Genomic DNA, 137,791 nt, shown 5'->3' on the forward strand with positions numbered 1-137,791 from the left:
GGGTGTCCCCGGGCCCGGGTGGAGGGAAGGGGTGTCCCCGGGTGGAGGGAAGGGGTGTCCCCGGGTGGAGGGAAGGGGTGTCCCCGGGCCCGGGTGGAGGGAAGGGGTGTCCCCGGGTGGAGGGAAGGGGTGTCCCCGGGTGGATGGGAAGGGGTGTCCCCGGGCCCGGGTGGAGGGAAGGGGTGTCCCCGGGCCCGGGTGGAGGGAAGGGGTGTCCCCGGGCCCGGGTGGAGGGAAGGGGTGTCCCCGGGCCCGGGTGGAGGGAAGGGGTGTCCCCGGGTGGAGGGAAGGGGTGTCCCCGGGTGGATGGGAAGGGGTGTCCCCGGGTGGATGGGAAGGGGTGTCCCCGGGCCGGCGTGGACGGGGCCGTCCCCACCAAGGTCCAGCGCAGGCCCCAGCTCCGGAACTTTCACTGCTCAGAGGACGAGGGTCAGATCGCGTCCTTCCGCCCGCCACGGGCCGCCGCCGCGGAAGCACCCCGCCCCGAGGCCCCGGAAGTTGCTATGGAAACGCCCGAGCGCCTCCGGGGCCGCCGGGTCCCGCCGCGCCGCCCGACCGCGCTCCCAGGAGGCAGCGCGGCCTGGGGAAGCCGGCGGAGCTGGAGGCGGGGCCTGTGGAGGGCCTGGGGGCGGGGCCCTGACGCGCTTTGTGGGTGGAGCCTGGGCGGACAGGCACGTGGGCGGGGTCCGGGGCGGGCCTATGGAGGGGTCTAGGCTCGCTTTGCGGGCGGAGATTCGGGCGGGAAGGGGCGGGGCCCGTGGGCGGGCCCGGCGGTGGGCGGGGTGTGGGTGGGGCCGAGCGGACTTGACGGGCCAGGGCCGCGCGGGCGGGGTCTCCGCGCTCCGGGAAGATGGCGCCGTGGGGGCTGCGGTCCTCCGGGCTGCGCGGGCTCCGGCCGTCCCTGCTGCCGCCGCCGCCGCTGCTGCTGCTGCTGCTGCTGCTGCTGCCGCTGCTGCTCGTGCCCCAGCCCGCGGCCAGCCATGGCGGCAAGTACTCGCGGGAGAAGAACGAGCCCCAGCGCGAGCCCGGGGAGGAGTTCCGCATGGAGAAGATGAACCAGCTGTGGGAGAAGGCCCGGCGGGTGAGCGGGGCCGGGGCGCGCGGGCAGGGACCGGGGACCGGGGCGAGCGGGGACCGGGATCGGGGACCGGGGCGAACGGGGATCGGGGCGAGCGGGGACCGGGATCGGGGACCGGGGCGAGCGGGGATCGGGGCGATCGGGGACCAGGGCGAACGGGGACCGGCGACCGGGTGAGCGGGCATCAAGTCAGTGAGGATCAGGTGCACGGAGATCTAGTGAGGTGTGCGGGAGCGAAGACGGCGGGGATGGGGCGGGAGAGGGGTTAGAAGGGGGGGGTCGGGGGGGGGAGCTGCTGGCTGAGGCCAAGCCCGGGGATCTGCGGGCGCGCAGGGGAGGGCGATCTCGGGGGGATCCTAAGTTGGAGGGGGCCGGCCCTAGGACCCCGGGACCCCGGGCAAAGTGGGGCCCAGCCACGTCCAGGGACGCAGAAGCCCCAAGCTGCCGCCCAGGTTAACAGGGAGCAGAATGTGCTGGGTGGGTGCGGGGACACCACGGCAAATCACCAGCCCTGGGAATGCGGACAATGTAATCTGTCCATCTTCCTTTTGGAGATAAGGCCTCAGATCCTGGAGCAAAGGGCATCCCCAAAGTCAGCCAGTGGGGCGGCTCTGGACCTCATCCCTCCCGGTGTCCTGGAGCCCGGGCCCTGCTATCTCATTTGTGAAGCGTGGGCTCCTGTTTGGGAAACTGGGATTTAGGCCGCGGGACCCCACCTGTCTTTATCTCAGGAATGTCTGTAGTCTGATTAGAGCCCCTTGGAAGCTCTCCGGTTTCACAAGGTTCCTAAGCTTAAACCTTCCAGAGTTTCCAGGGACAGTAAATAATTTGCAAAGTACAGTTAATGGGAGACTTTGGCCCTGGAGGAAGAGGAGCACAGGACAGTTAGGAAGCTGGCTTCTCAGACATGCTGGGAGGGGAGTGGTGTCCAGTTAGATGTCCACAGGCCCTTCCAAGGGCCCAGCCTCCTGAGACCCAGCATATAGAAGCCAGCCTGCAGAGGCAGAGGGGGCCTGCGGACCCGAGAGGCCTCGAGGCTTCTGGAGGAAGGGAAGCGCACAGCTGGAAGTCTTGGAGCCACTAGGCCCAGAATGACCTGGAGGGGCTGGAGCACGCTGGCCGACACGCTCCCGTGCCTGCTGTGACGGGCGCACTAAGACAGCTGCTGACGAACGATGAAGATTCGGGGACCAGGAAGACACCAAGCTGCTGGAAGCTGTGCTGGGGAAATGTGCTCGGGCTCCCTTTGCTTCAGGGAGCCAGCCCTAAGCTCTCCACTCACTCACCCAGGTGTGGTTTCCCCCACTCTTCATCCAGGCCGCACCTCTGTGCAGCAGAGCAGGAGCTCTGGGCCACTCCTCCCCCATCCTCACCCACCCACAGCTATAATCTCTTAGACCTCCCCAATGGTCTTCACGGCTTGGCTCCTACTGATGTGAATCATCATCTCATGGGCATGGCCCATTGGCCGCTCTGGGTGGAGGCTGCTCTCCGGGCAGGGACTGGCCCCAGGCAGGTGGACCCCTAGAAGCCAACACGCTCTGTCTTCCTGACCTTCCTTCACCAGCCAGGAAGATCCTCTCCTTTCTGTAATTTGTTGGAGGAAAACGTTAAGTATTTCTTTATCTTCTCAACACAAAGTTATAATATTACCTAGTGTGTTACGCACTGCCCACCTCCTCTGGGGGCCCTGTGAGGGGGAGGGGAGGAGCGGAGGACTCTGGAAGGCCTCGAAGGTAGTTCCATCTTGGAGGCTGGGTCAGGGAGCCACGCTTCACCCCATCCAGACTCTAACCTGGACTTCCCCCTTCATGGTTGAGCAGTGAGACACCCTGGAGACTGCTTTGTGACATCCAGGGTGGGTAAAGTGCAGGACTCTGAGCCTCGGGAGGGGAGTTTGTGGAAGTGCATCCGGGCCTCCACCCCCAGCAGCCCCGGGGCAGATCTAGGGTGGTGGCGCTGCCAGCTCTCAACGCACCGGGCAGAGCTGGAGAATTAGCCTTCACCTCCCCCAGCGCTGCCCTGCTGGGCCTCTGCACCCTGGGCGCCAGAGGGGATGCCCTCCTGGCATTGCAGCCCCGCAGCTGAGGTCACCCCAAAGCAGCTGGGAGTCGGAGTCCCAGATGTCATCACAAACACTGAATAGGTAGGCATGGCTGCAGGTTGTAAGCAAGGGGCCCGGGCGACTTGGTGGCCTTTAAAGCAGACTGCGATCTTGTTCCCTCCTGGGACAGCACAGCTGGGAGGAGGCCACGGTCACCCGGGGATCTGGGGATCTCGGGTTCTCAGGAAGTGCTGCAGGTAGCAGCCAGGACACCTGGAGCCCACTGTGGAGGGTGGGGGTGGGGTGGGGAAAGCCACAGGCCTCAGGCTGGCTTTGAAAGGAGCCTCTAGTCCCAGAGCCTTTAACGCATATGTGTCCTAAAGCAAGTGTGCTGCACAGCTTCCCCACCCCGCTGGTGGCCACTGGTGGCCCCAGGGACCCAGGGGTGGCGGGGACATGTCCTGGTCCACACTGACCTCACAGCTCTGCTCTGCACAGAGGAGCTGGCCACACAGACCTGGAACCCAGAGGTCACCAGGCCAGGCTTCCTTCCCAACCAGGGCCACTGTGATGTGGGAACCTTCATTAAACCAGCTCTAAAAGCCCAGATGTGGACTGGGTGCAGTGACTCGCCTGTAATCCCAGCTACTCAGGAGATGGAGACTGGGGGGATCAAGGTTCTGTGCCAGCCAGGGCAAAAGTTAGAAGACCCTCTCTCCACCAGTCAGCTGAGCGGATGGAGCGCGCTGTCCTTCCTCCAGCCTGCTGTACAGGAAGCTGTCGGGATGGAGCTTGACCAAAGCCAGCCCCTGTCTCGAAAGGCTAAAGCAACGCTGGGCGCTGGTGGCTCACGCCTGACAATCCTAGCTACTCAGGAGGCTCAGATCTGAGGATCAAGTTTCAAAGCCAACCTGGGCAGGAAAGTCCATGAGACTCTCATCTCAGATAACCTTCAGAAAACCAGAAATGGCACTGAAGCAAAAAGAGATGTCAGTATGGTGCTCAAGTGGTAGAGCTCCTGCCTAGCAAGCATGAGGCCCTGAGTTCAAACCAAAAAGAACTGTGGAAGTGGTGTGTTGAATAATCCCTCAACTTCTCCCTCTGTGCCATGGTCTAGGGGGAGTCAGGCTGGGAGGGAAGTGTGCAGATAAATGGGGGCGGGGGTCAGCTCCAGAGGATTTGGAGCCCCTTTCTGAAGCATCTGGGTTGTTGAGAGCACAGTGAACTCCAGGGTAGAGCGAAAGGCGCTTGGAAATGGAGCCTCCAGATTCCAGGCTTTTAGGGGCTCCGGCAGCCCCTACTCTGTTTCTTCTCCCAGGCCGAGCTCGTGACTAACCATCAGGCCTCTGGGGCTAGTGCCCTAGGTCTCTTCTGCTTGGTTTTGAGGTTTAAGACCATATTTGGAAGGTTGGGCGTGGCTTAGTGGCAGAGCCTGTGCATAGATGTTCAAGGCCCTGGGTTCTGTCCTGGTACTGCAAAAAAAGAAAGACTTGGATAGGAAGTTTCCTATTCTCTGTAGTTATTTTATTGTGTGTTATTCTCATACTTACATAACCTAGAGAAATGGGCTCTGTGTCTTCTAGCCAAGCCATCCTTATACCTCTGCGTTTACCCACCTGCTTACTTAGTGAATGTCGCCAGGGGTCAGCCTGGGAAAGGTGGGGTGCCCTGCTACGGGAGCCCCAGCTTCAGACAGCCATCCGTGGCTTCCTGACAGACTTGGAATGGCCGGATCTCACCGTCAGCTTTGTCTTGATCTGAGCTCCGTGGGGAAGCTGGCCAGCCAGCCTGCCACGCTGGTCCTGGGCTGTGGGTGGCCTGAGTCCTGCTGTCGCCAGCCCTCCCCGGCAGCCCTCCCCCGGGTCAGCCCAGAGCCCCGCTTGTCCGCCTGTTCACTGGGCGCTGTCTCCTCTGCAGCTTCAGCTCTCTCCTGTGAAACTGGCTGAGCTCCACGCTGACCTGAAGATACAAGAAAGAGACGAACTCAACTGGAAGAAACTGAAGGTGGAAGGCTTAGACGAGGATGGGGAGAAAGAGGCAAAGCTCATCCACAACCTCAATGGTACTCTCCTTACCGCGGAGGAGGCTGCCGCCAGCCTCAGTGGCGCTGGTTCTTATTTACGAATAGGAGACCCGGAGCAGGGAGGGGTCACCTGGCCGGGGTGGCTGACCTCTGAGCACAGATGCCTGTGGCTCACCTCTCAATCCCTGTGCTGTTTCCTGAATGCCATTGGCAAAAACCACAGGGAGGGGCTGGGAAGGTGGCTCAGTGGTTGAGCGCTTGCCTTGCATGCCTGAGGCCCTGGGTTCGATTCCTCAGCACCACATAAGCAAAAGGAAAAAAGCCAGAAGTGGTGCTGTGGCTCAAGTGGTAGAGCGCTAGCCTTGAGCTGAAGAGCTGAGGGACAGCGCCCAGGCCCAGAGTTCAGGCCCCACGACTGGATCCAAAAATAAAAATAAAAAAAAACCCACAGGGAGAGCGGGGCCAGGGCTCTGCTACGCTGGCGTCCGAAGGCCGTGGGGCTGCAGGATGCTGTTAGAGGAAGAGGCGGGGGGGGGGGGGAGGGGGATGCCCAGGGTCCGGAAGCTGCAGGGGACAGACTGAGAGCTGGTGAACTTGCTGCAGCCATGCTGACCAGGCTGAGCTCCCAGTCGCCTTGGACACTGACGATGGACAGCTGGTCTGCTGCCCCGTGGAGCACGTGAACGCACTGCGTCCACAGGGCTGGGTTCTCTGTGTATGTGCAGCACTGGGATTGAACCCGTGCCTTGTGGCACGCATCTACCATGTGAGCTATTCCAAACCCCAGCACCAAATGGGAGCTGTGGCATGTGTTTTGAAAACACACGTGACAGGCCTGTAGAGACCATGGTTGTTGGCTGGCCCGAGAGCTCCCGTGAGCTCTGGCGATAGAGGAAAGCCCTGAGCCGTTGTAAGGTTGGGGATCCACAGAGCCCCCGAGTTGGGTATACCCAGACCTTGTGTGGTCACTCGGGACATTGGGGGTAGAAGGAAATTGCCAGAACGTGTGAGGCAGACCTGTCGCCCCCACGGGAAGGAAGCCACATTCAGTGCGGCCCTCCCTCTCCAGTGATCCTGGCCAGGTACGGGCTGGACGGGAGGAAGGATGCCCAGATGGTGCACAGCAACTCCATCAGTGACGCGACCCAGGAGGACGGGCTGGGCGACCCGAGGCTGGAGAAGCTGTGGCACAAGGTACCCGCGAGCCCCGCAGAGCTCTGCCATGCGCAGAGTTCGGGGAGGGGGGCTGGGGGGGCGGGGAAGGAGGGGGGCTGCTGCCACGGGAGGCTGTCAGCCCCTCCCCGCCCCGCTGGGTTCTGCGTGCAACCCGACAGTGCTCTTCTGGGACCTTTTTCTCCTTCCCATAAAGCCTGTGCCTTCCTCCTTGGGAAATTCCTCCTTTCTCCACAAAGGGCTTGTAATCAGCTTACAGCTGGCAGAACTTGAGAAATTAAGACTGTCCCTGGCTGTATGTGGTTCAACGGCACAGGGTCTTCAGGTGGTACGGCTGGATTCTTCCCTAGATTCCCAGTTTCGGCCTCTGTGCTTAGAAAAGGCAACCCAGATGGGTGTGCAGGTGCTGGGGGCCGGGGGGGTGGGGAGCTGATTCTGCTCTTCGAGTGGATTGTGAGGGCAGAGTGGAGGCCAGCGCGGGGTGGTGTCCGTGGTGTGGGTGGCCCATGCAGCTCGCTGTATCTGCCCACTCCAATCAGACAACCTAGGGAAGGGTTCCCAGGCCAAGAGCAGACCTAAGCGGCCAGCGGCCAGCCCTGCACAGCAGTCAGCTGACTGCCCCCCCCCCCCCCACGCACTGATGACAGGACCTATTTCTCTTAGGCAAAGACCTCGGGGAAATTCTCCAGCGAAGAACTGGACAAGCTATGGCGGGAGTTTCTGCACCACAAGGAGAAGGTTCACGAGTACAATGTGCTGCTGGAGACCCTGAGCAGAGCAGAAGGTGAGCTGTGCCCTGTGCCCAGCTGGCTCCGCCCCCATACCCAATTGGCTCTGCCCCATTCCCAGCTGGCCCCGCCCCCTGCCCAGCTGACTCCACCCCCAAGCCCAGCTGGCTCCGCCCCCGTGCCCAGCCCGCCCCACCCGTGGGCCTTGCCAGATCCCAGTGCTCCTTGCATGGCTGGCTGGGGCGAGGCACCCTGGCCTGCCGTGCCGGGTTTCTGCCCAGGTTCAGTGTTGGAGACTGCACACGTAGAGCTGTCCGGTGTGAGGTGCCAGGGGCGCAGGGGCGCAGTCTGGCCATCACCAGCCATGCCCCCTAGCACAGAGGGTTTGATCAATGTGACCTCCCCCACACAGCACCCTGAGGAGGCCACGGCCGGCTGGAGGCCTTCGAGTGCGCCTGTGGGTATGGGGTGCACTGACGTCCGCCCTGACAGTCCCCTCGGGGCGGGCGTGTTCCCGCCTCGTGTCTACAAGGGCTGACAGGGTCTGTCATTCAGCGATGCTGACGCTGCGGGGCGTGCCCAGCACCGCAGTCCGCAGGGTGCCCAAGTGTGTGGGGGGCGCTGCTCACGGAGCATTCCACTGCCACTCCCAGAGAGCCACGAGAACGTCATCAGCCCTTCGGATCTGGGCCACGTCAAGAAGGAGGTGTACAGCAAGCACAGCGAGCTGAAGGACAAGCTCCGGAGCATCAACCAGGGCCTGGACCGCCTCCGGAGGGTCAGCCACCAGGGCTACAGCCCCACGGCGGGTAAGCTCCGCCCCGTGCTGCCCATGCCTGCGCCGCCTGCACGCATGGGTGGAGCCCTGGCCGGTTTTGGTGGGCTGACAAGTCCTCTTTCTCCTCTTCCTCCCTCTTATCCTCAACTTCCCCCTCTTCCTCCTCCTCCTCCTCCCCGCCTCCTCCCCTCCTCCTGCCCCTCTTCCTCCTCCTCCTCCTCCCCCTCCTCCTGCCCCTCCTCCTCCTCCTTCCAGACAGTATCTCTCAGGCCGTAGATGTGGCGCCTCTCTCCACAGTGAGCTCTCTCTCCTCGTGGGCCTGGGCTCACGCCACCTGCTATGGAAGCAGCACCCCTCCCGTGCTGGGGGGAGGGGGAGGGTCGGACACCGTCAGCCACGTCCCCTCGAGACCCCTCTCCCAGGCAGCTGCAGTGAGGGGTGCCTGGGCCTTGCGCTGCCCCTGGCAGCCAGAAAGGTCGAGGGGGGGAGGAGCAAAGGTGGAGATGTGGGGGCCTGTGCCAGGTTCTCTGCGTCTGTCCATGCGCTGGGCAGGAGCGGAGGAGCTGGTCTGTGTGCAGCCCCGCCCTGGGCCTGTGGCCTGGACAGCCCCGGCCAAGTGCAGCGGCTGGGCGCGCACAGGCCCTGGCACCCGGCAGCCCACACCTGCCTCGGCGGCGGGGCGCGCCGACGGGCGCAGGCACAGGCGGGCAGACAAGTCAGGGCCCAGAGGCCGCCTCTCTGGGCCGGGAAGACTGCTGAGGCACAGGTCAGCCGGTCCGGTGTGCGCCGCACGGGTGCCGGAGCCCTTCAGACCTGCCTGCACACTCAGGCCCGCTCACGCCCTCCGCGCACACCCACACACGTCCCTGTGGCACTCGCACACACTTTCCCTTGGGCTGGGCAAGGACCGAGGCGTGCCCACCCAGACAGGTGCCCTGCTCTCCTGCAGAGTTCGAGGAGCCCCGAGTGATCGATCTGTGGGACCTGGCCCAGTCCGCCAACTTCACCGAGAAGGAGCTGGAATCATTCCGGGTAAGCCAGCGCGAGATGGTGCTGCCGGCTCCTGACGCCGGCCCTCCTGCCCACTCTCCTGCCCCCGGCGGTCTGAGGCCACTGGCTTTTCCCTGACCCTTCTCCTTCATGCCTCCACCCGCATCCCATCCTCTGTGGTGGGTGTGCCGGTAAGCACAGCCACAGCCCCCCTCCCAGGCCCCCAACGGCCCACACGCAGTGTCACCCACAGGCAGCACCCAGCTCCAGGCTCCCACACGTTTGGGGGCCGTGAGAGGCGGGGCCGTGTCCTGATGGGGTCTGTGAGCATGTGCCACACGGCCAGACGCTGGCAGCCACTGTGGCGTCAGGGCCCGAGGTCTCCAGGAGGCCCTGGGGGTGTTGACTGCCGAATGTGTGCCCCAGACAGCGGCAGGGCGGGCAGGCGGGGCCCGCAGCTCCTGCTGCGCTCCCGGTGGGCACTGCCCAGGTGAGAGGTGCCGGCAGGGGAGTGGCAGCAGCAGGAGCCCCGCGAGCCCAGCTGCTGCCCTTGGTCCTTGCAGATACGCTGGGCTCACCGGGGGGCCCCAGGCTCAGGGTCCTCGCTGTAGATGTGGGAGGGAGGGCTGAGAGGATGGAGGGAAAGCCCCAGAACTGCTGTGCAGAGGTGGATGGCAGAGCCCAGGAGGGCCTAGGCAGTGGAAGGAGGAGGGCAGGGGACTCCAGGAGACTCAGTCCACCTGGGGCTGCCAGCCCAGATAGGTGGGGGCTGCAGAGGGGAAGGCAAGGCCTGGCCCCAGGGCACCTCGGTAAAGCCAGAGCCCCAGGCAGCAAGACCAGGAAAAGACCCGATGCCCAGCAGGCTGGGGTGCCGTTGCCAGAGACGGTGCATCTGGGCACAAGAGTGACAGCCCCAGCAGGTCAGGGTGACGAGGAGGAAGCCGGGGGCTGCGAACCAGCGGCTGGGCGGCACAGCGTCCCCGGCGTCCGTGGGAGCCCCTCCGTGTCACGGCGCCCAGTGGTCGTCCCCCCCACTCTGCAGCGAGCCGCCCAGCCCATAGCCGGTGCCCGCGGAGGGGCTGGGGGCCAGGTCAGCTTGCTCTACCCCTGGAGGAAGCGAAGCTGTGACACTGTGACTCTAGGAGGAGCTTAAGCACTTTGAAGCCAAAATCGAGAAGCACAACCACTACCAGAAGCAGCTGGAGATTTCCCACGAGAAACTGAGGCACGTGGAGGGCATCGGTGACCAGGAGCACATCAACCGCAACAAGGAGAAGTACGCGCTGCTGGAGGGGAGGACCAAGGAGCTGGGCTACAAGGTGGGTGTGCTGTGTGGCCCCGGGCCCTGGGCCGTGGCTCACAGAGGGACCCGTGTGTGGAAAGCAGCTGTCCCCCATGGCCGCTGTCCCCTGCTGGCCCCAGCCAGAGACCCCGTGGACATGCAGGACCAGAGGCTGGAGACAGACAGGGCCTGGGGCCCAGGGTGCGCCTAGGAGAGAGGCCTTCCCCAGGGTCCTGGCCCCGAAGGCAGACACGGGGTTCAGGAGAGTCCCGGAGCAGGGCTGGTACCCCACGAGTAGGTGCCCCCCAGGCGCCCCAGCCCAGGGCCTTCTCCCATTCATACCAGGGAAGCGTTGATTTTTCAGAATGACCGGCAAGCTGGGTGTTAGTTTCTGTCCTTTGTTTTTGTGAACCTGGAGCCTTGCACTTGCAAAGCAGGTGCTGATTTCTAGCTCGCTAGCTTCTTCCTCGGCTTCGGCGCTTTGATCGTGTTTTGTGCACGGTCTTGCTCCCTGCTGGGGCCCAGCCTGCACATGATCTTCCCACTCCCCTTTCCCGTGCCACTGGGGTGACCGGCGTGGCCCACCTCCCGCAGCTGCTCAGGGACTGAGATGGTGCCGATGAATTGGTTTGCCCTGGCTGGGCTGACTAGACCTCCCTGTCTCTGCCCCAAGAAGCTGCTGCTCACGCGAGAGCCACGCCGCCGGCCTCGCTGGGTTTGTTTTACACGTTGCTTGGTGGTGGGTTTTGAGTTGAGGCTGGGCGTCTTTTACCGCGCAGCTGTGGCGGGTTCTGTGCAGGTGTGTGTTCAGCGCAGTGCCTGTTTTCAGCCGTCCCGTCCCATCCAGTAATCTCACCACAGTGCCCACTGACCAGTGTCCCCGTCCACAGGTGAAGAAGCATCTGCAGGACCTGTCCAGCCGGGTCTCGAGGGCACGGCACAATGAGCTCTGAGGACCGGAGCTGCCACTCAGGAGGCCCAGTGAGACTCTCAAGCACTGCCAGGGATGCACCGGCGTCTGCGGGGATGACGGCCAGGCCGCGCCCTCACCACGGCAGAGAACAGTTCTCCCCACACCCATCGAAGCATGTCTCGGACCGTGCCCCGGTCCGGCCTCCGGCTGGTGGAACTTCCTTGTTCTCCAACCTGGATGGAGCGCAGTGCCAATGAGACAGGACGGTCCCCCACACGCCATCCCCACGCTCTGCCACTGGAGACGTTACTTAAAGATGTCCTTAAAGTACAGTGCCGTGTTCCAACCTTCTGCTGATGCCTGGTCTAGAGCAGCCCCACGGGGAGGTAAACCAGAAGGAAGGAGCCGGGTTGCTTCTCATCCTCTCCTTCTGGCCCCTTGCCCCAGGTCCCTGCCCTTGGCCCCCCTCCCTCCTCAGTGGTCTGGCCATTAGGAGGTGAAATGTGGGACAGAGATAGTAGCAAAAAGCCCACGATCTTCATGGAGAGCGGAGCTATAACGGCACCGCAGCCCTGCCTGCAGCTCCAGGGCCTCCAGAGACCCTAATAGGCTCATATGCAGCACCAGTGCTCCATCCCCGAGGAGGGGAAGCAACCAAGTCCTCTGCTGGCACCAGACCCTGGCCTGGCCTCGCACAGGTTGGGAGCTGGAGCTGAGAAGAGGCTCGCTGGATCGCCGGATCGCAGCTCAGAGGTTGAGATCTGCCACACAGGATTATCCACCTGGCCCTGATGTGGAAGAGCCTTGAGGCTGAGGCATGCTGACACCCGTGGGATGGGCACCCATGCAGCACGGCTGCGCGGGGTCCCAGGTAGGGGAGCACAGGGGCGCACGCGTGCAGGGTCGCGGGTGGGGCGCACACAGGCTCCCATGCAGTACCGTAGTGCCTGCTCATCTCCAGTCTGCTGCCACTGGGAGGGCTGCAGCTGCCCGGAGACCCGCAGTGTCTGAGCCCAGCGACAGGCCCCTCTGCCAGGGTCTCCACACTGGACTTGAGGCTCACAGTCTAAGGGCCAAGCTGAGACCCAGCCCAGAACAAGAAACAGGCAGGGAAGCCCAGGCTCAAAGCCGTATCAGCTGCCTCCAACCCCCAGGGGCCCAACGCACAGACCTCCTGAAGCCTTATGGGCTCACTGGGGACAGGGCCAAGGCAAGAGGATGCTACCAGCTCCTGCTGAGGTCCTGGGAGAGGCCCCTGGCCCGAGGGCCTGGGGCATAGCAGGGAGCCCTTTACTCCAGAATGCCCATCTTCTCTGGGTCAGGGAGACTCCACCTCCCCCCCCCCCCCCCCCCCAGGCCTCAGGATCCTCAGGGAGCTGCTATGAGGAAGTCCTGACCTGGACCCCTGAGGGAGTCCACATACCCACACACACCACCCAACACACTGAATCCTGGGCCAGGAGCCACACAAAACCTCACACCTTCATGAAAACAATATGCATTGCCAAACATAGTGTTGCCTGATGGGTCCCAGGAGCGGCAGCAGTCAGCTAAGTCCGGCACCGACATGGGGCCGGCCTGTCCCAGCTGCTGGGCACTGTGGCCAGGGTTGGCACTACCAGAGTGGCATGGCCCGGGCAGTGGCAGCCCAGCCGAGCACAGCAGTGGAGGCCACTGGCAGGCAGGCTGGTGGGGGCACAGGTCCTTCTGCCATGGGTACTGTGCTTCCCGGGGCCCGGAGACGTTCCTGCCAGGACAGGGATGTGGTCTGGTCACCTGCAGCACAGGTGAGCAGCTGCTCGTGCGCATGCTTGGAGATGCTGTGTTGGGTGGCAGGAGTTGCCTGGCCTCAAGAAGATCTTGTCCAAGCCAAAGGAGGCTCGGCCCTGGGCGCCCGTGCGGTGGGTTGAGCCGGTGTGGGCGCACAGCCTTCCGCCTGCTCTCCCCGGGCCACGGGAGCGGCTGCACGCGCCCCTATGGCGGGCCAGTTCCGTCCTGTGCCGGGGCCTCACGGCAGGGCTGCCTTCCCGCGCTGCACCAGTTCAGACAGCCGCTCCTCCCGAGTCCGCGCGTGCCGGGCCCCCACGCGGTGTGCCGTCTCCGTGGCCACAATGTCGATCTGGGCGTACCGGGAGGCACCGGCCCCTGCAGGAAGGCCAAGGCCGGGGTGAGCAGAGCCCCAGCTACCCACACACACCTCCCTTGGCACCGGTCAGAAACGAACACCTGGCCTGCAGCCTAAGGGGCCTGCATGAGGCTGGGCCAGGCTGGTAGGAAAGGCTACAGCGGGGCCAGATGTGCCCTGGTCGAGGTCCCAAAGGCATGCGTGAGGTCCCTGCAGAACCTACCTCGCACGCTGGGGCCGGCAGCCGGGAGCTCCAGTCCCATGTAGTGCAGCCGCTGCCGGGAGGTGGGGCTCGCTGGGAGGTTCACGTAGGTGCGCGTCTCCCCACGTGCTCTCTCGGGCCCTGGGCTGTCAGCTGTGGGGGCCGGGGAATCTGTGGGAGGGAGGGGCTCTGAGCCCCTGCGGGCCCGGGGGTTTGCCCCGCCGAGAGCTGCCCACCCCCTCTCCCGCCCCCACCTCACCCAGCCTTGCAGCTCCCCTGCTCTCCATTTTTCTGGATCCGCGTCCAGCTTTGGCCCAGCACGAGCCCCAGGGCCGGCCGGCCTGTCCTCTGACCCCTGCTGTGTCCTGGCCATCCCTCCTCAGCTCACCCACCCCTCCCCTGGCCAAAGCCCCCGCCCTCCGTGTGCGTAACGCCCCCTTGTCCGTGGGCTGCCTGCATGGACCGGCTCCTCACCCCAGGCCCCAGGCCCGCAGAAAGGTTTCTCCAGTACCCCCTCACGGCTCTGTCCCCGGCCCCGGGGGAGGAGCTGCCAAGGGCATCCCCTGCTCCTCTGTGTCGTGGGAGGCCGTGGGGCTCTCATGGGAGGCGGCACAGACGGGCACCCAGCTCCTGTGCGGCTGACCGCTGGCCACCTGGAGGCGCTTGAGCTATGAGCTTCCGCCTACTCCAACGCCCGGAGGTGCTTGAGCTAGGATGGCTTCCACCTACTCCAACGTCTGGAAGCGCTTGAGCTACGATCGCTTTCACTTACTCCAAAGACAGCTCTGAGGTGACAGTGCATTACCAGGCCCAGCCGCCCACTTGACACGGGCTAAGCACGCTCCAGGCTGCAGAGCCGAGGGAGACCCGCAGGCCAGGGGGAGGTGCCCCCCCTGGCTCTGTACAGCGGTGGGCAGGGGGCTTCATCACAGCCTGGATGGTGCAAAGACCCGAAGACCCCTGCCCCTTCGGGCGGATCTCCACCGGGGGAGTAAAGGGGTCCAGGGCCAAGGCAGGGTGGGGGTGTTGAAGGGGAAGGGGATGCTCTGCGCCCTGCTTCCTGTGGAGCTAGGGCCCTGGGTTCCTGTGTCCTCCTTTCAGGCGGTGAGAGGTGCTGTGTTAGCCCCACCCAACCCCTTCCTGCCCCGCCTCTCCCTGCTCACCCCCCGCCACTCGCATCTGCTGCCCACTGCCCTTGCCCGGCAGGATCTGACCTTCAAGCTGGGCTGCACATACCTGACCCCCACTCCCCCCACCCCTACGATGGGCGCAGGGTCCCAGGGCCAGGAGCCTACCTGGACTCAGCATGGGGAGTCCCTGGGGTGAGGCAGCAGCTCCCTAAATCAAAGAGAACAGGGTCAGTGCCTGCCCAGCATCCCCTACATTCTGCCCTCCTGGCCCAGGTCTGGGAGGCCTGGGCCCGCAGCAGGGGAGGCCGGTCCTGGAGCCCACTCAGTATCTTGTGGACCCTTTGTTCCACAGCCCCTCCAGCCTGCTATCGCCGGACAGCACAGCGGCTCTGCGCGGCAGCCGAGAGAGCTGGAGGCCTTGGACACTGTGGACAGGAACTCTGAGCCCGTGGGAAACCTAGGGCCCCATCCCCCAAAACCTAACCCCTCCTCATGGTGCCTGTGATCTATTTTAGAATTCAGTGCTCTGTGGCCTCGGGGCCCTGGCCCACGCTCTAAGTCTCTGGCCGCCAGCTGGGGTGGCCGCAGATGAGGCACACAGCCTCTCGTGCACAGGGTGCACATGACAGAATCTGGGAGCGCACAGGGCAGGCAGGAGGGGGCCCACGGCAAGGCGGTCACCGTCACAGGTGAGCCAGCGAGGGCTGCTGGTACCCCAAGCCCCCCAGAAAGGCTCCCCCCTTTGGCAGGTAAGGAGCCCCAGCACCAGGGAGGCAGCGGCCTGGCTGCAATCCCTCACGGGGTGGAGGGAGCTGGAAGGAGATTTGCATGCAACACCGGTCCAGGCCGTACTTGAGGACAGATGTCCATAGTGGGTCTAGCCACAGGCACGAGGCCGTGGGCCTTGAATGGCAGCCTCCAGGATGATACGGGCCCCACACCACACGCCCAGGTTCTGCTGGGGCTCAGGGGTGTACCGCGGGAGGAAGCGAGCCCATCCTTGGGGCCCGAACCAGGCTGGACCCACACGCGCTGCGTGTTCGGGGCCTGGGCTGCTGCCGGGAGACGGTGGGCGCCCTCGGGACAGCCAGGGCTGAGGCTCTCCCGTGGAAACAGCGCCCAGGAAAAGGCCACTCCACCCTCCTTGGAGTGAGCATGTCTCCACCTTGTCCAGCCCTCCCCCACCCCACCCTAGTCCAGCTCCTCTATCCAGGCCAGGCCAGTGAGGGCTGAGACCAGGGTCCCCGCAACCTGGCTCCAGCCTTGCCCTCCCTCTCCCCCTCTCCCCTCCCTCCCCCCCTCTCCCCTCTCCCCAGTGCCCTCTGCCTGTCTCAGGGGGTGGGCCTGTGTCTCATGGGAGGTGAGAGTGGGTATGGCGGGGAAGGCCGTGCCAGGCTGAGGCCAGGGCCAGCAGGCCGCCCCCAGATCCCCGCGCCCGGAGCTACAGCCCTTCCTCTGGTGGGAAAGTGGGCAGAGGCCCCCAGACCCTCCTGTTGGCCTACAGCTGTGGGACACAGGTGCCGCATCAGACCCTCCATGTAGCCCCAGTGGTGGAGACGGCTCCCCATCGACAGAAGAGGAAACTGAGGCTCAGAGAGGTGTGATGACTTGCAGGGCCTCCCAGCCAGCGGGTGGTGGGTGTGGCCAAGCGCAACCCCCAAGCCCTGTCCTTCCCCAGGGGACAGAACTGCAGTAGCCCGGGGGCCAGTTCCCAGCAGGGCAGCGGGCAGGGCTATCTGGGCCCTGGGGCTGGGCCTCCCGGGAGAACAGAACAGGTCCGAACCACGAGAGTGCCCACCCTAGCCTGGACACAGGTGCCCCAGGCCCGAACCCGAGGGTCCCCTAAAGGCTTCAATCCCGCGGCCAGCGAATCACAGGAACAGGCACACACCGCAGCCCGTGCTCTGTGCCCGTGCCCGCGTGCGCTGCACACACGGCTCCCAGCGGCGGGGCTGTCCAGAGCTGCCTGTCCTCCGCACGCCTCAATCCTGGGCTCAGGCTGTGGCACGCGGGCTGGGCGGGCAGGCACGGGCACAGGCTTCACAGGGAGGCCCAGCAGCGGGGACGAGTTTCCAGAGCTTTGCCAAATGCAAAAGGACAAGGCGATAAGAAAAGAAAACTTTATTTCCTGCCTAAGAATGTGTTACAAACAAGGTCAGGTTTCTGGAAAGTGAAGGGCAGCGACATCAGCCAACAATGCCGGTTCAGCGCTGTCTCTGCAGGCGAGCTGGCCGCGGGGCAGGGCACTGCACAGGTGACCAGAGGAGCCCCCTGGGGAGCTCAGTCGGAGTGTGCACAGCCACGCCTCCGGGACCAGGAAGGACTGAGCTGGGGTGACCTAGGATCAGGGCTTGGGGACCCCCACTTCCTCCAGCTGGCCCCAGCAGAAGAACGCAGGAGGCTGTGTCAGGAGCTTTGGTGTGGACACTTCCAGGAGGCTGGCCTGACCAGCCTGGACCCCTGCCCAGCCCACAGCCCACAGGACCCAGGGAAAAGCTGATGTGCAGACACAGGGGGGTCAGAGTCTCGAGACACAGACCCTGCAAGTCATGGAACCTCCTGAGCGTCAGTTTCTCCCACAGGACAGGACGCCGTGCCCACCTGAGTGCCGTGGGAGCAAATGCGCGAGGCTGGGCGGCACATGTCTGCGGGCCAGGGCGGGCGGAGGTGGTGTCGGGGGCTGTGGGCTGGGGCAGGGGGGAAGCGGGGAGAGGTGGAGCTGGGTTTGGGGTTTTCGTGGGAAGTGTGTGTGCACTCAGAGGCGACCAGGAATGGCAGGGGGAATGGGTCATTCAGGAAGTGGGCAGTGGACCTCAACCCAGTCCCCCAGGGGCCTCCAAGCCTTAGCATGAACTGACAGCCACGGCCCACACCTGTGCCCCCTGGACCCCATCCTCAGGGCGGGGAGAAGCCCAGGGGAGCTGAGCCTGGGGGCTCTGGCCCCTGCCCTTGGTGGCCATAAACTCCCAGGGGACAGCTAGGGATTGTTACTGCCCCCAGGCCTTCTCCACAGGTCCAGCGGCTTCCAGAAACAGCACGGCACACCCCTCTGAGAGGCCAGCACACCGCCTTTCCCATGGAAGGCAGGCCCGGGCTCCTCTCAGCGCGGGGCCGGTGTGCGGGCTCAGGGAGGGGGCTTTACCTGGAGTCCTCCACAGACTGGACACGCCGCAAAGAAAGCTGTTGGTGGTGGCCGGGCGTGGGGGCCGCCCGCTTCCCAGGGCTCTCCGGGGGCTGGGCTGGGCAGCGAGGCCTCGCCTCCCGGGGCCTCTGTCGTCTGTCCCTGCTGCCTCGCGCCCGGCCAGCCAGAGGGACACACGGTGGGGTCCGCGCCGCGGTCAGGGGCATCCTGGAAGGCCGGGCTGGTGTCCCGCGGGGCCTGGCGCAGGCTGCGGGGTGTGTCGTAGTGATGGCGCAGCGAGCTGGGCGCTTGGTACCCGGCTGCGCCCGGCGGGCAGGCACACAGCGTGTGCTCCGGGGCCCCGGCCGCCTGTGGCAGGCTGAGCAGTGAGCCGAACTCCTCCGCGGCCCGCCACACGTCCAGGCTGCTGCCCGCGTAGGAGGAGAAGCTGCCGGAGTAGGAGGAGTGGCTGCCCGTGGCGATGCCGCTGTCCGAGGAGCTCTGGCGGCCGACCTCCTGCAGCTGCCGTGGCCGGAGCGGCTTGGGGGGCGGCCTGGAGGCGCCCGGCGCGGCCTCCCCCGGGCCCTGCGGGGCCGTCAGCCCCGGCCCCTCCCGCGATGCGCTGGCTGAGGGTGAGGACTGCTCTGGCCACGCGGTGAGCCTGCTGCTGGCGCTGATGTCTGAGTGGCTGGCCTCGGAGGAGGAGCTGGACAGGCTGCGGTCCTCCCCTGGGAGCAAGAGCAAGGCGCTGAGGCCAAGACGGCGTCCCCCCTCCCGGTCCCCTGTACTTGGAGCTTGGACAGTAAACGCAGTACCCCCACCCCCCACCCGCTCAGGACAGCGCCCCAGGCAAGCTCTGGCCTGGGCCTGGGCCTCCGGCGTCTCCTTCCCCCTTGGCCACTGTCCTGGTCCCGGCTCTGGCCTCTCCGTGGACCTTGCCCCCCCCCACCTCTGCCCTTGAGTCCATCCCACAGCAGGGACCCGGCCTTCCTCTCTGTGCAGCCCCTCTACCCAGGACCTGAGGCCTAGCTCAGGGTTCACATCCTCTGCCTTCAGCCCAGGTCCCTGCCTCCCCCAGCCAGTGCCTGAGCGAGCCCAGCCCCCTCCCAGCCCCAGGGCATCGCCTAGCACATCCATGCATGGACACCCCTTCCCTCGCCACTCCTCGGACAGGAACACAGCTAGCTAGGGGTCCAGGTCCACCCACCCCACCTCTCAGCTCCCCACGTGCCTGTGAGGACTCCCAAATGGAAACCAGATGTGAGATCCCCAAGAGGAAACTCATTGCAAGTTTGAGCCTCTGTGTGTCTACCACCAGGACCAAGATGCTGGGGGCCGGGGGGGGGGGGCATGTCCTCCCGGGACAGGCCCCCAGGGGACAGACCCAGGGCACAGGCACTCGGGGACAGACCCAGGGCACAGGCACTTGGGACAGGCCCCCAGGGGACAGAGCTTCCAGCCTGCATTCAACAAAGGTTTGTAGGGTATGGAGTGCATGAATGAGTGAGCAGGAGGGAGGATGAAGGAATGAGTGTATGTAGAGGGAGGAAGGAAGGAAAAACAAGAGAAGAAAGAAAAGGTGGGAGGAAAAAGGAAGGGAAAAGGAGGAGGAAGGGGAGGGAGGAGCTAACAGTATGGGAGAAGACTTGGTCGGCACAGACAGGTCCCTGCCTAAGCCCCGGCTGTGCTGCGAGGAGGGCTGAGAGGAGATGGCTGGGCCCGCTGCCCTACCTCCGCCGCCCGGCCGGCCCGCGTGGGAAAGGAGGCTGAGCCGCTTCTCCAGCTCCAGAGCTTCCAGGGCCTCCTGGGCCTCCTGGGCCCCACGCTCCTCCAACGCCGAGGGCCCCCCAGGGCCGGGGTCTGCGCAGAGACAAGGGTCAGGGAGGGGGCCCGGCCAGCCCGGCCAGCGTGCACCCCAGTTTCAGCCATGGGTCCCAGAAAGGAAGGGCCAAGCAACTCTGAGGCTGCCTCAGGACCTTCCCCCAGTGACATGGAGGGAGGAGAGAGGGGCTCTCTCCTGGAAGCCTGCCCGTGCCCGAGCCCGTGCCCCACGGGGCTCCGTGTCCTTCATACTGGGACTGGAGGCACGGCACAGCGGGCGGAGCACCGGCCCATGAACACACGGGTCAGAATTTGAGTTCCCATCTCAGAAAATAAAACACAATCCTCCAGCCTGTCACAGGCAGCCACGGCAGGGCGGCCGGCAGGGGACGCTGCTGGGTCGCCAGCAGAGGGCGAGCAGACTGGGCCAGCACAGTGGCTTTGTCCTCCCTAGCAATGGACACACCAGCCATGGTCCCACCACAGGACCGGCCCCACACTCTGTCCTCCAGGCCCCCCATGCCGGGGTGTGCATGGGAGGAGACAAACCCTCAGGAGCTACGGCCACTCCTGTGGGGCTGTCCCTGGATCACAGGACAAGCATTGTCCCCACCCCCTGGGGACCCTCCACACCAGGCCTGGCCCAGTCCTGCTTGGTGCCCCCCAGTGCCTCTGGGCCTGTGGACTCGTTAGGTCCTACTGCATACCCACCGGGAGTTCGTGAAGCAAGGTGCCCTGACCACATGGGGGGGACAGGCAGGAGGCTCAGAGGGGTCCTGGGGACCCCCCCCCCCAGTGATCCTGAGACCTTACACACCTACACAAAGCAGCTGCATGTCCAGACCCCTGGCCACAAGCAAGCCTGCTGTCCACACCCGGGTGAGCTCGGGGAGGCACCCAGCCTGTCTCAGGGATCGGGGTCGGGGGACTTACCACCCAGCCACGGCAGCCGTGGCGTCACCACCCACTCTGGGGGCTCCCCGTCCCCAAGAGCAGACCCCATGGGGGAGATGCTGGGTCTGACGTCCCTGAAGATCCCTCGGGGAGCCCAGCTACCCAGCGGCATGCTGCCCCAGGCTTTGCCCAAGGCTCTACGCAAAAGCGGGCAGCCGCCTCAGCGGCCGGGCAGCTGGTACCTGGGAGCACCGGCCGCAGCCCGAAGGGGCCCTTGGTCGGGGAGATGCCTCGCACGATGCAGTCAAACAGGAAGCTGATCTGCTCCCCCTCGGCGGAGCACAGGAAGAAAACGCCAGCCCCTGCGGGGAGAGCACAGCCAGGGGATCAGAGCCTGGGGGGGGGGGGGGGTCTGTGGGCCCAGCGTGAGAACGAGGGGGGAGTGGCAGGGGTCTGTGGGCCCCAGAGTGAGAACGAGGGGGGGTGGCAGGGGTCCGTGGGCCCCAGCTTGAGAACGGGGGTCTGGCGGGGGGTCCGTGGGCCCCAGCGTGAGAACGGGGGTCTGGCGGGGTGTCTGTGGGCCCCAGAGTGAGAACGGGGGTCTGGCGGGGGTCAGTGGGTCCCAGTGTGGGAACGGGGGTCTGGCGGGGGGTCAGTGGGTCCCAGTGTGAGAACGGGGGTCTGGCGGGGGGTCCGTGGGCACCAGCATGAGAACGGGGGTCTGGCGGGGGGTCTGTGGGCCCCAGCGTGAGAACGGGGGGGGAGGGGCAGGGGTCTGTGGGCCCCAGCATGAGAACGGGGGTCTGGCGGGGGGTCTGTGGGCCCCAGCGTGAGAACGGGGCGGGGGGGAGGGGCAGGGGTCTGTGGGCCCCAGCATGAGAACGGGGGTCTGGCGGGGGGTCCGTGGGCCCCAGCATGAGAACGGGGGTCTGGCGGGGGGTCCGTGGGCCCCAGCGTGAGAACGAGGGGGGTGGCAGGGGTCCGTGGGCCCCAGCATGAGAACGGGGGTCTGGCGGGGGGTCCGTGGGTCCCAGTGTGGGAACGGGGGTTCTGGTAAGGTGGGGGCAGCCTCCGGGAGCGCGGCTGCCGGGAGTGGCAAACACCGGCCCCTGTCCCATTAAGTGACCTCTGGCCACCGGGAAAGTTATCTAGGGGCGTTTGTCCAATACGTGGCCGGGGTGGCACAGACGCGCAGCCACCCGGAGCCCACCATCCTCCCCATGGTAACCGCGCTCTCCTCCTGGAGCCCCGAGAGCGGTGCATCCGGACACCAGCTCCACCCTGCCACCACTCAGCCAGGCAAGGACCTGCTCGCCACCAGCCGGGGCCATGCGGGCAGAGGGCGCGGCGGGCGCTCGCTGCCACGGGAGAAGCCCAGGGCCGTGAGTCAGCACGGAGGGCACCCAGCCACGTGCCGCCAGGCGCCCGCGGGCCTCCCGCTGGGCCCGAGCCCCAGCCACGGGTGAATGAAATCCCTCGCTGGCTGAGTGAATGGAGAGGCCAGGCGGGCAGAGCCTCTGGGGACAGCCGCTGGGCACAGTGTCCCCGCGCAGGAATCCTGCCCGCCTCCCAGCTTCTGCCCGTTGCCCAAAGAAAGGCACACAGGGGCTGTGCGGGTAACTCCTGGAGACAGCAGGGCTCAAGACTGCCTTCCAGTCACCTCTGCCTCCCTGGATGTGGGCTGGGTCTGGACAGGGCCTCAGCCATCTCCGACACAGCAACGCTGTCTGAGCGGCCACCCAGCCCAACGGCAGGGGTGGAGGCCCCCGAGCAGCCGTCCCAGGGCTCTCAGGGGAGGACCGAGCCCTGGGGCTGGTGCAGCTTCATTCATGGAATGCCCCCACGCAGGGTGACCCAACAATGTCACTCCAGCCTCAGAGAGGGGGACACTGAGGCCCAGACAGGGCCAGCTGCAGTCTACAGTTGCAGAGTCCATCAGTAGACCCAACCCCAGTCCCCTGAGTCCATGTGGTCCTGCCTGGCATCACACAGCTGCTGGTTCACTCGGGGCAGGGGGCTGCTATGGACCAGAAGTGAGCTGGATGCTCAGGAGGCTCCCTGGCTCTGAAAGGCCCTGCGGGGTGGGCGCAGCAGGCGGGGTGGGCGCAGCAGGCGGGGTGAGCGGACAAGGACAGCGTCCAGGACCTGAGGCAGAGGGCCTGCGGGCATCATCTGCTGGCCAGCTCACACGGCGGCTCGTTGCTGCGTCTCTGCTCTGTGCCACTTGGTGAAGGCGCAGCCAGTCTGGCCCCAGCCCTCACGAAAGGCCAGGCCTCTAATCCCGAGCTTACAGACAGCTGGCAGAGGCCAGGGGACAACCAGTCCCCCGACTATAAAAAACCACATTACCGAAGGGAGTGGAGCCGGCTCCGCATTCCACCGGGGCGTCTGCGGAGTGTCACGCTCCCCAAAGGATGCGCTCGCCTGGGCCCGGCCTGCGCGCGCAGGCGGGGCCACGTGCCTGCTCCTGGAGGGCCCGGCCCTCCCCCCCCACGCCCCTCGTCCTGCAGACATCCACCAGTCTTTCAAGACCCAGACTTTTATGATGTCCTCCCTGGCCACCAGCCCGGGGTGGCTGTACTTCCCCTGCTCCCAGTCAGTGAGGGCCGCCCATCCAGAGGCTGGGTCCTCCTCTTCCCAGGTCAGCCTACGGCTTTCCCTGAACCTCTTCCAGGTCAAGGCTGACCTCTTCCAGGTCAGCTACCATGCCAAAAAAAAAAAAAAGTCCACCAGGCCACTCTACTGGACAAGAAAGCCCCTGATGGAAGACCATGGGCCTCCCACCAGCCAGCCTTGATGCCCTGGCCTCTGCGCCCACCCACCCCAAGTGCCACTGCCCAGTGGCTGGCCACCCCCTGGAGGGTAGAGATGGGTTGTTCCTGGTCCCCAGGGCTGCAAACAGTTTGGGGGTGTTAGGCAGCCACTGAGAACATGGAGAAAGGAGGACAGGAGCAAGAAAGGCTGTGAGGGCGCGGAGCGGCGCGTCAGCTGCCGCCTCGGCTGGTGGCCAGAAGCTGTCCTGTCCATCACGGTGACAATACTCCCTTCACGCGTGCACATGCCACTCAGGTTTCCAAAGGCCCCGCAGGCCCCAGCCCCTTCCTGAGCAGAGTCAGATGGTCCCCACTGGTTCCAGCAAGGATCAGTGAGAGCCCCGCGGTCACCCTGGCCCACGCCCAGCCGCGCACAGGGCCACCACAGCTGTGCCGGGGGCCTGGCCCTCTCGCCCGGAGACCAGGAGGCGGGGGCACTTCTGACACACAGGAAGATGCTAAACTGGCAATAGGAGCAGCCTGAGGGTCTGGGGTGCCACAGGGTTGGGACAGGACTTCTAAGCCAGGCCAGGGAGGCAGGGCTGAGGCCTTTGCCCCCCATGTGCAGGCCAGGACCCAGCCCAGGGCTTCATTCGCAGACGATTCCTCCCCGCATCCCATAATGGGGACATACAGGAGGAAGGCAGAGCAAGACGCTGACCAGAGCGTGCAGACAGGTTGCCCAGCGTCACCTGGGGGACAAGGCCCGTCCCTGGCCACTCTTCTGCCCACAGCAAGCAGCTTGCCGCCAGCCAGCCCCCACAGAAGCGCAATGGTGGCCGCTGACAGCTGGCGGTGTCTGTGTCACCAGCAGCTGGTCCTGTGCCACGGACCCGGCTTGCTGCCCACTTTGCCCAAGAAAGCCTTCTGTTCCTCGAGAAGAGACAGGAGGCTGGCCTCCAGTGCCGTGTGGGTGGGCTCAGGGCAGAAGCCACAGAGCATCGGACACGGACCGCTCGATGGCAGGGCGGGGGATGGGGGGGGGGAGGATAGCCCTGTCAGCAGCTGTGTAGACGAGGTGTGGGCGCTGAGCTCACCTAGCACCATCTGCAGAACAGAGGCATGGAGAGACTGTGGACGGGCCTGCTGTGCAGCCTGGGCTGCCCTGCCCTGGGCGATAGCCAGCCCAGGCCTCCCGGCCGGTGATGGCCTCAAACCCGCCTGGCAGCCAGGCACTGCTGGGTGGTACAGAGGGAGGCGGTGCCACACAGACCCCAGCAGCGAGGGCTCCGGGAGGTGGACGGATGGCCCAGCCCAGAGGGTTGGGTACAGAGAGCTGAACCCATTCCCGGCTTGAGAAGCCTCCAGGCCTGGGCGAGCAGTCGTAGTTCACAAATGTCATGACTCTGTGGCCCTGTGTCAGGGACGTGGGACAGGAGAATCTGTGGCTAGGCCCCGGCGTGCGAAGGACCCCTTTCAGGAGGGGGCAGAGGTGAGGAACAAGAGGTGAGGACTCAGTAAACTGGTCCAGAACTTTCTGTCCATCCTTAACGCTCAGCTTCCTCTGGATCCCGAGCTGCACCGCACTCCTGCCCCGGCCACCTGTGCCCGGCTGTGAGAAACGCCCCTCCCCACCACACGGGGCCCCTGATGCCAAGCATGTTCAGACGGGCTTTCCGAAACGCAGTCTCTGCCTTCCCGCCGGGTCACAGGGATGGCAAGTACCCAGATCCTCAGGGCTCCCTGTGACCCCACGGCTCTGTCTTCCTGACTACACGTGGCCAGGACACAGATTGGCCCCAAGTTCTAGAACAGTCCCAGCTGAATGGTGGCCTTTTAAAAGATATGTGCACAGGGCCTGGGAAGGTGGCTCCGTGGTAGACTGTTTGCCTCACATGCAGGAGGCCCTGGGTTCGATTCCTCAGCACCACATAAGCAGAAAAAGCTGGAAATCTGTTTGCTCAACACCTTCACAGGTCTCCGGCGGGCGTGACTGCGTGTGTGTGACGCACGGGCCCCAGAACCCAGCGCAGGCAGCGGGGCAGGAAGCCCCACTGGGCCTGCCGACCCTCGGCCCTTTCAGGACGTGGTCCTCAAGTGGCCAGTTGGCAGCAAGGCCCATGCCTGCGTGCACCAGGCGAGGCCCGAGCCTCCACTCACTCCCACACCGACCGGCGGGGTCCTAGCCTCCCCTTCCCCCCGAGATCGCCAGACACCAAGGAAGAGCAGGGTGCTGGGCCCAGGCTGCACCCCGAACGACACAGCCGCCCAAGGGTCCCGAGGTCCGCAGAGCCGGCCCGCGCGGGGCGCGCTCGCTCAGGGCACACAGGTATACTTACAGTACCCACATCTGGTCCCGCCTTCAAAGATGAACCCATGTGGCACGGCCCCGTAGCGCCGGAGGTCAGGTAGCTTCCAGTGCCCCGAGACGGCCGGAGGGACGGCCCTGGCCAGCACCAGCGTGTCGTTGCACAGGTGCAGGGTGGCCGGCCCGCTCTCCAGCTTCGTGCCGGGGGCCACCGTCACGTGGAACCTGTGCACTGAGGGCGGACAGGACGGGGCGTCACCGGGCAGGGGCAGCGCCAGGGCGGCCACACACAGCCAGCCCACCTCCACGGTGAGCACTACAGCAACACAGCGGGCGCCACCGTCCCAGGGCAGGGCTGCCCCGGGCCCCTCCTCAGCACCTGCTTCCAGCAACTGCTCTAGGAATAGGCAAAGGGACCCGAATGACAACGGCTGGACACCCTCACACACACACTGCTGGACACCACACACACACACACACACACACACACTGCTGCACACCCTCCTCACAAATCCACTGCTGAACACCACACCCACACCCCCCCCACACACACACACTGCTGGACACCACACCCACTGCTGGACACTACACCCACACTGCTGGACACCCTCCTCACACACCCACTGCTGCACACCACACACACACACTGCTGCACACCCTCCTCACACACCCACTGCTGGACACCCTCCTCACAAATCCACTGCTGAACACCACACCCACACCCCCCCACACACACACACTGCTGGACACCACACCCACACTGCTGGACACCCTCCTCACACACACTGCTGCACACCACACACACACACTGCTGGACACCACACACACACACTGCTGGACACCCTCCTCACACACACACTGCTGGATACCACACCCACTGCTGGACACCCTCCTCACAAATCCACTGCTGGACACCACACCCACACCCCCACACACACACACACACTGCTGGACACTACACCCACACTGCTGGACACCCTCCTCATACACACACTGCTGCACACCACACACACACACACACACACACACTACTGCACACCACACCCACTGCTGCACACCACACACACACACACACACACACACACTGCTGCACACCACACCCACTGCTGGACACCACACCCACACCCCCCCACACACACCCACTGCTGGACACTACACCCACACTGCTGGACACCCTCCTCACACACACATTGCTGCACACCACACACACACACACACACACACACTGCTGGACACCACACACACACACACACACACACACACACACTGCCGCACACCCTCCTCACACACCCACTGCTGGACACCACACACACACTGCTGGACACCACACCCACACCCCCCCCCACACACACACTGCTGGACACCACACCCACACCCCCCCACACACACACCCACTGCTGGACACTACACCCACACTGCTGGACACCCTCCTCACACACACATTGCTGCACACCACACACACACACACACACACACACACACACACTGCTGGACACCCTCCTCACACACCCACTGCTGGACACCACACACACCCACTGCTGCACACCATACACACACACACACACACACACACACACACACACTGCTGGACACCACACCCACTGCTGGACACCACACACACAGCTGCACACCCTCCACACACACACTGCTGCACACCACACACACACACTGCTGGACACCCTCCACACACACACACTGCTGGACACCCTCCACACACACACTGCTGGACACCCTCCACACACACACACACACACACACACACACACTGCTGGACACCCTCCACACACACACACACACACACACACACACACTGCTGGACACCCTACACACACACACACACACACACACACACTGCTGGACACCCTACACACACACACACACTGCTGCACACCACACACATACACTGCTGGACACCCTCCACACACATACACTGCTGCACACCACACACACACACACACACACACACACACACACACACTGCTGGACACCCTCCTCCACACACATCCCAACCTGGCAGTTTTGGCCGCAGGGCTCAGGAAAGGGTGGGGTGCAGATGTGTGACCTGGGCTGAACTGTGGGCATGGTGTGCGCCCCCAGGATTACTCCTGCCCCGCAGTTGGTGAGTCCCTTTCACGGGAAGGGGCGGGCAACTCTGCAGGGCTCCCTCACAGAGGGGGCTGGGCCATCCTCCCTCCCTGCAGCCCCACCCACACCTCCCCACCCGGGGCCTGGAGCCCAGGCTAAAGCCTGCTGCCCTCTGAGTGTCTACTTGCTGCCTGTTTCTGCGCTGTTCCTGGGTCTCACTTGCTGTGGTGGGCCCTGGGGCCCATGGGCAGAGCCCCGCGCTCAGACACCCCCCAGACCCCTCCGAGACCCCACACTTAGACACCCCCCAGACCCCTCCAGGGCCCTACACTCAGACACCCCCCAGAACCCCTCCGGGACCCCGCGCTCAGACACCCTCCCAGACCCCTCCGGGGCCCCGCGCTCAGACACCCTCCCAGACCCCTCCAAGACCCCACACTTAGACACCCCCCAGACCCCTCCGGGACCCTGCGCTCAGACACCTTCCCAGACCCCTCCGGGGCCCCGCGCTCAGACACCCTCCCAGACCCCTCCGGGGCCACTCACCCTCACCCAGCGCATAGCGGATGCGGGCGTCCCAGGCCCAGAGGGCCTCGCGGCTGTCAAAGCCCAGCATGACGGCCTGGGACAGGCAGACGATGGCCAGCGTGTGGGCCAGGCCCTCGTAGGGCAGGCCGGGCTCCAGGCCACAGATGTCCTCCAAGGTCAGGCTGCTGCGCTCCCGGAGGCCCTTGGCCCTTTCCGACTTGTCCTTGTAGGCCAGCATCAGCAGGCAGTCTGCGCACACCGGTGGAGAAGAGAAGCCCTGAGCGGGAGCGGATCCCGAGCCCTCGCCTCACCCCACCCGTGGGCTGCCTCCGCCTTGCCCTCGGCCACGGAGATGCAGAAGCCACGGCCCACAGCTCAGGAGAGTGGGTGCAGAGCCTCCAGGGCAGCCCGGCTCTGCTGGGCCCCAACCTGGCCCGTGCCAGCTGCCTGCCGCCGTGACCCAGGTCACGCCTGGTGGCTTGGTTTTTAGGCTTCCAGCCAGGAAGGTGAGGTTGAGGGGTCGCTAGATCCTGGTCTCAAGCCTCATGCCTTCCAGCACCCCACGCCGGCCACCTCCTGTGTCCCAGCCCCTGGGCCCCGAGCGCACCTCTGGCCACTCCCCCCAGGTTCCTGTTTCAGGACCAGAGTCTCCCATGACATCTGTCACGCTGCCTGTTTGCTCCCGGAGCTCCCGGTGAGCATGTCACCCTAGGGGTGCAGCTTGGCCAGTGCAAACCTGGACCCCAAATGTGTTCCCGCCTACTCACTCCTGCAGAAGAGACGAGGTGGGACTAGGGAAGCCATGTTGCTGACCCTCCCCCTCCAGGCCCTCCACCCCACCCCGGGCCAGCTCAGGATGCCCGTCTCTGAGGAGGGTGTAGGTCTGGGGACCTAATGCAAAAACCTACACAGACTTCATGTGCAATGACCCCAAATCCACACAAAGCTCCATGGAGTAAGCCCGGGTCTCACGCAGGGGAGGAAGATGGAAGAGAAAGCCGGGCCAGGAAAGGGATGCGGCGAGGCCGTGGCCTCTGGCCGGCACTGGCTCCGGGCCCTGGGGCCGCCCACTCTGTCTCCACAACCTAAAACTGCCCTGGCATCCCGAGACCATGTGTGCCAGGATGCACGGCCATGTGCCAATAAAGCAAGGTACAGAAACCAGCCTTCCACCTCCTGTTTGTACCTGCCGCGTCTACACACTTATAACCAGAAAGGAAAACAGTAAAGGCAGTCCCAGTTTGAGAAAGCAGCAGGCCTGAGTGGCAGAAAGCCCGGTGCCTGGCTCAGCCCCGCGCCCGGTCCCCCCAGCGCGGCCCAGAAGAGGCTCACACAGATGAAAGTTGGGCAGAAGCGGGCCCAGAGGGAGAAAATTGAACAGGCAGCATGGACAGGGGTCTTTTGAGAACGTTCCCCAAACACACATCTGGGACAGGGTGGGGTTGGGCTGGGGGAGGGGCTCCTGCACCTGCCCCAGAGGCTGACACATCCCATCCCGTCCCCAGCAGACGCCCATCCACCAGCCGGGGCCTGGGTGAGGAGTGGGGGGGCCTTGTGTGGGTGTGTCAGTACTGCTCCCACACCTGCCTGCTGTGGGTGCTGGCAGGGACCCAGAGCAAGGAGACAGGACAGGGCCCAGAGCGAGGAGACAGGACAGGCCCAGAGCTGGGGGACAGGACAGGCCCAGGGCTGGGGGACAGGACAGGCCCAGAGCTGGGGGACAGGACAGGCCCAGAGCTGGGGGACAGGACAAGCCTAGAGCGAGGAGACAGGACAGGCCCAGAGCTGGGGGACAAGTCAGGCCCAGAGCTGGGGGACAGGACAAGCCCAGAACGAGGAGACAGGACAGGCCCAGAGCTGGGGGACAGGACAGGCCCAGAGCTGGGGGACAGGACAGGCCTAGAGCGAGGAGACAGGACAGGCCCAGAGCTGGGGGACAGGACAAGCCTAGAGCGAGGAGACAGGACAGGCCCAGAGCTGGGGGACAAGTCAGGCCCAGAGCTGGGGGACAGGACAAGCCCAGAACGAGGAGACAGGACAGGCCCAGAGCTGGGGGACAAGACAGGCCCAGAGCTGGGGGACAGGACAGGCCCAGAGCTGGGGGACAGGACAGGCCCAGGGCTGGGGGACAGGACAGGACAGGCCCAGAGCTGGGGGACAGGACAGGCCCAGAGCTGGGGGACAGGACAGGCCCAGGGCTGGGGGACAGGACAGGCCCGAGCTGCTGGCAGATCAGAACTGGAGACAGCAGGACCATGTTGCTTGGACATAAAGTGGCTCCAAGATTCTCGTGTGTGCGGGGTCCTAGGGGCTGACTGGGAAGGGGGAGAGTGGCCTCGTCCTGGGCCTGCCTGGGGCCTGGGTCTCCTCCCGCCCCTTTCCTCGTCCTCTACCTCCTGACCTCCAGGAGGAGAGCAGTGGTCTTCCGCCCAGCCCCCAGCCCCACCACCGCCTGCCCCGCCTCCCATGGACCCCACCACCAGCCCATAGCGGTTCCGCGGCTGTGACTGAGACCTCCGGAACCCAAACCAACCTTTCCTCGAGTTGTTCTGATGCTTAGAGTCGGGGAGCAGCGAGGCTGCCATGTCCCTGGGCACCACACACCCGAGGATGCCAAGCATGGCATCCAGGCATGGCTGCAGCAGCCTGTCTCTGGGGCATAGCCGTCCCTCTCTGTCCATCTGTCTGTCTGTCTCTCTCTCTCACTTGCTCGCTCACTCATATACACTCCTCTGCACATGACACACACACAGGCACAGTCCATTCCTGCAAAAGGCCTACAGCCGCATGTGCATGTGCAGTGCACACGCAGGGACACACACTCACCCCGCACTAATTCCCACAGCCACTGAGCCCCCCTGGGGGGCGGGGGGTCCCCAGCCCGGGATGAATGCCCTAGGTTCAAGCCCCATCCGTCCACCAGGCTCATCTTCTGCCTATTGGGGCCCCTGCCGCTCTTCGAGAAAGGTGCGGGCGCACGCGGACGGCGGGGCTGAGGTGCTGGCAGAGCTGGCCCCTGGCGCACGGCAGCCAGGCGGGGCTCGGTGGCCGAGAGCTGTGTGGCGAGCTGCAGCCACACCAGGCCTGGGACAGAGCAGCTGGGCCGCTGTCCTGTCCCCGTCCTGTTCTCCAAAGGAAGCAGGGCGGAGGGAGTCACCCAGCGCCCAGGGCCTCCTCACCCTGCAACTTCCCTCCTGCTCTAAGGGCAGCGGTGAGGGTACGGCCAGAACAGCAAGGGGGTACAGAGAAACGGGGGGGTGAGCCAGCAGCCCGGGCCCGCCATGCGTCACACCGCCAGCCGCTCTCGCGCCCCGGGCTCCCCTCCCCGAGACCCCAGTGCTCCCTGCAGGGCTCAGCCCCTGCAGGGCTCTTGGCCTAGTGCTCAGCTTCTGCCAAGAACACCTGAACACCCCTGCCGGCCACTCCATAAGCCACTGCGTCCCCAGGCCCGGCCCACGCGGCTGATGATTGGCGAGGAGGGGGCACACCTACACTCCAGCAGACAGCAGTGACAGAGGAGCCCTCCGGGGGGGTCCTGCAGGAGGAGACAACCCACAGAACCCCGAGGGCCCAGCCCAGTAGCCCCATGAAGACTGCCCATGCATGCGAAGGTCCCGAGGCCGGGCCTTTGGGCCTGTTTAGGGCCCCCAAGTCCAAGCTGGGCAAAGGGAAGGAGGAAGGGCCTCGGGCTGCACGGCGGGCAAGGTGCCAGGGAGCTCTAGGGGGCATTAAGTACAGAAAGCCATCCCGCTGCGTCTAGGCCCGCACGGACGATGGGCCTGGTGACCACAGGGCTGCCCAGGCCAGGGGCCCAGCCGGCCCAGGCGGCCGGAGTGAGGGGGAAGAAGGCTCAGGCCTCCGGCTCTGATGCCTTCACCTGCCACAGCTGTGTCGCCAGGTTGCGTGGGGGTGACATGAGGGTACAAGGGTGTGTGGGGAGAGTTCTGAGGGCCGGCTGGGCCAGGGGCCCAGCCTCACGGGCGGTGAGGCTGAGACACCCACTTCACACGGAGTAGATGCAGGCGGGCGCGTGGGCAGATGCGTGGAGATGTAAACGTAACACGAAGCCTTCATAGCCAGGCTGGGCCCAAGAGAGGCAGCGTTGTGGCTGCTCAGGAAGATGGGAGACGGAGCTGGGAGGCCAAGGCCCACGAGAAGAGGCTAGAGGGGAGGAGGGGAGTCCACACCCACCCAGCATGAGGAGGGAGGCCCATCTGCCTGGGGATCCAGCCTGAGGTCACAGCGACCTTGAGGCTCAGCCCTCCCTCCACAGAGCTGCAGACCAGAGCCCACAGGATCTGCAGGCCATCTGAGGAGGCTGGACAGCGGCCGAGACACTGACCAGACAGAGGCAACCAGGACACGCAGGGACCCAGACACACAGGGCCCAGGACACACAGGGACCCAGGGAATTCAGAGACAGAAATATGTGCTTCCAGACCTGATTACCACCTGCCAGGGAGGAAGCATTTGTGTTCACTGAGTTCCTGACATAGCACTGCCCCACACAAGCAGGGAAGCCTTCCCAAAAAACCCAAGGGGGCTCAGCTCGCAGGCCCGGGGCTGGGCAGGGCCGGCAGCCACTCATCTCCGCCCCCCAGCCCTGCTGACAGCTGTGAGCAGGCGGCACAGAAATGCCCAGCAAGGCTGTGGCTCTCCGAGGCAGTGTCAGCGCTGAGCCAAACTTCGGAGCCCGCACTCGCAGCCCCTGTCCCAACATGGGCGCTGCAGGAAGCCTGGCCCCTGGGGCCTGGCCCTGCCCTGTGGGCTCTGCACAGGGAGAGACCGGCTCCAGCTCCATCCCCTCCCCGGCCAGGGCTGAGATGTCACCTGGCCCCCTGGCAGTGGAGCAGAGCTGCTAAAGTCAGGGACCCTCTCAGGAAGGCAGCTGGGATCTGCCTCTGAGACCCTTGACCTCCTGGAATGGGGCTCTTGGGACAGCAGCTTCCAGGCTCCCTCTTCCTGTGTGGCCATCTGGGCCCCAGCCATTGGGTCTCTGGCCTTCGGCCTCCAGATCTATACTGATCCCAGAGGTGCTACCATCTGCAGGACTGGGGTTCTTCCTGAGATTTTCCTCCCACGTGGATGCAGTGAGCAGGGCCTCTGAGCCGAGCGCCAGGAAGCTGCCCCGTGGCTCCGTAACCACCCCGAACGCCCGGCCTGGGCCGCACCAGGTGCCAGACACCCCCATCCTGAGCCTCACACCAGCAGCGAGAAAGGGAGGTGCTGAGTCAGGACTTGGGTCTCAATGAACCCCCCCACCAGGACAGAACCCAAACCGTCCCTCTGTCAGAGACCCCAGCACAGAGCAGGGAACCCAGATTTGAGCCTCCAGCCAATACAGGCTGAGATGCAAGGGTCACAGTCCCACCAACAAACACCCTAAACCCCTGGGCAGAGCGGATGAGGACCCACACACCCACAGGCCGGTCTGGGGGGCTGCGGCTGGGCGAGGGGCCGCGCTGTTCTGCGCTGCCCTGGCTCAGTGCCTGTGGTGTGCCTGCCACAGAGGGCTGAACCTTCCAAACATGCCTCTGACATCAAAACTAAATCTTTCTTCTGCTAGCTAAACCCAGGACAAGGAGACAGAGCAGGAGCGGGCATGGCCCCCGTCCCTGCCAGTCCCCACCCCCGTGCTCTGCACTACCACGGGAAGCACGCTGCCCAGAGCCCACATCCCAGACGCTCATCCCAAGGCGCCCGCCCCAGGCTCCTTCCTGGGCCCCCTGGCCTCTCTGGAGGCTCGGCCACGCCCACCCAGCCACCTCAGCCCTGTGGCTGGCCACAGCCAAGAACCTGGCCCTCCCTGGCCTCCAAGGTGCCTCCCCACCTGCCTGCTGGGAGCCCCTGGCTCCTCCCCAGTGCCCAGCCTCCCTGCCACAGGTATCTGGAGCTCCTACAACAGGCCCCGGTCAGGCAGCCCGGCCTCAGCCTGGGATTGCCAGTCTGCGGGGCCAGGGGCCCAGGGGAAGGAGGCTGAGCCCCACCAGAAGCGGCCGGCCACAGACTCTGTCCACACCCTCCCTCGGCGCTGACAGATGCCCGGATGTCCCGGAAGCCACCCTGGCCATCCTCACGTGTGGGGCCTCCGGGCGCGGCCCTCCTCGGACCCCCCGCGCCTGGGCGGGCTCCAGGGCACCTGTCCCCTAAGCAGCTGCAGAGAAGGCTGTCGGCCCTGGGGCAACTGCACCCGGCCCAGCTGGAGCTGCCAGAGCGCCTGGCCCCGCCACCCTCCTCCATGCTGAGGTCACTGGCTGGGGGCTGGGTGGGGGGTCTTGCCCCTTCCCAGAGGCTTGCTCCCCATACCAGGTAGCAGTCCAACCACGTGCACACACACACACACACACACACACACACACACACACACACACACGGGCGCACGACACTCTTCCCACCCGGAACCAGCCAAGGCAGAGCCCAGCAGCATAGCACTTGGGGATCCTGCTCCCTGCTGGCTTCCTGGGTGCCCAGGACGACAGCCCCCCAACCCTAGCCGGGCTGCTCCCCTGGGAAGGATGGGCTGCACCTGCCCCTGGGGCCTGTCATCCCTGCCCACCTCCGGTGGGCTCCTGGTGCCCGGTCTCCGGGTCCCCGGTCCCCCCACCTCTCCGATTACCGCCAGGCAGGGTTTCAGCGGCCTGGCCACACCGGCTATTTCGGGCGCCGAGCTGGCGCCGCCGCGCTGACTCTGCCCGGGGCCCGGGGGTGAGCTGCTGTGCCCGGCACCCGCGCCCCACGCCCTGTGCCCCACGCCCCACGCCCCGTGCCCCACGCCCCGCACCCGCCCACAGCCGCTCACCTGCCACCGGAGACGGCTTACGCAGCACCAGCCACCTACTCTTCCACTGCGGGGACAAGGACAGCATGAGCGGCTGCCCCGCGACCCCCGCCCCGCGCCCGCGCCGCGCCCCGACCTTCTTGCCGTCCCTCAGCTTGACCTGGCCCTCCACCAGCGCCGCCTCGGTCATCTTCTGTCATGGTTCCGCCCGCGCCGCCGCCGCCGCCGCCACCCAGCCCAGGGTCACTTTCAAAATAGCTCAGCGGAGCCGGCCGGCCGGCGGGAGGCGGGCCGCGTGGAGGTGGAGGGCGGGGCGCCCGCAACGCACCCCAGCTCCCCTGCCAGCCCGGCCGGCCGGCCCGGGCCCGCCCCCTGACCCCAGTGACGACCCCCAGAGGACCGCAAGCCGCACAGCCATCCGCCGCTCACCATCGCCATTCGCCTTTGTAGTTCCCACTTGCTGGAGTTGAGGTTTGCCTTTCACCTGCCCCCCCCCGACCCCCAGCCCCCACCGACGGCCTGCCAGGTGGGGGCCTCCTCACGGCCCCTGTCTCCATCTCTGGTCCCTGCTGAAAGCCAGCCCCGGAGGGTGCCGCCCCTCGCTGCCCCCCCCCAGCAGCCCCTGGTAGCCCTCCCTCCCAGGGGTCCCGCGGCTCCTGTTTCCTCAGCCTGCAGCCGCAGCCCACGGCTTCCGGGTCTGGCGCAGCTGTCTGCCCTACGAGCAGGGATAGCCTGCACTAGCAAGAGGAGCACCCAACCTGGGAGCAGAGGCCCGCACGCTGTCCACCCAGGGGCTGCACCCCACGAGGGGTGAAAGGAGGTAAGCGGCCCATCCTGCCAGAGAAGCACAGACCTCTGCTCCTGCAGTCCCCACCCCTCAGGCCGGACCGGTCCTCATACCCACGAGAAACCAAGGATTGACAGTGTGAGGACCCAGCTGACCCACAGCCCCTGATCCCAGAGCGGGCTCAGGCCTGGTACCCCTGTGTCCCCCGCCCTGGCCCCCACATCCGCGCACCGGCGGCTCCTCCTCAGAGCAGCTGCCAGCCACGGGGCCCCATTCATGCTCCCCACACCCGGCCCGGCCCCAGGCAGCGCTGTGGACTTGGCTGGGGGTGAGTCCCAGCCGCGCCCGCTGTCCCGGCGCCTGGCACTGCTCTTCCCCGCAGGGAGGGGCCCTGTCCTGCTGCATTCCCGGGGGCTGGCCCGGGCCCAGGCTCCAGCCACGCCCTCCGCTTGCACCTGCTCCCGCACTGGCCCCGGAAACGCGGGTGCCATGGGACATATGGCTCCCCGCCCCACACCACATGTCCCCAGACGACAGCGCCACGGCTGCCTGGGAAAACCCACCACTCACAGGAGCCTGGCTCTTTTCTGAGTCTGACCGAGAACTCTGACCCTGCAGGGGCTCCTTCTCCCGGTGCCTCAGTTTCCCCAGGTGCCAAGGCCAGGGTCACTGGTCGTAAGTCATGACGCTGAGTCAGGAATGAGTTGACGGGCAGGATGGTGGGCATCTTGATGAACTGAAGGGAAGGCAGAAAGCTGGGGGCGTCGATCACCGGAGGCACGGCAAGAAGGCCCAGGAGGACAGCCTGGCCCACTGCAATGTGTTCTGGACACCAAGCCTGACGCCTCATGCAAGCCACAGCCACGGTCATGGCTCTGCCACTGACAGCTCAGCCACAGACGGTGCTAGAGATGCCGCCACCACTGCCAGACCAATGGCTCCACAGCAGGTGTGGACCACCGCTTCCGAGCCAAAGCTTGGTGTGGGGTTCCCGAGGCCCACGGTGCCCACGGGAGGCCATGGGACCTGTGCTCTGCAAGCTGATGTGTCCCAGAAAGCAGCCATTGTGATGGATCGCTCGCTGCATACCTCGGCACCTCCACAGCGATGAACACACCAGAGCAGGGCGCCAACAGCACCCGCAAACTGCAGCCTGAAACTCACAAGTCGCCCGCATGGCGAGGTGAGGCCTTGGGAATGTGATCAGGGTTCGGGAAGTTGGGCAGTGTCCGGACAGGAAGAGGAAGAGAGACCAGAGCCAGCCGGCAGCCTGCTCCCTCACCCCACTACTTCCAGTAAGTCCCTCCAGATGCCAGCACCACCTTCTCCATCTTCACAGCCTCTACTGTCAGCCAAGCACAGCTCCATTCTTCATAAATTATCCAGTCTCCATGGAACAGTAAAGTGGGCTGGCTGGGGGAAGGGTAGCAGCAGAAGGGTGAACGTGAAGTGAACACCGTGAAGCAGGCGTCCCTGGCTCACGCCTGTCATCCTAGCTACTCGGGAAGCTGAGATCTGAGGCTCGAGGTTCAAAGCCAGCCTGGGCAGGAAAGTCGATGAGACTCTTATCTCCAATTAGCCACCAGAAAATCAGAAGTGGCGCTGTGGCTCAAAGTGCTAGGGTGCTATTCTTCAGAAAAGAAGCTCAGGGACAGCACCCCAGCCCTGAGTTCAAGCCCCATGACTCAAAAGAAAAAAGAAAAAGAAAATACAACAATGGGAACTGCTGCAGTTGTTTTGAGAAGTGGGGAGGGGATGATGGAGGAAGGGTGGGAGAGAGGGGGGAGGAGATGGTAGAAGGGGGAAGGGTGTTGGAGAGGGGGGAGGGATGATAGGGGAGCTGGGTTTGATCAGAGTACGTTGTGTGTGTGTATAGAAATGTTACAATGAGGTGTACAATAACTCTAAGCTAACAAATACCTTAAAGTATCTAATTTGGGGTGTTCAGTGATAGCAACCCAAAACGGATCAAGATATCTGCAAATAGCCCTTCTGGGAACACCCTTCAGGTGTAACATGCACCCCGCCCACTAAGAGCCCAGGTCCACTCTGACCCCGAGCCCGGCTTGCTCTGGTGAGTGAAAGCCAGTGGAGATGCACAGGCCCGCCCGGGGCGCAGGCCAGCCTGCCGGGCAGGGCGAGCGCTGTGTGGCCCTCTCGGCCTGGCTCCAGCCAGCGGCCCTCTGTCCTCAGAGGCCGAGCAGCCCCAGATGCACTGACTCTGCATCGAGAGAGGGATGCAGGACACCCCAGCCCCCACACGGAAGACCCGCCTCCCACAGCCCCGCACCGGTGACCAACCCACGCGAGCATGAGCTACATTAAAGGAACCGAATTCATGTCTCTGAGCTTTGAGGTCATTTGTGGCACAGAAAAATCTTCATGACATAAGCAGCATCTGTAGAGCACTGGAGTCTCGATCAAAGGAGAAGCCTGGATTCAAGTCACCACAGGAAGGGGACTCAGCTCCTAGCACCCAGCCTGAGCAAGACCCCAGCATACAGGACTCAGCCTCAGAGCACCATCACCCACATCTGCATGTACCACAGCAATGCTGCAGTGTGCCGATGCCCACACAGGTCACCCCACAAATAGCAGTTACACTTAAAACAGGTTTCTTGAGCCGGGCACCGGTGGCTCATGCCTGTCATCCTAGCTACTCAGGAGGCTGAGGTCTGAGGATCACAGTTCAAAGCCAGCCCGGGCAAGGAAAGTCCATGAAACCCTTATCTCCAATAAGTCACCAGAAAACTGGAAGTGGCACTGTGGCTCAAGAGGTAGAGCGCTTGCTTTGAGCTGAAGAGCTGAAGGACAGCGCCCAGGCTCAGAGTTCAAGCCCCAAGACTGACAAAAAAAAAAAAAAAAAACAGGGTTCTTGGTGGCAGCAATGGAAGCCAAAAGCTGTGGGACATCCTCTAGATGTTGGCAGAAAGTACCTACTGATCCATCTGGGATCACATGGTGGGCAATCTCAAGGGGACAAGGAGGGATAAGAAAGAGGGACTGAGGACAAGAGGTTGATGGGATGCCTTTGTGCGCGCACAGAAGTGTCGCCACGAAGCCCCGCGCACAGCTGATGCATGCTAATTTCAAAAAACCTTCATGGGACTGCCACCGCTGGATGGTGTCTCTCCACGTTCATGCATTAGAACCCAGTCCACAGGTTCCTACAGCGGTGGTGTGGCTCAGACTGTGAGGTGGCCCTGGCGGCTTCACGAGAAGAGGCCCTGAGACCCGAGCTGGCAGCTGGCCCCATCCCAGCCTCAAATAAACTTCTTTATAGTTTACTTATCTCAGTGTTTGTTACAGCAACTGCAAGTGGATTAAGATAACACGCAACTCAGTGGCAATAGCTGTGAAGAATGAGACCGTGTCATAAAAGTGTAACTTGTTACAGCTGGATTAGAAAGAAACACAGTTCCCAGCTAGTTCCTTTACAACTGAAAACACTTTCTGTTGGTAGGTGCCAACCAGTGAAGAAAATATCAGGCCAGGAATTGTTACGGCTGAATCCTACCAACTTCCAAGTATCATTCTAATCTTACACCATATCTCTCCTAGAAGTTTGATGAAACAAGGAATACACTAACTTGTTATAACCGCCATTCAAAGACTGTAAGAACAAAAAGTATAGGCTGATCTCATCCAGACTCATAAATGCAAGAACCCCAAGCAAGATTATAAGTACATCAAAAATGTAAAACAAGGACAGAAAAATCACCAGGCAGCCAACACAAGCACCACTCTAACTGCTACGCAAAACCAGCATGCAACTGCTAGGATTCCAACAGGCTGGCCCAGCTGTTAGACACAAGCAAGAGGGGTCTGTTCCCCAGGGCCCAGTCAGGGTGAGGGGCTAGGTGCCTGGGAGTGAGCAGCTCCTTAAACCTTTCGTCAAGGGAAATCCTAAACGAACCCTCTAGTTCCAATTGCTCTTTGTTGAAGCTGGGCCTGCTGGGCCATACATGACTCCTCTCCGGCTAGCTCTGCTGCAGAGAACACAGGCTGGGGTGGCTCAAGTCATTCTCAGGATGAGAAGACCCCATCTGCTGACAGCACAGACTCCTCCCTTGAGCCTGTGGCGTCTTGATGAGGAGCCGGTGAGAAGACCCAGCCTCCACGCCCATCCCGTGTCTGTCCCTCTGCTGCCTTGAACTTGGGGCTGACCTTGCTCAGCTCTGCACACAGACACATTAAGCATTACAAATGTTTTTGTCCAGAACTATAAGACAGGGTGAGCTTGGCCTAGACTTGCCAGTCTCTTTCTTCTCCTCTCAAGGCCGACTCTACCATGAAGGGAGGGAAGATCTCTGCCTGCCATGAAAAAGAGGTGACTGTTTGCTGGGTGCCAGTGACGCGTTCCCAGCTGCTTGTTCCTAGCTGCTCAGGATCTGTGGATTGAGGTTCAAAGCAGGCACAAGCAGACTAATCTGAAAGGTTCTATCTCCAATTAACCAGCAAAAAGTTGGAACTGGAGGCATGGCTCAAGTTGCAGAGCAGCAGGTGCAAGTGGAAAAAGCCAAGCGAGAACAGAAGATCTGAGATAAAGCCCCAGAACTGGCGCACGCGCGCACACACACACACACACACATCACTCTCTCTCCCCTTACTGGCCTATCATCCTGTCTGTAACCCACTCAGACTCTGGAGCAGAGAAGCTGGTAATTTAACTAATCTCCCTCTTCCCCCTTGTCTGGCCCCTGAATGACACCTGCCTTCATCCTCAACCCTTGTCTCTCAGGTATTGGCACTTCTGGAACAGAGCCTCTGGACATGAATCTAGAGAACCTCTTCTCAATGTATAAAGATTCTTCCAGACGTGGGTCTAGAAGGCATCTTCTTCATCTAAAAAGATTCTCTCTAAATAGCTATAGCCCAAGTCCTGGAGCCAAGACTTCAACTAAGAGATCTTAGGCCATAATTCAGCCTTGACACCGAGGCGGCCCCCAGAGGGCCACAGAAGCCAGCACCCCAATGTCACTTCCCTCGCTCTCATCTCCTCCCAGGGCTCCCGATAAGTCGATGCGATGCAAAGCACTCAGAGCCCCAGACACTCTCCTCAGAATCAGCTTCCTGAGACAGAGCCCCTCAGACAAGCCCAGCTCAGCCTGTAAGGAAATGGGAGACACACCTAGCTCAATGCCCTCCTCTGCAGGAATGCAAGGCTGGCTTGATATCAGATTGTAAGTATCAGGCGTCACATCAATGGATCCAAGGAGACATCTGTACACTGATCAGCAGAAGAGGAAGAAGTGGCCAGGTGCAGGGGCTCATACCTATAACCCCAGCTACTCAGAGGGCAGTGACCAGGAAGGTCATGGCTTGAGGCTAGCCCAGGGAAAAAGTTGACTTTAACCAATAGCAAGGCATGATGGTCTGAGCTTGTCAGCTATGGCAGGATATGTAAATAGGAGGATCATGGGTATGTAAATAGGATATGTAAATAGGAGGATCACAGATATGCAAATATGATATGTAAATAGGAGGATCATGATCCAGGTCAGCAGAGCCAAAAAGCAAGACTATCTCAGAAATAACCAGAGTAAAAAGAACTGGAGATATGGCTCAAATGGTAGAGCACCTCCTTGAGTGAAAAGGCAAAGGGACAGCATCCAGGCCCTGAGTTCAAGCACAAAGATAGTAATGGTAATGGTGTGTTACAGTGAGGCAAAGGTGTTCAGAAATCCGAGCCACACCCGCCCTCTGCCTACCTCCTGAGACACTGCGGCTGCCTTCCGGCCGTGACCAGCAAGCACACACTTTGCTCAGCTCCAGAGCCCTGAGGGCCATGGGCAGGATTTTAAGCAAAGGAGAAAGTACGGCAAGCACGGAGACTTGAGCAGTTGTCGGGGCGGAAGTGGCACAGGCTGTGGCTCCCCAGAGGGAGAGGCCCGGGTTGCCCGTGGCCGCCTGCGGAGGAGGCCGGGCGGAGAGGACACACCGGCTGTGCCCTTCTTAGGCCACGGCCCCTGGGGGCAGGACTGGCCGCGGCGTGTCCCTGGCCTTGGTCCCAGTTCCGATGGCGTCCAGCACCAGGCACTGCGGCGTCTGCTGGCCTCTGCCCCGCCCTGGCCGGTTTCCCTGCCACGCCCTGTTTCCAGCAGGGGTTCCTGTGCTGGACCAGCCCCCTCCCACTGCACACGGGGCTGGGTGGTCCGACCCGTGTTCCCACCACGCTCCCTCCCCCCCCCCCCGCCCGCTTCCCATTATACCAACTCAGCATCCGGCTCCAGGGGGTGCAGCGGCCCAGATGGTCACCATCTGTGACGTGTGTGTGTGGCCCTGCTCCCAGCCCCCTCAGAGCAATCACGGCAGAGCGACTGGCAAGCAGCCCATCATCTCGATGGTGGCCAGAGGCAGTCCCAGGGAGGCTGTTGTCTTTGGGGCGTCATGGCCCTGGGGCTGCTGGATCAACCCCCTGTTCACCGCCTGAGTGGACTCGGCCCACATCCTGCCTTGGGACAGCTCAGGTGTGGCCTTGGCTGCCCAGGCCTGCCAGGGGTGGTGGCAGGATCTACAACCATGAGCTGTCCAACCATGACACTGTCCACAGCCACGGGCCTAGGCAGTGTCCTGCGGGAGCCAGAGCAGCGGCTATGTGGGCCAGGTCCTTGGCTACATCTTTATTTCGGGTGAGATGGAGAAAGGGAAAGAGCATCACGCCCCCTGGGGGTCTCAGGAGGGCGCTGCAGGCCGCTTGGAAGGCCTGACCCGGTCATTGATCCAGTCAACGTAGCTGGCTACGCGGGTGTAGACGCCTGGCTTGTTGCGTCGCCCGCAGCCGTCTCCCCAGCTGATGATGCCATAGAGGTAGACCACCCCGTTCTTCTCGCAGGCCAGGGGCCCGCCCGAGTCCCCCTGCAACAGAGTCGCAGATCAGCGCCACCCACTGGTACCTGGGTGGCTGGGGAGGCGCCTCCGACAGCATGGCCTGCTGGGTGACGCTAGGGACCTCCTAAGCCACTGGCTGGGCGCTTGAGCGTCATCTGGTATCTGTGACCCTGAGCCACCTCTGCCTCGGTATTCCCAACTGATGGAGGAGGCTTCTCCCCTGGCCACGTAGACTCGTCCAGTAAGTTCCTGTGCTGGGTGCATCACCAGTGCGGCAGGCACATCCCTGCCACGGGTCCCACCTGGGTCTGGGCACACCCAGAGGCGGCAGACTCCACCAAGCCCCAGCGCGAGGTCCAGGCAGGGTGCAGCGCTCGGCTCACCTGGCAGGCATCCGACTTGCAGTCAAAGTAGCCGGCACAGAGCATGTTGGGGCTGATGTCTGCGCCGTACACCTCCGGGCTGCTGCATTTGTGGTCAGCCACCAGGGGGACTAGGGCCTCCCGCAAAGAGCTGGAGTAGCCGCTCACGTCTGCGGGACACAAGCTGGCTCAGCCGGCCTACTTCCCCGGCCACCGCCCCCAGGGCCAGTGCTGGGCTACAGCTACTCATGCTCGTCCACGTGGCCCAGCCCCCGACCTGCCACTTCCACCCACCCACGCTCGTCCACGTGGCCCAGCCCCCGACCTGCCACTTCCACCCACCCACGCTCGTCCACGTGGCCCAGCCCCCGACCTGCCACTTCCACCCACCCACGCTCGTCCACGTGGCCCAGCCCCCGACCGCCACTTTCACCCACTCACGCTCATCCATGTGGCCCCAGCCTGCAATCTGACACTTCTGCCCAGCAGGAAAGGAGCTGCCGGCCTCGGGCAGGCAGATGGGCTGGACGAACTGGGAGCGGACAGCACAGCGGTCCCCCTTCTTCTTCAGCCGGATCAGGACTGGGTGGAAAGAGGCCGGGGGTCAGCTTGAGAGTGGGGCCCACGGTGGATGGGGTCCTGGGGGACCGCCGCAGGCTCACGGGGCTGATGCCGGAGGCTGGGAAGGAGCCAGCCAGGCCTCCTCCTGCCCAGTGAGGCCGTGCCCCTGACTCCCGCCCGCATCAGGGTTCTGATTTGGGGTACCCAGGTCTCCCGGCCTGGGGGGCCCGCTCACCGAGGTCATGGTTGCTGGGGTTGAACACGGAGTACAGGGAGTAGGGCACGTACTTCTCAATGCCGAACGTCTGTGTCACGTCCGTTGTTTGGTTGAAGAAATGCTGGCCCAGCACTACCGACACGCTGTCCCTGGGGGGGCTGGACAGCGGGGTGGACGGAGCAGGGACCTGGGCCTCTCCTCAGGCCACCCAGGCTGGCTTCCCCCACCATGGCAGAGCGGAAGGCCTGTGTCCCTGTGAAGGCTCCTGGTGCCAGGCTCCGGCCACTGCCACACTCAGGAGCGGACCACAGCTGCCACCAGAGCCCTGGCCTGACACCCCCCCAGCTCTGACAACCCCAGAGCACACCCCAGCTGTGCCTTCCCGGGCTGTGCTGGGGGTGGACGCCTGGCCGGCCTGGAGCCTCCTCCCGACGGCATCCCCAGACACAGCCCAGGCCTTCCCAGGGCCGGCCAGGGCTTTCCTCCCTGCACTGCTCAGACTCAATGTCTCCCTGTGGGAGCAGGATGGGCCTCAAACCCCCACTGCTGGCCGCTGCAGAATGGGCTGGGCCTCAGTCTCCCAGGTTTGGCAGGGCCTGGGAGCTCTAATGTGCAGCCCCCTGGTTCCCTTCTCCAAGGGGATGCTCTAAACACGTAGGCAGCAGGGCCAGGAGAATGTGCGGCCCCCTCGCCAGCGCCCCTAACACCACATTTCCAGGACGGACGGGGTCTGAGCCAGGGAAGAACCACACCCAGCCCCCTGCCCAGGTGCACCCCCTGTGGATGCCCCACCCCTGAGCCCCACAGGAGGGGCTCTGCACCCCAGTGCCCAGCAGGGCTGGGGTGGTCCCACAGGAGCGAAGGAGGTGTGGTCACCGGGGACGGGGACCAGGCCAGGCCCACCGGTGACAGAGCCGCTGTGTGCGGTGGGCTGGGGACGTGGTGGAGGGGGGATGGCCGGGCAGCGGGCACGGCATGGGGACCAGCGCGCACCTGTTAGAGAAGCAGTGAGCCGCGGACAGCACCCAGCAGGTGTGGATGAGGCTCCCTGCGCAGAAGTTGTGGCCAATGTAGATGGCGGCCAGCCAGGGGTGGGAGCCGGGGAGGGCCGACGAGCCACCCACGATGCGCGGCCTCAGGAATGTCCTTTTCCTGTGCCTCCTGCCGCAGGTCGGCCGTGTGGCCGGCGCTGGCAGGGCCAGCAGGACCCCGGAGGCCGGGGGCTGGGCTCTGCTCAGGGATTCTGGGAGCAAAGGTCACGGGGTCACACCGAATCCCGCAGGTGGCCTCCCAGCCCTTCCTGGGGAGCCCCGGGCCACACCCCCGCAGGCCTTCAGGTCACAGTACTCCCACGACAGCACGTCGTCCTTCACCACATAGCACCAGGGCCTCTCGTCTTTGTCTGGGTTCCTGGGGACAGGCAGCAGATTGGAGAGGGCGGGGTCTGACCGGACACCCACCATGCCGTGCGGAGCCCTGTGGGCCTCCTGGGGGGCAGTGCCCGGGCGTGCCTCACGGGGGCTGCCCTGCCCCCCGCCCAACCCCCCAGAACAAGGCGGCCACCGGGTGCTGACCGGCAGTAGGCATGGGGGCCTAGGCCGAGCAGCGCGGCGGCGCCCACCGAGTCCACGTGCAGCTCCTGGTAAAGCAGCTCCGAGTTCCAGGCCAGGCAGCCCAGGCCCGAGGCAGCTGTGGTGGCCACGCCGCGGTACTGGGTGCCATTCCCCAGGAAGCAGTGTTCCCCGGGCACTGTGGCACAGGGCAGGGGTGAGGCAGGGGCTGTGGGGGACCCCAACACACCCCACGCGGTGCGGCGGACGCGCAGCTCACCGATGTTGCAGAGCCGCCCAGCATAGCCCGGGGGGCAGGCGCAGACGCTGGTCCCAGTGCCCACGATCAAGTGGCAGGTCCCTCCATTGAGGCACGGGTGGCTGGGGCACGCTGGGGGGGGAGCTGGGAAGCTAGGCGGGGGCCACGTGGAGCCCTGCCCCCCGCCCCCGCCCCCTGCCCCCCGCCCCCCCCGCCGTCCGCCCCCCCGCCCCCCACCCCGCGCCGTCCGCCCCCCGCCCCCCCCCTGCCCCCTGCCCCCCACCCTCCGCCCACGACCTCCGCCCCCGCTCTCCACCCTCCGCCCTCCTTCCTCCACCCCCAGGCCCTGCCCCCCGCCCCCGCCCCCCGCCCCCCCGCCATCCGCCCCCCGCCCCCCACCCCCCGCCCCCCCGCCGTCCGCCCCCCGCCCCCCGCCCCCCCACCCCCCGTCCCCCCCCACCCGCCCCCCGCCCTCCACCCTCCGCCCTGCACCCTCCGCCCCCCGCCCCCATCCCGCCCTCACCCCCGCCGTCCGCCGTCTGCCCCCCCGCCCCCTCACCCCCGCCCCCCCACCCCCGCCCCCCCCTCCGCCCTCCACCCCCCCGCCCCGCGCCCTCCGCCCCCCCCCCGCCCTCTGCTCCGCCCTCCACCCCCACCCTGCGCCTGGCTGGGTGAGGGGACACCCCGCCCGCCCGCCCAGACCTCCCCGCCCGGCCAGTCAGACCTGTGTGATGCGCATCCTCGCAGCGAGCCCGGCCCTCCCGGCAGGTGCACTGCTCCACACGCGCCCCCTGCACCCGGGCCCAGCGCTCGGCCGGCTCCAGGTACTCATGGCGGGTCTCGTCAAAGCATTTCTCTGGAGGCCACACAAGGGGCCCCATGTCCAGAAACTGCAGTCCCCCCACGGCCCCCTCTCCCCGCCGGGCCGCCGGGGCCCGCCTCGGGTCCCCAAGCCCCCGGGCTCCCTTACCTGTGCCACAGTCCTTGCCCGTGAAGGCCGGGGGGCAGGCGCAGTGGTAGGACACAGGGTCCTGGGTGTTGGAGCAGGTGCCCCCATTGAGGCAGGGTCCAGAGGCACAGGGGTCAGGGACCGCTGGGGATACACAGGGCAGTGAGGCGTGGGGACAGGTGTCTTGGGGCTCCTCATCACCCACCGGCTTGCCAAGGGCCTCTGTTGAGTCTTCAGATGCCCCCCTCCCCACCCTGTCCTCAGGGGCACCGGCCTCCCCTTCCTCCCAGCGCCCTCCACCTGCTCAGGGGCTCTGAGCACAGAACCCACACTACCAGGGGCGCGGTGGCCAGGGAGGGAAGGCGGGCCCGTGGTCACCCCAGCTCCTGTGTGTGGCCACAGCATTCTGGGGTCTGACCACCAGAGGGCGCCGTGGCCCCGCTGATGGCCGTGGCGCTACCCGGGCCTCTCCTGGGAGAGGTGCTGTCCCCAGAGCCTTCCCCAGGCCGCTGCCGTCTTCCTCTTGGCTCGCTCAGAGCTTTGACCCCCCACTTCGCGGCTGGGGCCCAGGCTGTCCCCCCGCCCCGGCACCCACCTGGGCCGTCCGCGGGCAGGGCAGCCTCCACGCAGTAGCCCCAGGCCCTGTCGCGGTCATAGTTGTGAGTTGTCGCACACCTGGGGAGCAGTGTGAGCGGTCACGAGGCGTCCGAGCCCCCGTGGGCAGGCCGGACCCGGCCGGACGATGGCCTCTGCCCCAGACGGAGCCTACCACTTCCTGTGGGCGCTTCCCTCCGAGGTGCAGGAGTGCACCACGCGGCCACCATAGCGGAAGGGGAATCTGCAGGGCTGCCCGGCCTCCGTGAGCACTGCAAGAGCCCAGAGCGAGGTCCCCCACCGCCCAGCCCCCCCCAACAGACTCCCGCCTGCGCCACCCGGAGGGCCTTCCCCGGAGCCTGCTCACCTGGGCCCTGGGGGCTGAGGCCAGAAGGGGCTGCCTTGGGCAGAGGAGAGAGACCCCCACTTTGGGACCCCTGGGTCACAGCCTTCGGAGCCCCAGTGGCTGTGGCCTCGGGGGTCACAGAGGTCGCAGGGACTGTGTAGATCCCAGGGATGTCCGTGGCATTCGGTCCCTGGGGATCCGTATGGTTCTGGTGGCATCAAAGGGCAATGGGTACACTGTGGGAGACCCCTCCCCCCAGCCCGCCCACCGTGCGGGCAGGCGGCCAACACCAAGCCTTGGTTTCCCTCTTGGGGCCTCTGAGAGACACTGACTGTTCCCGAGGCCTGAGCTGGGCCTCCACCCCCAGCCCGGTCACTCAACTGCTGGCCCCGTGGCACAGCCAGAGAGCCAAGCTGCCCCTCGGGAAGTCCTGGTGTGGCCAGAAAGAGCTGGAGACCCTTAGAGTGCCCCACCCCTGGCCTTCAGCCTGGCCCAGCGGAGGCGGGGCCCCACAGCCACAGGGCGAGGTCGAATGGGGCCAGTGGGCCCAGGGGAGGCCTCGTGGGGCCAGGCCCCCGGGCGCCCAGGCCTCCTACACTCTGTGGCTCCTGGCAAGGACCGGCTTTCTGCTCCCAGCCGAGCCTCAGCCCACTCCACGCCGCTGTCCCGACCCCTCCCACCTTTCCCCGGAGCCCAGAGCAAGCCCAGGGTGTGGTTGGGCACTCACCCCGCTGGCCAGGGGCCCCCGCAGCAGCAGCAGCAGCAGGATTGCACAGGGTCCGGGGAAGGTGGGAGAGCAGGGCTTGGGGACCCAGGCCGGGCTCCCCATGGCTCCTCCTGGCTGGCCACAGGGGCGGTGGAGGCGGGAGCAGGGCTGCGAGCAGGTGGGGTCAAGGCCTCGCGGCAATGATTAACCCCGGCTGTCTCCATGGCCCCGTGGGGAGCCGTGCACCCCCTCCCACCCCTGCCCTGCACCCTGCTCTGCCAGTGGCTCCCACGGGGCTCAGCCTGGCTGCGCTTGGACGCCAGCCTCACGCTCAGCCTGGAGCCTTTCCGGGAAGTGTGTGGGGCCACATGGACAGGACAGGCCTGACCCTGGCCAGTTCGAGCTGGCTCCGGGACCCCTGGCCGGCTCCAGAACCCCCCAGACGGCTTCAGATCCCACATAGGCTAGAGAGCTGAGCTCTTTGGTGCGTGACCCCTGCGCTGAGTCTCTGCAGGCCCACACAGCGACTCAGCGCTGACTTGGCAGGGACTCCTGCCCGAGATGGTGGCCCCACAGCACACAGGGCCAGCTCAGGGAGGGGGCACGCCCAGAGCCGAGCACTGTCGTGAGCCCAGACCGGAGCCCTGGGGCGCCCAGGACCCCTGCAGATGCTCTGCCTCCTCCAGGAAGCCTTCCCACCTCTTGCTGCCAGTGGTGACAGGCTAGAGGACCAGAGCTGGGCCGGCAGTCTCTGGTCTCTGCACCGCACAGCCCTCCTGCCCTGCCTGCAGTCAGACGACAATGCCTGGCCGGACAGCGGTGGGGCCACCTCCAGCCAGCGTCAACTCCCCTGAGACAGCTGTGGCCACACAGCCACACCGGGCCTCCCCTATACTTTGTCCGGGCACTGAAGTTTTTTGTGTACCCCAAACCCTACTCTCTCCAGGCCTCCATTTCTCCCATCTGTGCAGAGAGAATGAAATTGGACAAAGGTTGACACAGGGGGTGCTAAGGGCAAGGTGTTGCAGAAGATAAGATGATACAAAGGCGAGGTGGTGCTGGGTCAAGATGGTACTGAGGGCAAGGTGGTGCTGGGTCAAGATGGTACTGAGGGCAAGGTGGTGCTGGGTCAAGATGGTACTGAGGGCAAGGTGGTGCTGGGTCAAGATGGTACTGAGGGCAAGGTGGTGCTGGGTCAAAGCGGTACTGAGGGCAAGGTGGTGCTGGGTCAAAGCGGTACTGAGGGCAAGGTGGTGCTGGGTCAAGATGGTACTGAGGGCAAGGTGGTGCTGGGTCAAAGCGGTACTGAGGGCAAGGTGGTGCTGGGTCAAAGCGGTACTGAGGGCAAGGTGGTGCTGGGTCAAAGCGGTACTGAGGGCAAGGTGGTGCTGGGTCAAAGCGGTACTGAGGGCAAGGTGGTGCTGGGTCAAAGCGGTACTGAGGGCAAGGTGGTGCTGGGTCAAAGCGGTACTGAGGGCAAGGTGGTGCTGGGTCAAAGCGGTACTGAGGGCAAGGTGGTGCTGGGTCAAAGCGGTACTGAGGGCAAGGTGGTGCTGGGTCAAAGCGGTACTGAGTGCAAGGTGGTGCTGGGTCAAAGCGGTACTGAGGGCAAGGTGGTGCTGGGTCAAAGCGGTACTGAGGACAAGGTGGTGCTGGGTCAAAGCGGTACTGAGGGCAAGGTGGTGCTGGGTCAAGATGGTACTGAGGGCAAGGTGGTGCTGGGTCAAAGTGGTACTGAGGGCAAGGTGGTGCTGGGTCAAAGCGGTACTGAGGGCAAGGTGGTGCTGGTCAAAGCGGTACTGAGGACAAGGTGGTGCTGGGTCAAGATGGTACTGAGAGCAAGGTGGTGCTGGGTCAAGATGGTACTGAGGGCAAGGTGGTGCTGGGTCAAAGTGGTACTGAGGGCAAGGTGGTGCTGAGTCAAAGTGGTACTGAGGACAAGGTGGTGCTGGGTCAAGATGGTACTGAGGGCAAGGTGGTGCTGGGTCAAAGCGGTACTGAGGGCAAGGTGGTGCTGAGTCAAAGTGGTACTGAGGGCAAGGTGGTGCTGAGTCAAAGTGGTACTGAGGACAAGGTGGTGCTGGGTCAAGATGGTACTGAGAGCAAGGTGGTGCTGGGTCAAGATGGTACTGAGGGCAAGGTGGTGCTGGGTCAAAGCGGTACTGAGGGCAAGGTGGTGCTGGGTCAAAGCGGTACTGAGGGCAAGGTGGTGCTGGGTCAAAGCGGTACTGAGGGCAAGGTGGTGCTGGGTCAAAGCGGTACTGAGCGCAAGGTGGTGCTGGGTCAAAGCGGTACTGAGGGCAAGGTGGTGCTGGGTCAAGATGGTACTGAGGGCAAGGTGGTGCTGGGTCAAGATGGTACTGAGGGCAAGGTGGTGCTGGGTCAAGATGGTACTGAGGGCAAGGTGGTGCTGGGTCAAAGCGGTACTGAAGGCAAGGTGGTGCTGGGTCAAAGCGGTACTGAGAGCAAGGTGGTGCTGGGTCAAAGCGGTACTGAGGGCAAGGTGGTGCTGGGTCAAACGGTACTGAGGACACGGTAGCACTGACTTCCTTCGTAGGCAGTCTACCAGGGACTGCTCTCTGGACCCATCCACAGCAGCACACTGTGGGTTGGGCTCCTGGATGACTTCTGACACACAACGCAACCAGGATGGTCACCAGGTAGACCTCCGCCTCCCCAGCAGCTGCTTACTGCTGAGGCTTTCCCCGAAGGCTGAGGCACTGTCCTTGTGTTCAACCCCACCCTGTGGCACACAGCTTTCTCCTCCTGGCAGGGCTCTTGCCATAGCTGGAATACTCTGTCCAGGGCCTTGCACATGCCCGATCCTCTTTCTGGACCTTGAATGCAGTCAGGCTTCAGCTTGGATTGTCCCTACAGAGATGCCCTCACGACCACCTGCTAAGAGGCCGAGGTCAGGGTGCAGGGACTGGGGCCAGAAGACCCCAGGCTGGTGCCCAGGAGTCAGAACACTGACCAGCCACGTTCTACCCCACCAGCAGCCAGCCTAGGCCTGAGACAGAGTGGGGCACACATCAAAAGACAGGATTAGCCAGGGGGTGGTGGCTCAGGCCCGTCATCCCAGCTGCTCAGGAGACTGAGGTCTGAGCATCAGGTGCTGTCAGCCCAGGCAGACAAATCTGAGACTCTAATCTTTAACCATCAAAAAGCCAGAAGTGGAGGTGTGACTCAAGTAGAAGCGTACCAGCTGAAATGGAGCAAGGGCCCAAGACCCTGAGTTCAAGCCTTAGTACTGTCAAAAAAAAAAAAAAAAGCCAGATGCCGGTGGCTCACGCCTGTCATCCTACTCAGGAGGCTGAGATCTGAGGATCTCGGTTCAAAGCCAGCCCGGGCAGGAAAGTCCATGAGACTCTTATCTCCAATAAAAACCACCAGAAAACCAGAAGTGGTGCTGTAGCTCAAGTGGTTGAGTGCTCGCCTTGAGTTGCAGAGTTGAGGGACAGTGCCCAGGCCCTGAGTTCAATCCCCATGACTGACAAAAAAAAAGACCAGGCCCAATCTGCAAGGGACAGGGAGAGGAGGTCAGGGTCTGGGCCTGGAGGCTCTCGGGCAGTCTTCGTGCCCTCCCACAGGGCTGGGAGCCAGCGTCCTCTCCTCCACTTCCTTGGCCTCCCTGCTGGCCTCCTGGGGTCCCTGTCTCCTGGGCTGACACTCCGCATGTTCTCATCGAATGGGAAGCTCTGCCCGCCCCCAGGCACTCAGCACGAGGCCAACACACGATGTGTCCTCAAAAATACTTTATTTGTGGAGGTTGAGGCCCGGCCTGGCCCCCGAGTGTGGTGAGGACGGCTCATGTCCAGGGCCTCTGGACTGTGCGTCTGAGATGGAGGCCGGGCCAGGCTGGGGGGGCGGGGGTGAGGGCAGCTTCAGACAAAGGTGGCGTGGTGCGTGCCGGTGTGCGCGGAGGGCTCACCTGGGACGGGGCTCGGGCCGGGACGGTCTGACGTCTGCGGCCCACCGGGCCTCCCCCGGGGACCCGGCCGCAGCCCCAGCCCGGGGCCTGGGCCAGTGACGAGGTCCACGTCGATGATCCTGTTGACCGGGAGGCCCTGGCTGCCACGGGCCCTGCCCCCTGCCAGGGGAGAAGAGAGGCTGTTACCCACCTGGCCCGGCCCTGGCCTTCCAGCGCTCACCCCACAGCCACGAGTGCTCACTGAGGCCCTCCAGCCAGGGCCCAGGCCAGGCAAGAAGGCCGAGGAGCATCGGCTTCCCAGATGTGGAGCTGCTGCTGGACCCTCCTCAGAAAGGTCTCAGAGTCCGCCAGCACGTCCGCAATCCCCAGAGTGCCCAGCACCCCCTGGCCACCCAGAGCAGACCGCCACCCAGTGCTAGCCGGGCCCCGCGCCGAACCTCGCCCCACCTGGCAGCCTCCACCCAGGAGCTGCTGGTCCCCGTGCTGATCTGCCCGGATGTCCGGCCTGGTCCCCGGTGACACTGGGGTGCCAGCCCTGCCCTGGCCAGGTCTGTGAGTGGGGAGCAGCAGGCACAGCTGCTGCAGGCGGATATAGGGGAGTTTAGGCCTGGGATCAGTTGGCCTCCAGAGAGTGGGGCGTGGAGAGCCGTCTCCACCAGGCCCAGCCCCTCGGCACCCCACCTGCCCCCATACAGCCTGGCCCTGGCCTTGCCTGCGGTCCGCCCGCCTGGCTGCTGGGTGGGCACAAGCCCCTCCGGTCTTCCCCGCCCCCCCCACCCCCCCGGCCTCCTCGCCCCAGCCGGCTCAGGGGCGTGTGGTGGCCCCTCTGGGATGGACGCCGGTGCGTTTCAGCCAGCGGGCAGTGGTGGGCCCGGAGTGCTGCTCGGCGTAGGCCGGGCCGCCCTGAGCAGGCGCTGTGGGGACCGCGGGGAGCAATCCTGCTCCCAGGCTGTGAGAACTGGCGTGCTCCACTCACACCCCAGCCTGTTCCCTCTGAGCTGCACTGTGGAGGCCCTGACCCCCTCCCTCTCCCCTTCCCCGGGGGCCGGGCAGCAGAGGGGGGCCTCTCTGGCCTCTGCATCGTGAGCACTCCAGAGCCAGCACGTGGAGCCAACAAGACCGGAAGCCTCTCCCTGTCTTCAGTCCTCTGGTCACTCTGCACACATCCTGCCAGCGCTCCGGGGTCACGGCTCGCCCCTCCTGGCCCCTACTTTCCACCAGGCTACAGGGCCGGGGCCTGCGGGGCTGCGTGTCTGCCTCCTGTGCCCGCGGGCTGTGCTGGGCCCTGCCGTGTCTGTGGCTGGTGGGGGGGGGGGCTGAGGAGGGGCGGCCGGTCCAGGCTCTTCCCACAGTCCCCACCGGGCCTGCCCTGAGGAAGGGGCCACCGTAGCCCCCCATGGGCCCCGGCCAGGAGGCAGGACAGGCCTTAGCAGGGCCTGCCTTGTGCCCTCTGCCCCAGCTCCCCCACGACCTTCCCTCCCAGCCTGCCCCTTGGCTGACCAGCCTGCCAGCTCATGCCTGCGGCTCTTCACCCACCCCCGATGCTCGGAGGCCTGACAACCGGGATGCCCTCCCCTGCCCAGCGGGCACCCCTGGGCCACTGCCGTGACTCTGGCCGCTCTTCACCACCCACAAATGCTCTCCATGAAGCTATGTCTGCTCTAGGCTGGGTCCTGCCACCCCCCAGACACAGGCGGGGACCGGACACAGGAACGGGCACCGGCCCCTCAGCCACCTCCCAGGCCCTCCCTGGGCCCCATCCAGGCTCTGTCCACAAGCCTTTCCCGGGTGCTGTCCAAGGCCCGGGCTCCTGCCGGATGGGACCCTCGGAGAGAGCCCCACGGAAGCCCGGCCCCCAGCCCGGGATGCGGCTTCACCACCGGCCTCCCCGGGCCCCACTCCAAGACCTCCACACTCTGCGAGGGGTGGAGCTGGCCTGAAGTTCCTCACTCAAATACTGACTGGGCTCAAAGGGGGGGGGATGGACACAGCCAGGGAGGACGGCGCCCCGGGGCCGCAAGGTAGACAAAGATGGGAATGGGGTCCAGAGGGAGACGCTGAACACGCGTGGCCTGCAGGGGGCGCTGCGGAGCGCTGCTGGCCAGCCCCGCCCCAGGGGGCAGAGGCCAGGGAGCCCATCCAGGAGGGGGCGGGGCAGGCTGGGGCCTGTGGACGCTGCGGTGGACGCAGCTGGAGGGCAGGTTGTCACCAGTGGGGGCAAGGGGGTCAGCCAGCTCTGAGAGCCATGGGCAGCGGGTGTCCGCCAGCACACCCGTAGGGAGCGCCTGGGTGCCAGGATGGTGACCGTGCGGGCAGGAGTCGCGGCAGCCTCGGAGGGGGGTGAGGTCCGGGTGCCTGGCGAGGCAGGCGTCCGAATGGGAACCCAGGCCCGGGGACACCGCGTGGATGCCAGGCAGAGGACCCAGGCCAGGTTGGGCCTGTGCTGGCCTTGGTGCGACGCCACGCAGGGCAGGGGTGTGCCCTGTTGGGGAGGGGTCACCGGTGCCAGGTTCCTGGGCTCCTGCCACAGGAGGCTAAGAGGTCCCAATGACCCCATCCCTGGAGCACAGAGCCCCCCAAAACCTCACTCCTAGGCTCAGCTGGTAGAGAGGAACATGGAAGGACCTTGTAAGAAGCACCACAGGCCCCCAGAACGACTCCATGGCCAGACACCCCCCTACCCCTACCCCTACCCCCCCGGGAGACACTGGTAGCTGAGCTACCCGGACACAAGGCCTCTCCTCAGGAGCCCTGTCCCAGGATAGCCCTCTAGCCCCCGGGGAGCTAGAGGACCTCACTGGCCTCCGTCTGCAGCCAGGAAACTGAGGCTGGCCTCCAGTGGCTGCGGCGGGGGACAGGAACCCTCCGGGATGCGCATGGGACAGGTCCTGGAAGGGCTCAGATTCCCCTTGCTGCCCCTGCGACCCTCCCCGCACCGTTTCTGGCCAGGCACTCTCCAAGAGCCAACCAGACCTGACCTCTGACCCATCACCACCTCTTCCTCCCGGGAACAAGGTGCCAAAGGCAGGGTCCCCACGCCCTCCCGCGGATGTGGGAGTGCATCCTACTGTCTCACCCGGAGCAGGGGCCTTAGTGGCCCTGTCACTGAGACATTCCACAGCAGTTGTTAGACACCCCGAGAGCAAGTCCGGGTGGAGCCTGCACTGGTAACCAGCATGGGGCAGGTCCAGGGCAGAGCAAGGCACACCAGGAAGCGCTGGCCAAGGAGCTGAGTACGCACACACAGACACGCACGCCAGACCCAGACAGACAGACACACACACACGGAGACATGTGCAAGGCAGACAGACAGACACGGAGACATGGGCACAGCAGACACACACGCACACGCAGACACACCCACAGCAGACACAGACACACACACACACACACACGCACATGCAGACACACCCACGGCAGACAGACACACAGTGACACACACACGGCAGACCCAGACACACACACACACACGGAGACGTGCAAGGCAGACACGGAGACATGGGCACAGCAGACACGCACGCACACGCAGACACACCCACAGCAGACACAGACACACACACACACACACACACACACACGGAGACGTGCAAGGCAGACAGACACGGAGACATGGGCACAGCAGACACGCACGCACACGCAGACACACCCACAGCAGACACAGACACACACACACACACACACACACACGGAGACATGTGCAAGGCAGACAGACACGGAGACATGGGCACAGCAGACACGCAATCACACGCAGACACACCCACGGCAGACAGATACACACACAGTGACACACACACGGCAGACCCAGACACACACACTCACACAGACATGCACAGCAGTCACACAGTGACACACACATGCAGACAGACAGAGACTGGTACACTCATGACAGACATGCTCATGGACAGATATACTCACAGAGAGGTATGCGCACAGCAGACAAGCTCATGGACAGGCGCCCTCATGGCAGACACGCCCATGGCAGACACACAGCACACACGTACAGGGACAGACACAGGCACAGCAGGTATCCCTCCCCCACCTGGGCCCTCTCCCACAGACAATCCTGAGAGGCCTGCACCCATCCAGGCGGTGACTCGCAGCGGATCATAGTGCCCACAGCTGTCTGGCAACACCACAGCCTCCAGCCCGGTCCTGCCAGGGCCCTGGTCTCCAGGCACAGGGCACAGCCAGCTCCTGCCCCCTGCCGGCACATACAGGGTACTCCAGCAAAGGCGGCCCGGCCGGGTGCCACGCTGAGTGCTGCTGCCCCTGCCCAGTACCTCGATGGTTGGAAACCTGGTCCTGTGTGGCTAAACGACATGGCGTGGCTCTCCACGAAGCCGGCTGCACCCCACAGAGGGGCACAGAGCCAGCACATGCAGCCACACCATACCTCCAGTGCGCACCCAGGGGAAAGAGCTCCACAGCCGGCCCCAGAGCAGATCTCAGCTCCTGGCTTGAGCAATTCTGGCAACCTCCGTCCACCCAGCACCACCTCCGTCCCAGAATGCCCCTGTGATGGGAGCTGGTGGCAGCAGGAGCCCAGGTGGGGCCCCTCAGGTGGGAGAGCCATGCGGGGCCACTCCATCCCCACTTTCAAGACGGCTGCCCGGGCGCGCGGTGCCTGCCTGGGGACGGCTGGACAGAGCCAGCGCGAGGGGGCACAAAGCTTTGCCAACTGAACGGTCTGCTTTTTTTTTGTTTTGTTTTGTTTTTTAAGCCAGTGTATTAAGATAAGTCCATTTAATTTCCCAGAAATGTGTGATACTTTCCTAGGGAAGAAACATATCTATACATTTCTAAGTTGTGGAAACACAATTTCAAATGAAAAAGAAAAGAGTTTGAAACTAGTGAGGGTTGAGATCTAGAGTTTATTACTCTCAGAAGGACACAGATCAGAGCACAGGTGGGAACTGCGAACAGGAGCCACAGAGGAGCGGAAGGACGCAGGGCCAGGGGCCCAGGAAGCTCACAGGAGACCTCAGAGGACAGAGTTCTAGGGAGCTCACCCTAGTGCGGTGCCCCCCAAATGCCCAGATGTGTGTGGTGCGCAGAACATGCACTGGCAACAGCTGCTCTGAGCTGGCGGAGGCTGGAGGCCGCGCTGGGAGCAGGGCCTGGCTGCCCCGGCTGCCCACGGCGAGGCACGGCGGGGGCACTGGGTGGGGCGCGTCCACTCGGACAGCCACGTGGGCCCTGGCGAACCCGGCCAGTCCCGAGTGGGACCGGGGAGGACGCATTCCTGCCAGGGGTCATGCTGTTCACCTGCACACACTAAACTTCATGCTTTCATCCGGAAACTCCTGGACACAAACACTCGAGACTGGCGAACGCCACGGGAGGAGCAGCACTGGCCCAGGGCGCAGCACGCCGCCCGGGGCACGGCAGGGAGCCAGTGCCACCCACGCAGCTGCGGGCCGGGCCGGGGCCCCGGGCTCTGCGAACACAGGGGCTCGCTGACTTGCTCGGGGTGGATGCTAGTTACAGTTCCGACTTGAGACTGAGACACTGAAAAGCCAGCTGTGTGACTTCAAAGAGTAATCCACGTTTCAGACTGGCGCTGCCCAGGCCGTCCCTGAGCCCGGCTCCCCTCTGCCTGCGCCCCGCGGCGAGGTGGCCCGGCGGCTCGGCCCTCAGCTGCCACCCACACCCGCGTCTCAGAACCGGCAAAGGAGGCCGTCCCACACAAGGGCAGGGCAGGGCAGGGCCACGCTGTCCCTTTTACCCCCGAGCAGCCTGGGCGCAGCTCAGAACTTGGAGGTACCTGGCTTCGGGGGTCCAGGGAGGTCCTGGGGGCTGGGGGGCAGCAGTGTGCTGTTGGGGCTGCTGATGTCCCCTTCTGCCACCAGGGTCAGGTCGGCCACATGCTCCTCCTCCACGGTCTGGATGCCCCCAGCCTCCGCGTCTGGAGATGGCCTCCTCCAGACCTGTGTGGTGCCGTCCTGCCGCGGGGAGGGGCTCAGGGGCACCCCAGGGGGCTCCGGGGCGCTGTGGGCCGAGCTGGGACTCTGGGCTGAGCCTGGGCTGGTGGCTGGGCTGTCGCTGGGGTCTGGGGCTGGCTCCCAGCTGTCCCCGCGCCGGGCCACTCTCCCCCGGCCGTGGCTGGCTGCGGCTCTCTGGCTGAAGCCCTTGGCAGGGGCCGGCTCCGTGGAGCCGGGAGGGAGGCGGAGGAAGTCAGGCAGCACCAGGTCCTCCTTCCTTAGCAGTCCACGCTGGTCATCTGCTCTGTTGCTCTGAGCTTTGGAAATGAGCTCAAAAAACTCTGTCGGAGGAAAACCAAAAGAACGTCTGTGTTTTAGACTTCAGGGAGGCTGGCTGGGGAGGGGGAGGGGGAGGGCCGGCCAGCCCGCCCGCCCTCCCGCAGGGGAGCTGCCTGCTGCCCTGCGCTCCAGCCGCCAGCCAGCAGCAGTGAGCCGCAGTGTCAGAGCAGAGCCCAACACCCGGCTGCTCGCACAACCTGTTTTTGCCGTGTAAAACAGCTAGCTGTAGGACACCCTGCAAACCACACTGCGAAGTCCCAGCCCAGAAAGCTCAAAACAGCACTGTGGGTGCTGGGTGCTCCGTAGGGTGCTGCTAGAGCTCTGAGTCCACACCAAAGCCCTGGCTCCCTTCTGAGGTCAAGGCAGAAAGGAAGGCCAGATCAGGGCATGACAGAGCCAGGGGCCCTTGCTACAGCTACAGACCCAAAGTTGGAAGCCAGGGGAGGGCCACAGCTAGGCAGAGGGCGTCCCCCCCCCCCCCCCCGCCATCCGAGAGGAGGCCCCACACAGCTCCTCGGGCCCTCAGAGCTTGTAGCCCTGGGCCTGGACTGCTGGCTCCTAGGGAAGGCACACCACCTGGCCCCCCAGAGCCCCTCCCCCTCCTCACTCAGGCTCAGGGTGCCTGAACGTGCCCCGGTGTGGAAGGGGTACAGACTGCACAGACCACAGGGAGCCCCGGCCCCGGCCCCAGTCCCCAGAGCTGCACACGGCCCGCTGGCTGGGAAGCCAAGGGAGGCGGGCGGCATGTGCTTGCTGTGAGGCTGGGGCGCAGGTCTTGCTTTCCAAGCTTCTCCTTGTCATAAGCTGCCAAAGGAAGAACGTGCTCCAGTAATGGCGCCTGTCCCTAGGCCTGCAAGGGCTCCGTGCCGCTCCAAGGCCCAAGGCGGGGGGGGGGGCGGGGGGGGGGGCGGAGGTTAGCAAGCCATAGGCCTTCCCGGCTCGGACCCCACGCTCCCTCCTGGCAGCCAGCCACGTCCGGGAAGGCCTCTACCCACCCCGGCTCACGTCGGGGGAGGGGAGAGAGGCTGCAGCAGTCACAGCCACCTGGGGTTGTGTGGCCTCTGGGCGCCCGCTGCCACAGACGGGCGAAGGGGCTGCTGGATGGACAGAAAGTGGCAGTGCATTTACTGAAAACCAGGGTTTAAAGAGTACACATACCCTCAGCTTCGTCCAAATTAATTTTCTGATATTTTTTTTTCCCAATCTTTGCAATAGATTCTTCTCTCTTTGAAAGCCGGGGATCCCTAGCATTTTTTCCATTTTCTCCTTTTATTTTAATAGAATTAGACTTGCCTAGTGTTCTTTCCTCTCCCTGCATTAGAAGGAAAGTCAAAGTTCTACTTACATTTCAACATAGGACAATACACAATTCATCTGTTATACCTGAGACACAGGGGGCATTGATACAGAATTTTTAGATGCATTGCAGAAAATCAATCACAATAATTGCTTACAACAAGCACGGTACGTGTCCCCACCACCACTGCAGAAGAAAAGAAAGCCGAAGACCCAGCCGAGTGAGAGCCAGCCTTGGGGGAACCGAGGGGAGACCCCACGGGGTGTGGCGCCCACCCCTGACAACAGAGACTCCCCCAGACACAAGCGCGGCCGCAGGGAGCCCAGCCGGGGGGGGGGGGGCGGAGGGGCAAGGAGCTGAGAGCTCTGGGAAGGGCGGGAGTGGCAGGGAGGCCAGGGGTGCAAGGGAATCACCGTGGCTGCGTGGCTTCTGGGACTGGAGCTCGGGGCGGCCTTCTGCTTGCCCGGGGCGCCCTTCTGTTTGTCTGTGGATGCCAACACCAAGATGAGCTTTATAGTGGCAGAGGCTCACCACGCCGGCACGCAACGCCCGCCGCCTTTTCTGCCTTGGAAAGCAAAGCAGCAGAGAAGCCAGAGGTGCCCGGGCCTCCCCCGCCCCGTAGAACCACGGCCCTCGGCCTCCCCATCCTGCTCACCCCAGCAGGCCACGGCCCTGGGCCTCCCAGGCCTCCATCCTCCTCCCCACCTCCCCCACCCCGCAGATCCACGGCCCTCAGGTCTGCCCGGCTGGCGGTGGATGGGGCACCGCAGCGTGCTGCGCAAGTGTGCCGCCTGCTTTTTGGAGCAGCGAGCTGGACCCCGTTCCATACGCGACTGCCTGCGCACTCCTTGGGAAGTAAGTTTTACAGTCATGACAAACGGGTCCAGCCTGCCCACTCCCTGCAGGCCCGAGCAGGACAGGAGGCTCGTATCCACCTGTACCCAAGTGGGGGGTGGGGGTGGGGGCAGTGAGGCCACACCCCCCAGTGGGCGGAGCCCTGGCCTGCACTCAGCCCATGGCATCCAGGGCGGGGGCGGGGGGGGGGCAGGCCCTCAGCCCATCGCCTCCAGGGCAGGGGGGGGGGGGTGGGAGTGGGCAGGCCCTCAGCCCATGGCCTCCAGGGCGGGGGGGGGGGGGGGCAGGCCCTCAGCCCATGGCCTCCAGGGTGGGGGCAGGGGGGGGGCAGGCCCTCAGCCCATGGCCTCCAGGGCGGGGGGGGGGGGGCAGGCCCTCAGCCCATGGCCTCCAGGGCGGGGGGCGGGGGGGGGGGGAGGTGGGCAGGCCCTCAGCCCATGGCCTCCAGGGCGGGGGGGGGGGGGGGGGCAGGCCCTCAGCCCATGGCCTCCAGGGCGGGGGGCGGGGGGGGGGAGGTGGGCAGGCCCTCAGCCCATGGCCTCCAGGGCGGGGGGGAGGTGGGCAGGCCCTCAGCCCATGGCCTCCAGGGCAGGGGGGGGGGGGCAGGCCCTCAGCCCATGGCCTCCAGGGCGGGGGGCGGGGGGGGGGGAGGTGGGCAGGCCCTCAGCCCATGGCCTCCAGGGCGGGGGGGGGGGGGGAGGCCCTCAGCCCATGGCCTCCAGGGCAGGGGGGGGGGAGGTGGGCAGGCCCTCAGCCCATGGCCTCCAGGGCGGGGGGGGGGGGGGGGGCAGGCCCTCAGCCCATGGCCTCCAGGGCGGGGGGGGGGGAGGGGGGGGCAGGCCCTCAGCCCATGGCCTCCAGGGCAGGGGCGGGGGGGGGGGCAGGGCCTCACTGCAGCAGAGGTGGTGGGAGGAGGCAGCTGGGACGAGGACTGAGCAGGAGGGACGCACCCCCACCTGGTCGGCAGCACGGGGACAGGCCTGCACCGCCACCTCACAAACAGCCCTCGGGGTCGCTCCTCCGTACAGAGTACCCCAAGGCAAATTTCTAGAAAATTCCTCCCCCACCTAGACAGTCCCTGAGTCACAAAGGGGCCTCGTGTCCCTTATGTCCTGCAGACTGAGTGTCCTCATGTCTGTTCTACCAGAGGGACAGTCCTGGAATGGCCCCAGCTGAATGGCCAGGAGGCCCTCGGGGCCCTGCCCAGCCTGGTGGTGGCAGGTGGGCAGCACCCCAGCTGAGAGTACGGCCAGGGCGCCCCCTCCCCTCCCTCCCCTCCCTCCCCTCCCTCCTCTCCCCCCCCCCCCCCCCCCCCGCACGAGGGTCCTACGGCAGTCGGAAGACAACAGCCACTCACCAACAGCGGCAGCAGGCTGGAGGCAGGGGCAGGGGACACAGGCCAACTCACCTTTCCCTCTGCAAGAGTCTTTCTCCTCCAGGACCACCCGCTGTCCGTCCAGACTGGAGATAGGGGCACCGAGGTCCAGGGGCTCCATCTCCCCGCTCTAGAGACAAAGGGGACACACTGGATCATTTACTGAGGTTGGAGCTTTCTAGAACACTTGCTCACAGCCCAGCCACTGGGTGCAGGAATGACCCAGGCTTAAAGGCATCTCATACGGGGTGCCCCCGGCGCCAGGGCCCTGAGGGCCGGGCCGGGCAGCCCTTCCCGCAGTCACGTGACGGGGGCAGAGAGGCCATGCTGTGAGCACGACACGTTCTGGGAGAGACTCGAGTCTGTCTCCCGCTCACAACCCCGTCAGCGCTGGCCTAAACCTCCCTGCCTCCTCTCTTCCTAAACCTGTGAGGAGCAGCCCAATGGAAATCAGGGCACAGGTGGGTGCCCTGCCTTTGCTCCGAGCGCCCTCTGTCTTGCCAGTCACTCTGGCTGCTCCCTCACCACGACCGCTGTTTGTAACAGGCGGGCGGGCCGCCGTGGCTCGCTCCTGCAAGCCTCGCTCTCAGGATGCTGAGCCCTGAGGACTGCGGTTCAAAGCTAACCCACGGGGCTGGGAAGGTGGCTCAGTGGTAGAGAGCTTGCCTTGCATGCCTGAGGCCCTGAGTTCGATTCCTCAGCACCACATAAACAAAAAGAAAAAAGCCGGAAGTGGCGCTGTGGCTCAAGTGGTAGAGCGCTAGCTTTAAGCTGAAGAGCTGAGGGACAGCGCCCAGGCCCAGAGTTCAGGCCCCACAACTGGACCCCAAAAAAAAACAAAACAAAAAACAAAGCTAACCCACGCAGTGAAGCCTGTGGGGTTTTATCTCCAATGTACCACAAAAAATCTGGAAGTGGGGCTATGTCCTGAATGGCAGAGAGCTAGCCTTGAGCAAGAAAGCTCAGGGACAGCACCCAGGCCCCAAGTACACATGCACACACACACAGAGGGGTACCTGAACTTCTCGCCAGCATTTTATTTGTTCTTGTTTTTGTTTTTTTTGTCGGTCGTGGGGCTTGAACTCTGGGCCTGGGCGCTGTCCCTCAGCTCTTCAGCTCAAGGCGAGCGCTCAACCACTTGAGCTACAGCCCCACTTCCGGTTTTCTGGTGGTTTATTGGAGATAGGAGTCTCACTGTCTCTCCTGCCCAGGTTGGCTTTGAACCGCGATCCTCAGATCTCAGCCTCCTGAGTAGCTAGGATTACAGGCGTGAGCCACCAGCGCCCGGCCTCACTAGCATTTTAAACTCCCTGTCATTAGGAGTGTGCCTAACCTGACCAGAAAGGCGGGGCTTGAAGGGGCCACGGCTGGCCACACTATGGCCAGCGTCCCAGCTGGACTTCGGTCTGTACACCTGCCAGTGACTAAAGGGGTCACTGACTCCTGGTGTGGAGGAATGCAGGGTTGGGGGGCTGCCTGGGAGCCCCTGCTCACGGAGAAAGACCCCTCGAGCACCAGACAGCCCTCCACACCTCATTTTGCAGATAGAGAAACTGAGGCCCTGGGGCTAAGCGACCACCTAGGCTCTGAGCAGGACGCAGGAGGGAGGCATGCTGGGAGCCGGGCCGGGTCTGCCTCCGCCCGGTACTTCTGGAATCTGGGGCAGGGCAGGCCGCTTCAGGTTCCCCCAGAGCTCGTGTTCTTGAATAATTGAGTAAGTTCCTCTTGTTTGCATCAAAGCTCTCGAGCGATTTTGAAGCCAGTTTGAGAGAAAAGCAACATCCTTAACATCTGTGAAGTCACAGCCAAGGAAGGAGCTGCCGCCTCGGCACACCGCCACGCCCCCGCCGCGCACACTCAGCGCACACTCAGTGTGCTCACAGCAGCGCGGCAGAGACGCCTGCCCACCGCTGCTCCTGACCCGCGTCTCCCTCCTGGGCCCAGCGCACGTGCCAGGCGGCGCCCTGATCCATCAGGCGCAGCTCTAGGAGCGCCCGCCAGCCCGCAGAGGGCTGGGACGGCTCGGGGCCTCTGCGTCTCTGTGAGTTCCCTGAAGTAAAACCTTGGGCAAATGGCAGGTCTTGCACAGCCATGCAAGTGAACAAGGGTTTTTCCCACGGGGGTGGTGTGGAGCGGCGGCGTGCCCATGCCAGCCCCTCACCGGGTCCGCGTTGGTGCAGAGATGGAGGCGCCAAAGAACCAGGCCAGGCCCGTGTGGAGAACACTCACCAGCCTCACCAGCAGGCTGCCCAGGTCCAGGCCGTACTTGGCCACCACAGGCCGCAGCACCTCCGTGACGGGCTTGGTGGGCTTGGCCTTCAGGCCCACAGACCGGTTAATCGGAACGAGATCCAGCCTGAGGGGAAGGGACGAGGGACGTTTTCAGAAACTCACATCAGCCTGCAGTGAAGACCACAGGTCACCTTACGGACAGGACAGGGCACCGGACACAGCACCGCAGTCCTTGCGACCCGCCGGGCTCCGAGGGAGAGGGCCTGTGTGCGAGCAAGCCCACGAGGCCCCTGTGGAACTCTGGGCTGCAGGGACATGCCGCCGGTCCCTCCAGGCACCACAGGCAGAGGGCGCCCCCTCCCTGTCCCACTGTGGTCCTAGAGCCAGGGAGGCCTGCGGGTGGGCAGGCTCCACCTTTGCCAAGCGCCAGATGGGGCACCGACCCAGGGCTGTGCCCGCTGGGGATACGGGCAGCGCCCGGGAGTGACCGCGGCAGGAGGAGCCCGAGGAACAGACACAGCCCCCGGGGCTTCGGAGGCCGCGCTCTGCTCTTACCTAAACAAAGTGCGCTTCTCTAGCCGCAGGTCCCGCGACGCCAGGATGCTGCTGTCCTGGTGGAGCACCAGGGGCTGCAGCACAGAGAGACCGGGGTTAATGTGGGGGTGCGGGCCTGTGGGCACACAGCTGCACACAACAAAAGAGCCGCGTCAAAAATAGCCCGCCGCATCAGCATGCAGCGCTCTGCACAGCGCAGCCCCGCAGCGCCTGCGGGAGGGAGAGGTGGGGGAGGCCGGCAGACTTGAGGCGCCCCGCACAGCGCAGCCCCGCAGCGCCTGCGGGAGGGGGAGGCGGCAGACGAGGCGCTAGCCCAGCCGCACGGGGACGCCCGCGCTCTCGTGGAGGAGCACACGCCTGGCCAGGCAGTACCTTGTCCCCGCCCGCCAGGAAGAGGTCCACGGCGGCCCCGTTGATGCCCTGCCGCTCACAGAGTCCCGCCAGGATGTCTTTGATGGAGAATCCCGACCTGACGGCCACCGAGCAGGAGGTCCCGTCCGGGAGGTGGATGCAGCAGTGCCGGGCAGTCTTGTCCCTCTCAGCCGCCGGGGTTCTGCAGGCCTCGGGCTGTGGGGCAGGGAGATGGGTCACGGGTGCAGAGTGGCTCCCCAGGGAGAGCCAGCGGCCCACCTGCCCCCACACACCCGGGCAGACGCGGCTCTCCACCCAAGCCGTCCGCGCGATGTGGTCTCCAGGGAGGCACAGGAGGCGCAGGAGGCAGGATGGCGGACAAGCCTTCACACCTCCCACCAGGGAGCGTGGCGCCCACCCAGGCCACGGCACAGCACAGACCCTCTCACCCCGTCACCCCCTCCCAACCCGCACTCTCGTTCATCATCACCCCTTCCTGACAGTCTGAGCGTTATTTCCAAACCCAGCTGGCAGAGTGGTGGGCTGGCTGCAAAGATGGCAGCACGACTCCCCGCAAGCCCATGTGGGCCTTGCAGGAAGAGCGGGGCCTCGGGCCTGCCTGGAGGGCACGCGGGGCCGTGCTGGCTCCCAGCTTGGCCCCCCAGAGGCCGCGCCTTGGCCCCTGAGAACACCAGAGACACAGGACTGGACTGGCTGCTGCTGCACAGGTCCCAGGCTTGGGGCCACACAGAGGTACGATGGCCCAGGAGCTTCCAGGCCCAGGGACTTGGGGCAGCAAGAGCGCAGCCAGGGTGAGCAGAAGCTGGCTCCTGGCAAAGCACGGCAGGAGACACACCCTGCGCTAAGCCACTGAGGTGGGGTGGCCAGGCTGCAGAAGAGAACAGGTCTGTGCAAAGCCCTCAGAGCTTGAAACCCTGCGTGGCGCGACTGAAGAAGAGCTCCTCTGCGTGGAAGCAGCAAGCCCCCAAAACTTACCGAGGGCCTCAGGTCCTAGGCCAGCCGCCCAGCCCCTCCCCAGCTGCAAAGGCCAGAACAAGCAGTGGCCAGCAGTCAGCAGAGGAGCCGGGCTGGGCCAGAGCTTGCTCATCGCGGGAGCCAAAAATTAAACAAAGTAGAACACTAGGATTAAAGAAGCAAATGCAAGCTGGATTCAGTCCTCAAGCATCTTATCTGCCAAACAGTGACCCGAGCTGCCTCTGGACCCCTGAGCTGGGGTCCGGTGCCAGCTTCTAAAATGAATGCTGGGTTTTTCACGGGACAGTCTCGTCCGCACAGCCTGCGCCCTGGCGGAGGGGGGAGGGGAAGAGGGGAGGGGTGGGGGAGGGGGAGGGGAGGACTCACCAGGTCCACGCTCCCTGAGGAGGACACGGAGCCCTGCGACTCCCGGCGGCACAGGCTCCCGTTGGCACGAAGGGCATCTTAACAAGGAAACAGCTGGTGTGAACCCAGAACAACAGCCTGAACTGTCCTCATGTAACACAGAGACAGACACAACGCACACAGATACACACAGACACAGACACGCACAGGCGTGCACACACACAGAGACACAGATATGTACAAACATACAGAGGCACAGACACCCAGACACACACAGACACCCAGACACACACACACACACACACACCACCTCCAGTCCCGGGCAGACGGGAGGTGGGAGGCTGCGGCCGGGGGAGGCAGCCCAGCCAGCCCACGCAGGGCCAGCCCTGTGCTCCCAGCGCACCCCTTCACCAGGCTCTGCTCCCGCTCCGAGGGCCCTCTTTGGGCCCCGGCGGCCGTCCCTGTGGACAGCAGCCGAGGCTCTGGCCAGCGGCTCGTCTGACCGTGTGTGGGGCCCGCGGCCTTTGTGTGGTGACTGATGGCCCCTGTGCACCGTGAGGCCCCTCCACAGACAGGCTCCAGGCCCCGTGACCCCCACATGCAGAGATGCTCAGGGCTCCTGTGGGTCCTGGCGGGGGGGGGGTCAGAATGTGAGAATCTGAGGAAGACGCTGTCTCAGGATGCAGATGCCCTTTCCAGATGGTTCTACAGCCTGTCAGTGGTGGTGGAATATATGGGGTGCACAGCCCCCTCCAGGAACTCAGCACCCGGCCCAATGGCTCCACCTCTGTCTGACAGGGCGAGGAAGCCCCCAGGCCCCGCAGCCCCACCGGCAACAGAAGCTGCCCAGAGCGGCCCGGGCTCCCAGCCGGTGACGCGGGCTTCACTGTGACAGGCACGGCCAGGGCACCGCGGGGACAGCGGAGCAAAGAGCCGGATGCCGACAGCACAACATTTTTCACAAATGTAAAAGTTGTTTGCTGACTTGCCCTGACCTAGACAGAAGCTGAGGCACGGCCCCCGCAGGAGAGGGACGCAGCCACCAGGTGTGAGAGGCACGGTGTCCCCGAGACACGGTCCCCACAGGAGAGGGGCCAGCAGTCAGCCACCCGCAGCGTGAGTGGGAGACGCCGCGGGCGCAGTGCGGCCTTTCTCAGTCCTGCAGAGACGGCCTCAGCACTCCTTACTGCACCCCTGCCGCGGCCCGGGGCCCACACGCACCGTGGGCATGGTCCCCCTGCTCCCTCCTCTTCTGGGATCGTCCTGTGCTCCGATTCCTGGACCAGGAGAAAAAGGCCCCTTTCCGCTTCTTCTCGCTGTCCTCGTCGCCCGCATCTTCATTTAGGGATCTTCCTGACTTTGATTTTCCACTTAACTGCCAGAAAATTGGAGCCTCGATTAAATCACTGAAGTCAGGCGAGTGCAAGCAGTTTCCGTCTGTAATCCCAGGGACTGAGGAGGCAGGGCCCTGAGGCAGAGCCGTTCCCAGCGCTCGGGGGCCTCTGGGGTCGGGGAGCCGGGGGGAATGGCAGATGGGGGAAAGGATACCATGCGCTCACTCACAGCCCTGACCTGCCCGACCGAAACCCTTCCCTGCAAATACTTAAGGATATTTTAAAAATGAATCTTAAAATGACTTGGAAAAAACCCACCTCATCTCTAATAAGCCAGCGAAAAGCCAGACTTGGAGCTCAAGTGGTACAGCACCAGCTGTGAGCAAAAAGCCAAGCACTCAGGACCCTGAGTTCAAGCCCCAGAACCAGCACACAGAAAAAAGAACAAAAAGGACAACACTGTAGTGTTGCTTTACGTGTCATGAAGCCAAGGGTCTGAACACAGAGTTGTACACAGAAGAACTCCATGGAACAATCTAGACCCTTCTGTCAGTCAAGGAAACTGCCCTGCCCACCACTGCCTTCCTCCACTGCCTGGGAGTCTGACGCTGCCCTGCCCACAAAGCCAGAGCCCTGGGGACAGCTCCGCGGAGGACGCGGCGGCCTCGTGTCAGCCAGGCCGGCACCTTTTTTGGCGTGGACGCGCTGGAGTGCTCGGAGCTGAGGCTCTGCTTGGAGGCCGGGCTGCTGGGCACCGGCTGGGAGTCCGGGAGGGTGCGGCCTTCCACCTCCGCCAGCACGCACTCTTGGTACATCTGGGATTTCAGGAAGCGAGTGTAGCTGTCAAACTTCATCAGATTGAAAATCTGGGGAGCAAACACCACACAATACCGTGGCAGGAGGAGCCGGGGTGCCCGCCCCACCGGCTGGCCCTGCTCTGAAGACGCTGCCAGCCTGGCACCCCTGAGGCCTGCCCAGGGCCAGGCGGTCCCCGCTTCCCCTCGGGAAGCCAGCCTCTGCGCCCGCTCCGTCACCCCTGCCCTGGGCCAGCCCCACGCACAGGCAAAGCCAGCCGCTCTGCGGACTCGGGCCTCAGCCTTAGAGAGCCCCTGCTTAGGGAGGGGAGACCCAGGTCCGGAGGCAGCCTGGGGTCTCACAGACTGGGAGGCCTCCCCCTTTGCTGTCCTTTTATGTCAGGTCAGTCCGGCACCCCACGGCAGGGCAGCCCCCAGCGGGGCCTGTGAGGTGCATGGTCCAGATGCGGCTGTTTAATGCCACCATGCCACAGAATTTAAAATCACACGCAGGAGGCGGGGGGGAGGGGGGGAAGGGGGGGGGAAGGGGAAAAGTCTCAGGCTGGCCAGCCCAGGCCACACAGTCAGTGCAGGGGTGCCTGGAATTATCCTTGTGGTGGTGGTGGTGGTTTTGGTCTCAGAGCCCGCACTGCACCTCGCGCCCAGGGACCCCTGGGGACCCCCACCTGGAGCTGCTGCTCCTTGAACATGTCGGGGTGCGGGGCGTTGAGGACGTCGTCCGCCAGCTGGGCCTGGCTGTCGATGTTGACTGGGGTGGTGGCCTTGCTGCACAGGAACTTGCTGAAGATCTCCCGAGCTCGGTAGGAAAGCTGAGGGATGGCAGGTCTCAGGGGCGGGGCCTGCGCTCCCAGCACGGCCTCCGCAGGGGCAGGAGGCCCACACTCACGCCCGCCCCGCGTTTCCCGAGTCCCGAGTCCCGGGTGTCTCTGTGAGGGCTCCGGGGCGGCACATGGTGCCCGTGTACGCAGGCCACACCTGAGAGGGAGGCGCCCGGAGACAAGGACCAGCCTGGGGTCGGATGCACAGCGGCCAGCACGGTGCAGCCCTGGGCATCCGCTGGCCCCACGCCCGGATCCGCTCTATCTCCAGCCTACTGAGGCCAAGGCTGTGATGTGGGCTCAGGGCTCACAGCCCTCACACACATTATGTTTAGACGGAGCTAAATGCCATCCGCATTGACAAGTTAATTCTGAAAAAGAAATGACCTTTCCAAATGCGCCGTGTCTCCCACGGTGCCAGCCCGGCCGCCACGGGCAGGCAGGACTTACCTCTTTCTTGTCGTGCGCGGGGACATGATTGAAATATTCACAGGCCTGCCAGAAGAGGATGTTTTCCTCACTGAACTCTTTCCTTAGGAAGTCCTGAAACCGCGGAGGGGAGAGGTCACCCTGCGGCAGGCACCCCACAGCTCAGTGCCGCGCCCGGCTCTTCCCCCATCCGCGGGCCTGCAGCACAGTGAGCGCCCAGCCGGGGCCAGCAGGAGGTGCTCATGCTATCTTCTTAGGAGTGAGTGTCTCTGCAGCTGTCTCTGGGCCGTACCCGGCTGGCACCGGGGCCTTGGGCGGGTGCTCTCCCCCTCCCATCCCAGTCCAAGCACCGGTAGTCTTCAACAGCTGCACTAGGCAGTTAAGTCTCACTCCCAGACATTTACAGGAAACTACAGCTGCACTAGGCAGTTAAGTCTCACTCCCAGACATTTACAGGAAACCCCAGCCAGGCCAGGTAGTACACACCTGTAATCCCAGCACTCGGGAGGCTGAGATGGAGGATCGTGAGTTCCAGGCTGGCCAGACCTCGTAGTGAGACCCTGACTCACTTCAGGCAGAGAGGGGCACACCCTAGGGAGACCGCAGGGCGGAGGGCCGGGGAGCCTGGACCTGACGCTTACTCCGGCTGTCCAGTAACTGGGGGGACCCAGGACAGCGCTGGGTCGGGCTGCTGGTGCCCGCAGGGCGCTATCCCCGCTGAAGCAGCTCTGTCGAGCCCGCGCCCCACCCCTGCTACTCACGGAGAAGTAGCGCACACCCACGGGGTCCTGCAGCAGGCGCTCGAACGACACGGCCCAGCTGGCCACCCTCCTCTCGCATAGGCGCCGGCAGCTGTGCACGCTGGGCAGGCTGGCGTTGCTGCTCAGGCTGTGGTTGCTCACGCAGTCCTTCAGGTCGGCGCCCGTCAACTCTGCGGGACAGCACAGAGCAGCTGCAGCCCTGCCCGCCCCTCCCCACAGTGTGCCCTCCCGGGGGCCACGGGGCCCGTGCCCACTCCCACTCTGCAATGCTTGCTGAGTCACACCACACACAACACCACAACTGGCCCAGCGCGTTCTCGACATACACAGCACTCAGACCCCCGCCCCGGCGCCGTTCACACTTACACACACACACACACACACACGCTCTACACTACACCCACGGGAGGAATGGGAGAATCAGGAAGCTTTAACAGAAGTGAGGGTGCACAGAGCACAAAGAGCAGTGGCGACGCACGGCCCGGACACGCGTGACACGTGCAGGGCAGAGGCGCTGGGTGCAGCGCGAGTCCAAGGAAGGCTGCCACTGCCAGGCGCCGGCAGGCGCGCGGGGCCAGAGACGGCGCTCCGGGGCGACGCCCAGTGTGCACGCAGGCTGCGTCTCAGAGCAAAGACCTCCTGCCATGTCCGCTCTTCGTGGCACTGACAGCACAGAGTTCCTGGTTCAAAAACACACTGCTGTCCAAACACAAACCCCGCCCAGAAGCTGGAGCATGGCTCTGGCCTAGCCCGGGAAGGACGGGCTGAGCAGGCGCTCTAGGGACCACCACGTTCCCCCGGAACGTGTCCCTCTATGGGAGCATCCTGGGTGCATGGGAGCCCGGCCCGGCCGGCGGCACAGGGGAGGCCTTGCGCACCCACCTCCCACGTTCCCCTTGGCTCCCTCCCCAGTTCCGATCCCCAGTGGACCTGCTCCCTGCTCCTGTGTGGGTCAGGCCACGCAGGCGGCCACGGATGAGCCCGGGGCGGGGGTGAGCAGGCCCCTACCGTGCCACCTCCCGCGGGTGGGGCTCCGGGAAGCAGCGGCCCGGGGTGAGCGCAGAGGCCTTCCCAGGACGCCTGGTCCCCAGCACCCTGCCACTCACCTGAGACCCAGCACAGCACGTTGCTGTTGTGGGCCGGGGCAAACCCCGGGACTCAGTCACAGCACTCGGGTTGAGCGGGGGTGGCCTCCACCCTCGTGTCTAGCACGACTGTTCACATGCGGCCCTCATTAGGTTCCAAGCAGCCCCATCTTCTACACACCACAGATGCGCACGTGCAGAGAAGTAACGTCACAAGACCAGCATTTGCACACGGTGAGATTTTCTTTGCACCCACCTTCCCGGCTCCACTTTTGAAATAAGGGAGCGCATGGCCCGGCCCTGGCACAGGGAGGACACCGGGGAGGCCTGGCGCCGGGGCTGGCACGCACACTCTGAGCGGCTCTTCTGGAAGACACTTCAGGGTGGGCAACAGGGCCAGTGCTGAGAAGGCCAGACACTGAGAACCGAGCAGGGTGTGGCTGCTCTAAGCAATGCTGCCGCCCCATCAAGGAACCATCTGGAAACACCTGACATGGAATGCTTGTCCACAACGGAAGCTCCTGTTTCACGTGTGTGAGAGGCTCGGGCCACGCTGGTGTGCACACAGCCCCGTGCACCGAATCCCGATGTGCATTAACAGAGCTTTTGTCAGCCCTGCACCTTCCCTTGGGGCCAGCTCCCCACCCACGACCCACAGTGAGCCGAAGGGCGGGGAGATCTCCAGGCCCACTGTGCACAGCAGGTACACCCCGGGACAGAAGACCAAGTCCAGGAAGGGGCTGAGGTCTCGGGACATGCGGGTCACTGGGTGGAGAGGGTCCCACCTGACCTCCAGTGCACGTGAAGTCAGACCCAGGTGACCAGATTTCAGTGTAAAATGCGATTAGAGACCCGAGGTAGTGCTTGAAGACACCTGGTAAAGACACCTGCACGTGGGGGGTCCCAGCCACACGCCCACGTTGACTGCTGCTCTACTCATGGAAACAGCCCAGTGCCCCACAACAAAAGGCGGGCCACATACACCATGGGACTTGACTCACCCATCAGAATAAGTAATATTATGTCACCTGAAAGGAAATGGATAGACCTCGAAAAAAACTGTTACATCAAGTAAGCCAGGCTCAGAGAGAAACATGGTGCGTGCTTTCTCTCATATGTGGAAGCTCAATCTCAAATACAAACACACGTGGCAGCATATGCAGGCGATGTGCACATGCGCACTGACGGCTAAAGGAGGTCACCGTGGGGAGGAGCCCAAGGATTCTGAACTAATGAATTGTTCAAAAAATGAATACCAGGAAGTAGAAAGATTTGGGGGCACAGGAATGGAGGGAGGAGGGACACTGTGTGGAAGTTGGGGGGGAGATGGCGGAGAACGGTGGACAGGGGGATCCACTCACAGCTGACCTGCGGGCTGTAAGCCCTCTGCACCCACGCGCCTGTCAGTCCCCACACCCTGCTGCAGGGGGGGGGGGCAAGGGGAGAACTCCAGCTCCCGGACAGCCCAGCTCGCGAGCCTGCTCCGGCCCCGCTCCACACCCTGCACCCGGCAGGCTGCACCAGCACGGCCCTGCCCATCCCGGCTCCTGTCTGCCCTCCCAGCCACAAGCCGGCACCCGGGGTGGTCCGGCCCCTCCAGAGCTAGCTGCCGAGGTGCTGTGCTTCCGCAGTGATTGAGTGAATGAACATAGGAGTGCTGACTGGAAATGTAAGCTAAACATGACCCAAACGTTGATAGACTTATCTTTATGAGAAGAGCTAGCCTATACCAAAGGCAGAACTTTCTAGACTCATAAACCAATACAGGCACTTTGAAAGTGTAAGCGAGAAGTGAACATTTTCCTCACACGAAACCAACCTGGACCCTCGAGTGTGTGCGCTGGGCCTCGCACTCAGCTCCTCAGTGTGCACCAGTGCGTGGAAGGCCCAGCCTCGGGTGTGAGGGGGAGCGGAGGCCATCTCTAGGTGTCCGGGCTAGGGACACAACGCTCAGGAAACAAGGGCGTCCTCGCCGAAGCTGTAGACACCGTCCAGCGGAGGGAGGGGGCCGCGCGCAATGCGTGAGGCTGGCTGCCTCCTTCAGACCCTGGGGGCACACCCTCCCTCCCGTGACCAGGAGCGCCCCCGGGCAGGGCTGCGGCCACAAGGCCAACACGGGGGCCTGGAGCAGAGGGGCGTCCAAGGCCAGCGCCAGCCACCCCACATGCTCACAGCCGCCTCCCAGGTCACACAGGTTCAGAGTGGAAAATCAGAGAGGATGACAGAGCCCTTCCACGGACCGTACACAGAATCACACGAGCACAGTATGATCCTACTTGGGTGACTTTTTTTTTCCTGCTTATGTGGTGCTAAGGAATCAAACCCAGGGCCTCATGCATGCAAGGCAAGCGCTCTACCACTGAGCCACCTTCCCAGCCCTGATCCTACTTGGGTAAAATGTGACCACACAAATGGATGGAGCGTGTGCACACACGTGTGCAGAAGGCCGTGGGGGCGTGGATGGAGCGTGTGCACACACGTGTGCAGAAGGCCGTGGGGGCGTGGATGGAGCGTGTGCACACACGTGTGCAGAAGGCCGTGGGGGACAGGCGGCAGCAAGGCCCGTGAGGGTTGTGGCAGAGACACCCTGTGGAGTGGAAATCTCAGCACCATTCTCAACACAACAGGCACAGAAAGTTCCATTCCTGTGGAGCTGCAGTCTCCAGCATGTTCTAGAACTGTCCTCCTGCATGGAAAACTGTGTGTTCACCGAAGGCTTGACCCGGACCCCATGAGTACTGCCCTCTGACGTTCCCTGCGGTCCGACAGCTCGCGGTCCAGCTCGCAGCCCGGCGGCAGGCGACGCGGCCCGGCCGGAGCCACAGCCGTCCACGCCCCCCCCCCCCCGCCCCCTGCCAGCAGCTGGCAGGGGGGATGCACCCTCCCCCCGCTTCCCGTCACCTCAGAGACCTTTTCTGAGGGTTTGTTGTGGGTTTTCATTTTCTGAGTCACCGAAGTGCTCTTCTGGTGAGAGGGTTTTTGTGGTCTGTCAGATAAGCCAGAAAAGCCACCACACTGCTACTGATTGGTTGGCAAAGGGACAACATGTAACAAATTTAAGTGACACCTAAGTTTGGGGCTAGCGTCACAGCACAGGCCCTCAACCCCGCGTCACCTCTAGTCACCCCGCCCAGGTGGCAGGCCGCCGTCCCTGCACAGGCTCGCCCCGGACCACACGGACCCCCTCTCCCCCGCCCCGCGTGGCAGGCAGACCCGCAGGCCGGTGAGGGACTTTACCTGGGCAGAGCCGATACGAGCCGCTGTGAGGCCATTTAGCCAAGTACTTCCAACCGTTCAGCATCAGCCACCCCTCTGCACCCATACCCGGGGCCGTGCAGGGCCATGCTTCCCGGCTCCACTCGGGCCTCCAGGGGTGGCAGCCGCCGCGGCTTCTCCAGGGACAGCCCCGCTCCACAAGGCCTCCCGGGGCGGAGGCTCCACTCCGCTGCCCCGTGCATACATAATTCACAGCTGCTGAATTATTTACACGAGGAGTCAGGAGACAGTGGGGCGCGCACGCTCGCACGCCTGCCCGACGGGCAGAGGCCGAGGCTGAGCCCTGCACGGAGAGCAAGAAACAAACTCCCGGCTTCCAAGTATGAGATTGCTACACTTGTGCCCCTGTGTGCTTCAATGTCAAACACTTTTAATTGCATAAACACAAGTGATCACTAGTGGTCTCTTAGGTAAGAGGCAAATGAACCACGCCAAGCCACGTCCAAAGCAAAACACACCACACGCTGGAAAGCCTAGAGTACTGGAAGCCATGGCCACCCCACAGGCCGACACCGCCCCCACCCCCGCCCTCCCTCCAGGACCTCACCCCAGGACCTGAGCAGAGCCAGGCCACCTTCAGGGCCTCTCCAGGTACAGAAGATCTCCACACACATGGCAGTGCCAGCTTGGCAACTTCTGTGAAGGGCCCATAACCTCATGTCTACTTACTAGCGTGACAACACATGCCCACCCGCCAGCACCAAGAGGCAGCCGCTTCCCTACCCAGCCAGCGCCTACACTGCCCCCACCACCCGCCTCACCAGCCACCCACTGCCGCCTTCCTTCACCTGTGGCCGATCCTCCCCTGTCAAAGCAGTGAGTCCTTCAAGGAAATCCTCCAGGAGCCTGCTGCGGCTTTGGAGCTAGGGCTCCAAGGAAGGAGGGGCGCATGGGCGGGGGCCTCGGCCCTGTCCCTACCTCCGTGAGTTGGCTGGTACAGGCCCGGGGATGCCACCCAGCTCCTCACGTGAGCACCGCTCTGCCTGTGAGGACAGAGCCCTGCCGATGATGTGAAATGATGCCCCGACCCCACCTCTGCTCCTCAGGCTTGGTCGACACCCGGACCCCACAGCAGCTTGATCGCCTGGCCCGCTCCCCAGCCAGGCTGCTCAGGTCTTGGACGGTGCCCCTCCCAGGGCACGGCCGTGGCGGTGGGGCGGGCGGTGCCCCCCCAGCTCCCAGCTGACTCCCGGTGCCCACGAGCAGGCAGGCTTCTCCTAGCCAGACCTCGCAGCCCACCCAAGAGCAAAGCCCCCGTGGCAAGCACGCCCCCAGCACCGCACGCGCCTACGAGAAAACCTTCTTGGTTGGCGCCTAAGCGCCCGGCTCACAACCACCCAAGGAGCTCCCACCCCGCAAAGAAACTTTCAGCATCTGAGTGGCAGAGCCTTCTGGAGGAAAATGCCAAGCAGATGGCAAATGCTGAAGAGCCTGTGTGGCCTCGGGCGGGCAGCGCGGCCAGCGCGCGGGGGTCAGCATGGCAAGTGGGGGCGAGGGGAGAGGAGGCCCTGTCACTTGTCGCCAGCACGGGTCCAAGGGGAGACCGGTGCTGACGGGGGGCGCGGTGCGCGGCCAGCCCCGCGGAGCTGAGAGCCCGCCCCCCACCTGCCAGGCGCCCTTCACAGAGCAGCTACGCTTCCTGGAGACTCAGGAATCTGAGTCCTGCAGGCTGGCCTGCCCGCCAAGAAGACAAAGGCCTAATATTCAAAATATGCAAGGAGCTCAAAATTAAACCCCACACACAAAAACTAAGAAACCAATCTATTGATTGGGCAGAGGAACTAAGGAGAGACTTCTCAGAAGCAAGAATGGCAAATGGATGCGTGAGGAAATGCTCAACATCCCTCTCTGGCCATAAAGGAAATGCACATCAAAACAACTGTGAGATTCCAGCTCACCCCAGCTAAACTGGACCAGAATTCACACAACAAATGCAGGCGGGGATGTGGGGAAAGAGGAACCCACTGTGAACTAAACGACCACGCGGGACAGCAGTCTGGAGGGTCCTCAGAAAACTAAACATGCCACACAGAGTAACATTTATCAGGATGGAAACAAGAGGTTTTCCTCTCTGTTGCTGTTTTTGTTTTCTTTTTTTTTGACTTGTTTGTTTAGTTGTATCTTTGGGAGGGTAAGGGGAGGCACAAAAAATTAGACGCTACATTGAAAATCAACTATACAACTTGTGGGTAGGGATGGGAGGGAAAAACTTGAGAAGTGTAAGGGAAGGAGTAACATTGCCCCCAAAAAAATGTACACTTTACCTGTAACTGTAACACCCAAATACCACCTTTATGATAACAAAAAAAGAGAAGGAAACATAGACCTTCCCTGTGACCCAGCCAAACCATTGTGGGCATCTACCCTGATCCTTACAAGTCAGGATACAGTAAAAACACTCACACATCCAGATGCCCTACAACAGATGAGTGGATCAATAAAATGTGGTACCTACACACAATGGAATGTTACTCATCCATTAGAAAGAGTAAGATGATGTCATCTGCAGGGAAATGGATGGATCTAGAACAAATCATGCTAAGTGAGGTCAGCCAAGCTCAGAGAGACAAAAGACGAATGTTTTCCCCCATCAGTGGAAGCTCGATCTAAAATAGAACTGGACATGATAAGCTATGCAGGCTCTAGGCATTCATGCACGCAGTCCAACTAAAGGAGGCAACCCTTCGGGGAGGAACACAAAGGCGTAACAAGTCTGAGCATTGAAATGCTACGTATCAAAACCTATTCCAGGAGATGGAAACGTGGGTTTTTGCTGTTGGTGGTGGAGGTGGTGGTGGTATTTTTGCTTTGGGGTTTTTTTTGGGGGGGAAGGGACAGATAAAGTGGGGGTAGGAAGGAAGGGTGAACAATTCAATCATGCTGTTTGGTAGATATTATGTAGGAAATGAGCTATGTAACTTGTGGGCAGGAACAAGACAAGGAAACTGGGGGAAAGCAAAGGAAGGGGTGATATTATCCACAAAAGAAGTGTACTGGTCAGGGGCTGGGAAGTTGGCTCGGTGGTAGAGTGCATGCCTTACATGCACGAAGCCCTGGGTTCGATTCCTCAGCACCACATAAGCAGAAAAAGCCGGAAGAGGTGCTGTGGCTCATGTGGTAGAGTGCTAGCCTTGAGTGAAGAGCTGAGGGACAGCGCCCAGGCCCAGAGTTCAGGCTCCATGACCGACAAAAATTTTTTTTTTTAGTTTTTATTTATTTATTTATTTATTTTTTGCCGGTCAGCTCTTCAGCTCAAGGCTAGTGCTCTACCACTGGAGCCACAGTGCCACTTCCGGCTTTTTCTGTTTATGTGGTGGTGAGGAATCGAATCCAGGGCCTCATGCTTGCAAGGCAAGCACTCTACCACTGAGCCACCTTCCCAGCCCCTTTTTAATTTAATTAAAAATTTAATGTATAAATTCTATTTTTTATTCTGGATCTATTTACATTGCTGCCAGAAGATCCATGCTATAGTGCTTTTACATTTGATAAATGTTCTGTATGCCTTTTTTTGGGGGGGGGGGGGTCCGGTCATGGGCCTGAACTCTGGGCCTGGGCGCTGTCCCTCAGCTCTTCAGCTCAAGGCTAGCGCTCTACCACTTGAGCCACAGCGCCACTTCCGGCTTTTTTCTTTTTGCTTATGTGGTGCTAAGGAATCGAACCCAGGGCCTCAGGCATGCAAGGCAAGCGCTCTACCACTGAGCCACCTTCCCAGCCCCTCTATATGCCTTTGAGAAAATGTACTCTACACTGGGCTGGAAGATCTGTCACTGGTGGTCTGTCTGTCACTCAGCTGTCGCTTGTGCACACGGCCGGCGTGCTTCCGGGTCCCTCGGCTCACGCATGCAATGCTGCCATTTTGGTGCACAATGTCTGCTTTGTCCTGCTTTGTTCACCGTGAACTGTCCTGTCTCATACGAATATTGCTATTCCAGTTTTCTTGTTTCATAATATCCGCCTGTACATTTTCTTTCATTTATTTCTGTCTTTACTCGCTGCTTTGTTGTGAAATTGGACTTGGAACAACGTAAACAGTGTCTGTCTCCTTTGATCTCGCCCCTTCCGCTGCTCGGGTCCTGTCCCTCAGGTGCTGCTTTGGACTCTTCTCCCCAGTCCCTCTAGGCAGCCATCGTCCCCACAGCCAGTGGAGCGGCCGGCGTGCCTGTGGGGGCGGAGGCTGGCTGCGGGCAGGCGCGGCTGGCCGCGGCGCTGGCTCTGTGAGCGAGGCCGGGCTGGCCCAGACCAGTGGGAGGGCGCCGAGGGATGGGCGCTCGGGAGCGGGGCTGCGTGCGCGCACACGCGGGGGGGGGGGGGGGGAGCCTCACGCATCACCCACCTGTGTGCTGTGTGCGTGGAGGTCACAGTTCTCCCCCGGGCTTTCACCCCAGGTCCCAGGAGCACGCTGTAGGATGCACACGGGGCGGCGGCTCTGACTCGGGGCCCCTGCGCTGCGGGTGCTGGGGGTGAGGCCCAAGCCTCTCGTGGGTCAGCACGTGGCAGTCCACCGCACCCCTGAGCACTTTGGTGTCAGACTCAGCGGCCTCCCAGGGCCTCCAGACCCTCACCACAGAGGCAGCGGGCTCCACTGGGCCCCGAGGACGCGAACCCTCACCCACAGACGGCTCCCTTCAGCCTCCGTGGGTCTTTGATAATCATTTCAAAAACTACTCGTGCACAGGCAAGACTCGTGGCCACCGCCCAGCCCCTCCCCGTCCGGTCCTCCCCACGCCTGCCAAGTTCACAGCCACACACGTGTGCGTGCACACACACTCAGAGCAAGCCTTCCAGGCCGGTCTGGGGCCTCCCCGGCATGCTCCGGCCCCACGTGCTCCCCCCCCCCCTTCCTCAGCACGGCCTGCCCCTCCTTCGGCCCCAGACGCAGGGCGGGGCCACCTCCGGGTCTCCGGGCCAGATCAGGCCCTGCCACGCCCACGCGCGCGCTCCGCCCCAGCCGCAAGTCCCACAGCAGCCCCCGCGTCCTGCCCACACGGGCATCCCTGCAACACCTGGCACCTTACCACTGCCTTCTTCCTCCTCTCAACCAGAGTCTCCCGAAGGGCAAAGGGCACCAAGCCGCCCGATGAATGCTGGTTTAGATATTTTTAGAAGCCATTCATCTTGAAGACGTGGTTTTGTAACAGGCGAACAAACCAGTTCGCCCTCTGCTTGTCCCGCAGAGGACTGGCCTCGGGGAGCGAGCAGCTGCAGCAACAACAGTTAGAAACGCAGTTGCCCTGGTCAGTGGTTGTTTGTGACTTGTGGCAATGCTTCTAGGAAGCTTTATGTAGATTCCAAAGCGCCGTATTGCACCAGCTCGGATAGAAGAAAGCACTGGTGCCAGTGACTTAAACACTGGCTTTACAGCGTGTAAAAAAACGCAAGTGCTTGAAGACAAGCAAAGAGAAACGTGTCACTAGGTGTCCAGGTGCCCGACAAACAGCAGTAATGTGACGTAAGTCCTGATCTACTGACAGACAACAAGACTAACAAAGCAGAATGCAGCCACATACAGGGGCCAGAGACAGACCCAGAGCACAGGACCGCCGCACACCGTCCAGGCGGGCGGGCGGGCATGGTGTCGGTGAGGAGGGACAGTATTTCCAACAAGTAGCACCAGCACAAGTGGAAACCACCTGAGGATTCCCCACTTGAGCCAGGCTCCAGCCCACTGCATGGGGCCGGAGGGCACTGGGCACCGGGCAGAGGCTCAGCACTTGCCAACTGGGAAGGCACCAATTGAACAGCCTCCTCTCCCTTCCCCTCCCCCCCCCTTCCTGTCCACTTGAGCCATGGCTCCACTTCTGGGTTTTTGGTAGTGAATCAGAGATAAGAGTCTCACAGGGCCGAGCGCCAGTGGTTCACGCCTGTCATCCTACCTACTCAGGAGGCTGAGATCTGAGAATCACAGTTCAAAGCCAGCCCTGGCAGGAAAGTCCATGAGACTCTTATCTCCAATAACCCACCAGAAAACCAGAAGTGGCACTGTGGCTCAAGTGGTAGAGCACTCACCTTGAGCTGAAGAGCTGAGGGACAGCGCCCAGGCCCAGAGTTCAGGCCCCACGACCAACCAAAAAAAAAAGTCTCATGGGTTTCCTGCCCGGGCTGGCTTTGAACTGTAACTCAGATCTCAGCCTCCTGAGCAGCCAGGATTGTAGGCATGCCCACCAGCACCTAGCAAAAGACACCTTTTTGAAGACTGGAAAATGGTAAACTAAGTCAGGACTCTCCAATTTGGTTATTTTGGGTGCCTAAATACATTTATATGAAAGATCTCTACCTGTCAGAGTCTGACAGCAGGCCACAGAGATGTGCTGCTGGTAGCTGGAGGAACACGGGGGGCCGGAGGGGGGGGGAGTCTAAGAACCACCTCAGGGCTGGTCCCCTCTGCCTGGGCCCCAAGTCACACAAGAACGTGCTCCTCCCTGACCCGCATGTGTCCCTGCGTCCCTGCGTCCCTCGGAGGGGAGCCTGCCGGACAGTGGCCCTCCATCATACACACAGCACTGAGGACCAGCCTCAACCAGCCCCTATACCCTGTGCACATCCTGAGCACAAAAACATCTTCTCTGGGGGCTGGGAAGGTGGCTCAGTGGTAGAGCACTTGCCTTGCATGCATGAGGCCCTGGGTTCGATTCCTCAGCACCACATAAGCAAAAAGAAAAAAGCCGGAAGTGGCGCTGTGGCTCAAGTGGTAGAGCGCTAGCCTTGAGCTGAAGAGCTGAGGGACAGTGCCCAGGCCCAGAGTTCAGACCCCACGACCGGACCCTCCCCCAAAAAAAAAACATCTTCTCTGAGCAAAGCAGGTGCTAATGCCAGCACTCAGCCCAGTGGGAGGCCGCTCCTGACCAGCACGAGGTCCCCCAGGAGCCTGGACGCCACACACAAGGGCCCATGGCCCCGGGGAGAGCAGGAGACACAGGCTACAGCTGCAGCGCCACCACGGGTGACATGTCCCAGTCGCGGCAGCTCCTGTCGGAATCCTGGGCAAACTGTAGCTCTGCTGTGACTGCAGGCTCTCAGGAGGGGTCCGGCATGCACCAGAGCTCCAGAGCAGCCCTGAGACCCTGCTCTGGCTGCAGCAGCAGCGTGGACAGCCCCGGGCAGCCTCCCCTCCCCCCGCCGCCCCGTCCTCGCCTCCTACCAGCCCGAGAGCACAGAACACACACCGCCCACCCAGAGGCCCTTCTCAGGCTCTTGGGCTTTGTCTACTGGGAATGGAAGCAGCACCAGCCACCGAGCACTCTCGTGACGATCCTCACAGGCACTCGATGAAACGCTTATGCCGCTTTTTCTTGTTAAGCAGCCTGCTGTTAAAATTGGATTCCTAGACCCAGCCCAAGAGCTTCCGGAACTGAAGGAGTGGAGGCCGGGAGACCGCCCTGTCCGCTCTTCACTCCAGTGCGGCGCTGTGGACCAGGCCCAGGCCGCAAGCGTGTGACCACAAGGTGCACAGGGGCCCCAGGCTGAGCGAGGCAGTGGCACCTGCAGCCCGGCCCAGGCACCGTCCTCCAACTCTGACCCCCGCGGTACTAACCTGGACTCGGGTGCCATCTGCCACAGGCTTTTCAGAAGAGGCTATAGTTTATTGTGTTTGGCTGTCCAAGAATCAAACTGCTTTCAAGTCACGTTGGGAGAGGGCAGGGTGCACCTCCACTTCCAGACGGGGGGGGGGGGGGGGGGGGGAGGGTGAGGAGGATGCAGGGAACTGCTGGCGCCGGTGGCTAGATCGGGTTTGGAGGGAGACAAACGCATCTGAGGGGCCGAGCCCTAAGGAGGCAGGGTGTCCTCGTCCACTCCACTATCTTGGAACTTCTGCTTCAAAATGTTTACAACCCAGTTAGCAATGCAAACTCTGTGCATGCATCTTGCAGAACTAGAGGGAAGCAGCATGCTGTGTCCAGGCCCCGCGCTGGCGGCTCTGGGGGAGCGGCTAGCCCCATAAGCAAACCACCGAGAACGGGACTGTATTAAGTCAAATAGTTATTGGTTCAAACAGCCGCCGTCACGTGGCGTGTGACACATTATCACTCCAGCTCTCTCATCAGCAAACACTTTCTGAAGTATGCAATTAGGTGGCGTTTTTAGTGAGAAAAAATGTGAGTTCACCAAATAATGTTCCATAAAGAGCCACAGCACAATGCTCGGGCCTTCTCCGCTTCCCTCATCTCTCCTAACTTAATGCAGTCACCTGCTGAAAGCTAACGTCGCCCTCGGTATTTTGAGGCTGGTGGCGGCGGCAGCGTTCCGGCGCCCCGCGTGAGCACCGCCACGGACGCTCACGGGACCGTGCATGTCCGGGGTCGGCTCCCACGCATGGAGACGGTGCTCAGGGGCCAGCCCTCCAAATCGCCACCACTGACACTGAAAGGCTTCCTTCCAGAAATGAAGGTTGAACAGGACACGCTTAGTGCCTGTCAAACAGCTGAGAGGCAGGGGAGGCGCGGGCTGGGTGGAGGAGAGGGCGTCCTCGGGACAGGACGGAGGTGAGGGATCTCCCGCAGGCCTGGCCCAGACCAGTAACAGTCATAGCAAACTGGGCATCCAGGGAGACAAAGGGAAACCAGCCGCAGTCAGGCCCCTGCATGGCACCCGGTGGACAGGACGGACGGGAGCGGGCAGGGCAGGAGGGGCAGGAGAGCTGGCTGGCAGCCAGCTCACAGCCATGAGGATGGTGAGTGTAGACAGGCTACTGCGTGGCCCTTGTGCAGACAGGGCAGGTCGGGGTCCCTGCTGGGCAGGGCAGGGCGTGGCTGTTTGCAAAGGCGTGAATGGCATGAGTGAGGGACGGAGGGGGTGGAGGAGGAGCCCACCCTGAGGACGTGGGGGCCTCCAGCTCCATCGCAGGTGCCTCCCAAGGCCCTGGGGTCTTCCCTGACCCTGCAGTCAGGGACCGCTGGTGGCTGTCATCTGCTGGCGAGCCCAGCCTTGCTTGCTGTGCACCGTTTCCCACACACCCCCAGACCTGGCCGCGGCCCCTCACTCCAGAAGCTCAGGAAGGGGCAACCATCATAGCTTTCAGGCTGCGGTGCGTCTGCCGTGAGCTCCCTTCGCAGACCAGGCCCAGTCCCCACAGGGAAAGCCCAGCGCTCTTATGCATACCTTCCCTTTTCTCCTTCCTTCTCTCCCTGTCCCCCTCTCCCTGCCCCTTTCTCCCTCTTTTTGAGGTGCTAGGCTTGGTACCAGAGCTCAGCGTGCTGGCCTGGGGCCTGTTGCATATTTTAACGACTTGAAATGTCCCTCCAGGTGGATTCCTGGAAGGAATTATACTCTGTACAGACTTTTGCACAAGCTTCCAAATGCTAGAATGTTCTTTCTGCTCTGAGCTAGACCTCCAGTGGTCTCTAGCCTCAAAGTGGGTACTCACAGCCCTTCCCTTCTGAGCAAGTACAAAACACACCTATTAACCAAGACTGCAGACAGCACTCACTGTGAGCAAAGGCACACACTGCCTGGACTAGCCGCGGAGGGGAGGGGGGGACGTGCGGGGGAGGGGTGCGGGGGGGGGGATGCAGGGGGGCGTGCGGGAGGGGGCGTGCAGGGGGGGGGCCCGCCGATCCCGAGACCAGGCTGACGCAGACGCAGCCCCAGGCGGGCGCACGGCCTCCCAAGGCTGGGGCTCGTCCACCCTCACCCCTGCTCAGACCACGGTGTCCCACAGAAGCTGCAAGTCCCATGCTCCTGTGTGACCGGCATCTACCACTGACCCGCAACATGAAAATGTCTGTGGAAGCACACCTCAGTTCTGCCCAGCCCTCCTCACCACTCCTGCTAGTCCCTGGGAAGGGATGGCCAGGGTCAGCAGAGGGGGCGGGGAGCTAGGGAGAGGGAGGGCCGAGGGGAGGGGAGAGGGAGGGGGAGGCCTCCTGGGAGCTGGGCTCCACAGCGGCTGCGTGGCTCCAGCACTTGAGCAGAGCCCAGGGCAGAGGCTGCCTCCAGAGGAGCCTGGGCCTCGCCCCATCCATCGGAACAGCAGATAAGGCAATATGCATAGTCAATCAGGGAGCGTCTACTTCTCACTCATAATTAGAAAAGCCATGTCCTTTGCCATGCAAAAGCTCTGCAGCTTCATGCAATCCCATTTGTCCAACCTTTCTTTGATTTGTTGTGTTTCTGGGTCTCTATTAAGAAAATTTCGAGCCGGGCGCTGGTGGCTCACGCCTGTAATCCTAGCTACTCAGGAGGCTGAGATCTGAAGATCGCAGTTCAAAGCCAGCCCAGGCAGGAGAGACTGTGAGACTCCTATCTCCAATAAACCACCAGAAAACCGGAAGTGGCGCTGTAGCTCAAGTGGTAGAGCGCTCGCCTTGAGCTGAAGAGCTGAGGGACAGCGCCCAGGCCCAGAGTTCAAACCCCATGACCGACCAAAAAAAAAAAAAAAAAGAAAATTTTGGCCTGTGCCAAGGAGACCTAGGGTTTCTCCTATTCCTTCCTGTAATGTTTTCAGAGTGTCTGCTTTGACTCCGACGTCTTTGATCCATATGGAGTTGATTCTGGTGCAGGGTGATATATAAGGATCTAGCTTTAGTTTTCTACAAGTAGTTAACCAATTTTGCCAGCACCATTTACTGAAGAGGCTGTCTTTCTTCCATTCTACTTTTTTTTAGCTCCCTTATCAAAAATGGGATGGCTATATGTCTGTAGGTTCTAGCAAAATCAATAGAATGCCCACGGATTGGGAGAAGATCTTCACTAGCCATACAACGGACAAGGGTCTCATATCTAAAATATACCTGGAACTCAAAAAATTAAATCCCCAAACAACAAATCCTCAAAGAAACAACTGCCCAAAAAATAAGTGGGCTAAAGACGTACAGAGAAATTTCTCTGAAGAGGAAAGAAGGATGGCCAATAGACACATGAAGAAATGCTCAACCTCCCTAGCCATAAAAGAAATGCAAATCAAAACAACATTGAGATACCACCTCACCCCAGTTACAATGGCTATAATCAAGAACTCTAATAACAACAGATGCTGGAGGGGATGTGGACAGAAGGGGACCTTACTGCATTGTTGGTGGGAGTGTAAACTTGTTCAACCACTTTGGAAAGCAGTATGGACGTTCCTCAAAAGACTCCATATAGAGCTCCCCAATGACCCGGCAATCCCACTTTTGGGCATTTACCCAAATAATCACAAACAAGACCATACTAAAGCTACCAGCACAACTATGTTTATTGCAGCCTTATTTACCATAGCTAAGATATGGAACCAACCCAGATGCCCCTCAGTAGATGAATGGATCAAGAAAATGTGGTATATATACACAATGGAATTCTATGCCTCCATCAGAAAGAATGACATTGCCCCCCTTGTTAGGAAATGGAAAGATTTGGAAAAAATTATACTAAGTGAAGTAAGCCAGGCCCAAAGAAACATAGGTCCCATGGTTTCCCTTATTTGCAATAACTAGTATATGTCTGAGACAAGCAGAAAACGTTGGATAAGTTGATGTTAGGTGAAATGAAGCCCCAGATAAGTATTCAAATGTTTTTTCTTTCTTGTGATTATTTCTAACACATTTATAAGATTATTTCTTTGTTGCTCTGTATGTCCCTCCCCTGTGGTATAACCCCTGTTTTCACTGTATTTGATGTTGGTATAATTTGGGGGAGTGGAAGGGAAAAAACAAATCATTTAAATAGGGATACAGGTGGACCCATTGCAACAATGAGATGTACAAGTCGTTATGTCGAAAAATGAACTTTACAATTTGGGGGAGGTGGGGAGGCAGTGGAGATGGGAAAGGATGGGAAGGGCAAACAAAGGAGGAGGTGATAAGAAATGTACTCATTACCTTGCTCATGTAATTGTAAGCCCTCTGTACGGTATTTTCACAATAAAAAATAATAATTAGAAAAGCCAGAGAACACAGAAGAAAAATGAAAGGAAAACCAATGTCCAGGGAGCCGGGGTGCCCCACCAGAGGAAGGTGGTGAGGAGCCGGGCACCACGGCAGGCCCCCCCCCCCCCGCCCCCAGAATACCAGAGGATCAACTGCACACTACATTTATAATTCCCAGTGAGAATGGAGTCCCCTCCAGCAGCCAGAGGGCAGGCCTGACCTCAGAGCTGGGCTGGGCTGGGCTGGGCCCCACAGCTGGGTTTCTTTTCCTGCATTAAGGAAGTTTTCACACTTCCAGCTCAAGACTGATTAAGTGACACATCCACTATTGTCGGGAGATATACGGAAGGGAATATAATTCCCTTTATTCAAAAGCTCCACCCCCACTCTGGAGCTCCAGGCCGCTGGTCCGGTTCTCGGTGCACTGGTTGTTATTCAGGAGAACACATTCCTCTGTCCCATGCGGACCCCTCCCCCAGGCCTCCCCCCAGGTCACAGCCTCTCCCTGGTCACAGCAGCCTCTCCCAAGGCCAACACTCAAGGTGGCAGTTGTGGGACAAAAGGAAGTTTCCAAAAGTTTCTCTCAATACTAAGAGTTACTCGAGAAACAAGTCGTCTTTGGATGAAACTCTCCAACAGTTTCAGTTTTTACAGAATAACTGGAGGAAAATTGACAAGGATCACACCGAGTTCTCCTAAATTAAACTAAACGTTTCTGGCTATTTCCTTTTTGAACTGGTCCTATTAGAAGAACCTCTGTGCGCAGAATTTCTTAACAACAAAGGGAAATGTTTGAAATGTTTGACTCTTCTTCACCGGGCCCTCAGCTCACCTAACTTTCTCCTAAGAAGGAGAGTTAGCAACCAGGAGTCTCAATCCAACTCCAGCACCGCTGGGCTCAGGGAGGGCTCTGAGAGCTGGCTGGCAGGGTGAGGCTGGTTGTGCGGGGAAGGCGGGGCATGTTTGAACTTGTCACCCACCGCCGCAGGAGCCCTGCCACTGCCCAGGCCCAGCCCGCAATGGTCCGCGCTTCCCCTCTGCCACCCGTGCCGTGGCCTCCGCAAAGCCCCAGGCCGGCCATGGCCAAGAACCTCCCACAGAGGGCTAGGGACAGGCAAGGAACACTTTCCTGACTGGGCTAAATAACAAAACATTTTCTCAATCTGAAAACGTCATTGAAAAATAAAGTATCATAAATCAGGACTTACCACCATCAGACACAGTTGCGGACTGAAAGAAAAGAGAGAAAGACATGAGTTAATTAGGCCTCGGGAAACAGCACATGGTCCACGGAAGAGCAGAGCCCAGGTCCAGGGGAGGCTGGGAGCTGCCCAGGTAGGAGTGGAGCGGAGCCGTGAGTCAGCCCAGCAAGAGGCACCTCCACCTCCGGGCGGCTCCACCCAGCAGGGGGCCTGGGCTGGGAGGGAGGAAGTCCACGTCATTTTCATTTGCAAAGAGCAAATCCCAGCACGTCCCACATCTCAGCTGTGTGTCTGTGTGGAGGGGCTCTGGGCACTGTGTGTGGGGCGGGGCGGGGCGGGGCGGGTGTGCACCAGGGCAAGCCCACACCAGACTCCGGCCTGCAGGGCCCACCAGCATCACCTCCACCTCCACCCCGGGCAGCCCAGCTCCTAGGGGCGGAGCCGCCAGGCAAAGTCAGAGTCGGTGGGGGGACAGTGGGCAGGGCCCGGACAGGCATCCAGGGGTGCAGGGGGTGCAGGGCAGAGTAGGATGGAGGCGGGGGAAGGGCAGGCTGCATAGAGTCGAGTCCTCCAGGAGAGGCTGGCTTGCTGCGGGGAAGGCCAGACAACTCTGAGGGGCAGCCCTGCCCCGGCCAGTGGGGAGCTGCACCACGGCAGACATGGCACACAGTTGCCCTTCAGAGGGCCGGGGGTGCAGCCCAGGCTGGGACCAACCAGGCTGGGTGGCGGGCATCCCAGGTTGCCAGAGAGTGCTGGGGGTTGGGGAGGGAGGGCCTACTGCTGGTATCCACACCCAGCGAGCTCCGGAGCTGGCAGAGCAGCAGCAGGAGTGGGGTGGGGACATCACAGACCAAGACCACAGGTGGCTGTGCTGCGGGGTTGGTGCACCCGGATCGGCTGGCACGCAGGGCACCTGCTGTCCCCAGCCCTGGGGAAGCCTGGGACCCGCACGCCCAGGGCTGGCCTTGGCTGCCTCTCATCTAAGGCATAGGGGGCTAGAGGAGAGAAGCTGGGTACCAAACCAGAGGCCGCTGGACAGTCTCGCTGGGCCTTCCCCACATCCGGGCCACTCGGGCAAGGGAGGCCGTTAGAGTTCTAAACAGAATGAGAAAGGCACAGAGGACACCCTGGGAGGCAGCCTTACACAAGGACCACGGCGCCTGCCCAGCCGCGGGCAGGCCAGCCTCCATCACACTGGGAAGCCTGAGCCTGTGCCCTGAGCTTCAAAACAAGTGATCCAACAGCAGCGCTAAATACTTCCCACCGGACCCCAGCCCGCTCCTCCGGCCTGTGCAGAAGGCTGCCCTGCCCTGCCCTGCCCTGCAGGCTGGCACCGAGTCCCGATGTGATCCACGCTGCAGGGGCCCGAGGTCCACCAAACAACCACTCTTCTCCCAACCAAGGGCACAGAGGAGAAGGACTTCCCAACAGCCACACTCCCAACCCTCACGCACCCTGGAGCAGGGCCTAAAGCCCAAGGTCCCAAGCCAGGGCTGGTGGCTTGTCTGTGACTCTAGCTACTCCAAAGGCTGAGATCTGAGGCCCGTGGCTCCAAGCCAGCTTGGGTAGACAAATCTGAGATATTCTTAGGTTCAATAGCCAACAAAAAGCCACAGGTGGCAGTGTAGTTCAAAGGAGAAGAAAGATGCAGATATACAAGAAAACCACATGCAATATTTGATGCAATATTTAAAAATTGCAAATGTCAAAGTAGAGAGAGTGCACAGAGATGAAAAGGTGAGGAGCTGGAAGGCAGAGCCACACAAGACATCCCGCCTCGTTGAGGGCCCCAAAGAGGAGGCAGAAGCTGGTGGGCTCGCTCTGCAGGAATGTAGGGGGGAGGGATGGTCTGTGCTCTTCAGGGGGGAGGGATGGGCTCGCTCTGCAGGGGTGTGGGGAGGAGGGGTGGTCTCCACTTTGGAGGGGTGTGGGGAGGAGGGGTGGCTCACTCTGCAGGGGTGTGGGGAGGAGGGGTGGTCTGCACTCTGCAGGGGTGTGGGGAGGAGGGGTGGCTCACTCTGCAGGGATGTGGAGGAGAGGTGGGCTCGCTCTGCAGGGGTGTGGGGAGGAGGAGTGGTCTGCACTCTGCAGGGGTGTGGGGAGGAGGGGTGGTCTGCACTCTGCAGGGGTGTGGGGAGGAGGGGTGGTCTGCACTCTGCAGGGGTGTGGGGAGGAGGGGTGGTCTGCACTCTGCAGGGATGTGGGGAGGAGGGGTGGGCTCTCTCTGCAGGGATGTGGGGAGGAGGGGTGGGCTCGCTCTGCAGGGGTGTGGGGAGGAGGGGTGGGCTCACTCTGCAGGGGTGTGGGGAGGAGGGGTGGGCTCGCTCTGCAGGGGTGTGGGAAGGAGGGGTGGTCTGCACTTTGCAGGGGTGTGGGGAGGAGGAGTGGTCTGCACTTTGCAGGGGTGTGGGGAGGAGGGGTGGTCTGCACTCTGCAGGGGTGTGGGAAGGAGGGGTGGTCTGCACTCTGCAGGGGTGTGGGGAGGAGGGGTGGGCTTGCTCTGCAGGGGTGTGGGGAGGAGGGATGGTCTGCACTCTGCAGGGGTGTGGGAAGGAGGGGTGGTCTGCACTCTGCAGGGGTGTGGGGAGGAGGGGTGGTCTGCACTCTGCAGGGGTGTGGGGAGAAGGGGTGGGCTCTCTCTGCTGGCTGGCCTGTGGAGACCAGCCCAGTAAGAGCTGCAGTCTGTACAGGGCTGGCCATGTCGGCCAGGCGTCCGCTCACTGAGGAGACAAATTCAAGAGCGCGGCTAAGCCGGGAGCTTCACTCCCGGAGGAGGGGTCTGTGGTAGAGTGTGGGCGGAGACCAGGCCAGGTGAGCACTGGACGCTGAGTGTGAGCATTCCAGCTGAGCGTGGGCACAGATATGCACAATCACCTGACCTGACACAGGCTCCCTCCTCTCAGCTCCCGCCTCACCACTGACCTCTGACCCCAGGGACTGTCCACCTCCACCAAGCTGGACACAGCCCATGTTACCCCTCTAGGGTCACATCCCTGCAGAAAAATAAGTGACAACTTTTTCTAAGAAGTTAATTTGCAAGGGAAACTTCCCATCACCGTGGGTCTCACGGAACTGCCCGGGGCTGACTGCACGGGGAATGCACCCTGGCGGAACAGTGCCGCGTGTCACAGGAGCGGGAGCCTGCTCAGGCTGACACGGCCCAGAGCGAGGACGTCCAGCAGCGTGGACACGTTCCTGGGGGCGGGGCTGCGTTCTAACAGCCACGCCTGCTGCCGGGACTTTACCTGGGCATGCAGGTGCCAGGGCCGGCTACCGAGGGGCACCAGCCAAGGGCCTTTCTGTTTACGAGGGCAGGCCTCGGGCCTGGGGGGGAGGCGGAATAAGAAGGCAAGGAGGGGAGGCCAGCGGGGGCCCCAGACCAGCCTCATGATGCCCGTCTGCCTAGGCCTGGTGTGCAGCTGTATCTCAGCTCACAAGCCAACACTCGGAAGCCGTCACAGTCCCAAGAACAGCCCTCACCCCCACAGTTCCACCGGGCCCGTGGGGCAGCCACCCACGCCGTGGGCCAGCACAGCACTGTATTGCTGCCCTGATGCGTTACTGTAGTGCTGTGGAACGCAGCAGGGCCGCCGTGCACAGCACTGTGCACCATTGCTTTAGCACTGCACGCCGAGGGCAGCACCGCACAGCGCGGTGCGCCAGTATTTTATTACTGCCAGCATCACTTCTAGGCCCTTTTGGGATTTTCCTTTCACCAGGACCAACCAGAACCACGGAGGAGGCTTCACAGATCTGACACAGACCAGAGCGATGAGACCTTGAAATTCTTCTTTTGAAAGAGATACATTTCATTCTTGGTTTGAAACTTTTTTCTTCATCCCTCGTGGGGCCTGAACTCTGGGCCTGGGTGCTGTCCCTCGGCTCTTCAGCTCAAGGCAAGCGCTCTATCACTTAGCCACAGTGCCAGTTCCAGTTTTCGGGATCCTCAGTTCTCAGCCTTCTGAGCAGTTAAAATTACAGACATGAGCCACCAGCAACTGGCCTGGTTTGAAACTTTCAATCTTACGTCAGTCATTAACATAACTGGAAAAAATAAAGTGATTTCACAGCACTGGCATAAATACGCAAATTTTCTTTTCTTTTTTTTTTGGGGGGTCTGGTCATGGGCCTGAACTCTGGGCCTGGGCGCTGTCCCTCAGCTCTTCAGCTCAAGGCTAGTGCGCTCTACCACTGGAGCCACAGCACCACTTCCGGCTTTTTTTTCTTTTTGCTTATGTGGTGCTGAGGAATCGAACCCAGGGCCTTGAGCATGCAAGGCAAGCGCTCTACCACTGAGCCACCTTCCCAGCCCCAAATATGCAAATTTTCAACGGCTGAAGAGCCCGCCCCCACAGGAGCATCGCGACGGCAGCGGTCAGTGCCACGGAGGATGTGGTTGCGGCTTTCCTTTGCTAGATACAAATTACAGAAATTGAAGGTGTACAGCACAGCGTTTTGATACCCTGCACACTGCAGTACAATTACCACCACAAGATAATAGCACGTCCCTCCCACACATGGAGGTTACCTGTGTGCACACTTTAGCACTCAGTATGAGCACTGACTAGCACTTGCTCACCTGATAACCCAAGTGTGAACTTGGACCCACAGCTCCTCCACCCCACCTGACAGGCCGGGGACCACCGATCTCTCTGCTTCTAGGACTCATCCACATATAAGTGGATGAGAAGATGCAGTGTTTGTCCTTCCTTCTGTGTCTGGCACTCAGAACACTCAGAACGCTGCTTTTTTTTTTTCCTCAACGCTGAGTCTTGAACTCCAGTCCTGCACTCCCTGGGTGGGTGCTCTACCGCCTGAGCCACACCGCTAGCCCTTATGCTTCAGGTCTTTTCTGAAGAGGGTCTCAGTGCAGCCTACCACACCATCTCCTATTACACCTCAGACACACCCGGCGTGATAGGCACATACGCTACGCTTTTAAGTTGGCGGGGATGTGGTCTTGTGGACTGTCTCCTGGGATGGCCTGGAACTGCAATCCTCCAGATCTCTGCCCCCCAAGTAGCTAGAATTACAGGGGTGAGCTGTACTGAACATGGAGTGCAGCTGTCTCCGGGAGATGCTGACCTCCTCCTGGGGGGCTCCTCCTGGGGGCTCCCCCTGTGGAGGACACAGGCACTCCGGGTCTGGTTTCCCAAGGATCTTCACCCGGTGTTCACAATGGCTGTACCGACTGCCACTCCACCGCTGGTAAGCACACCTCTCCCACGGGCCCGGCCCCCGAGCAGGTGCACGGGTCACAGCTCACGGGCATCTCTGTGGCCTGCCCACGGAGGGCACGTGCAAGTCTTTTTTGGAGAAACAGCTTCTCAGGCCTCTGCCATCCGGTGGTCGGGCTGTGCCGCCCGCGGCCCTCAGGGGACAGGGGTGCAGACACCCTCTCTGGTCCGGTGCGTCTCGCTTTGTTGGCAGCGTCTTTCGCAGGCAGCAGTCTCCGGCCGGACACGGCCTCCTGGTTCACCTCTGCTTTGGTTTTCTGCACTTTTGGTGTCATATAAAAACAAATCATCACCAAGACCCTATGTCTTCTAGGAATCGGATTCATTTTAATTCATTGTGAGTGGCTTTGTGTGGTATGAGGTAAGTATCTCATCTAAAGACTTCGGAAGGTAAGTACCCCAAATTTCTTGCATACTTGGACCACTATAAGCACTTTTTTTTGGTCGGTCATGGGGCTTGAACTCTGGGCCTGGGCGCTGTCCCTCAGCTCTTCAGCTCAAGGCGAGCGCTCTACCACTTGAGCTACAGCACCACTTCCGTTTTCTGGTGGTTTATTGGAGATAAGAGTCTCACAGACTTTCCTGCCCGGGCTGGCCTTGAACTTTGATGCTCAGATCTCAGCCTCCTGAGTAGCTGGGATTCTAGGAGTGAGCCACTGGTGCCTGGCGTTTATGAATCTTTTCTATAAATGGCCTTTCTGATGTTTAATATTCTGTTATCTAGTGTGGCTGGGTTTGGTAATTTATTTTCACTAGCCAGTACTTCTTAGATTCTTCCCACATGTATACATTTTATTTACAAAAAAAAGAACAAAAATTTTAAAGTAAAACCACAAAAACAAAGAAAATGTGAAAAAACTCCAGTAAATTAGCATTATTCTGTGCTTATCATTTGAAAGGCTCTGACATTAAACAGCTCAATGAATTTCTCCAGCGTGATTCCAAGATTAGAATTTCAAGTAAATATATTTCTTCTTTATTATTTATTTATTTTTATTTTTAATTTTTGATGCTAGTCCTGGGGCTTAAACTCCAACAATAGGCGCTGTCCCTTAGCTTTTTGGTTCAAGGCCAGTGCTCTATCACTTGGGCCACAGCTCCACTTCTAGGTTTTTGGTAATTACTTGGAGATGAGAGTCTCACAGACTTTCCTGCCTGGGCTGTCTTTGAACTTTGATGCTCAGATCTCAGTCTCCTGAGTAGATAAGATTACAGCTGTGAGCCGCCGGCATCCAGAAATATATTTCTCTTTTAAAATGTTATATTATGAGAAATATATTTCCACGTCTGCTGGCGTGCAGCTCATTCCCCAGGCCAGCCTCAGACACTCACACCTTCCTCTACCTTGAGTGGCGATCAAGAGCTCCTCTGCGGACTGGTGCTGCCAGCGCCTGCCGGGTCCGTGTTGGTCGCCGAGTTCAAGCCCCAACACTGGCCAGCACCTCACGCATTCTGTCGGAATTCTATTGTGAATCGACGTTTTGAAGCTTTTAATAATTTGTATTCATCAGTGTTACATGATGAATATAATCTTCACCAAGTCTGTTCTCTGACCTCAGCAAAGGGAATTATTAGAGCAGATAATCCGTATGCACTGGTGGAGGCTGTGATACAAACTTTCTATTTTGAGACACCAGCAAAATTTCCTGCCTTGGACATAAAAACTACTGAGTAGCCGCATGAGAGTCCCGAGAACGAGAACAGAGGTTTGCGGGATGCCCAATGCACCAAATAAGAAGACAGCTGATCTAAATGATGAAAACCTTAGGAGTTCAGCAGTCCAGTTCACATGCATTTATTCTAAAACCACCGTGTGCAGTTTGCATTTATTCAGCAGTCCAGTTCACGTGCATTTATTCTAAAACCACCGTGTGCAGTTTGGGGAGTCTCAGTCCCTGCGGGATGAAATACAGAAGACAGCAGCTCATGCCTGCGTGTGTGCATCTGTGCACGTGCACATCTCTGCATGTGCACGTCTGTGTGCACCAGGGGGTGGTGGGGCTGCGCCCCGCCCCGCGGCTGCTGTGGAGGACCAGCCCTTCCCCTGTCCTCCCCGCCCTCGCTCTCACAGCCCCACAGCAGCACCCACGTCTCCCCTGGGAAGCCCCGCTGCCTCTGGCCAGCCCTGCTGTGGGGACAAGCCCGCACCAGCTCGAAGCCTGCTCTTGCAGACCCACGGCCCGCACGCCTGCCCTCTGGCCGGCAGAGCAGGAGGGGCTGATGCACAGCCAAGCTGGGACTCGAACCCTGTGCCGGAGCCCAGGCACGCTGGCATGAGCACAGAGTTTGCAACCACAACCCACGCTCCCCCACGCTCCACTGCTCTCTTCTGTTCACATACACAAGCACACACCTCCATAAGCGCGCACACACACACACACACACACACACTTTTATTTACTAAGCAAAGACAATTGGAGAAGTCCACGCAGGACACAGTGGAGGAGGCACACATTTCCAGTCCACTCCTGGGAGCTGGGTGTGGTGGCACATGCTGAGGCAGCCATCAAGAGGGTTACGGCCTGAGGCCAGTCCAGGCAGAAGGTTAGTGAGACCCCATCTCGCAGTAATTCTGGGCATGGTCGTGGATGCCTGCCAGTCAGCTATACGGGAAGATCATACAGAGTCCAGGCTACCTCGGGCACAAACATGAACCCTAACAAAAAGCTAACGAAAGCATGAAGGACTTAGCTCAAGTCTAGCAAGTATGAGACCCCGAGCCAAACACCGGTACTACCAAACAGATCACAGGAAGGCACCGGGGCCGGGGACCAGGCGTGGCCGAGGAAGGGGGGCCTGCCACAGAGAGCTTCCCCCAGCGCCTGAGCCCCGGCCGGTGCCCCCTCACCTCTGGCCGAAGCCTGGGCCTCTCCCAAGACTCAACAGCCACGGAGCAGAGGCCACGACGTGCAGCCAGGGCCACGTGGCCAGGGCGTCTGCGGACGCTCCCTGCACAGCGGCAGCCAGGCTGTGCCCTGCACCCTCTGGCCCGTGGGGAGGACTCACAGCCCAGGGGACACTTGGGCCTGACAGGGCCGCGGGGAGGAAGGAGGGCCAGGCCCCTAGAGAGCACCACACCCGAGGGAGCCGAGCACTGGCTTTCCTCCTGGCCGCGGAGCCTTGGCTGTGGCATCTGCAGCTGCCTCCCCTGGAGGCCAGCCTCCCGCCCGTCAGGCAGGCTCCGTCCTCTCCCATGAGCCCCCGCTGTCCAGGCCCACCGCAGGGCTCTGGCAGATATGGGGTGTGCGTGGGGCGGCCTCTGTGCGGAGACGGGCGGGCAGTGTGCGGGGCAATGCAGCGGCGCCCCAACACACGAGGCCCCGCGGGTGCGGCCTGTCCGTGGGGTCTGGAGAGGGGCCCACAGACGCCCGCACACGCGGCAGCTCGCAGGGTGAGGCGGGAGCGTGTGGGGAGAACGTGGTGTGCATCTGGGGCAGATTTTCAAGGTCGAGCCCGCGAGCTGCCAGCGTGTGTGTCCAGTAGCCGGCCCGAGCCGCAGCTCCACGCGGTCCTCCCAGGAGCTAGGAGCAGGGGTGAAGGCCCGGGAGGCGGTGCTCGGGCCTCACAGGCCTCCCCGATGTCAAAGGGCACCGTGGGGGTCAGGTAGGAAGCGCTGACAATGAAGTTGAGGAAGTCTAGGGCAACACCTGTGCCAACAACACACAGGAGAGTCGGGGGACGGCTGAACGAAGAGGGGGGGCAGCGGCCGGGCCCAGGAAGGCAGATGGTGCGGGGGGGGGGGGGTGCCAGGTCTCCTCCGGTGGCCCTGGTCAGCTCCGCCGTGGCAGGGCCCGCAGCAGCCTGACACCAGAGGGACAGGAAAGGCGGTCACGGGTGACGGGGGAGGAGGAACGAAGAGACTCAGCCAAATGCAGGGCGGCCAGCGAGCCTGGGAAGCAGCAGGGCCGCAGACACGTCGCCCCCACCCCCCGCCCCCTGGCACGCGGTTTCTCACGCCCCACGGCCGCCCCGTCACCCTGCTCACCATGCCCGTAGCCCGTCGCGCACACGCGCCGCGGGGGTCTGTGGCAGGATGGCCCCGGCGAGGCCCACGCTGCCCACGGCAGGCCCTGGGAGGAGCAGGCAGGGAGGGAAGCCCCGGGCAGCGGGCGCGGCGCGGGCTGCTGGTCCCGCCTCTCGACCCCTCTTCTCTCACCCCCACCCTTCCCACGGCCCCACGCCTGCCTTCCGCACACCTCGTGCACCTGTGTGGCGGGCAGCGCCCTCCGCAGGCCAGGCCCACCGACCCCAGCGACCGTGAGGCCCGCACTGCCCGGAAGGAGCATTCCACTTCTCCAGTGGTAAACGGAGATGAGGGACTCACAGACGCTCCTGCCCGGGCTGGCTTCGAGCCACAATCCTCAGATCTCTGCCTCCTGAGTAGCTAGGATGACAGGTGTGAGCCACCGGTGACGGCTTATAGTACAGCCCTTCCATATTTTCAAATATGAAACAGAACCTAACATGCGAAGGGAGAGAGCCCCTCGCCCTCGAGAAAGCTCTCTTCCTGATTGCTCCAAGCTGACAGAAGCAAAGCTCCATCCAATCATACACACGGGCAGAGTGTATTTCAGGAGAAGGACAGGATAGCTGGAGGATCACCAAACCACCACCTGCCGGCCACCCCCGCCTGCCCTGGCACGGCAGCACCAGGCACAGCCCAGACATCTGAGGGCTGAAGAGAAACTGAGCAACCCCCCCCCCAGTGGCCATGGAAGACACCTCACCCCTCAGGCGGGCCTTCGGCTCCCCACTTCGCTGGCTCTGCCCCGCCCCGAGGCCGAGGCTGAGGCCAAGGCCAGGGAGAGTGGGCGGCGGCTGGGCAGGCTCACACAGGGGGCAGGCTCACACAGGGGGCAGTCTCCCGCAGGGGGCGTGCGGGCGGCGGAGCTGCTTTTCATGTGACAGCGCGCGCCCCTGTGGGAGCCAGTGCTGAGTCTGCGGAGAGGCTCTCGGAGCCCTGAGAGCAGCCAGGGCCGCGTGTGTCCTGCCCGTGGGGGTTGAGGGAGCTGTGGCCAGTGTCCACGGACAGCCAGAGCCTCGAGTCCTCCCCGCTGCCCATGCCCCCGAGAGCGTGCTGGGATCGCAGAGGGAGCAGGGGGCGCCGGCACCGGCACCTGCGCACGCACACACAGCATCGAGACGCGCCCCCCCCCCCCCCCCCGCCGCACACCCAGGACAGGCACGCCAAGCCCAGAGAGGGGGCACAGTCTCTCGCATCCTCTCCCTCTACCTCTCCCTCACACGCGTAGGGGTCGTGCGGTGGCCATCCCGACTGGCCAGGCCAGGGGCCAGAGCTGGAACTTTCCCCCCCTTCCACGGCAGCCGGTGTAGTGAAGGGAGAAGGTTACGGGCATCTTTAAATACAACCTTCCCGGCCAGGCTTCAGCTCCGCACTAAACAGCTATCTGCCTGTTTAAACATCTGGGAACACTGCAGGTCAGATTTACAGAGGGAAAGAAAGTCGGGTCTGTCTGCACGTGTGACTGTAGTGGACATGGCAGCCCCTGGCTCTCGGTCCCCGGTGCCCGGCGCGCACCCTTCCAACACCCCAGGGGACACGGCCGTCCCAGAGGCCGGCCGGCTCTAACACACGCGCTGGAACCCCTTCCATCCCGGCCCCCACACCATTCACTTCCAACCAGTGGTTTCTCCTGCAATTCTCAGCAGATTACTCCAATTAGATGCTAAGAAAACATCCTAAGATGAAGCAAGTTCCAGACATGAACCAATTAAAAATCAGTACCTAGCAATTAGTAACCATCTCCTGTACATAATGTTTATCTTTGCATCAACCCAGCAAAGCCATGGAAGAAAAGTGAAGATTTTTATCTTTTTATTTACTCTTAAGCTTTTTAAACACATTTTATCCTATGCTCAACTTCATAAACTCATATAACAACTAGTCATTAAGTATATTCACGCAGTAGAACCAACTATAAAACCTAAGCTATAAACTGGCAGTCTAAAAAATCATGAGAAATATCAGTGCTTATCTAGTTGAAATTTCCTATTTCAACCACATCGACTCACATCTTTAAGGTGTTAGGATTACTATGGTAAGGGAAAGAACATTTGGCGGTCTCTGGAAGCTAGGAGGATTTGAAGTGAACCCCCAGGGAGCATGGCAGGCCCTGCCCTGGCCCCCGGCCCCGAGCCCCCAGCCCCCAGCCCGGCTCTTAATCCAGGCTGTGCGCTCTCAGTTCCTTGAGACAGAACCAAGAAAAGCAGCTTCCGCTCTCCGCTTAAAATCCTTGGGAAATTCCCCAGCGCCATTCACAGAGAGCCAGCTTCAAACAAAGCAGTGGCCAAGGTGCCAAGTTCTCCTACAACGCTGTGGGGGGGGGGGGGTGTGGAAGAATCCCAGTGGGAATCACTTACCTGCTGGCCTGTAAAAACGTCGGATTCGTCTGACAACGCTTTTTCCAAATTCATCTTAAGACAGGAGAACTTCAGAACTGTGCCAGGCACCAGATCTAAGGCGCCGCTGGGCACGGCGCGCCCGTGCCTGTCAGAACAGCCCAGGCATTTCAGCACGGCCCATGGGCTTCCTCCGTAACCTATGGCAACAGCAGGGGCGGCCGTGGTCTGCGGGAGCCCCGCCCACCCTGCCCGCACAAGAGCACACGGGGAGACTGGTCAGAAGGGGCGGCTCGCCGCACCACAGCTGCCGGCGATCGGCGCTCCCCTCGCAGAGTAACTACAGCTGCCGCTGGTTCTGTGAGCAGCCTGCCGCACGTGCACGCGCAAACACACACGTGTACACACACACCCTCCCCGCCCCAGGGCCTGAGAACCTCCACTTCATCGATGGTAGCAAGCCGGAAGGTACCAGAGCCAGCGCCCCCAGAGACCCCAGCCTCCACCTCGCTCCCTCCCTCCCCCTCCACCGGGAGTCCCCTCCCCAGACCCCAGCCTCCACCTTGCTCCCTCCCTCCCCCTCCACCAGGTGCTCCCCCCCAGACCCCAGCCTCCACCTCGCTCCCTCCCTCCCCCTCCACCGGGAGCCCCCTCCCCAGACCCCAGCCTCCACCTCGCTCCCTCCCTCCCCCTCCACCAGGCGCTCCCCCCCAGACCCCAGCCTCCACCTCGCTCCCTCCCTCCCCCTCCACCAGAAGTCCCCTCCCCAGACCCCAGCCTCCACCTCGCTCCCTCCCTCCCCCTCCACCGGGAGTCCCCTCCCAGACCCCAGCCTCCACCTCGCTCCCTCCCTCCCCCTCCACCGGGAGTCCCCTCCCAGACCCCAGCCTCCACCTCGCTCCCTCCCTCCCCTTCCACCGGGAGTCCCCTCCCAGACCCCAGCCTCCACCTCGCTCCCTCCCTCCCCCTCCACCGGGAGTCCCCTCCCAGACCCCAGCCTCCACCTCGCTCCCTCCCTCCCCCTCTACTGGGAGCCCTCCCCCAGACCCCAGCCTCCACCTCGCTCCCTCCCTCCCCCTCCACCGGGAGCCCTCCCCCAGACCCCAGCCTCCACCTCGCTCCCTCCCTCCCCCTCCACCGGGAGCCCTCCCCCAGACCCCAGCCTCCACCTCGCTCCCTCCCTCCCCCTCCACCGGGAGTCCCCTCCCAGACCCCAGCCTCCACCTCTCGCTCCCTCCCTCCACCTCCACCGGGAGTCCCCTCCCAGACCCCAGCCTCCACCTCTCTCTCTCTCTCTCCCCCCCCCTTACCCACTGGGTGTCCCCCTTCCTGGAGACCCTAGGTACACTCTCTCTCCCTCTCTCCCCTTCCACTGGGAGTCCCCAGGCTCGGCCCCACCCCCACCCCGTGCCCCTGGCTGCAGCTCCTCACGGCAGGGGTGTGGCTCTGCTCCCGGGGCCGCCCCAGTCCCAGGGCAGCTGGGCCAGCCTTGGGTCGGGCGCAGCCTCCGGCCTCCAGCCTCCCCCTGGCGGTGGTGATGGGAAGGAGCAGTGAGGCCGGTGGGCATTCTGTGTGCGTGCCTGCCAGCTGAGTGCACCGGCTGAGCCTCCTCCACAGACAGACAGACAGACAGACAGCCGTTCCATCTTCTCTGTAGCGAAGGGGAAGGGGCGTCCACCCCCACCCTCTCCCCAGCACAGGGGCCAGGGCTGCCCCACCCTGGGCCTGGAACCTCGCTGCCACCCGCCTCTGGCCGGCGGGTCCCCTACCCACCCGCGGTGTCATCCCTGCACCTGCCCCCAGCACACCTTGGCAGGCAGCGTCACCGCCACCTTTCCTGACGCCGCTCACACCTGCCTCTGCCTCAAGGTGGAGCCCTCCCCAGGAGCCCCCAAGACAGGCCGTGGCGCCTGGGCCTTCCTTCCGTGGCCCCTTCCCCCGGCCAGGCATCTCAGCACACGCCACGGACCCAGCTGCAGCTCCTGCCGCCGCCCTGCCATAACCCTGCCGCCCGACTCCCTCCTGAAGCCCCAAGGGCCTGCCCTGAGCTCTCCGGAAGCCGGGCCTCAGCTGAGCGCAGAGGCTGCCGTGGGGCCGGGCCCAGCAGCACCCACCAGTGACCACACAAGGCCCAGGTGCAGGGCCGAGTGGGGGCTGCGGCCACCCAGAAGCAGGTCACCCAGGGTCACGGTTTTAGTCACTCGGTGGACGCTGGGTTGTGTCCCAGCCCAGTGTGCTCCGTGAAGGACCCGAAGAGAGGCCCGCGGCTGGCCATGCTGTGCGCACCCTCAGGCCGGCTGGCTCTCTCCTCCCTCGAGGGTAGCCAGGCCCGCATGACGGGCACTGCGGGTCAGTCTTGGAAGGCAGAGGCAGCGCCCAGGCCTGGCCCAGCAGCCTCGGCCTGAGATGAGCTCAGGGGGAGCTGCCTGGGGGGGACCTCAGGGGCACGCACATGGCCTGGCAAACAAACCCAGATACAAGATGCTTGGAAGGCGGCAGCCACAGCTCCACACTGAACAGAGAGCTCACACAACTCACAGTGCCAGAGCCACAGGGACTGGAGGAGTGACTGGCCTCATCACCTGTGGGAAGAAGCGCGGGTGGGCGCCCGCTGGCCCGCTGACCCCACGCGTCCTCGCTCCCTGACTCCCAGGCTCTTCTGGTCCCAGATCTCCCTAAGGCAACGCTCCCTGCTGTCTGCCCATCAGTTCTGCTCAGAGCCTCACCAAGTGGACCACTGGCTAGAGACGAGCTGGACTGACCCGCTACCGCCTGCCTGCCCCCCCCAGCACCCCACGGCCGTGTCCTCGCTGCCGCCTTCCTTCCCTGGTGCCCCAGCTCAGCACGAGCCCCTCCCCCGCTGCAGAGTGCCACCCTCCACCGCAGGGCGGCGCATACTACCCCTGAGCACACGGCGAATGAGGACCGACAGAGCAAGCCTAAGTCCTCTGTGCCTCCGAGTTATCGGGTCTTAAAGAGACTTTCTCAAATAAATAAAAGTAGACCAATACAGCAAAACCTTTTAAGCCAAATTCTCTTGGAAACAGTGAAGTACAAATTTTTAAATGTGTAAGAGCTAATTTGAAACATCTGCAGGACGCACCCCCTCCCACAGGAGGCTGGGCTGGAAAAGCAAAGCAGCCAAAGCGGCAGGGAAACTCGGGCCTCCTATCTTGTGTTCTGTCCCTGTTTGCCAGTGCTTGTGACTGACGGACAGGAGGCGCGGGGTGGCCTCCAGCTGGCATCAAAGCAATCCACCGAGGCCATCCTCTCTCCCTCCCCCACTGCCTCTGTCCAGCTCCCTCCTGCTCCACACTGGAGCAGGTGTCCAGTAAGTTCTGACCAAGGTTCAAGCACTACCTAGGCGCCCTCTACTGCCCAGTGCAAGTCACTACCAGTCTCTGCAAACAGCACCTGGCCTTGGGTGTAGAGCAGCCCAACTCCTCCAGCCAGGATGCTCCGGGGCCCAGCAGGATGCTCTGGGGCCTTGGTATATATAAATAAAGTCTTCAAATCCTAGAAGAGTGGCCCAGAGCAAGGCTGAGGCATAGGAGGGCTTTGAACATGTTGAGTCTCGGGTAGCTCAGGGCACACAGGCCTCACGGGCCTGGGCATTTCAAGCCAGTGTCTGGGGAAGGCGTAGGGCGGAGTGTCTGCTGAACAGTCTGGAGAGGTGGGAAGGTAGCTGTTGCTTTCTGACAGCAGCACCATGCCAGCTCTGCTACTGGGGAGTGTGGGGCTCACGGCAGAGAACGCAGGCCTTCTCCACACACGGTCCACAGACACCCCTTCAGCTTTGCAGTTTTGCAATCCCGCACCCGGCCTGCGCCCGGCAGCTGCTACTGTGGCTCCGAGCATGGCCTTGGATGGCCTGCAGGTGGACAGGAGGGGACACAGGGTGGGTCCCCAGTCCCTTCAGCCTGGTCCCCAGCCCTAGTTCTCTCCTGGGATCCTCTGGGAATGCCCACGTGGCTCAGGAATGTGGCTGTCTGGTGTAGTGGCTCCATCCTGGCCCCCTCCCCAGGAGCAGACCCCACCCACGGCCGTGCCCAGCTCTGTGCGGCCTGTGACCACACCCAGCCACAGGCAGCGCCCACTGAGCCAGCCAGAGGCCAACGGCCGAATCCCCACGTCTGAGCCAGTGTCCCCCAGCTCACACTCAGTACAGCCAGCACCGCTCAGTCCTCCCTCGGGCACGTCCCGTCCTAGGGCTGGAGCTCAGCATGAACACCATGCGTGGCCACCCTCACCCATGGTCCTTGTGGCACACACAACCATCACACTGCCATGTGCCACGACTCTCTCTGCGGCAGGCCATAGCCGGAGCAGCCTGGGGTGACAGGAGTCTGAAGTCAGGTGACCAGACCCGAGCCCTGGAGGGCTGCCCTGCGGGAAGTTTGTAGAAATCCGACACTCGCCCCAGGAAAGTCTCTGCACACACAAGCAGCCATGGCCCTGAAGCCCCGGGAACATGGCTTCCACCTCCCCCGGCCACCACCGGCTGCAGGCAATGAGTGGGGCCTGGGCAGGAAAGGGTGGCAGCAACGCAATGCTAGAGACTGCTGGGGTCCCCAGCGCAGACCAAAACCCACAGCCGGCAGGGGCGGGGCCTGCCCCAGGCCACAGGCAGTCTGGGCTGCACGCCCTCCACACACTGTATGCACACTGGATGAACACAGGCTGGGGCTGCACGCCCTCCGCACACTGAATGCACACTGGATGAACACAGGCTGGGGCTGCACGCCGTCTGCACACTGAATGCACACTGGATGAACACAGGCTGGGGCTGCACGCCCTCCGCACACTGAATGCACACTGGATGAACGCAGGCTGGGGCTGCACGCCCTCCACACACTGAATGCACACTGAACGCAGGCTGGGGCTGCACGCCCTCTGAACACTGGATGCACACTGAACGCAGGCTGGGGCTGCACGCTCTCTGCACACTGGATGCACACTGGATGAACGCAGGCTGGGCTGCACGCCCTCCGCACACTGAATGCACACTGAACGCAGGCTGGGGCTGCACGTCCTCCGCACACTGAATGCACACTGGATGAACGCAGGCTGGGGCTGCACGCCCTCCGCACACTGAATGCACACTGGATGAACACAGGCTGGGGCTGCATGCCGTCTGCACACAATGCACACTGGATGAATGCAGGCTGGGGCTGCATGCCCTCCGCACACTGAATGCACACTGAACGCAGGCTGGGGCTGCACGCCCTCTGCACACTGGATGCACACTGGATGAACACAGGCTGGGGCTGCACGCCGTCTGCACACAATGCACACTGGATGAACACAGGCTGGGGCTGCACGCCCTCCGCACACTGAATGCACACTGGATGAACACAGGCTGGGGCTGCACGTCCTCCCCACACTGAATGCACACTGGATGAACACAGGCTGGGGCTGCACGCCCTCTGCACACTGAATGCACACTGGATGAACGCAGGCTGGGGCTGCATGTCCTCCCCACACTGGATGCACACTGAACGCAGGCTGGGGCTGCACGCCCTCCGCACACTGAATGCACACTGGATGAACGCAGGCTGGGGCTGCACGCCCTCCGCACACTGAATGCACACTGAACGCAGGCTGGGGCTGCACGCCCTCCACACACTGAATGCACATTGAACGCAGGCTGGGGCTGCACGCCCTCCGCACACTGAATGCACACTGAACGCAGGCTGGGGCTGCACGCCCTCCGCACACTGAATGCACACTGGATGAACACAGGCTGGGGCTGCACGCCCTCCGCACACTGAATGCACACTGGATGAACAGAGGCTGGGGCTGCACGCCCTCTGCACACTGAATGCACACTGGATGAACGCAGGCTGGGGCTGCATGTCCTCCGCACACTGGATGCACACTGAACGCAGGCTGGGGCTGCACGCCCTCTGCACACTGAATGCACACTGAACGCAGGCTGGGGCTGCACGCCCTCCGCACACTGAATGCACACTGAACGCAGGCTGGGGCTGCACGCCCTCCGCACACTGAATGCACACTGAACGCAGGCTGGGGCTGCACGCCCTCCGCACACTGGATGCACACTGAACGCAGGCTGGGGCTGCACGCCCTCCGCACACTGGATGCACACTGAACGCAGGCTGGGGCTGCACGCCCTCCGCACACTGGATGCACACTGAACGCAGGCTGGGGCTGCACGCCCTCCGCACACTGGATGCACACTGAACGCAGGCTGGGGCTGCACGCCCTCCGCACACTGGATGCACACTGAACGCAGGCTGGGGCTGCACGCCCTCCGGACACTGGATGCACACTGAACGCAGGCTGGGGCTGCACGCCCTCCACACACTGGATGCACACTGGATGAACGCAGGCTGGGGCTGCACGCCCTCCGCACACTGAGTGCACACTGGATGAACGCAGGCTGGGGCTGCACGCCCTCCACACACTGGATGCACACTGAACGCAGGCTGCGGCTGCACGCCCTCCGCACACTGAATGCACACTGGATGAACGCAGGCTGGGGCTGTACGCCCTCTGCACACTGGATGCACACTGGATGAACGCAGGCTGGGGCTGCACGCCCTCCGCACACTGAATGCACACTGAACGCAGGCTGGGGCTGCACGCCCTCCGCACACTGAATGCACACTGGATGAACACAGGCTGGGGCTGCACGCCCTCCACACACTGAATGCACACTGAACGCAGGCTGGGGCTGCACGCCCTCCGCACACTGAATGCACACTGAATGCAGGCTGGGGCTGCACGCCCTCCGCACACTGAATGCACACTGAACGCAGGCTGGGGCTGCACGCCCTCCGCACACTGGATGCACACTGAACGCAGGCTGCGGCTGCACGCCCTCCGCACACTGAATGCACACTGGATGAACGCAGGCTGGGGCTGTACGCCCTCTGCACACTGGATGCACACTGGATGAACGCAGGCTGGGGCTGCACACCCTCCGCACACTGAATGCACACTGAACGCAGGCTGGGGCTGCACGCCCTCCGCACACTGAATGCACACTGGATGAACACAGGCTGGGGCTGCACGCCCTCCACACACTGAATGCACACTGAACGCAGGCTGGGGCTGCACGCCCTCCGCACACTGAATGCACACTGAATGCAGGCTGGGGCTGCACGCCCTCCGCACACTGAATGCACACTGAACGCAGGCTGGGGCTGCACGCCCTCCGCACATTGAATGCACACTGAACGCAGGCTGGGGCTGCACGCCCTCCGCACACTGAATGCACACTGAACGCAGGCTGGGGCTGCACGCCCTCCACACACTGGATGCACACTGGATGAACGCAGGCTGGGGCTGCACGCCCTCCGCACACTGAATGCACACTGGATGAACGCAGGCTGGGGCTGCACGCCCTCCACACACTGGATGCACACTGAACGCAGGCTGCGGCTGCACGCCCTCCGCACACTGAATGCACACTGGATGAACGCAGGCTGGGGCTGCACGCCCTCTGCACACTGGATGCACACTGGATGAATGCAGGCTGGGGCTGCACGCCCTCTGCACACTGGATGCACACTGGATGAACGCAGGCTGGGGCTGCACGCCCTCCGCACACTGAATGCACACTGAACGCAGGCTGGGGCTGCACGCCCTCCGCACACTGGATGCACACTGAACGCAGGCTGGGGCTGCACGCCCTCCGCACACTGAATGCACACTGGATGAACACAGGCTGGGGCTGCACGCCCTCCACACACTGAATGCACACTGAACGCAGGCTGGGGCTACACGCCCTCCGCACACTGGATGCACACTGAACGCAGGCTGGGGCTGCACGCCCTCTGCACACTGGATGCAGTTCTCGCATGTCACCCTGGACACACGTGTGCTCGGCCAAGGCACGGGGCATGCTGGTCCCGGGCCGTCGGGCCCCGCAGATGCAGTGTCTGTGGTCCTGGGAGAGGCTGGGCAGCAATGCCTCCCACAGCAGGTGACCCTGCACAGGGTGGGGCAGGCTGCCGGCCACATGCCCCTGGCTGCAGGGTCGCCCCACTAGGCCAGGCAGGCAGCTCACGGCCACAAGAGGAGGAAGGGGAGCGAGAAGGGGAGCCAAGGGGTCAGCTGGGATACCCGGAAGACAGAGACCAGAGCCAAGGAGTGTTCCGGTCCTCTTGGCCCGAGGCAAGGCCCCGCAGGGTCCTGTGGGCAGGGCGTGCAGGCTGGCCGCAGGAACAGGAGGACCAGGGAGGCCGGTGCAGGAACGAATGGGACATGGGCCGGCGTCACCGCGGGGCAGCACGCCACGGCACGTGGCACGCAGAGAGTGAGCCGCTGTGTGCCAGCCTGGCCTGGCCTGGCAGTCTTCGGTCTGAGCGACCTGCTGGCCAGAGGTCTCCACCGGCCCCGTCCCCAGCTGGCCGTCGGGGGCAGGGCTCAGCACACTCACTGCACTCTCTGGGTCAGACTCAGATCCCCAAGGCCAGCCACACCCAAGGGAGCGGAGCCAGGGTGTGACCGTCGGGAGGAGGGCCGGGGCAGCAGGATGGCTCCTGCACCTGCCAAGAGTAGCCAAGCGCGGGACAGTTCGACAAGCTCACAGGCTTCCCCAGAAAGAGCAAACAAGAACGGCAGCCACACTGGCATCCTCAAGCAGAAAACCAGGAAAAGTCTAACGCTCAACTCTGACAAAACAAGAAGCCACCATGCGGCAGAGAGGCCTCGGCCTCACGGCACTGAGCCAGAGCGGCCCAGATCCCGTCTGTGTCCAATAACGTAGCCACACCACACCGGTGTGCGGGCACACACCTTCAATCCGGCACTCAGGAGCTACGTCAGGAGGATTGTTCCAGATCAGCCTAGGCTACAGTGCAGAAGAAAAAAAAAAAAGGTGGCCATGTTTACAACCCACTGCCAGGCAGTTCCAAGACAACACGGGCTGCGCTGGGAGCCCAGGCCGAGCCCTGAGCCCGGGCTACGGGCAGGCCCTGCACGCGCTCGGAGGCAGAGGAACAGGCCAGTGGTCGACACTGACAACTCGGGGTGGCATCAGAGTGGTCCCCACCCCCACAGGGCAGGGGCCCAGGCCTGCAGCCGGACCCTCTCAGTCCAAGAACACTGGCACTGAGCGGCCCATGCACGTGGGTGAGACCTACAAGAAGGGTATGCAGGGGGCCCAAAGATGGTGGTTAATCAGGACGGAATGCCAATGCTCACAGGGTGCAGGTGACACCCACGACGCGATGCCAGTCCAACAAGGGACAGAGGCACAGGGAGGGGCAGCACACGCGCGGCAGGATTCCCCTCCGGAAGCAGGAGAAACCGGGCGCAAGCACCTCACACCTGCAATCCTGGCCACCCGGGAGACCGAGGACCGAGGACTGAGGAGTCTGAGGGACTCTCTCCAATTAACTAAGCAAGCCAAGAAGTTCAGGCCCCGTCCTGGTGCAAAACAAGATGTGGGGCAGGCGTCCAGGGGGACTCGAAGGGGAGTCGGGCACGTCTGCAAGGCAGTTTCCAGCTCCAAAATCTCCAGGAAGAAAGAGCCGAGTCTACCCACCTCGAGATCGTCCAGGGAGCGCGTGATGCTCAGCCTCTTGGATCTTCCGAACGACCTCCGGGCGGAGGTGCGCTGGGACGTCTGGGCCAGTCCGATGCCCCGCCCAAACCTGGAGCCCTAGACACAGAGAAGAAGACGTGTGTGTGAGCATCTGCGGAGCGTGTGCTCTCACCGCAGGGAGAGCAGGGCCAGACTCCGTCATCCCAGGCCCTGCTGCCAACGAAGCGCGCGTCACACGCTCGAAAACACACTCCAGAGTCGTCCTCTGCCAGCCACCCACTGGTGCCCAGCAGCTGCCTCCAGCACCCGGCCCCCGCCTCCCCACGCCCAGTCCTCCGGGCAGGAGGACCTCAATCGTGTGCACCTGAGGAGTCACGTACGAGCAGAGCCGAGGCAAGGCCTTGGATGTGCTCTGACCAGACTCCCTAAGCGTTCTGTGGCGTCTGAAGACGGTCCAGGCCCCGGTCCCGAGCCGGGCTCCTCAGCCCGCTTCCCTGCGGCAGCAGAAGCCCCCCAGAGGGGCCGGAGGCCCAGTGACGGCACCGCCCTCCACCGCAGCAGCGGAGCCCCGCGCCAGGCCTTGCGGGAGGACCCGGAGTCCCTCCCCACCCAAGGGACTGGCACCCGGGGCGGGCGGGAGGAGGTGAGGTGCTCTGGAAAGCTCGGCCCCACCCCGACGACGGGAGAGGCTGGGATCCGCACCTGCAAGTGTTTCTCACCCGCTGCCTCTCCCCCCGCGTGCTGTAAGCAGCCCGCGCTGGACATTGTCCTCCCGCGTGCTGTAAGCAGCCCGCGCTGGACATTGTGCCCCCGCGTGCTGTAAGCAGCCCGTGCTGGACATTGTGCCCCCGCGTGCTGTAAGCAGCCCACGCTGGACATTGTCCCCCCACGTGCTGTAAGCAGCCCGCGCTGGACATTGTGCCCCCCCCACGTGCTGTAAGCAGCCCACGCTGGACATTGTGCCCCCCCCACGCTGTAAGCAGCCCACGCTGGACATTGTGCCCCCGCGTGCTGTAAGCAGCCCGCGCTGGACATTGTGCCCCCCCCACATGCTGTAAACAGCCCGCGCTGGACATTGTGCCCCCGCGTGCTGTAAGCAGCCCACGCTGGACATTGTGCCCCCCCACGTGCTGTAAGCAGCCCACGCTGGACATTGTGCCCCCCCACGTGCTGTAAGCAGCCCACGCTGGACATTGTGCCCCCGCGTGCTGTAAGCAGCCCGCGCTGGACATTGTGCCCCCGCGTGCTGTAAGCAGCCCGCGCTGGACATTGTGCCCCCGCGTGCTGTAAGCAGCCCGCGCTGGACATTGTGCCCCCGCGTGCTGTAAGCAGCCCACGCTGGACATTGTGCCCCCGCGTGCTGTAAGCAGCCCACGCTGGACATTGTGCCCCCCCGCGTGCTGTAAGCAGCCCACGCTGGACATTGTGCCCCCGCGTGCTGTAAGCAGCCCACGCTGGACATTGTGCCCCCCCCACGTGCTGTAAGCAGCCCACGCTGGACATTGTGCCCCCCCGCGTGCTGTAAGCAGCCCGCGCTGGACATTGTGCCCCCGCGTGCTGTAAGCAGCCCGCGCTGGACATTGTGCTCCCGCGTGCTGTAAGCAGCCCACGCTGGACATTGTGCCCCCGCGTGCTGTAAGCAGCCCACGCTGGACATTGTGCCCCCGCGTGCTGTAAGCAGCCCGCACTGGACATTGTCCCCCCGCGTGCTGTAAGCAGCCCACGCTGGACATTGTGCCCCCCCCACGTGCTGTAAACAGCCCACGCTGGACATTGTGCCCCCGCGTGCTGTAAGCAGCCCGCGCTGGACATTGTGCCCCCCCCGCGTGCTGTAAGCAGCCCACGCTGGACATTGTGCTCCCGCGTGCTGTAAGCAGCCCACGCTGGACATTGTCCCCACGCGTGCTGTAAGCAGCCCACGCTGGACATTGTGCCCCCCCCACGTGCTGTAAACAGCCCGCGCTGGACATTGTGCCCCCCCCACGTGCTGTAAGCAGCCCGCGCTGGACATTGTGCCCCCGCGTGCTGTAAGCAGCCCGCGCTGGACATTGTGCCCCCGCGTGCTGTAAGCAGCCCGCGCTGGACATTGTGCCCCCGCGTGCTGTAAGCAGCCCGCGCTGGACATTGTCCCCACGCGTGCTGTAAGCAGCCCACGCTGGACATTGTGCCCCCCCCCACGTGCTGTAAACAGCCCACGCTGGACATTGTGCCCCCGCGTGCTGTAAGCAGCCCACGCTGGACATTGTGCCCCCCGCGTGCTGTAAGCAGCCCGCGCTGGACATTGTGATGCCATCAGTAGATTTTTCTGTCCCACTGTTCATGCTGGTAGAATTTTAAATTTCTAACCAAACCGTCTCAACCCTAGACCACAGCCGCCAAGGCGCCCCCCTCCCCCACCCATGCCGTGGCAGGGCCGGTGTTCCGGCAGGATTACTCAGCAGTAATGGAGACGGGTCACCCGAAGGGGTCTCCGGAGACGGAGTGTGGAGAATCATGGAGAGTAAGAGTGGGGGCCGGCAGGCTTCTCCTGCTGTACTGCTGAGCGCCAGCCCCTCGGGGCACGGAAGCTCCAGGTGTAGACCAGAAAGCGCTGGAATGCAAGGACGGGAGCTATGGTAACGAACAGCGACCCGCTGGCAGGAGGGCTGTGGCCAGGGCCTGCGGCCTCCCACGGCCGGAGCACCCCAGGGCCCCGACGCTCCCGCACCACATCCTCCGTGAGACAGGCGTGGACGCATCCAACCCCGGAGGCTTGAGGATCACGCCAGACCGCCGTCCCCACACACAGCGCCAGGCTGTGCCTCTGCCCGGTGAAGATACACCCCAACCCCAGAGACCCAAACAGCTTCCATCACGTCCGCCTGCCAACAGAGAACGCACTCGATCCACTGTCAGCCAGGCCGCTTTCTGCACAGTCCGCCACCGCGGCCCGCCTTGGAGGAAGCAGGCCCTGGGGAGGCCTCGGAGGAAGCAGGCCCTGGGGAGGATGGCGGGGCCCGGGGGACACAGGCCACACCTCGACTCGGAAGGCCACCGCATACCCACTCCATCCTGCAGACTGGAGTTTTAGAAAACCCACAGGAGCCGGGTGCTGGTGGCTCACGCCTGTAATCCTAGCTACTCAGGAGGCTGAGATCTAAGGATCGAGGTTCAAAGCCAGCCTGGGCAGGAAAGACTGTGAGACTCCTATCTCTAATAAACCACCAGAAAACCGGAAGTGGCGCTGTAGCTCAAGTGGTAGAGTGCTAGCCTTGAGCTGAAGAGCTGAAGGACAGTGCCCAGGCCCAGAGTTCAAGCCCCACAACCGACAGAAAAAAGAAAAAAGAAAACCCACAGGACCACAACTAGGCAAGCGTACTCTGTGCTCGCTACGCCACGGCCCGCGGTCCCTGTGGGGAGATGACCCAGAGAGCTGCCCTCTTAGCTGCACACAGGACGAGAAACTCGGAGGGAGGGGGAGGGGAATCCCGCGTGCAACGCCTCCTCTCACCCCCTCACCCCCCTGCCCTGGCCCCGCCGGCCAGCAGCCTGTGGAGCAGAGCAGACAGACTTCCCTCCTTGGGCTCTAGGAAGGAAAAGTCGGAGAAGCACTGGGAGACGACCTTCAGAAAGACAGAGCCGACGACAGCACCGAGAGCCACCAGGGGCAAACGCACCGCTGGGAAGGGTGTCAGGACCGGGATCCGGTGACGAGCTCGCCCAGGCCACCCCGGCCACCTCTGCGACGCGACGCACGTCTCCGGCCACGCAATCCCCGGCACAGGCCCGAGGGACACCGTGCCCAGGGCAGGCTCCACAGCTCAGGGGGCGGGACGCCACAGGCACTCCGTCGGCCACCAGAGGCCGCCAGTTCTCAGCTCGGACACAGAGCGGCCGTCTGCACACCCAGCCAGGGTTCCGGAGCTGACGGCCAGCAGAGGGGGTGACGCCCATCAGTGAGACCCCCTGAGACCTCCGTTCTTGTCCAGAACACATTTCAGAGCAGCCCGCAGCTCCGTCGCGGGCCCGGGCCCTGGCGGCCTCACATGCTAACAACGCCGTCCGAGGCACTCTGGGAGGCAGGGCACACGCAGCGGCGGCAAGCAGCCTGCCTGCGGACAGGGCAGGCTTCGGGACAGACCAGGCACAGGTCTGCGGCCGACGCAGTGGCTTCTATGGGATGGAAATCATGGGGGGGAGGGGGCGTGGTAGATGTCTGAGTCCCCGCCCCCCAGGAGTCAATGGAAGAGAGGGCGGCAAGGAGACTCCAGGCATGCTGCACATGGAAAGCTCACCACCCGGACACTCACTGCCAGGGGCAGTGAGGTAACCCAGAGCTAACGCACTCGACCGCTGCACCTACGCAGCCTCCTGTGTGTGTACACATATGTATGTTACCCACTTTCTATAAACCCTCATTGATTGATTGGTTGATTGATTGCCGGTCCTGGGGCTTGAACTCAGGGCCTGGGCGCTGTCCCAGAGCTTCTTTTGCTCAAGTCTAGTGCTCTGCCACTTGAGCCACAGCGCCACATCCAGCTTTTTCTGTGTATGTGGTACTGAGGAATGGAACCTAGGGCTTCATGCATGCTGGAGAAGCACTCTACCACCAAGCCAGATTCCCAGCCCCAACCCTCATATTTATTCTTTCCTTTTTTTTTTTTTGGGTCCGTCGTGGGGCCTGAACTCTGGGCCTGGGCGCTGTCCCTCAGCTCTTCAGCTCAAGGCTAGCGCTCTACCACTTGAGCCACAGTGCCACTTCCGGCTTTTTTCTTTTTTCTTTTTGCTTATGTGGTGCTGAGGAATCGAATCCAGGGCCTCAGGCATGCAAGGCAAACGCTCTACCACTGAGCCACCTTCCCAGCCCTTATTCTTTCCTTTTATCCACAGTAGGATTGCTGACTTGCTCTGTTTCTTTCTACCTCTAATCCACCCCTAATCTAACATACGATCTGCAGACTTACTCAGTAACTGCCCAACCCAAATATTCATTTTTCCTAGGTATTTTTCTTTGTGTGTGTTATGCATGCATGTGCGTGCATGTGCATGTACGTGTATCTCGTGCTGTTCTGAGTTTTGCTTGGTCAGTTTTTTTCCTTGTCGCTGTTTTATCCAGTTGTCACGTGCTGACCTACTCAATTCTCTTCGCTTGGCCTCCCCCCTCCCACCGACACAGCATGAGCTCAGGCTCCTGGCCCCCCATTCTGCTCTCCTGCGCCCCTCCCATTCCTTCCCTCCCGTCTGCCTGCACACGGGTGCTGTGCATTATTGTTACCCCACTGTCACCCTGGTTAACCAAGCTCTTCCTAGGACATAGAACTCAGGGCCTGGGTGCTGTTGCTGAGATCTTTTGCTCAAGGCAAGCTCTCTACCATTTTGAGCCACAGTTCCACTTCTGGTTTTCTAGTGGTTCACTGAAGATACGCGTCTCATGGATTTTCCTGCCCAGACTGGTATTGAATCACAATCCTCAGACTCAGCCTCCTGAGCAGACATTTTTATATCTACATTGATCTAGAGACACTGGAGCACTAGAGGGGTCTAGTCTGCATATGGACTGTCACAGATGGGAGGCTGTGTTTACCACCTGCAATGTCTGGAGCAGAACTGAGAAGACTCTGTACCTCGTATCTGGGGCATCAAAACGGACTGTTGGACAGCAGAGCCCCACTTCTCCAACACAGCAGCAGGAAAACACACCTCAACCAACCATTACCCAGTCCTGAGTCCTCTATAAGAAATCACCAACTCGGGCTGGGAAGGTGGCTCAGTGGTAGAGCGCTTGCCTTGCATGCCTGAGGCCCTGGGTTCGATTCCTCAGCACCACATAAGCAAAAAGGAAAAAAAGCCGGAAGTGACACTGTGGCTCAAGTGGTAGAGCACTAGCCTTGAGCTGAAGAGCTGAGGGACAGCACCCAGGCCCAGAGTTCAGGCCCGACAACAGAGGAGGAGGAGGAAGAAGAGGAAGAGGAGGAAGAGGAGGAGGAGGAGGAGGAGGAGGAGGACGAGGACGAGGACGAGGACGAGGAAAGGAAATAGCTAATAGATACTTATCCTGAGCGATAGAGGAAGTGAGAATCAAAACCACACTAGGATCCCATCTCACCACAGCCAGAATGACAGCACCCACACATGCTGTTGGTGGGAGTGGGAACTAGAGCAACCACTATGGAAATCAGCATGGAGATTCCTCAATAACTAAACGCAGAGTGATTCTCTGGCTCCATCATGGCACTATTGGGTACAGACCTGAAGGAGAGTGAATCAAAACCAGAAAGACACCCACATACCCATGTTTACCAAAGCACTACTCACAATAGCCAAGCAACAGAATCAGCCAAGATGTCCAGCAACAGACGCTCAAACAACGAAGATGTTTATAAACCACAGACTATCACACAGCTCTAAGGAAAAATGAAATCATATCACAGCTGGAAAATGGATGGAACTGGAGTATTTTATATTGAGTGAGATAAGATAAGATTAAAAAAAAAAAAAAAGCTTTAAGGGGCTGGGAAGGTGGCTGAGTGGTAGAGTTCTTGCCTCACATGCATGAGGCCCTGGGTTCAATTCCTCAGCACCACATAAGCAGAAAAAGCCAGAAGTGCTGCTGTGGCTCAAGTGGTAGAGTGCTAGCCTTGAGCTGAAGAGCTGAGGGACAGCACCCAGGCCCAGAGTACAGGCCCCGCGACCAACAAAAAAAAAAAAAAAGAAAGAAAGAGCAGCTATTAATGTGGTTCATAGCTAGAAGCTAGATCTAAAAGACATATACGCTTATAGACATACATATAGACACACGTACATATACATACCTGGATACATCTGTATTTATGGATAAACATAAAACATGATCTAACTAAGGCACTACTTAGAGCATAAAGGGGAAGCGGAAATGGGAAAAAAAGATGAATAAATTTTAAATACGTTAACTATATCTGAACACAGCATACAGAACCTCGAGGAAGCTGTTGGTCAGCAGTAAGAGAGACAGACTGCTAGGGCGTGGGGCGTGGGGGGGCGTGTGGAGGAGGGGCGTGGGGAGGAGGGGCGTGGGGAGGAGGGGCGTGGGGAGGAGGGGCGGGCCAGGGTGAATGACTGACAGGGATGTGGTCACACACACAGAACCACAACAGTGAATCTGCTGAACGTGTCCTTACGAAGTCCAAGTTGGGGTGAGGGGTGGAGGGGCGGGGAGAGTGGTGGAGGGGCTCTTGACTGGAACACATTGTACCCACGAGTGAAATGTCACAATGAAATCTAATGGTTATTAACTAATATATGCGAATCATTTCAAAAGAACTACAGTGTGCACACTCAGAAAAATCACTTTGTCCACAGCATTCTGTGGGCACAGAGCTAAGCTCCGCCCCCACGAGGGCGCGCACCCTCCTCCCAACCACAAGGACCGCAGCCCACCCTGTCCTCTGCTACGTGGGGGCGGGGTGGGGGCGAGGGGAGCGGGGTCTCCCGATTCCCTCACGTTGCCATCGCTCATGCTCCGAACTCGGCAGAACTAGGTTCTCTGGTGCTGCCTGAGCCACAATGCAGAGCAGAGCACTGGGTTCGCTCAACCAACACCCGGGCCAGCTCCCCGAAGCCCGCAGCACAGGCTTACTGAGGCCCGCCCCACGTGAGCCAGCTCTCGGCTTCCTGATCCTACCTCGACCACTGGGGCGGGAGGGTGGCTCTGGGGTCGGGGCTGTTGTACTGCCTTGGGAGGCGGGGAGGGGAGGGAGGTCAGGAGGTTCTGTTAGGCTGTGGAGAGCCACCGTCCCGCGCGCTCCAGGACGGGTCAGAAGAACTGGCCGGCCAGCAGAGGCCTGGGGCAGCTGCTGCGGCCCGCTCGGCCCTCAGGGGGACTCACCTTTTTGTCCTCCTTGGTCTTCCGAATATTTCGGTGAGGCCCGAAAATGTTCTGCATCCCAAAGGCCTTCCGGGACCAGTCCCTCTTCTGGGCCCGGGGCGCGGCCTGCGGGAGGCTGCCCTCCACCCGGTAGCGGTCGGCGGGGATCTTGCTCATGGGCGGGGGCAGCGTGCCGCAGTTCACGCTGGACCAGCCATCCGTGGAATCCGTGTAGGACTCCTGGTCGCTGGCGTGGCCGCACTGCCACTCCTGGAGTACATGGACGGGGAGCCACCTCTGGCTGGAGGCGCCCCTCCTGCAAGGGGGCACGGAGCTCCGCAGGGAGGCTGGGGGCACCTCCCCGTGGGAGGTCGGTCCCGAGTGCCTGGCCAAGTCACGGAACCTGTCGGCCTGGGCACCGGTCTCAAATGGGGAGCCCCCCTCGGGGTCGTGGCAGAAGGTCCCGTTCCAGGGCGCACCCCAAGGCTGGGAGCTCCTCCCGCCCGCCCCCTCCCACGGGGGGCCGCCGCCCTGGCTGTGCCTGTTGGAGGCCCCCCCCAGGTCCACCACGAGCACCCGGTTGCTCTTCTCCTCCTGGTTGAAGTTGCCGATGCCGCTGTCGCTGTTGCTGCTGGTGCTGTGGTTCTGGTGGGCGTCGGCGTCCCCGTCCAGGAAGGCCCGGGCCCGCACGCCCTCCATCAGCTCGCCCATGTCTCGGTAGAGGACAGAGATGAACTGCAGCACGGGCAGCGAGGACAAGGGGAACTCCAGACAGCCGCCGGTGTCGGGGTCGGCCGTGCAGGCAAATCCGAACCTGCGGGCGACGCCCTGGTGGACCCGGTGGTGGAAGAGGTCGGGGTCCACCATGAACACGTGGCAGGACGTGCGCAGGGCGCCCTCGGCCTCCTGCGCCGGGCCCCTGTCCTCGTTGGTCTGCATGGTCACCAGCCCGAAGAACCGCCTGTCGTCCGGGCACACGGCGCTGAAGGCCAGCTTCTCCGCGGGGTACTCAGCCACCACGCCGGCCCGGTCCGTGCACAGCTGCACCCGGTCGTGCATGACCCTCAGGGTCACCAGTGAGTGGATCTTCTGCTCCGCCCGCAGCCGCCGCATGCACCCGCGCATGGCCTGCAGGCTGTCGGTCTCCAAGTTGGAGCTCGTGGAAGGAAGCTCGATGGAGCCCAAATAGCCCACCACCATGGCCACATTCAAGATGCTCGCGTCCAGTCCAAAGGCGTCGTGACCGTGGCCTTCCAGCCCCCCGGCCGACGCGGAGTCGTCACCCGTGGTCTGGGCCATTTCGTCCTTTGGCGGCAGGCCGGGGCACAGGGCGCTCGGGCTGTCCTGGCCGGGGGCCGGCCCCACCGCGGCAGACTCCGACAGTGACCTCTGCTTCAGCCTGGACGGCTCGGAGCTGCTGGCACAGAGGCCGGGGCTTTCAAACATCATGTTGAAAATCCCCCCGGACTGCACTTCCTCCACAACCCTCTCTGCCCGGTTGATGCCCAGGGCCCTGGAGTCGAGCTTGGGCCTCAGCCAGCCCTTCCCGTGGTAGAGCCCGGTCTCGTCGTCGCTGGAACAGGACTCGGCGTGGCGGCCGTGGCCCGCGCCCTCCCCAATCACCATGCGCAGCACCCCGGAGCACTTCCCGATCAGCTTCACCACGTCTTCGTGGGAGGCCTTCTTCACGTTGATGTCATTGATGGCCAATATCTGGTCTCCCGCGCGGAGGCCCACAAAGTCTGCGGGGCTGCCCCTCATGACACAGCTGAGGGCACAGGGTGCCTGGCCCGAGAGGCTGAACCCATAGCCGGCCCTGCTGCGGGCCACCTCCACAGCCCGCACGCGCGGGGGCGCGGGGCCCGCCAGCCGCCGCCCCGGCTCCCCCGCCCGGAACATCCTGGACAGCCGCCAGGGCAGAGCGCATGTCGCCTTATCCCAGGGGACCCATGCGGCCAGGAACGCCGTGCTGCTCTGCGCTTCCTTGAGACGAGGCCCTAGGGGAGAAAACAGGGGCTAGTTATTAACAATCCCAGTCCTGTGGTCTGCCGCCACAGAGTGGCGATCGGGCGCGCGCACCAGGGTGGGAGGGGGGCGAGGAGCCCTCCCGAGCAGCAGACAGCACCTCAGGCTCGGGGAGCCCCACTCAGGACTGCGCAGGGGGAGGCTGGCAGGGCAGCCCCTCTGCCTCTTCCATCGAGATAGAGAGAGGCCCCGCACACAGACCCCGCTCCCCTCCAGGCCACACGTGTCTGGCGAGCCCTGTGGCACTGAGTGCAAAGTAACGGCAGTGCTTCTCCGCCTGACCGTCCCATCCAACCGCGGCCAGCAGGGCCCCCCACCACATTCTCCGCCCGCCCCACAGCCACACAGCTCATTTACTCTGGACGAAGTGCTACGTGAGGAAGACACCCGCTCAAATGACTCAGTCAACAAAACCACCGCGGTCACCCGACAGAAGAGATAAAACAGCACCAAATGTAGACTCGGTTTGCTCCAGGGGCGTGGCAGCGGGCGGCCCCTCCAGCACGGGGCACAGAGGCCCGCGCAAGCCCAGGCCCGCTACAGTGGGGGCGGCAGAACCAGCAGGGAGCCGCCCTGGCCGCAGGCCGCGCCCCCCAGCCCAGGCAGAGGCCGCGTCCAGGGCTGTCATGCCAAATCCAGACTCCAGAGCATTTCCCAGGGAGTCTCCCGAAGCAGAGCAGCATCGCTCTGGCCACACCGTCCCGTGGCCAGCCAAGGCTGGGGGCCCCGACGGCAGGTGTCCTCCCCGGCCGGGTGCCCCACCCAGCCCGAGGCCAGGGCTCCCCCTCCCCGACACACACGTGCACACACACGCACGCACACACGCACGCATGAGTGCACGCGCCACACCACCGAGAGGGCTGCCTCAGATGTTCAAAACAATGAGGTCTGGGCTTGGGCTGTGAAGAGCATGATTTTTAAGAGCAAATGTCCTTAAAATAATTGTTGTTCAAAGATATTCTCGTGTCTCGGGATAGAGTTTCCTGTAACGGCCTCGCGGGACGCAGGGCGGCCCCGGCCGGCGCCAGCAGGAGGTGCCCGCGGCAGGGCCGGCAGTGCTTGTCTTCATACACGCACGTGAGCGGTGAAGTATCACGATGCTCAAGTTATTATGTTACTACTGTGCTATTAATAAAGTATTGTGCTAAGTGGAGCTAAAGTCATCATCTCAGCATTAGGATTCATCTTATTATTCATAAGTAAAAGTGCACACGTTGGAGCAGGGTGCAACTCAGGGTAGAGATCCTGTTGAGCAGGACAGAGGCCCCGAGTCCAATCACCAGCACTGCAAAAAAAACAAAATACATACATGTATATGTTATATAACACATATACACGTATCATAACATATACATGTGTTATAGATACATATACACATATAAATGTATTGTGTTATTTTTTGGCAGTGCTGGGCCTTGAACTCGGGGCCTCATGGTTGCCAGGTAGTCCCTCTCCCACTCTAGCTACATCCCCAGCCCTTGTTTGCTTTCGTTATCCTTCAAATAGGGTCCTGAGCTTTGGCCGGGGGCCAGCCTCCAACACAGCCTCCTTAACCACGACTGCTGTATGGCTGTTCACGCTGCAGCTGGCCGGACGCCGCGTTAGGACCTTGTCGTGGGTCCTCCCGGTGTGGACGGCCGAACTGTGCCTCCAGAGCACCACATCCCGGCCCAGAGCCCAGGCCGCCCCTCACAGGCCCTCACAGGGGAGAGGACCCCGGTTAGGCCTGGGGCCTGCGGAGGAAGGGAGGGGGCCAGCCTGCGGAGCCTGCCCCAGGAGGCGGGAACCCGCGGGAGCTCCCACACAGCTCCAGGCCCTGCCCCGCACGCCCCGCACCCCTGGGAACCGCACCCTGGCTGGCCATCATGGCCGTCCAGCCAGTGTGATGGACCACACCAGCCATCCACTTCTGCCACGGGCCTCCTCGCCCAGCCTGGCTGCCGGTACCACGAGGTAGCAGTCCGCCCACCCCACACCCACACTGGACCCCCTGGGGAAGCCAACCACAGGCAGCTCCCGCCCCGCGAAAGAGCACAGCCCAGGGCCCAGAGCATCCTGCCCGGCCTGCCACCTACAGCCTGTGATGCTCCTGTATCCGTGCACTGCAGTCCCACACACCCGCCCCCTTCCCTTCCTGCGCTGGCTGCTGGCCTGCCCACCCGTCCATCCCCAGGCTCCTCTTCTGTTCAGCACCAGTGGGGCCCAGCTCCTGCCTGGCTCCCGGGGACCTTCCCCACCCCAAGACCACTCTCCCCACTCTTTCCTCCCAGGCAGAGGAGGCTCTGAGAGGGCACTGAGGCCTTGCCCAGGACATGCAGAAGACGCCACCGGACAGACAGTCACCCAGCCAGGACAAACCACACCCCTGGGAATCTTCCAAGTCCAAAACGCAGGAGCGCGCTGCACGGGCCCACAGCACAGAGCAGGGGCCGGGAGGCCCGGGCTGGCCGTCCACCAGGAAAGCGCTGCTCAGCGGCAGAGGCCGCACAGACGCTCCTCGCGGGGGATGTGTGCGGCTGTACAGCGTGAGCTATAGGTCACATACACTCACGCGTGCACACACTCCAGCATGGAGGAGGCTGGCGGCCCGGCCCTCACCGCTGGTGGGCTGCTCACACACACACACACACACACACACACACACACACGCACACATGTATTGCTCTTTATGGTCAATGATCTTGGCCATCGGTATTTAATCCTTCTATATCATAGAACCACCAGAGTCTACAGTTTAAATGATTTTTCTTCATTCTGTTCTTAAGATGTTTGTGATTAAGGGCTTTATATTTCTTACAAATAATATAAACAATACAGTGCAATTAGAATTTGTTTTAACATTTCTTTTGAAGTATGTAGAATAGTTAATTTCATTTCTGCATAGTAAGTAGAGTACGCTGCCTTATGCACCTCCACTCCAGCATGGAGGAGGCTGGCGGCCCGGCCCTCAACGCTGGTGGGCTGCTCACACACGCATGCATGCACGCACGCGCACGCACACACACTCCAGCATGGAGGAGGCTGGCGGCCCGGCCCTCACCGCTGGTGGGCTGCTCACGCACGCACGCATGCACGCACGCACGCACACACACACGCACACACACTCCAGCATGGAGGAGGCTGGCGGCCCGGCCCTCACCGCTGGTGGGCTGCACGTGCGTGCACACACACACACACACACGCACACACGCACACACGCACACACACTCCAGCATGGAGGAGGCTGGCGGCCCGGCCCTCACCGCTGGTGGGCTGCACGTGCACACACACACACACGCACACACGCACACACACTCCAGCATGGAGGAGGCTGGCGGCCCGGCCCTCAACGCTGGTGGGCTGCACGCGCACGCACACACACACACACACACACGCACACACACGCACACATACACACACACACCAGCATGGAGGAGGCTGGCGGCCCGGCCCTCACTGCTGCTCGGACTTTTTTAAAAGGTGAGGGGAGTCGGAAGAAACCCCAGCTAAGCAGGAGGGACCTTGTTTGTAGTCACCCGCGCATGGACGGGCAGGCCTCCCGTGGAGCCAGGCTCCCCCAGCTTCCCACCTCTCAGCAGCAAGCACCCCGCCCCAGGTGACACAGCTCACAGCCACAGCCAGCCTTGCCCAATGCCCGCTGGCTGACCTGGAACGCAGCAGCCCTTACCACTGGACACACAAACCTTCACACTCCACAGACGGGAGAAGGAAACACCCCACGGTAAAAATAGTCCAGGGCAAAGGCCTCCGTAGAAGACACAAGGACCCCCAGGCCTGAGAACACAGGTGCCAGGCACCGGCAAGCCTGGCTACCAACATGCGACACACACACTGGCTGCAGCCCCAAATCCAGGGACCGTCCATCCTTCCCCAATGCCTCCCACTGGTGAGTGTCCAGAGCCCTACCTGTCCCCATGACCGAGCCTGCGGCCGCGGCTAAAACCCTAGCGCCAGACAACATGGAGCATGGCACAGTCCCGGTGGCACGGCCCGCCGGCGGCGGCACCTCTCACACGTGCACGTGAGTCCGCCCTGCTCAGATTACCTGGGTAACCACCCACGGGGCTCTGCCAGGGAGCAGGGTGCTTGCTGATGCCGATTAGGTTCATTCATGCAGAAAGGCACCTGGTCCTGTGGGCAGAGGCTGGGGGAGGGCCACGGCCATTTGGAGAGACCAGGGCCCTGTTCCCACGGCCCTCACCAGGCCAGCTTACCGCCACCCATTAGAGACACTAGACACTAGACAGATGTCCCCTGGACAGCCCCCAGCACAGCCCTCCTATTAACATGACCTCACCCATCCATCCTGGGGCACTCAGTCAAGAGATTCAAGATCAACCAGCTGCCAATGACTTCTGCCTGTCATCCTAGCTACTCATGAGGCTGAGATCTGAGGATCACAGTTCAAAGCCAGCCCAGCAGAAAATCCGTAAGACTCTGATCTCCAATTAACCAGCAGAAAACCAGAAAGTGGCACTGTGGCTCAAGTGGTAGAGCGCTAGACCTAAGCAAAAGAGCTCAGGGACAGTGCCCAGGCCCAGAGTTCAAGGCCCATGACTGACAAAAAAAAAAAAGAGATACAAAGTCCAAGACCCCAATAACTGCCCCCGCTCGGTGTGCCTGTGTGCATCTTCTCCCGCCTCGGGTGTCCAGGCGCAGGTGTCCAGGCACGGGTGTCCAGGCCTGGGTGTCCAGGCGTGGGTGTCCAGGCCTGGGTGTCCAGGCGCGGGTGTCCAGGCGCAGGTGTCCAGGCCTGGGTGTCCAGGAGTGAGTGTCCAGGCCTGGGTGTCCAGGCGCAGGTGTCCAGGCCTGGGTGTCCAGGCGCGGGTGTCCAGGCGCAGGTGTCGAGGCCTGGGTGTCCAGGAGTGAGTGTCCAGGCCTGGGTGTCCAGGCGCAGGTGTCCAGGCCTGGGTGTCCAGGCCTGGGTGTCCAGGCGCAGGTGTCCAGGCCTGGGTGTCCAGGCCTGGGTGTCCAGGCGCGGGTGTCCAGGCGCGGGTGTCCAGGCGCAGGTGTCCAGGCCTGGGTGTCCAGGCCTGGGTGTCCAGGCCTGGGTGTCCAGGCGCAGGTGTCCAGGCCTGGGTGTCCAGGCCTGGGTGTTCAGGCGCGGGTGTCCAGGCACGGGTGTCCAGGCCTGGGTGTCCAGGCACGGGTGTCCAGGCACGGGTGTCCAGGCGCGGGTGTCCAGGCACGGGTGTCCAGGCGCGGGTGTCCAGGCGCAGGTATCCAGGTCTGGGTGTCCAGGCCTGGGTGTCCAGGCACGGGTGTCCAGGCGGTGTACAGGCGCGGGTGTCCAGGCACGGGTGTCCAGGCGCGGGTGTCCAGGCGCAGGTATCCAGGTCTGGGTGTCCAGGCCTGGGTGTCCAGGCCTGGGTGTCCAGGCGCGGGTGTCCAGGCGCGGGTGTCCAGGCGCAGGTGTCCAGGCCTGGGTGTCCAGGCGCGGGTGTCCAGGCACGGGTGTCCAGGCACGGGTGTCCAGGCGTGGGTGTCCAGGCACGGGTGTCCAGGCGCGGGTGTCCAGGCGCGGGTGTCCAGGCACGGGTGTCCAGGCGCAGGTGTCCAGGCGCGGGTGTCCAGGCGCGGGTGTCCAGGCACGGGTGTCCAGGCGCGGGTGTCCAGGCGCAGGTATCCAGGTCTGGGTGTCCAGGCCTGGGAGTCCAGGCGCGGGTGTCCAGGCGCAGGTATCCAGGTCTGGGTGTCCAGGCCTGGGAGTCCAGGCGCGGGTGTCCAGGCGCGGGTGTCCAGGCCTGGGTGTCCAGGCGTGGGTGTCCAGGCGCAGGTGTCCAGGCCTGGGTGTCCAGGCGCGAGTGTCCAGGCCTGGGAGTCCAGGCGCGGGTGTCCAGGTGCGAGTGTCCAGGCGCGGGTGTCCAGGCGCGGGTGTCCAGGCGCGGGTGTCCAGGCACGGGTGTCCAGGCGTGGGTGTCCAGGTTCAGGTGTCCAGGCGCGGGTGTCCAGGCGCAGGTGTCCAGGCCTGGGTGTCCAGGCGCAGGTATCCAGGTCTGGGTGTCCAGGCCTGGGTGTCCAGGCACGGGTGTCCAGGCGCGGGTGTCCAGGCGCAGGTATCCAGGTCTGGGTGTCCAGGCCTGGGTGTCCAGGCGCGGGTGTCCAGGCCTGGGTGTCCAGGCGCGGGTGTCCAGGCACGGGTGTCCAGGCGCGGGTGTCCAGGCACGGGTGTCCAGGCGCGGGTGTCCAGGCGCGGGTGTCCAGGCGCGGGTGTCCAGGCGTGGGTGTCCAGGCGCGGGTGTCCAGGCCTGGGTGTCCAGGCGTGGGTGTCCAGGCCTGGGTGTCCAGGCGCGGGTGTCCAGGCCTGGGTGTCCAGGCGCGGGTGTCCAGGCCTGGGTGTCCAGGCGCGGGTGTCCAGGCATGGGTGTCCAGGCGCGGGTGTCCAGGCCTGGGTGTCCAGGCGCAGGTGTCCAGGCCTGGGTGTCCAGGCGCGGGTGTCCAGGCCTGGGTGTCTAAGCGCGGGTGTCCAGGCACGGGTGTCCAGGCGTGGGTGTCCAGGCGCAGGTGTCCAGGCGCGGGTGTCCAGGCGCAGGTGTCCAGGCGCGGGTGTCCAGGCGCAGGTGTCCAGGCCTGGGTGTCCAGGCGCAGGTGTCCAGGCGTGGGAGTCCTAGCGTGGGTGTCTCACTACGCCTTAAGAGCAGAAACAGGGACCAGCCAGAGCTGGAGAAGACTGGAGACCACAGTGGAGGACTCCAGGTTCAGCACAGAAAGAGCTATGGCACCTCGGAGCCAGCACACCCGGGACTCGGACGGCGGCCTCTGTGTGGTGAGGGGCAGGACCGCAGCACGGTCACCTCGAGAGGCCGCGGTCGTCTAGGAGCAGCCTTGGGGCTCCCCAGCGTGTTGGTCTAGAGACAACAGCCTGCCCAGGTCCCCACGCAAGGCCTCCCGAGGGAAGCCAAGCCTACCAGACTCGAGGCCACCCTGGACGCACTGCAGCGTCTATACCGATTGAAATCAAAGTGAAATCCTAGAAATGAAGAGCTTGATTACTCAAATGGAACACTCAATTGAAAGCATTGGTAACAGAACAGAAGAAGTTGTAAATAAGTTTCAGGAATAAGAATAAAACCAAGATCTTGGATCAGTCAGAGATGCTGGAAAACTTAGGCGATGCCAAGGACCTGGAGCAGAATAATTGCAAACCTATGAACTGTGGCCTGGCCGGGGGGAAGAGAGAGGAAACTCCAGGGTGCCAGCATTAGCGAGGGGGCAGGCGGGGCGGGCAGGCACGGCGGCCCCTCCACCTTGGAAGGAAAGGATTACACTGAAAGCCACCGCGGCGGGCACGTGAGACTGGAAGCTCCGGGACAACCCTCTGGGGTGCACGGGCGGGGGAGGACGGGGGTCACGGGCGGGGGGAGGACGGGGGGCACGGGCGGGGAGGACGGGGGGCACGGGCGGGGAGGACGGGGGTCATGGGCGGGGGAGGACGGGGGTCATGGGCGGGGGAGGACGGGGGTCACGGGCGGGGGAGGACGGGGGTCACGGGCGGGGGAGGACGGGGGGCACGGGCGGGGGTGACTGGGGGGCACGGGCGGGGGGGGACGGAGGGCACGGGCGGGGGAGGACGGGGGGCACGGGCGGGGAGGACGGGGGGCACGGGCGGGGAGGACAGGGGGCATGGGCGGGGGAGGACGGGGTGCACGGGCGGGGGAGGACGGGGTGCACGGGCGGGGGAGGACAGGGGGCACGGGCGGGGGGGACGGGGGGCACGGGCGGGGGAGGACGGGGGGCATGGGCGGGGGAGGACGGGGGGCATGGGCGGGGAGGACGGGGGGCACGGGCGGGGGGGACGGGGGGCACGGGCGGGGGGGACGGGGGGCACGGGCGGGGGAGGACGGGGGGCATGGGCGGGGGAGGACGGGGGGCACGGGCGGGGGGGACGGGGGGCACGGGCGGGGAGGACGGGGGGCACGGGCGGGGAGGACAGGGGGCACGGGCGGGGGGGACGGGGGGCACGGGCGGGGGAGGACGGGGGGCATGGGCGGGGGAGGACGGGGGGCATGGGCGGGGAGGACGGGGGGCATGGGCGGGGAGGACGGGGGGCATGGGCGGGGAGGACGGGGGGCACGGGCGGGGGGGACGGGGGGCACGGGCGGGGGGGACGGGGGGCACGGGCGGGGGAGGACGGGGGGCACGGGCGGGGGAGGACGGGGGGCATGGGCGGGGGGGACGGGGGGCACGGGCGGGGAGGACGGGGGGCATGGGCGGGGGAGGACGGGGGGCATGGGCGGGGGGGACGGGGGGCACGGGCGGGGAGGACGGGGGGCACGGGCGGGGGAGGACGGGGGGCATGGGCGGGGGGGACGGGGGGCACGGGCGGGGGTGACTGGGGTGCACGGGCGGGGGAGGACGGGGGGCACGGGCGGGGGGGACGGGGGGCACGGGCGGGGAGGACGGGGGGCACGGGCGGGGAGGACGGGGGGGCACGGGCGGGGGAGGACGGGGGGCACGGGCGGGGGGGACGGGGGGCACGGGCGGGGGAGGACGGGGGGCATGGGCGGGGAGGACGGGGGGCATGGGCGGGGAGGACGGGGGGCATGGGCGGGGGAGGACGGGGGGCATGGGCGGGGGAGGACGGGGGGCACGGGCGGGGAGGACGGGGTGCACGGGCGGGGAGGACGGGGGGGCACGGGCGGGGGAGGACGGGGGGCACGGGCGGGGGGGACGGGGGGCACGGGCGGGGAGGACGGGGGGCACGGGCGGGGGAGGACGGGGGGCACGGGCGGGGGTTACGGGGGGCACGGGCGGGGGTGACTGGGGGGGCACAGGCGGGGGTGACTGGGGGGCACGGGCGGGGGAGGACGGGGGGCACGGGCGGGGGGGACGGGGGGCACGGGCGGGGGTTACGGGGGGCACGGGCAGGGGTGACTGGGGGGGCACAGGCGGGGGTGACTGGGGGGCACGGGCGTGGGAGGACGGGGGGCACGGGCGGGGGGGACAGGGGGCACGGGCGGGGGTTACGGGGGGCACGGGCGGGGGTGACTGGGGGGGCACAGGCGGGGGTGACTGGGGGGCACGGGCGGGGGAGGACGGGGGGCACGGGCGGGGGGACAGGGGGCACGGGCGGGGGTTACGGGGGGCACGGGCGGGGGTGACTGGGGGGCACGGGCGGGGGAGGACGGGGGGCACGGGCGGGGGGGACGGGGGGCACGGGCGGGGGGGACGGGGGGCACGGGCGGGGAGGACGGGGGGCACGGGCGGGGGGGACGGGGGGCACGGGCGGGGGAGGACGGGGGGGCACGGGTGGGGGAGGACGGGGGGCACGGGCGGGTGGGACGGGGGGCACGGGCGGGGGGGACGGGGGCACGGGCGGGGGGGGACGGGGGCACGGGCGGGGGTTACGGGGGGCACGGGCGGGGGTGACTGGGGGGCACGGGCGGGGGAGGACGGGGGGCATGGGCGGGGGGGACGGGGGGCACGGGCGGGGGGGACGGGGGGCACGGGCGGGGGTTACGGGGGGGCACAGGCGGGGGTTACGGGGGGCACAGACGGGGGTTACGGGGGGCACAGGTGGGGGAGGACGGGGGGGCACGGGCGGGGGAGGACGGGGGGCACAGGTTGGGGAGGACGGGGGGCACGGGCGGGGGGTACGGGGGGGCACAGGCGGGGGTGACTGGGGGGCACAGGCGGGGGTCGGAGGGAGCCCACAGGTGCCACCACCTGAGTGCCACCCGGTGGCTGAGTCCTCCACCTAGGATGGCAATGGAGACCACAGCTGAGGCCACGGGAGGTGCACACGCGTGTGGGACCGTGTGGACAAGGAGAGCGCTGGGGAGGTCCCAAGATTACAGGCGGGGACACGGCCGTGGGGACAGGGCGACATGTACAAGCCAAGGAGGAGGGCCTCTGACACAAGGATCCTGACTAGCAGGCTTCAGGGGGAATCTGGGAACTTCCTAACCGGGGCCCTGGGTACCACTGCATGCACACCACTGTGTATACACCGCCACAAGCTCGCCACCATGTGTACACCGCCGTGAGTACAGCACCGTGGGCACACCACTGCATGCACAGCACCAAGTGCCAGCCACTGCAGGCACACCACTACGGGCACAGCACCACGTGCACAGCACCGTGAGCACACCGCCGTGAGCATGGGCACACCGCCGTGAGCATGGGCACACCGCCGTGAGCATGGGCACACCGCCGTGAGCATGAGCACACCGCCGTGAGCATGGGCACACCGCCGTGAGCATGGGCACACCGCCGTGAGCATGGGCACACCGCCGTGAGCATGGGCACACCGCCGTGAGCATGGGCACACCGCCATGAGCATGGGCACACCACCGTGAGCATGAGCACACCGCCGTGGGCATGGGCACACCGCCGTGGGCATGGGCACACCACCGTGAGCATGGGCACACCGCCGTGAGCATGGGCACACCGCCGTGAGCATGGGCACACGCCGTGAGCATGGACACACCGCCGTGGGCATGGGCACACCGCCATGAGCATGGGCACACCACCGTGAGCATGAGCACACCACCATGAGCATGAGCACACCACCGTGAGCATGGGCACACCGCCGTGGGCATGGGCACACCACCATGAGCATGGGCACACCACCATGAGCATGAGCACACCGCCGTGAGCATGGGCACACCACCGTGAGCATGGGCACACCGCCGTGGGCATGGGCACACCACCGTGAGCATGGGCACACCGCCGTGAGCATGAGCACACCGCCGTGAGCATGGGCACACCGCCGTGGGCATGGGCACACCGCCGTGGGCATGGGCACACCGCCGTGGGCATGGGCACACCGCCGTGGGCATGGGCACACCGCCGTGAGCATGGGCACACCGCCGTGAGCATGGGCACACGCCGTGAGCATGGGCACACCGCCGTGAGCATGGGCACACCGCCGTGAGCATGGGCACACCGCCGTGAGCATGGGCACACCGCCATGGGCATGGGCACACCACCATGAGCATGGGCACACGCCGTGAGCATGAGCACACCGCCGTCAGCACACCACTGTGAACATGAGCACACCGCCATGGGCACACCGCCATGAGCACGATGCCGTGAGCACACCACTGTGAGCACACCACCATGAGCACACCACTGTGAGCACACCGTCGTGAGCACACCACTGTGAGCACACCACTGTGAGCACACCGTCGTGAGCACACCACTGTGAACATGAGCACACCACTGTGAGCACACCGTCGTGAGCACCCACTGTGAGCACACCGTCGTGAGCACACCACTGTGAACATGAGCACACCGCCGTGAGCACACCACTGTGAGCACACCACTGTGAGCACACCGCCGTCAGCACACCACTGTGAACATGAGCACACCGCCATGGGCACACCGCCGTGGGCACACCGCCATGAGCACGATGCCGTGAGCACATCATTGAGAGCACACCGCCGTGAGCACACCACTGTGAGCACACCACTGTGAGCACACCACTGTGAGCACACCACTGTGAGCACACCGCCGTGAGCACACCGCTGTGGACACACCGCCGTCAGCACACCACTGTGAGCACACCACTGTGAGCACACCACTGTGAGCACACCGTCGTGAGCACACCACTGTGAGCACACCACCGTGAGCACACCGCCGTGAGCACACCACTGTGAGCACACCACTGTGAGCACACCGCCGTGAGCACACCGCTGTGGACACACCGTCAGCACACCACTGTGAACACACCACTGTGAGCACACCACTGTGAGCACACCGCCGTGAGCACACCGCTGTGGACACACCGCCGTCAGCACACCACTGTGAGCACACCACTGTGAGCACACCACTGTGAGCACACCGTCGTGAGCACACCACTGTGAGCACACCACTGTGAGCACACCGCCGTGAGCACACCGCTGTGGACACACCGTCGTGAGCACACCGTGAGCACACCGCCGTGAGCACACCACCGTGAGCACACCGCCGTGAGCACACCACTGTGAGCACACCACTGTGAGCACACCGCCGTGAGCACACCGCTGTGGACACACCGCCGTCAGCACACCACTGTGAACACACCACTGTGAGCACACCACTGTGAGCACACCGCCGTGAGCACACCGCTGTGAGCACACCACACACCACTGTGAGCACACCACCGTGAGCACACCGCTGTGAGCACACCACCGTGAGCACACCGCCGTGAGCACACCGCCGTGAGCACACCGCCATGAGCACACCACTGTGAGCACACCGCCGTGAGCACACCGCCGTGAGCACACCGCCGTGAGCACACCGCTGTGAGCACACCACTGTGAGCACACCGCCGTGAGCACACCACTGTGAGCACACCGCCGTGAGCACACCACTGTGAGCACACCGCCGTGAGCACACCACTGTGAGCACACCGCCGTCAGCACACCGCCGTCAGCACACCACTGTGAGCACACCACTGTGAGCACACCACTGTGAGCACACCGCCGTCAGCACACCGCCGTCAGCACACCGCCGTCAGCACACCACTGCATGCACAGCACCAAGTGCAAGCCACTGTGAGCACACCACCGGAGCACACTACGGGCACAGCGTCCGTGCATACACCGCACAGCACACCGCCTGCACACGCGTGTAGTGTGTGTCCAGGTTTTTGCTTTGTGCTCACTTCATCACTGGAGTTGCTGAGACAGGCCTCCCTATAAAGCCAGGGCCGGTCTGAGCACAGCCCCTGCTCGGCCACTAGCTCTGGGGTGGCCGTTGGCCATGACTAAAGAGCCCTGGAGATGGAAACGCCACCCAGACAGCACTGGACCCGACCCCGCCCTCAACTGGACCCGCAGCCGCGCACCCTTCCCAGGGCGGGCCCGTGGACACCCAGATCCTCCTAAGGAGGGACCCCAGGGTGGGGACCTGGGCCTGAGGCTGGGCAGTTCCTCTGTGACAAGGCCTTGAGAATGTGGGGGAGAGAAGATCTTCCTGGTTGCTCCTAACCCTGGCATTACAGGCCGGGGAAGAGGCAGAGCCCAAGACCAAGGAGGGCCAGACCTGGGAAGGGCTGCCCACAGCCGTGCCGGGACAGGAGACCCCTGCAGATTCTGGCCTCCCGATGAAGAGGAGGTCAGCGCGGTCCTTTTCAGCCTCTAAACCTGCGGTCTGCGTATCGCTCAAAGGGAACTAACAAGGTGCTAACCATAACCACAAAGTTTCCAGAAATTCCACCACGTTGGAGTAGGGGAGCCTGCCGGCTGCCCTGTGTGCCCCGAGGCCCAGGACGGGCTTGTAACATTTCCCACCCCCCACTCCCCACCCCAGCCCCCACCTCCTCTCAGGACCCCGCCCGCCCCGCCTGCCTGCCCAGCCTGCCCACCCCACCTGGCCTGCCTCTCCTCCGCGGTACTCTCTGGTCCTGGTCCTCAGGACCAGATGGAACATGGAAAAGCCCCCCCCCCCTCAAGCCCCGGCCCCACACTGCCCACAGCAGTTTGGTGTCCACAGCCCTCAGCTCCAGCCCTCCCCCGCCCTCCCCCCCCCCCCCCCCCCGCCAAGCCCTGGCCCCACGGACAGAACTGGTTCTGGGTCTGCTGCCTGTGTCGCCTGCAGCAACCCGAGGCCCGCGCCGGCGTGTGTGTGTGCACGTCTGCCCCAGGGCCTTTGCCCAAGCAGAAGTGTACAGGGCCCCCATCCCTGGACTCTGAATGCTCCTCTGCTGTCCTTGGCTAGTGAGTCCATCCCTGTTTCTACAGGGTCCTGAAGCCCAGACCCGGTGCTGGGCCTGGCCGCCCTGAGCCACCGTCCGCTCCCCCAGACGATGAGGAAAATGATGCACACTCCACTGACTCTTCAGAGATGTTGCAGAGACGATTCTGTCACCTTTCAAAACCTTTAAGTACAGTCTTCCCAACTGAGAAGTCCTCCCAGCCCCGCCCCACGCCCTGCAAAGGTGGGGCAGGCTCACCCCAGAACCACTGCCACGCCAGGTCCAGGCCCTCCTCCCTTGGAGAGGGGGGGGTCATGCGGGTTCCGGGCCCTCCTGGCTCCCACAGCCTTGGGCATCTTGGGAGAGGCCGCAGGAGGAAGGAGGCAGCAGAGGAAGGGGCAGGGGAGGGGTCACTGCCCGTGAGTGGCCAGGAGGAGACCAGGCCCAGCAGGTCGCCCAGTACACTCCACAGGTGTGGGCGGGCTCCATCTGACCCTCCAGCCCCACCCTCTGCCTACACCTACCTACACCCCGTCAGAGCCCAAACCCACTGTCTACAACTCAGTCCGAGCACTTCTGTCTGCACCCACGGTCTGCACTTCTGTCTGCGTCCCATGCTCCGCACTTCTGTCTGTACTTCTGTCTGCACTTCTGTCTGTACTTCTGTCTGCATCCCACGGTCTGTACTTCTGTCTGTACTTGAGTCTACTTCTGTCTGCATCCCACGGTCTGTACTTCTGTCTGCACTTCTGTCTGTACTTCTGTCTGTACTTCTGTCTGCACCCCACGGTCTGTACTTCTGTCTGCACTTCTGTCTGTACTTCTGTCTGTACTTCTGTCTGCACCCCACGGTCTGCACTTCTGTCTGTACTTCTGTCTGCACTTCTGTCTGTACTTCTGTCTGTACTTGAGTCTGTACTTCTGTCTGCATCCCACGGTCTGTACTACTGTCTGCACTTCTCTCTGCATCCCATAGTCTGTACTTCTGTCTGTACTTCTGTCCGCACTTCTGTCTGCACTTCTGTCTGTACTTCTGTCTGCATCCCACGGTCTGTACTTGTGTCCGCACTTCTGTCTGCATCCCATAGTCTGTACTTCTGTCCGCACTTCTGTCTGTACTTCTGTCTGCATCCCACGGTCTGTACTTCTGTCCGTACTTCTGTCCGCACTTCTGTCTGTACTTCTGTCTGCGCCCCACGGTCCGCACTTGGGTCCGCACTTCCGTCTGCGCCCAGGGTCTGCGCCCCGGCTGCCCGGCCCCGGCCCCGTTCTTCCCGGGTCCTAGGAGCCGCTGCCGCCCAAACAAAGCGTCCGCCCGGGCCGCGGGGCGGAGACCGGGGCGGGAGGCCGCGGCCCGCCTGGGGTGGGCGCGGGCGCGGCGCCGCCCGAGCTGGGCGCGACCCGGGCGCCCCGCCGCCCGCCGCCGGCCCCGCCCCGCCCCGCCGCCCGGCCAGGGCCGCGAGCGCCCGGGTCCGGCGCGAACAAAGGAGGGGCGGGCGGCGCCGCGGAGCGCGGGCGGCCGGGCGGGGCGGCCGGCGGCGGGCGCCGCGCGGGGAACACGAAGAGGAAGGCGGCGCGCCGGCCCCGCTCACCTACCGGGCCGCGCCGCGCCCTCCGTGGGGCCCGCCGAACGTGCCAACCGTCACCGCCGCCGCCGTCGTCGTCGTCGCCGCCGCCACCGGGGGGCTCCTGGGGGCGGGGCCCGCTCCGGGGCGGGGCTCCAGCGGGGCGGGGCGGGGCTCCAGCGGGGCGGGGCGGGGCTCCAGAGGGGCGGGGCTCCAGCGGGGCGGGGCTCCAGCGGGGCGGGGCGCGGACTCCGAGGGCGAGGCTCCCGCGGGGCGGGGCTCCCGGGGGCGGGGCCCGGGCTCCGGGGCGGGGCTCCAGCGGGGCGGGGCGCGGACTCCGAGGGCGGGGCTCACGGTGGGCGTGACACGCGTCTCGGGAGGCGTGGTTTGCCGGGGCGGGGCCTCAGGGGCGTGGTCCTGGGCGGACCTTGCCCTGGAGGCGGGGCTCCCGCGGAAGGGGGCTCGGGTGGGCGGGGTCAGGGCGGGCCGGCGGGGTGGGAAGGATCGCCGGGACTGGAAAGCGGACCACTGCGGATCCGGACGGAGGGACGCGGGACTTCCCAGGGGCCGGGTCTCCAGCCCCAGGGCCTGGCTCCGGGTTCCAGCGCCAAAGCCGAGGATGGTCCTTGGAAGAGCATGGATGGAGAGCGAGGTGGCTTCTTTCCCGGCCAGGAGGCCAGGAAGCCTCGTCCTCCGCGGAGTGGCGGGGCGGGCCGGGCACACCTGCCCGAGGGTGAGCACCTGCGAAGAGGGGTGCACACAGAGAAGTGTGAAGGCTCACAACTGTGGGTGTGCACCTCTGGGCACGTGTGCGTGGCTGGAGAGGGGTGTGCACCTGGAGAGGGGTGTGCACGTGGAGAGAGGTGTGCACGTGGAGAGGGGTGTGCACAGAGAGAGAGGTGTGCACGTGGAGAGAGGGGTGTGCACAGGGAGAGAGATGTGCACGTGGAAAGAGGGGTGTGCACGTGGAGAGGGGTGTGCACGTGGAGAGGGGTGTGCACCTCTGGGCATGGTGTGCGCGGCTGCAGAGGGGTGCACACAGCTGGGGGTGTGCACAGCTGAGTGTGTGTGTACAGCTGGGGGTGTGCACCTCTGGGCATGGTGTGCACAGCTCGGGGTGTGCACAGCTGGGGTGTGCACCTCTGGGCATGGCGTGCACAGCTGGGGGTGTGTGTACAGCTGGGGGTGTGCACCTCTGGGCATAGCGTGCACACCTGGGGGTGTGCACAGCTGGGGGTGTGCACCTCTGGGCATGGCGTGCACAGCTGGGGTGTGCACCTCTGGGCATGGCGTGCACAGCTGGGGGTGTGCACAGCTGGGGTGTGCACCTCTGGGCATGGCGTGCACAGCTGGGGGTGTGCACAGCTGGGGGTGTGCACAGCTGGGGGTGTGCACCTCTGGGCATGGCGTGCACAGCTGGGGGGTGCACCTCTGGGCATGGTGTGCACAGCTGGGGGGTGCACCTCTGGGCATGGCGTGCACAGCTGGGGGTGTGCACAGCTGGGGGTGTGCACAGCTGGGGGTGTGCACCTCTGGGCATGGCGTGCACAGCTGGGGGTGTGCACCTGTGGGCATGGTGTGCACAGCTGGGGTGTGCACCTCTGGGCATGGCGTGCACAGCTGGGGGTGTGCACAGCTGGGGTGTGCACCTCTGGGCATGGCGTGCACAGCTGGGGGTGTGCACAGCTGGGGGTGTGCACCTCTGGCCATGGTGTGCACAGCTGGGGGTGTGACCTGTGGGCATGGCGTGCACAGCTGGGGGTGTGCACAGCTGGGGTGTGCACCTGTGGGCATGGCGTGCACAGCTGGGGGTGTGCACAGCTGGGGTGTGCACCTCTGGGCATGGCGTGCACAGCTGGGGGTGTGCACAGCTGGGGGTGTGCACCTCTGGCCATGGTGTGCACAGCTGGGGGTGTGACCTGTAGGCATGGCGTGCACAGCTGGGGGTGTGCACAGCTGGGGGTGTGCACCTGTGGGCATGGCGTGCACTGCTGGGGGTGTGCACCTGTGGGCATGGCGTGCACAGCTGGGGTGTGCACCTGTGGGCATGGCGTGCACAGCTGGGGTGTGCACCTGTGGGCATGGCGTGCACAGCTGGGGTGTGCACCTGTGGGCATGGCGTGCACAGCTGGGGTGTGCACCTGTGGGCATGGCGTGCACAGCTGGGGTGTGCACCTGTGGGCATGGCGTGCACAGCTGGGGTGTGCACCTGTGGGCATGGCGTGCACAGCTGGGGTGTGCACAGCTGGGGGTGTGCACCTGTGGGCATGGCGTGCACAGCTGGGGGTGTGCACCTGTGGGCATGGCGTGCACAGCTGGGGGTGTGCACCTGTGGGCATGGCGTGCACAGCTGGGGGTGTGCACCTGTGGGCATGGCGTGCACAGCTGGGGGTGTGACCTGTGGGCATGGTGTACACAGCTGGGGTGTGCACCTGTGGGCATGGTGTGCACAGCTGGGGGTGTGCACAGCTGGGGGTGTGCACCTGTGGGCATGGTGTGCACAGCTGGGGGTGTGCACCTGTGGGCATGGCGTGCACAGCTGGGGTGTGCACAGCTGGGGGTGTGACCTGTGGGCATGGCGTGCACAGCTGGGGGTGTGACCTGTGGGCATGGCGTGCACAGCTGGGGGGGGGGGTGTTCTGCCTGGGAGTCTGCTAGGCTGGGAGCTTCCCACGATCTTTGTGCCCCTCGGGCTGCACACGATGACACCGCGTTCTTGCCTAGCCAACACATGAAATCAATTAAATGACACATATAGCTGGTTTTAATGAGAACACATGAAGTGAACTAGACAGGACACGCTGTTACTCAATAGGTTTGTGCTGGGCGCCAGTGGGCTCATGCCTGTAATCCTGGCTCCTCAGGAGGCTGAGATCTGAGGATCACGGTTCAAAGCCAACCCCGGCAGGAAAGTCTGTGAAACTCTTATCCCCAATAAACCACCAGGGAATCAGAAGTGGCGCTGTGGCTCAAGTGGTAGAGCACTAGCCTTAAGCTGAAGAGCTGAGGAACAGCGCCCAGGCCCAGAGTTCAAGCTCCATGACCAACCAAAAATAAATAAATCAGGTTTGTATTAATCATCAAGTAGAATACACACCACTTAAACAGACCACAACGCCACCAAATGGATGGATGCTGTCAGTTCCTTTACTTTTGCAGGGCCCCAGGAAGAAGGGGGGGGAGGGGGAGAGTTCCTGCAGGCTGAGCCAGAGGTAACACACTGACAGGCTGGACTCTGAAATGCCTCTTTGTGTCAAAGACCAACACGCAGCTGTGACACAATGGCTCAAAAGTCCCAACTCAGAGAAAATGTGCTTTAGCATTTTCTATTGTGCAGTCTTTTTTTTTTTTTTCTTTTTGGTCAGTCCTGGGGTTTGAACTCAGGGCCTGGGCACTGTCCCTGAGCCTGTTTGTGCACAAGGCAAGAGCTCTACCATTTTGAACTACAGCACCACTTCCAGTTTTCTGGGGATAACAGGAGATAAGAATCCCATAGACTCCTGTCCGGGCTGGCTTCAAACCACAATCCTTAGATCTCAGCCTCCTGAGTAGCTGGGATTACAGGCGTGAGCCAGCAGAGCTCAGGGCTGCTGATGGGCGCTGGCCCATGGAGGAAGGGGCTGTGTCCCATCCTGGAGGCCTCCCGGCCTCCCAGAGAGGAGCGGAGCCAAGGGCAGGCGCTGCCGCGGCACTCTCCCCAGCTGACTTGCTCTCCCTCCCTCGGTCTCTCCTCAGAAGGAGACTAGGTGCTTCCTTCTTTGTGGCTATTAACCCCTACCTAACTCCATGTGCACCCACTATGGTTATGGAAATGGAAGCTGGGATGTGGCTGCTGAGCTTTGCTGCGCATCCAGTGCCCGGTGGGGTCCGGAGCCATGGAGGACAGGCTGTGAGAGCGGCCCAGCCCTTGCTCCCAGCCCTCAGCCTCTCCCTCGCCCGCCTTCCATCAATCAAGGCCCGCCTTCCAT

The 137,791-nt window shown here is 63.0% G+C and overlaps 4 protein-coding genes across 12 annotated transcripts; 1 reads left to right on the forward strand and 3 right to left on the reverse strand.

Moving 5' to 3' along the window:
• The first annotated feature begins 814 nt into the window (after positions 1 to 814).
• Positions 815 to 11,341, forward strand: Lrpap1 (LDL receptor related protein associated protein 1). Of its 4 annotated transcripts, none has more exons than XM_042670999.1 (9): positions 815 to 901; positions 935 to 1,081; positions 5,037 to 5,184; positions 6,215 to 6,339; positions 6,982 to 7,102; positions 7,700 to 7,855; positions 8,774 to 8,856; positions 9,957 to 10,133; positions 10,987 to 11,341. In XM_042670999.1, exons 1-9 carry the CDS (start codon positions 851 to 853, stop codon positions 11,047 to 11,049), a joined length of 1,071 nt encoding a protein of 356 aa, XP_042526933.1. In that variant the 5' UTR covers positions 815 to 850; the 3' UTR covers positions 11,050 to 11,341. The 4 variants fall into 4 exon arrangements, with proteins under 4 accessions (XP_042526933.1, XP_042526932.1, XP_042526930.1 ...); XM_042670998.1 differs by having other exon boundaries at positions 815 to 894; positions 928 to 1,081; XM_042670996.1 differs by having other exon boundaries at positions 815 to 1,081.
• A 6,249-nt stretch (positions 11,342 to 17,590) lies between these two features.
• Positions 17,591 to 34,977, reverse strand: Dok7 (docking protein 7). Of its 3 annotated transcripts, none has more exons than XM_042671012.1 (7): positions 34,891 to 34,977; positions 34,776 to 34,821; positions 27,995 to 28,225; positions 25,395 to 25,595; positions 20,545 to 20,664; positions 19,319 to 19,447; positions 17,591 to 18,315 (listed from the first exon to the last, which is right to left on the reverse strand). In XM_042671012.1, exons 1-7 carry the CDS (start codon positions 34,942 to 34,944, stop codon positions 17,591 to 17,593), a joined length of 1,506 nt encoding a protein of 501 aa, XP_042526946.1. In that variant the 5' UTR covers positions 34,945 to 34,977. The 3 variants fall into 3 exon arrangements, with proteins under 3 accessions (XP_042526946.1, XP_042526947.1, XP_042526948.1); XM_042671013.1 differs by having other exon boundaries at positions 34,915 to 34,967; XM_042671014.1 differs by lacking the exons at positions 25,395 to 25,595; positions 27,995 to 28,225.
• Positions 34,978 to 42,149: 7,172 nt separating this feature from the next.
• On the reverse strand, positions 42,150 to 48,063 carry Hgfac (HGF activator). 2 transcript variants are annotated; one of them, XM_042671043.1, is made up of 14 exons: positions 47,938 to 48,063; positions 47,232 to 47,418; positions 47,040 to 47,136; positions 46,866 to 46,945; positions 46,292 to 46,414; positions 46,046 to 46,177; positions 45,343 to 45,453; positions 45,087 to 45,261; positions 44,834 to 44,922; positions 44,506 to 44,560; positions 43,531 to 43,670; positions 43,176 to 43,316; positions 42,756 to 42,904; positions 42,150 to 42,399 (listed from the first exon to the last, which is right to left on the reverse strand). In XM_042671043.1, the coding sequence occupies exons 1-14, from the start codon at positions 48,037 to 48,039 to the stop codon at positions 42,217 to 42,219; spliced, it is 1,764 nt and encodes a 587-aa protein (XP_042526977.1). In that variant the 5' UTR covers positions 48,040 to 48,063; the 3' UTR covers positions 42,150 to 42,216. The 2 variants fall into 2 exon arrangements, with proteins under 2 accessions (XP_042526977.1, XP_042526976.1); XM_042671042.1 differs by having other exon boundaries at positions 44,506 to 44,755.
• Positions 48,064 to 51,800: 3,737 nt separating this feature from the next.
• Positions 51,801 to 118,568, reverse strand: Rgs12 (regulator of G protein signaling 12). Of its 3 annotated transcripts, XM_042671039.1 has the most exons (17): positions 116,634 to 118,568; positions 108,791 to 108,907; positions 87,683 to 87,704; positions 70,271 to 70,440; positions 69,531 to 69,623; positions 68,928 to 69,071; positions 68,134 to 68,313; positions 67,335 to 67,488; positions 66,135 to 66,211; positions 64,794 to 64,988; positions 64,422 to 64,495; positions 63,864 to 63,990; positions 61,668 to 61,764; positions 59,818 to 59,888; positions 59,266 to 59,419; positions 57,612 to 58,109; positions 51,801 to 52,006 (listed from the first exon to the last, which is right to left on the reverse strand). In XM_042671039.1, the coding sequence occupies exons 1-17, from the start codon at positions 118,509 to 118,511 to the stop codon at positions 51,801 to 51,803; spliced, it is 4,257 nt and encodes a 1,418-aa protein (XP_042526973.1). In that variant the 5' UTR covers positions 118,512 to 118,568. The 3 variants fall into 3 exon arrangements, with proteins under 3 accessions (XP_042526973.1, XP_042526975.1, XP_042526974.1); XM_042671041.1 differs by lacking the exons at positions 87,683 to 87,704; positions 108,791 to 108,907; positions 116,634 to 118,568 and adding exons at positions 91,455 to 91,466; positions 91,669 to 91,674 and having other exon boundaries at positions 70,271 to 70,438; XM_042671040.1 differs by lacking the exons at positions 51,801 to 52,006; positions 59,266 to 59,419 and adding an exon at positions 59,453 to 59,490 and having other exon boundaries at positions 58,022 to 58,109.
• Positions 118,569 to 137,791: the final 19,223 nt, after the last annotated feature.

Source organism: Dipodomys spectabilis, unplaced genomic scaffold, assembly GCF_019054845.1.
Source record: "Dipodomys spectabilis isolate Male_0828 unplaced genomic scaffold, ASM1905484v1 ptg000594l, whole genome shotgun sequence".
NCBI lineage: Eukaryota > Metazoa > Chordata > Mammalia > Rodentia > Heteromyidae > Dipodomys > Dipodomys spectabilis.

What these genes read in the sequence shown, in the direction of transcription:
- Lrpap1 (XM_042670996.1), top strand. Translation starts at nt 851, where the DNA reads ATGGCGCCGTGGGGGCTGCGGTCCTCCGGGCTGCGCGGGCTCCGGCCG. An exon ending in GCTCATCCACAACCTCAATG is followed by an intron (nt 5,185 to 6,214) that starts GTACTCTCCTTA and finishes CTCCCTCTCCAG; the next exon opens with TGATCCTGGCCAGGTACGGG. An exon ending in GACCCTGAGCAGAGCAGAAG is followed by an intron (nt 7,103 to 7,699) that starts GTGAGCTGTGCC and finishes TGCCACTCCCAG; the next exon opens with AGAGCCACGAGAACGTCATC.
- Dok7 (XM_042671012.1), bottom strand. Translation starts at nt 34,944, where the DNA reads ATGACCGAGGCGGCGCTGGTGGAGGGCCAGGTCAAGCTGAGGGACGGC. An exon ending in GCTGCGGCCGGTGCTCCCAG is followed by an intron (nt 19,448 to 20,544) that starts GTACCAGCTGCC and finishes GTCTCTGCGCAG; the next exon opens with ACCCCGGCCCTGGGGGGCCC. An exon ending in GGGCCGGCCGGGCGGCGGAG is followed by an intron (nt 18,316 to 19,318) that starts GTAGGGCAGCGG and finishes TCTTGCTCCCAG; the next exon opens with GGGAGGACCGCAGCCTGTCC.
- Hgfac (XM_042671042.1), bottom strand. Translation starts at nt 48,039, where the DNA reads ATGGGGAGCCCGGCCTGGGTCCCCAAGCCCTGCTCTCCCACCTTCCCC. An exon ending in CGAGGATGCGCATCACACAG is followed by an intron (nt 45,454 to 46,045) that starts GTCTGACTGGCC and finishes CTCCCCCCCCAG; the next exon opens with CGTGCCCCAGCCACCCGTGC. An exon ending in TGGGCGGCTCTGCAACATCG is followed by an intron (nt 45,262 to 45,342) that starts GTGAGCTGCGCG and finishes CCTGTGCCACAG; the next exon opens with TGCCCGGGGAACACTGCTTC.
- Rgs12 (XM_042671039.1), bottom strand. Translation starts at nt 118,511, where the DNA reads ATGTTCCGGGCGGGGGAGCCGGGGCGGCGGCTGGCGGGCCCCGCGCCC. An exon ending in TCAAGGAGCAGCAGCTCCAG is followed by an intron (nt 68,314 to 68,927) that starts GTGGGGGTCCCC and finishes TTTGCTCCCCAG; the next exon opens with ATTTTCAATCTGATGAAGTT. An exon ending in GCAGGGGGACCATGCCCACG is followed by an intron (nt 66,212 to 67,334) that starts GTGCGTGTGGGC and finishes TTCCTTGTTAAG; the next exon opens with ATGCCCTTCGTGCCAACGGG.